The 101,505-nt window shown below is 39.0% G+C and overlaps 16 protein-coding genes and 1 non-coding gene across 27 annotated transcripts; 7 read left to right on the top strand and 10 right to left on the bottom strand.

Annotated features, from left to right (window-relative positions):
- The first annotated feature begins 629 nt into the window (after positions 1-629).
- Positions 630-6,077, top strand: LOC113771981. Its single transcript, XM_027316524.1, has one exon. It carries the CDS (start codon positions 630-632, stop codon positions 6,075-6,077), a length of 5,448 nt encoding a protein of 1,815 aa, XP_027172325.1.
- Positions 6,078-9,320: 3,243 nt separating this feature from the next.
- On the bottom strand, positions 9,321-12,016 carry LOC113771980 (lipid transfer-like protein VAS). Its single transcript, XM_027316523.1, has 3 exons — positions 11,692-12,016; positions 11,337-11,413; positions 9,321-9,395 (listed from the first exon to the last, which is right to left on the bottom strand). The coding sequence occupies exons 1-3, from the start codon at positions 12,014-12,016 to the stop codon at positions 9,321-9,323; spliced, it is 477 nt and encodes a 158-aa protein (XP_027172324.1).
- An 876-nt stretch (positions 12,017-12,892) lies between these two features.
- On the bottom strand, positions 12,893-15,442 carry LOC113770193 (ER membrane protein complex subunit 8/9 homolog). The gene is made up of 5 exons (XM_027314587.1): positions 15,081-15,442; positions 14,844-14,990; positions 14,648-14,707; positions 13,487-13,644; positions 12,893-13,372 (listed from the first exon to the last, which is right to left on the bottom strand). Exons 1-5 carry the CDS (start codon positions 15,282-15,284, stop codon positions 13,342-13,344), a joined length of 600 nt encoding a protein of 199 aa, XP_027170388.1. The 5' UTR covers positions 15,285-15,442; the 3' UTR covers positions 12,893-13,341.
- An 871-nt stretch (positions 15,443-16,313) lies between these two features.
- Positions 16,314-18,806, bottom strand: LOC113770230 (transmembrane protein 230-like). Its single transcript, XM_027314638.1, has 3 exons — positions 18,641-18,806; positions 17,263-17,635; positions 16,314-16,669 (listed from the first exon to the last, which is right to left on the bottom strand). The coding sequence occupies exons 2-3, from the start codon at positions 17,543-17,545 to the stop codon at positions 16,590-16,592; spliced, it is 363 nt and encodes a 120-aa protein (XP_027170439.1). The 5' UTR covers positions 17,546-17,635; positions 18,641-18,806; the 3' UTR covers positions 16,314-16,589.
- A 1,214-nt stretch (positions 18,807-20,020) lies between these two features.
- LOC113769936 (GBF-interacting protein 1-like) lies at positions 20,021-28,887 on the top strand. Of its 4 annotated transcripts, none has more exons than XM_027314265.1 (11): positions 20,021-20,090; positions 20,280-20,456; positions 22,657-22,700; positions 23,361-23,466; positions 24,135-24,264; positions 24,385-24,626; positions 24,726-25,040; positions 25,628-25,934; positions 26,283-26,544; positions 26,825-27,298; positions 28,126-28,887. In XM_027314265.1, exons 2-11 carry the CDS (start codon positions 20,288-20,290, stop codon positions 28,426-28,428), a joined length of 2,352 nt encoding a protein of 783 aa, XP_027170066.1. In that variant the 5' UTR covers positions 20,021-20,090; positions 20,280-20,287; the 3' UTR covers positions 28,429-28,887. The 4 variants fall into 4 exon arrangements, with proteins under 4 accessions (XP_027170066.1, XP_027170065.1, XP_027170064.1 ...); XM_027314264.1 differs by having other exon boundaries at positions 24,705-25,040; XM_027314263.1 differs by having other exon boundaries at positions 24,693-25,040.
- Positions 28,888-35,302: 6,415 nt separating this feature from the next.
- Positions 35,303-36,933, bottom strand: LOC113771979 (nucleotide-sugar uncharacterized transporter 2). Its single transcript, XM_027316521.1, has 6 exons — positions 36,850-36,933; positions 36,472-36,680; positions 36,271-36,364; positions 35,993-36,159; positions 35,726-35,896; positions 35,303-35,591 (listed from the first exon to the last, which is right to left on the bottom strand). Exons 1-6 carry the CDS (start codon positions 36,898-36,900, stop codon positions 35,303-35,305), a joined length of 981 nt encoding a protein of 326 aa, XP_027172322.1. The 5' UTR covers positions 36,901-36,933.
- Positions 36,934-38,789: 1,856 nt separating this feature from the next.
- LOC113770720 (coiled-coil domain-containing protein 22 homolog) lies at positions 38,790-42,092 on the bottom strand. Of its 2 annotated transcripts, none has more exons than XM_027315280.1 (6): positions 41,805-42,092; positions 41,004-41,387; positions 40,620-40,801; positions 40,284-40,430; positions 39,471-39,695; positions 38,790-39,364 (listed from the first exon to the last, which is right to left on the bottom strand). In XM_027315280.1, exons 1-6 carry the CDS (start codon positions 42,069-42,071, stop codon positions 39,121-39,123), a joined length of 1,449 nt encoding a protein of 482 aa, XP_027171081.1. In that variant the 5' UTR covers positions 42,072-42,092; the 3' UTR covers positions 38,790-39,120. The 2 variants fall into 2 exon arrangements, with proteins under 2 accessions (XP_027171081.1, XP_027171082.1); XM_027315281.1 differs by having other exon boundaries at positions 41,004-41,391; positions 41,805-41,923.
- A 1,706-nt stretch (positions 42,093-43,798) lies between these two features.
- LOC113771978 (oligopeptide transporter 1-like) lies at positions 43,799-47,126 on the bottom strand. Its single transcript, XM_027316520.1, has 7 exons — positions 47,048-47,126; positions 46,138-46,583; positions 45,919-46,016; positions 45,146-45,718; positions 44,783-45,050; positions 44,509-44,691; positions 43,799-44,419 (listed from the first exon to the last, which is right to left on the bottom strand). Exons 1-7 carry the CDS (start codon positions 47,124-47,126, stop codon positions 43,799-43,801), a joined length of 2,268 nt encoding a protein of 755 aa, XP_027172321.1.
- A 6,275-nt stretch (positions 47,127-53,401) lies between these two features.
- Positions 53,402-57,202, top strand: LOC113770795 (DNA-directed RNA polymerases I and III subunit RPAC1). 2 transcript variants are annotated; one of them, XM_027315377.1, is made up of 9 exons: positions 53,402-53,728; positions 53,845-54,030; positions 54,628-54,757; positions 54,945-55,025; positions 55,160-55,359; positions 55,605-55,700; positions 55,832-55,925; positions 56,042-56,158; positions 56,556-57,202. In XM_027315377.1, the coding sequence occupies exons 1-9, from the start codon at positions 53,549-53,551 to the stop codon at positions 56,657-56,659; spliced, it is 1,188 nt and encodes a 395-aa protein (XP_027171178.1). In that variant the 5' UTR covers positions 53,402-53,548; the 3' UTR covers positions 56,660-57,202. The 2 variants fall into 2 exon arrangements, with proteins under 2 accessions (XP_027171178.1, XP_027171179.1); XM_027315378.1 differs by having other exon boundaries at positions 53,639-53,728; positions 53,849-54,030.
- A 1,299-nt stretch (positions 57,203-58,501) lies between these two features.
- Positions 58,502-63,351, top strand: LOC113770363 (serine/threonine-protein kinase D6PK-like). 5 transcript variants are annotated; one of them, XM_027314793.1, is made up of 3 exons: positions 58,502-58,722; positions 59,659-60,688; positions 62,240-63,351. In XM_027314793.1, exons 2-3 carry the CDS (start codon positions 59,739-59,741, stop codon positions 63,111-63,113), a joined length of 1,824 nt encoding a protein of 607 aa, XP_027170594.1. In that variant the 5' UTR covers positions 58,502-58,722; positions 59,659-59,738; the 3' UTR covers positions 63,114-63,351. The 5 variants fall into 5 exon arrangements, with proteins under 5 accessions (XP_027170594.1, XP_027170590.1, XP_027170592.1 ...); XM_027314789.1 differs by having other exon boundaries at positions 59,615-60,688; XM_027314791.1 differs by lacking the exon at positions 58,502-58,722 and adding an exon at positions 58,980-59,035 and having other exon boundaries at positions 59,615-60,688.
- Positions 63,352-63,698: 347 nt separating this feature from the next.
- On the bottom strand, positions 63,699-63,771 carry TRNAF-GAA. Its single transcript has one exon. It is a non-coding gene; the product is annotated as a tRNA-Phe (tRNA).
- A 5,608-nt stretch (positions 63,772-69,379) lies between these two features.
- On the top strand, positions 69,380-74,124 carry LOC113770160 (phosphatidylinositol/phosphatidylcholine transfer protein SFH9). Its single transcript, XM_027314547.1, has 11 exons — positions 69,380-69,678; positions 69,779-69,807; positions 70,373-70,456; positions 70,557-70,610; positions 71,211-71,288; positions 71,488-71,541; positions 71,633-71,692; positions 71,923-72,018; positions 72,538-72,639; positions 72,765-72,845; positions 73,516-74,124. The coding sequence occupies exons 1-11, from the start codon at positions 69,624-69,626 to the stop codon at positions 73,834-73,836; spliced, it is 1,014 nt and encodes a 337-aa protein (XP_027170348.1). The 5' UTR covers positions 69,380-69,623; the 3' UTR covers positions 73,837-74,124.
- Positions 74,125-75,067: 943 nt separating this feature from the next.
- On the bottom strand, positions 75,068-78,589 carry LOC113770110. Its single transcript, XM_027314476.1, has 6 exons — positions 77,971-78,589; positions 76,818-76,903; positions 76,438-76,743; positions 76,176-76,259; positions 75,459-75,866; positions 75,068-75,358 (listed from the first exon to the last, which is right to left on the bottom strand). The coding sequence occupies exons 1-6, from the start codon at positions 78,349-78,351 to the stop codon at positions 75,352-75,354; spliced, it is 1,272 nt and encodes a 423-aa protein (XP_027170277.1). The 5' UTR covers positions 78,352-78,589; the 3' UTR covers positions 75,068-75,351.
- Positions 78,590-79,443: 854 nt separating this feature from the next.
- LOC113770109 (WEB family protein At5g55860) lies at positions 79,444-84,247 on the bottom strand. Of its 2 annotated transcripts, none has more exons than XM_027314474.1 (3): positions 84,036-84,247; positions 81,878-82,076; positions 79,444-81,546 (listed from the first exon to the last, which is right to left on the bottom strand). In XM_027314474.1, the coding sequence occupies exons 2-3, from the start codon at positions 82,070-82,072 to the stop codon at positions 79,762-79,764; spliced, it is 1,980 nt and encodes a 659-aa protein (XP_027170275.1). In that variant the 5' UTR covers positions 82,073-82,076; positions 84,036-84,247; the 3' UTR covers positions 79,444-79,761. The 2 variants fall into 2 exon arrangements, with proteins under 2 accessions (XP_027170275.1, XP_027170276.1); XM_027314475.1 differs by lacking the exon at positions 84,036-84,247 and adding an exon at positions 83,676-83,922.
- A 6,400-nt stretch (positions 84,248-90,647) lies between these two features.
- Positions 90,648-91,492, bottom strand: LOC113772364 (protein STRICTOSIDINE SYNTHASE-LIKE 4-like). The gene has a single exon (XM_027316953.1). The coding sequence runs from the start codon at positions 91,326-91,328 to the stop codon at positions 90,912-90,914; it is 417 nt and encodes a 138-aa protein (XP_027172754.1). The 5' UTR covers positions 91,329-91,492; the 3' UTR covers positions 90,648-90,911.
- Positions 91,493-93,294: 1,802 nt separating this feature from the next.
- On the top strand, positions 93,295-96,868 carry LOC113770174 (cellulose synthase-like protein E6). Its single transcript, XM_027314564.1, has 8 exons — positions 93,295-93,737; positions 93,982-94,303; positions 94,469-94,609; positions 94,736-94,867; positions 95,043-95,255; positions 95,338-95,562; positions 95,676-96,023; positions 96,151-96,868. The coding sequence occupies exons 1-8, from the start codon at positions 93,436-93,438 to the stop codon at positions 96,697-96,699; spliced, it is 2,232 nt and encodes a 743-aa protein (XP_027170365.1). The 5' UTR covers positions 93,295-93,435; the 3' UTR covers positions 96,700-96,868.
- Positions 96,869-97,997: 1,129 nt separating this feature from the next.
- LOC113770175 (uncharacterized protein At5g39865) lies at positions 97,998-99,538 on the top strand. Its single transcript, XM_027314565.1, has one exon. It carries the CDS (start codon positions 98,327-98,329, stop codon positions 99,164-99,166), a length of 840 nt encoding a protein of 279 aa, XP_027170366.1. The 5' UTR covers positions 97,998-98,326; the 3' UTR covers positions 99,167-99,538.
- The last annotated feature ends 1,967 nt before the right edge of the window (positions 99,539-101,505 follow it).

Raw genomic sequence — 101,505 nt, 5'->3', positions numbered from 1 at the left:
TGAGGATGCTCACCTCGGCCACCCCGCATGTCCGAGGTGACCTCACCTCGTCCGACATCAGAGCTCACCCGTGCCTCGGGCATATCCCTTAAGCTCGGCCGGATCCCTAGTCTACCGTGTAGGTGACCTCGGCACCTCCACCTCAGCTGCTCGCGGATGAGGCAAGTCACCTGACATCATCCGGGATCAGTGCTTTATCTGAAAAGCACTGTCGCACTTAATGACTACTGCAAAGGACTCCTCGTCACCCTGTCCAGGCGGCTACAGTGTCAGAGTCAGGCCCCCTGACAGGGAACAGAGCCGTAATGGCAGGGCATGGGTCCCACCGACATAAGACCTCCGTCCTGCCCTCCACTCTCGCTCTATAAATACCCCACACACTCCAACAAGTAAGCATACACTGTTCATTTGCTCATACTCTAGCATATTTCTCGTTCTCATACTAACTTGCTCGTCGGAGTGATCCCAGGGGAGAAGCCCCGCCATTCACTTCGGACAAGGAGGTTGACTTCGGATCCAGGAGTTCACCTCACCTCATCTCAGAGAGGACTGATTCAGGTCGGTTCAGCTACCAACCAAAAATCGCCTCTTCAATTGGCGCCGTCTGTGGGAACGAGATTACTGCTAAAATGAGATCCACGCGTTCCAGAAGCGGAAGAGTTCCCTCAACAGGGGCTGGGCAGACATCCGGAGCCCAGCAAGATCGTATCTCTGAGGAACATGGGTCCCAAAGGACCCAGCCCAACAATGAGGAGGCCATCGCCAAGATGGCCGAGTTTGTCACGGACAACCCCAACATCTTTGAGGAACTAGGAAGGTACCTCAAGAGGCAGGGAAAAGAAAAAGCCGAGTCTTCCAAGAGGAGACCGACGAAGTCCCCTGAAGTGCCCTCAGGCGAGGACTCCGAAGATGGGCGTCTATCTCGGAGCACCTCCAGGCGAGCCTCATCCAAGGCAACCTCCAAGATTGCCTCCATCTCCCGAGCGTTTTCTCGGGGACTACTGGGAAAACGAGCCGAGGACCCACCTCGGCGCCCCGGGGGCCTAGCTTCTGACTACATGAGGGCTCCGCCCTTCACGGATGACATCAATGGGGAGATGGTGCCCCCAAACTTTAAGCTTCCAAATTTGCACACCTATGACGGCCGAGGTGACCCCGAGGATCACCTCCGCGCCTTCATCTCCGCATTCCGACTCTACTGCGTCCCCGACGCCGTGATCTGTCGGGCTTTTCCCATCTTCCTACACGGGACTGCCCGAAAGTGGTTCTGGAGTTTGGAGCCGGGGAGCATTTCCTCCCTGGATGAGCTGATAGACCGGTTCATCCACCGCTTTGTGTCGTCTCGACCAATAACAAAGACTTCAGCTTACCTCTTGAACCTGCAACAGGGTCAGGGCGAGTCACTTCGCTCGTACGCCCAAAGGTTCAACGAGGAGAATGTACAGATACCTGACCAGAACGAGCAAGTAACTATTGCTGCCTTCACCAACGGGTTAGTAGCAGGGATCTTTAACACCGAAATCCATCGGCAGTACCCCCGTACACTCCGGGAGCTCTGGGAAAGAGTGGACCAGGGAATCCGAAGCGAAGATGTAAATCGCATGAAGCGAGAAGCCCAAGCATCTCGTACGGGGCAAGATCCCCGGAGGAGGAAAGACACTGGCCGAGGTGAACCAGGCCCAAGTGGCACTTCAAACCAACCCCGAGACCGCCGAAGTGTCTTCGACCGGATCGTGAAAGGCAGATTGTCCACCTCGGACGCCGAGCTGACGCCCCTCAATTCGAGCCGGACCCACGTCCTGGCTGTGATGAGGCAGAATCACCTCGGCCGCAACCCTCCCGAAATTCCGGGGAGGAGAGATAAGAGGAACTCGAACCTCTACTGTGCCTACCACCGTAATGTAGGACACGAGACTGAGGACTGCAATGACCTGAAGCGGGAAATCGAAAATTTGATCCGGCAAGGATACCTGAAGCAATTCGTCCGCAAGGATGGAGGCTTCAACCGAAGCGTCTCCCACCGGGAGAACCGGGGCCCCCGCCGAGACGACCGACGGGACACGAACATGCATTGCCGAGGTCCCGAAGACCGTAGGGAGGACAAGCAGCCCCCACGCGATGGCTCACCGGGCTACGGCCCCAACATCGCCGGGGTGATCAACACCATCGCGGGAGGACCAACGGGAGGAGACAGCCAGAACTCCCGGAAGCGGACCTACCGCCAGGCCGAGATGGAGGTGGCCGAGCCGAGCTCTCGGCTGTCCGAGGTCATCACCTACGGCCCCGCTGACCCCGTTCCTGCGGCCTCCAGCAATCATGAAGCTCTTGTGATTGAAGTCCTCACCAACAACTACGTAGTCAAAAAGGTCTACGTAGACCCCGGAAGCTCGGTAGACGTCCTGTACTACCGAACTTTCGAAAGTTTGAAACTGACCAGGGAGCAACTCACTCCTGTCAGAACTCCCCTCGTGGGATTCGGGGGACACGTCGTCCACCCGGAGGGCATGTTGACCCTGATGGTAACAATCGGGCGTCATCCACGCTGCCGAACTGTGCCTGTCAGTTTTGCGGTGGTCAAAGCAGACTCGCCCTACAATATGCTGATAGGCCGGCCCACGCTCAATGCCTTGAGAGCCGTATACTCCACCTACCACCTGAGCTTTAAATTCCCAACATCTGCGGGGGTGGCTGAGGTGAGCAGCGATGTGGGCGCCGCCCGGGAGTGCTACCTCGCCACCATTCAAGCAGCAGTCACCCCCCGGCCCTCACCGAGGTCAGAAGAAAAGAGGCCAGCGGTCCTCTCCATAGACTGCATCGACCCTCAGAAGGCAGAAGAGCCCAACAGGCTGGAGCCCGGGGATGAGGTGGAACTGGTGGTCATGGATGAAGCGAAACCTGACCAAGTGGTCCAGGTAGGGGCGGGACTCCCCCCACCCCTGAAAGAAGAAATGATCTCCCTGATCAAAGACCATCGAGACGTCTTCGCGTGGTCCGCGGATGAAGTGGTCGGAGTGCCACCCGAGCTCATGACTCACCAACTCAACGTTGACCCGCAGGCCCGACCTGTGCGACAGAAACGAAGGCACTTCGGCCCCGAACGTAGCCAAGCCATATCGGATGAGGTCGACAAGCTCTTGCCGGCCAAGATGATCCACGAGGTCCAATATCCCACCTGGCTATCCAATCCAGTCATGGTAAAAAAGGACACCGGGGGATGGAGAATGTGTGTTGACTTCACCGACCTCAACAAGGCCTGCCCCAAAGATTGCTATCCTCTGCCAAGGATAGACGCCCTCGTCGACGCGGCGATGGGGTATGAAATCCTCTGCTTCCTAGATGCCTTCAAAGGGTATCATCAAATAGGAATGAGTGAGGAGGACCAAGAGAAAACGGCGTTCTACACCGACCGAGGTACTTATTGTTACACTACCATGCCCTTCGGGCTAAAGAACGCCGGGGCGACCTACCAAAGGCTGATCAACCGACTCTTCCAGAATCAGATCGGCCGCAATGTGGAGGCCTATGTGGATGACATCCTCGTTAAAAGCCTCGCCACTTCATCCTTTCTGTCAGACGTGAGGGAAGTCTTTGGTGTCCTGCGAGACTCGAGGATGAAGATGAATCCCAAGAAGTGCGTCTTCGGCGTCACCTCGGGAAAATTCTTGGGGTATCTGGTTTCCCACCGGGGAATCGAGGCCAACCCCGACAAGGTGAAGGCCATTCAGGACATGTCCCCACCTCGGAACATCCGAGAAGTCCAACGGCTGAATGGACGCCTGGCCGCGCTGAATCGCTTCCTGTCCCAATCAGCCGAGAAAGCTCTGCCTTTCTTTAAGGTGCTGAAAAATGCTGACCAGTTCGCCTGGACTGAGGAGTGTCAGGCTGCTTTCGACCAGCTGAAGCAGTACTTGCATCACCTACCAACTCTCGCTTCACCTCGGCCCGAGGAGAAGCTCTACCTCTACCTCTCCGCAGCCGACGAGGCTGTCAGCGCTGTGCTCATCCGAGATGAGGGCACCCAAGTGCCGGTCTACTACGTCAGCCGAGCCCTCCGCGGGCCGGAGACCCGATACACGCAAGTGGAAAAACTTGTGCTGGGGCTCGTCCACGCAGCTCGGCGGTTGAAACCCTACTTCTTAGCCCATCCCATCTCGGTCAGGACCGACCAGCCCATTCGGCAAATATTGGTGCGACCCGAAGCTTCTGGTCGCCTCACCAAGTGGGCTGTCGAATTGGGAGAATATGACTTGTCCTACGAGCCACGCACCGCCATAAAAGCTCAAGCTTTAGCTGACTTCCTTGCTGAGCTCACCTTCACGGAAGGTCCGGAGTCCACTTCAGCCTTACCCGAGGTGTCCACCTCATCCCTGTGGACATTGTATGTCGATGGATCCTCTAATGGAGACGGCTGCGGAGCCGGACTGCTCCTGGAAGGACCTCAGGGGGAGGTTTGCTCTTACGCCCTCCGCTTTGACTTCCCGGCCACCAACAATGAAGCCGAGTACGAGGCTCTAATCGCTGGACTCCAGCTAGCCCGCAAGCTCGGCGCCCAGCAAATCCATGTCCGCAGTGACTCCCAGCTCGTGGTACGCCAAGTTATTGGTGAGTACGAGGCCAAGGATGAGACCATGCAACGGTACCTCTCCAAAGTTCACCAACTCACCTCGTACTTCAAGTCATTCGAAATCCAAAGGATCCCTCGGTCCCAGAATAAGCGAGCCGACGCCTTATCCCGGCTGGCTTCCACTTCATTCTCTGACCTCAACAAAACCGTCTTGGTGGAGGTCCTGAGTGAACCAGGGTACGTGGAAGAGGTGGCCTGCCCCGTGCACTCTGAAGAAACTTGGATGACCCCGTTCATCCTTTTCTTAGGTCAAGGAGTCCTTCCCGAAGACCGAGCTGAAGCAAGGAAGATACAACGCAAAGCCCCTCGGTATGCGCTCCGCGAGGGAGAACTATATAAGCGCTCCTACCTCGGCCCATGGTTGAGGTGTGTCACCCCCGAGGCAGGACGCGAGGTCCTCCACGAGATCCACGAGGGCCTATGTGGGGCTCACATCGGCCACAGGATGCTGGCTAAGAAGGCTATGCTCCTGGGATATTTTTGGCCCTCACTTCGGCAAGACTCTCAGGACCTCGTTCTCGGCTGCCCTTCCTGCCAAGTCCACGCACCCGAGCACCACCAGCCTTCAAATTTCATGGTCCCCATCACTTCACCCTGGCCGTTTGAGCAATGGGGGACAGACATCATAGGTCCCTTCCCCAAAGCCGTCGGGGGTTATACTTTCTTAGTAACCGCTGTGGATTACTTCACCAAGTGGGTCGAGGCCGAGCCACTTCGGACCATCTCAGGGCTGGCCATTCAAAAATTCTTTTGGAAGTGCATTATCTGCCGCTTCGGCATACCTCAGATCATCATTTCGGACAATGGGAGACAGTTTGCCGAGAACCCATTCAAGACTTGGTGCGAGAACCTCGGCATCAAACAACACTTCACTTCGGTAGGCCACCCTCAGGCCAATGGTCAAGCAGAGAACTTCAACCGAACTCTCCTGCATGGTCTCAAGACCCGACTACACCAAGCTGGGTCATCTTGGGTGGAGGAACTCCCCAGTGTCCTGTGGTCGTATCGAACCACGCCGAGGTCAGCGACGCAAGAGACCCCATTCTCCCTGACCTACGGCGCCGAGGCGGTCATCCCGGCTGAGATCCTTACCCCCAGCCCTCGGCTGGCAGCCTATGCCGCCGAGGTGAACGACGAAGAGAGGCAGCTGGACCTCGACCTCGTCGAAGAACGAAGGAACCTCGCCTCAGCCCGGATAGCTTCTTACAAGAACACACTGGCACACTACTACAATGCCCGCGTAAAACATCGTAGATTCCAACCTGGAGACTTGGTTCTGAGAAAAAACTCGATCAGCCGAGCTGAGCCCCAAGGCAAACTGTGTCCGAAATGGGAAGGCCCCTACCGGGTTGTCGAGTCTAATCTTAAGGGATATTGTAAGTTAAGCTACCGAGATGGCTCATTAGTGCCGAGGTCTTGGCACGCCGAGAACCTCAGATTGTATTATGTTTGAATTTTTAATCAAGTTATGACTTCGGAAATTGTGTTATTCTTCAACATCGGTATTACGCTATCAAAAAATAAGGGGGACAAGCAAGGGATGAAGTCAAAGCAAAGCAAGAAATTAAAGAGCTGAGATGAGAAGAAACAGACTTTCATTCAACAGAGGTGTTACAAAAAATACAAAGCCGAGGTCTGAGTGCTGCTCAACACTTCACCTCGGCCACCCCCTTAGAGCCTACGAGCCTAAACCCCCGTATCGGCTGCATCCCCGGTCTTGGCTCCCTCCCGGGGATCCTTTTCTTCGGCCTCCTTTCCGCCGGAGTGAAGTTCATCTCCATGCTCTTTGCCGACGTCTCCTTCGACGTCGTCCCCTCCGGCTTCGTCTCCCTCAGCGTCCTCTCCTCCAGCTTCTTCCACTTCCACCTCCTCGAACACTTCGTCGAGTTCGGACAACCACTTGTTGAACTCGACCTGGACTTCGGCCAAGTTCCTTCCCGCCTGGATGCCTTCGGCCATCCGATCGCATAGCTCCTTGGAGTCCTCGTTATAGCTGGTATGGTTTTTCAGAGACTCCAAGACTTCGGAGGGGAGGTGAGCCGCAGCCTCGTCAACGGCCGATGTGAAGCCAAACATGAAGTTAGGCGTAAGTAGTTGGCCGAGGTCCTTGATGAAGGCCTCGGACTTCCGAAAAGCGTCTACGGCCGAGGCTCCGGCACCCTCGAGAGCTTGCTCGTGGGATTTCTTCACCTCGTCCCCCCTCTTCTGCTCCTCTTCGAGGGCCGATCTGAGACTGTTCATAGTAGCCGCGGCCTCCTCATCTCTCACCTCGGCCTCCTTAAGCCGTCTTTCGAGCTCGGCCTTCTCGGACTCGGACACCAACAGTTTTTTCTCCAACTTGGAGATTTGATTTTGCAGCTTGCCGGTGTCCTGTTCCTCGACCAGAGCACAGTAGCGGTGTGCCATCTCGGCCACAAAGGCCGAGGTGGAAGCCGTGCTCACCATGAGGCTTTGAACCATCTCAGCCGGGGTCAACTTCTTCATAAATTCCAAGTCCCTTGGTAGGGGGGAGTGCATCACCAACTCTTGGGCAACCCGAGGATGGCTGCACCTGTCGTTGACGAAAGTTTCCAGTTCGGACACCAGTGCCCGGCGGGGTGCGTCTTTTCATCCCCAGAAAACACCGGGGGACTATGGAAACGATTCCATAGCGAGGTCCCCGACACTGCATTGACCGGGGGTTTCAGCTGCTTGCCTCGGCCATGAGGTGGGAGTGCCGTGGTGACTCCAAGAGGCACTCCCTCTGGCACGGACGAGGTGGACCCCGTAGCAGCGGTGGCCGAGCTGCTTTGACCAACCGGGGTGGGAGTGCTCTTGGCCGCCGAGGTCTTGGCAGCCTGCCCTTGCGATTTCTTCTTCGGCGGAGGTGCCGACGTCTCATCAGAGCTCTTCCTCTTCTGCCTTTTGGCCACTTCGGACGAGCCCGATACGACGATGTCGGACAGTTTAGTCACTGCACAAAAAACAAATATTATCATATGTCTTAGCCGAAGTGAAAGCAAAGTTATGAAAGAAAATTACAAGGAATCTTAAGTTTGGTGGAAGTGAAGGGAGCTCTGTCGGGACTGAGCAAAGCTCGGCTGATTCCCCCGTCAACCAGCACGGCTTCGGGGTAGTCCAGACTGTATATCCGAAGTCCCGACCTCATCAGCTTCTGGAAGTCCTCCTCCTTGGCATCCCCAGCGGAAGGATCGGCCTTCGCTTTGATTGGCCTCCACCAGAAACCTCTAGGGAAGTCCACTTCGGACACAAAGAAGAAGTCGCGTTTCCAATTCTTGATCGAGCTGGGAGAACCGACCACCAACTTCGGAATGGCATTGTTCCGGTTACTGACAAAAAACCATCCCTTGTCTGTCCCGTGCGCCTTAAGGGTATAACATCGGCGGAAGAGGTCGACAGAGGGAGCCACCTCCTGATGTCGGCACAGCATCTCGAACCCTATAATGATGCGGATCGCGTTCGGGGTGAGTTGGGTAATCCTCACGCCGAAGTGACGAAGCAAGTCCCTGAAGAACCTTGACGTGGGCATCCTCAGCCCGGCCTCTAACTGTTGGACATAGATGGCCACTGTGCCCAAGGGGGGCTTTTCGGCTGAGTCATCTGCTCCGGCCGGAATGATCTCGTACCCCGACCGGAAAGGGTACTTGTTCATCACCTTCACGGCCCTATCTCTTCGGATGCGACTTCTAAACTTCGGCATCTTGCCGAAGTCGATGTTGGCTAGGTCCTCGGGAGCGACAGGCTCCAGGGCGTCCTCGTCGTGTGGTGTCTCGACGCCGAGCTCCTCGTTGTAGTCCACCTCGGAACCACCCTCGCTCATCTCGGATGACTCCAACTCCGAGGCTGCCCCACTGGCTCCCGCCTCGGTTGATCCCTTCTCAGAACTCGGGGTCGACCCTTCCGAACTAGATGTCGTCGCTTCTTCCCCAGGATCCGGCCTCACCTCGGTCAGGTGGCTCGGAGTTATGGTCTCTTTGTGGGTCTTAGCCGTTTTGGCCATGGGTGAAAGACGAAATAAGAAAGAAGAAGGGTACTTACTATTGCCTACGGAACTGGACGAAGTGGATGACCTCGGATCTGATCTCGGCTACTACTCCGATCTCGGCTACTATATTGACCTCGGCTACGCTCGCGAACTTTGCGGGTCTCGGATGAAAATGAAAGGTGTGAGAAGTGCGATGAGGGGGACCCCCCCTATTTATAAGGGTTTGGGGAGAATCCGAAGAGGCGGCAAGAATGCGAAAGGACGGCCACGTTCGAATTCAAAACGTCGTGCCTCCCTCTCTCCTCATTAATACCCCGTCCTTTCAGCTGACACCCTCTGCACGAAACGTCCCACTACTTCACGACGCGACGGTTACCAGTGACCACGTCCTGTCAACTGACACGTCCACGTGTCGCGTCCCCGCATCTTCCGGGGCAGTTTCGGGACTCCGGCTCTCTACGACTTCGGCACAAGAAAGCCTCGGAACCTCCCTAGCCCGGAGCTCCCGAGGCTTGGGGGGCTTATTGAGGATGCTCACCTCGGCCGCCCCGCATGTCCGAGGTGACCTCACCTCGTCCGACATCAGAGCTCACCCGTGCCTCGGGGATATCCCTTAAGCTCGGCCGGATCCCTAGTCTACCGTGTAGGTGACCTCGGCACCTCCACCTCAGCTGCACGCGGACGAGGCAAGTCACCTGACATCATCCGGGATCAGTGCTTTATCTGAAAAGCACTGTCGCACTTAATGACTACTGCAAAGGACTCCTCGTCACCCTGTCCAGGCGGCTACAGTGTCAGAGTCAGGCCCCCTGACAGGGAACAGAGCCGTAATGGCAGGGTATGGGTCCCACCGACATAAGACCTTCGTCCTGCCCTCCACTCTCACTCTATAAATACCCCACACACTCCCAACAAGTAAACACACTGTTCATTTGGCAAATACTATTGCTTCTTTCTCGTTCTCATACTAACTTGACCGTCGGAGTGATCCCAGGGGAGAAGCCCCACCATTCACTTCGGACACAGGAGTTTACCTCACTTCATCTCAGAGAGGACTGATTCAGGTCGGTCTAGTTACCAACCAAAAATCACCTCTTCAATTCCAATCCAAGCAGGGCAGTTTATCATCTCAGGATTATACCAAATATGGCATGTAGGAGGTGGTTTGCACCAAATATAGCATTCCAGTTTATCATCTCAGGATTATCATGTAGGAGGATTATACCAAATATGGCATATATGTCACATCTCCCATTTCAAAACTGCCCAAAAAAAGAAAGAAAAAAAAAATCTACCAAAACGGAAAGTATTATACAACTCTCTCAGGATGCACCACTAAGAAGCACAAACAAATGTCTCAAATGAGGCACAAATGAAAAAGAAAAAAGGGCTGTGAACGAAGAAAAAAAAATTGAGATGCAAAGTAAATTGTGGTTTTAGCATTGTGTCCATCAGTTACTGCATTCTGGAAACGTGTCTGTCGAAGTTCAGTAAAACCTGTATAAATTAGTAACATTAGAACCATATGAATTTTATTAATTTAAAGAGATATTAATTAATCGATAAATTAATAATTTATGAATTTATCGAAGGTACTTACAATCCAAAGAAACACTAATTTAATCAACTAAAGTTCTATTTTATTTTATAAAATATGAACTATTCTATTAATATAAAAGGAGGCTAAAAGTTTAGAAAATATAAAGCAATCTATATCTATTTGATTTGCAAGTATAATTTAATTCTATTAATATTTTCCATATATGTACGTAACTGATATCATTTTTTGAGATAAAAAAAGATTTAAAAATACTAAATGATAGATGTCTATCTCCATTTTATTAAATGCAGACAATGAATCAGATTAAAAAAGACAGCACCTTGAGCAAGCGAGTAAGAGTTGCCCAAGTTTAACTTTAGCTTTTTAGTTCTGTCCAATGTACCCAGCTCTCAGTTCCGATTTTGATTATGTTTACCATTTGGAGTTCGAAATCAGTTGACATAGATGTAAAATTGTTTGTAGATGAACATGACACCTCGGTTTTCTAGGGTGTTTGTATAATACTACTTGTTTTTCCCTTACTTACTTTAGTTACAGAAACCTTCTAAAAACATCTAAAATTTTTAATAAATACATCTTAAGAACACACAACTTTTTTTTTTCTCTTCCTTCTGTCACGAGCTGCTTGTTTTCCTACAAGCTAGAGGTGCGATCCGTGTCACTTCTTCCTTGCCCTTAACAACAAAAATTGAACAATTTAATTCCCATATTCTTGATTAATCCTTGTGGAACAGTGCAATTTCCGGGCGTCTATGTACATAAATAAACTTATGTGATGAGGTATAAGAAACTAATGCTTAACCTTTGACATTCAATTTGCGTCCGTTTTTTGCTGCATTGCAATTTCATTTCTTCTTTTTATCCTTTCTGTGGTCTACACACATTCGACATTAGTCTCCTTATTATGTTTCCAATCTATTGCAAAACGTTCTACTGTTTCCTGGGGGAAAAAACTCAAGAAAGAATTCGCCGATAAACTGCATATTTTCCTCCATGTAAAGATTTAGACTTCTTGAAAGATTCGAAAACAGGAGCAGCCAAACAAACATATTTTTAACTACTAACATTACTATCAGTCAGTACAAGAATTTTTCTTCAAATCGAAAATTGTTGCTAGACTATTTCTCCTATCCAATGCATTACAACGTGCTAAAGATAATTGATACCATCATCCATGAACCAGCAACCGCAGCCATGCTTGGAACCCGGAATGAGAAGCTAGCAGAACTTGAAGTGGGAGCACCTGAAACAATGACGAAACATGTATAAAGTCGAAATCTGATTCTAACCATTTATTGCAGCTTAAAGTTTCTTAAACTGTTTGCTCGTTCCAATGTTTTGTTAACCTTGAAAATTTTTAACAAAAGCACACCCGAGAAAGTACTTTCAGCTTCCGTTCTCCAAAATTTTCACGACCAAAAAAAGGAAAAGGCCCTTTCCAATTTCTGGCAAAAAAATTTTAAAACCCCACTAGAATAAGCCAAATTATATGTCAGTCGGGGAGAAAATTAAGCAGCATACCAAGAATGCAGCCAAGAGGATTAATATGCACCCCACACCTGCCGGGCAATTGTTGAGCCTGAGTTATGTTAATTCCAGCCCTCTCAGCTTGATTAGCTCCCCTGATGCTGATCATACTACACAGGCATTCCGGCTCTGATCTGATTACAACTTTTAGGGGGTCGCAACAACTGCTAGGTGGATCCCTGTTCCCATTCAGGTAGTCCATGCAAGGCTGAAGTCGTTGTATGCAAGATTGGTCTTGAGCACGGATTTCCTCCACCCTCGAGGAGAAAGACAAGATGAACACCAAGGCTATACTGCAGTACCTGGGCACGAGTTTCATTTTTCCTATTCAATGGACGATGATAGTTAATTTGATAGCTGTTGTAGGTGGTATGCTTATATATTGACGCTGGAAGAAATGTTACAGTACGGGTTGGTGATCAAACTCCGGTTCGAAATTTGACTCTGATGTCATATTAGCTTTAGAGGAAAGTTCAAAGGCGCAGAGACAGATAAATAGGTTGAGCTACTTCTGAAACAAACTAGCAAATCTAACCCGTAAAAGAAAGGAATGAAATTTAATTAATCAAGCAATAGCAGCATCTCAGCAGATTGATGGATGCAATCCAATCTTACTTGTCCTCTTTCGTACGTTTGCACAGGATGATTCAATAATGGTCATATTATTTACTTTAACAGATTATCGTTTGTTTTCCAATTTCGCCTACACACCGAGGAAGCATCATCAGACATGCGTCTCCATCCTTTAAATGTCCAGAAATATCATGCCAACTTTTCAAAATGGTACTATTTTTCCCCCCTACTTGGCCAGAAAAAGAGCATCAGCCCAGGCCCCAGGTAAACACCTAAATTTCACATGCTGCTTCACAAGCATGCCGCAGTTGAATTTGTTATCATGTGAAGCACCAGAGTAGAAGCTCAAAGACTTTTCACTTGCGCTCGAGGCAGGGGATGCAAGCATATCAAACATGCAACAATTGCTTTATTTGTAAAATGCAGTTATTCCAGCAGGAACAAGAATCTGATGATGACGACGGAAGAAATTGACAACCCCATCCGTGTTGCACTGAAACATAGACCCAAACACTTTTGTAACAATAAAACACCGAGCCATAAAAATGAAAACTTTTCCTTCACTTTCAATTATATGAAAGCAAAGTTTAACAACCTAAAGCTATATATGCCAATTCTCATCATAAAAAAAATCCAGCATTCATTAACTCCATTAATTGAATTGGTCAGCGCATGATAAGAAAAGGGGTATTATCCATTTCACCTCCATAACAACACAAAACACCACAGAAAATAGGAGGTATCTTCCCAATGAAGACACCGCGATCTGCTGCACTGCAAACAGAATCTTCAAATTCTTCTAAGATAAATATTTTTAAGGTATCAGATACACAAGCTATTCTTCAAAGGTAAATATCCAGTTTCTATTTGAAAGTTATACTACCAAAGAACCATTGACAATCAAATACACCATGAAAAATGTTTCTTCTACGCCAGCTTAAAGTATTGATCTTCATCATATTAGGTCTTTCAGAGAGCAATTGGTGTTGCAATCTCTTATCAATGCCACTGAGAAAAATAATTAAGAATTGCCAGCAGTTGCAGAGAACAAAATGACTCTGAAATCGAACTTTAGTTGAAAAGGTCTGAGTTTAGCCAGTCCCTGCAATAGAAAGGGAAATAGTAAATTCAGCTAACACGCTCAAAACTTTAGAGACAGCTTTAATATTTGATATTTCTATTTGGTTTAAAAGAAGACAATAGAGACAGTTATTACTTGCTAATATCATCAAGGTGGTCATCGAAATCTGTGATATCCTTCCATTTCTTAGATGATATAAAATCCAAAAGGATCACATTGGCTGAAGGCTCCTTGACAGTCAGCCTATCTGATCCAACTAGCTTCCAACTCCTAGATGTATCCTTTGTGTAAAGCTGAGAAGGCAAAGAAGACAAGTAGAGCGGACAACTAAATAAGTTAATCTTACGAATCTCGAATAATGTTAAGCTCACAGAATGGGGAAAATCACATTATAATCATCCAGCTCTATAAGATGCCATTTTCCACAAATGGACAACCAATATGTTATAAACAACATGGATAACTAAAAATATTGTTTATAAGGAATAAGAAGGTCATCACCAAAAGAGGAAAATATATATCTGCATTGCTGTATGATGAAGATTGGAACAGGTTCCACCTCAAAACACCCAATGAAAATAGAGGACAAAAGATTCAAGCTTAGTATGCACATAGCTAAAGTAGCATTGCAACAGTATGCCGGGTCTCCCTTGATGGTAAAGAATTTAATGCATGATTAATTCATTATAAGCTCATGAAATGACCAGTAAAATCAAAACATGTATAACCTTCTGTGAAGGCGATCTTAGTAAAATAGTTTGGTCCAAAAAAATTAAGAAAATCATGTAAATATCAGTAAAGATGAACAGAACATCAAGCCATCAGGAGAAATTCGTGTTTTATTCGACATCAAAGAAAGGAATACAAGAAAGGAGATGAAGTCAAGCTAATTATAGCTTCTAAAATTCACAAAAACCACAAAAGGTCAAGCCATCCATTAAAAACATCAGAGTTTCTAATTTCTCATACAGTAACCAGTTTCATGACATATTACATGTATGGAGAATAAAAAAGGATTTGTAGGAGCTAGTTGTTTATGTGCAAGGAGTGACTGAAAATTGTTTTTCATGCATAATCAATTGGAGCAATCACAGTTATTTGTCTAATATAACACAATAAAGCAGAGCATAGATGCTTTCTTCAGGAAATCGTCATCAATTCTAGCAAAGGAAGCTTCTTTTGCCATTCCGTCAATTTCAAGTTAACAACCAACTAAAAACCTCAGTTCCAACTAAACATAGTGAAAACAGAGATCCCAATAACCATAAAATACATGAAACATTGCAGAAAACTGACCTGCATCACAGGATTCCCATCTTTCCCTTTCGGCAGAGCTTCAAGCTTTTTGTTATCCAGCTGCAATGCCATACATTACCATTCACTCAAAGTTTCAAATATTTCTCATTACTTTACAAATTCTAATACTTCTCATATCTACAAAAAGCTAGAGTTCGAGTAACTGAACGGTTATAACTAAATAAAGTATACATACCAAAAGCAAAGCAGCTCCAGGAAAATATTTGCTAATGTGATCACCAATATTCTTCGCCACATTGCTTAGCTCAAAATCATCAAATCTTTCGTTCGCATGAAAATAGCCCACAATGCTCAACCCTTTATCGTTATAATACTCTTCGATCTGAAATTCCAATTAGAAAGTTCAAATTTTAACAGAAAAACCAGAAAAATAAAATCCCAAGATTGAGTCTTTCCTGCAAAACAAACTGACCATAATAAGAGCGATTTCCAGGGGAGGGAGAAGACCGATCTGGGAATGGAAAAGAGGGACTGAGTCGACGATTTCGACGGTGTCATCGCCAGAGAGCCGGCCCAGGAGGACTCCGTTGACGGCGGAGGTCTTGTGCTTTAGGGCGTGGAGGACCAGCTTTATGTAAGCGTTTTGATGGATCTCGTACTTCGTCTCGCCGCCCATAACTCGGTGAGTCCGATCGAGTTTCTGTTAAGATTTGGTATCGGGAGCGGCCGACGAAAAGGTTGGATAAGTCCCTGTTGTACTTGCTCGTGTGTCTTTACTCCCAGTCTGTGACTGGCTGGGAGACTATGCTTCAGTATTGTTGTTAACTAATTACTCTGGTACAGGTTTCACAGGACAGGTGGACAAACCGAAAAATTAAAAATAAAAAAGACAATTATGTTAGGTCCCTCGCTCGCCGCAGGTTAGGGCCTAGGGGTCGAACCCCTTTTTCCTCTCTAGAATTTTCTAAAATAGAATCGAAGGTTATTTAACTTCTTCTCTGCCTCTCAAAAAATTGGATAGATTCATCCGCCTTTCCTTTCCTTTAATATAGAATCATTTGTAACAATCGTACTATATACTTCAAAAATATAATAACAAAATAGAAAAAACAAATAACAAAACAGGGAGGAATGTACAAAAAAAAGGAACATAGAAAAAAAAAAAGAAAAAAGGAAACAAGGAGATTATAATGCATTAGTAGGGAAAACACCTTTTTTTCAAAGAAAAAAAAAGAGTTTTACTCTTATGCTTTTAATTCTTGATTTTTTAATTCTGATTTTGTCATTGATCATATTTGTTTATCTTAATAAATTTAAAATTGTGTTTAAATTTGATTTATTTATTTATTGAACCGAGTGTGGTTCTGAGTCTTTCACACATTAATTCCCAATTTTATGATCATGGCTTAAACTTAAACCACCAAAATAGTGTTCATATTCGTCGATTTGATTATTAGGTAATTTGGTTTGTCTTCACCTCTATTCCAGAGAAATTTTCTTATTATTCTTTGAAAATAGTCGTTTTTGCACAATGACCCCATTTATAAGCTATGCGTTACTTAAGCTTATTTAGGAAAACAAGAATGTTCATAGATTGAAGCATCGGTGTAAGGAATGACACTTGATGTCTGCTCCGATTTCAAGTTCTTGATTGCACGCGTCTCTATCCTTTAATTTTTCAAACTCAAGCAAAAATCTAAGCTCATAGGCAAAAGAATCCAGTCATTTAACATATAATCTCCTGATTGATCCAAAGATATCAAGAGTAACTGTAATGCTACGAACACTGACACTCAGTTCAAAGCTGCAGATCTTTCCCTTATCTGTGCAACATCAATACTTCAAGCAGAGGAATACAGTGAAGTCACTTTGTGAGTTTACATGAGCTTGTTTTACATCACATGGAGAAATAACAACCCAAAAAGAAAAGGTGACGCTATATAGGCACAAGCACAATGGGATGTAAATGAAAACAGGTTCCTCAGTAATCAGGGATTGAGCCAAATCGATAACCTTGAGCACCCCTCCAGGCGTAATATGCAATTCTTGTCTCATAAAAACCTGCAGGTGTTGATCATAATCAGCATTGGCAAATATAAAAGGCTGGGAGCATAGTCAGCTGTTTGTCAAAACACAGGCGCACTAAAAAGGGAATTGGCGTTAAGGACACGAGATAATAACATGTTTGGCTTATCATTCTACTTTGCCGGACCTGTTGATTGTAAATCCGGCTTTGAGATATTCAGGGGGGGTTGGGGGAGGGGGGGCGGAGGTTTCTCCTTCTCTTATCTTGCCAGAGATATACAAATCACTTTGGCCTTTAAAGAAGGAAAATCACATGCTGCAGCCTGACAGCAGCATCATTTTTAAGTTCTAATGCTCAATCAAAACAGAAACTACTTATCCAATGGATGAACCCGTCCAAGACACCATTTGGTTTGCTTTTAGAAAACAAATGGAGAACTGATAAGGCTGATGCTGCAGAAATGCTATTCATAATCTCAAATGTCCTTCTATTTCTTTATGCCCCAAAATGGTCCAAGCAGATATGCTATTCATCCAAAATATTTAGTGCTTCTCCTCTTTTTATTTGGACCACTGCACGAAATTAGATAAAATAACTACATTTATATTGATGCGTACTTTTGACATACCAGGAAGGAAAGTAAGGAGTCCAAGTCCTAGAAGACCATATGCTTGGGAAGTATCTCCTCCCATGTGACCTGTGAAGATGAAGAACGATAACAAGAGAAGCAGACAGCCCAGAAACAGCAAAAATACTGCCAAGGTAATGGATTTCCAAGGGATTTTATCATAAGATTTTGGTGAAAAATCATATCGAGGGTCATTCCGCCTTCTCCCACTGCCATCATAATCATCATCCTCATCATCATAGGTAGGTAGACGAGTGTATTGAGTGTTCCTCCTAGAAGCCATGCAAGTATAATTCAAATCTTTATCTTCTCAGAGATATGTTCAATAATACTACCTTCAGTATCAGCACAAGTGAAGCGACCTAGAGACCAACTGCAGGACATATGTCAATGGATGTAAGTACATATTCATGAGTCTCACAAGAACAATTTTATCACTAATATCTACTTGCAGAAACTGATTATCCAATTGGAGAGATGAATATAAGGAAAACGCCTTTATCACCGGTAGGATGTATCCCAAAGTAGTACCTTTTCATGATATTCTGACACAATTCTAATGATATGTCTCAAAGATTATTATTCCTAAATAAACTCCTTTTTTCTGGATAAAACTGGCACATAAAGAAGTCTGAACGATAAAGAATTACTGGCTCAGACCAAACCTGGATCTAGTCAATTCAACTACATCTGTCTTGGAAATTAAGCATAAGGACCAGGCGCATAATTTTTAAGTAACTAAAAGCCACAAAGCTGAGATCAATTTCTGCCATCAAATGGACATATTGGTAGTTCGCACAAAAAAAATTGCGGATGATCATTAACCTAACGATGGTAACCTTTCTGAATCAGCATGGTGCAGTTAGCAAATAAGAAATAATACATGTATTGATACACAAGTAAAGTTGAAGCATTTGGTTAAGCAGCAGTCAAAGCCATCATATTTTGCTACCAACAATAGATTCATCAGTTATAATCTCGTTATAGCATTCTCTCTTCCTCCCACCGCAACCTGTAGTTATCGGGATTTTGTAGTTCCAAGATCCTAACTTAGCAGTTAGTTTGCTCATGATAAACTAAAATACAGCAAAATAGAAGTAAAAACCAATTAATTTTGGCGAATATGGCAATCAATTTTACATCTTCTCATGATTCCTAGTCAATTCTACACTTTCACCAAGATTACTATATTTGCACTAGTCTTTTTCTGGCTAATGGATGATTTCTCACTGAAATTTTCACAAGTAAACGAACGTCATCAAAAGGCATTACCGGTGAACTTGCTTCAAGTTTTACATAACTAGAAATGCATCCAAATTTCTCGTTATATTTGCAGAGAAAAAGCGTAGGGCTAAAAAGCCAAGAGAATAATACTTACCAAGAGAAAAGGTAGTGAATTACGGATGAATCAAACTGTGGAGACGACCTTCCTGGTATCGAACGGGAGCTAACTTTTTATTCCTGCCAACAACGTAAGAAACTTCCACCCAGAAAAATTCAATATTGACGAAAATGGTTTGTAAATTGCCCTGAATTCAATCATCAATGTTGCGGTTCCGGGTCCAGTTCCAGCTCGGGGGGTATCGGGTCAACGTGGATTGGGCTCGACCTATAAATCGGTGGGCCCGTCGTGTGTGACTATGAGTGCCGTGGATTAGCCCAACTCATGACCTTCCTTGTTCAGTCGTTGGTTTTTGTATATACTTCTTTTTTTTTTTTATTTGTCAACACAAGTAATATCCTAACTCTGCCGGATTAATATCCCCATGCTTGTAAATCCCGTCCCTCAAGAATACACAAGTGTTAACAGGGGTCGAACCGTGACCTCGGAACCAAAATAAGCTACCTCGAGACCATCGAACCAATCTCGAGGGGTTTTGGATTTTGTATATACACTCCTTGACTTTTGATGCTATTCAATGGTAGTATTGATAACGAGCCTAATCGAACTTATTTACCTAAACTCAAAAGTTCGATGAACCTTTTAACTTTGATGCTTAAACTCGACCTATATAAAATATAAGGAGGTCAAGATTGAACTTGAACTAGAACTGATCACATTCAAAATTGTAAGACGAGTAATTTATGTCAGGAGCATCAATTTTTAGATAAGTTAATAATTGCAAAAATATAAAAATATATCTATAAAGTTAAAAAGAAAAACTTAATGAGTTGTCGAATAAAATATTTAAGAGCTGGAATTCGATTCAATAATATATTTGAATAGTTTGAACTGGATTGAAGCTTCTAATCAAATTGCACTAGATTTATCTGACACCCCTATTAATTCAATAGTTGCTCACGATCTATTGAATTTGTTGACGGTGGAGAGAGAGAGAGAGAGGTGGAGACGGCGGTGACCTGAAATCCATGTACTTTTTCACGTTTAAGAATTGCCAATGTGCAAATCAGTAACACAATCAATAATGTGGTAGCAAAAAAGTTGGAGGATGAATTTTGAGCAGCCACGTTGCCTATTCTCGGTCAGTCACGCTCACACCATGAGATGGCCTGAGAATAAATCAAAATTGTTACTCGTGGCCTATTGTTTTAGGGGGAAATCATGGATGAGAGGGAAAGATGGGCCCCCCACTTTTCATCTTAAGCCCCAGGCCCGCCTTTACACGTAACCCCACATTTTCAATTTCCATTTTTATTTTCATTTCGTTTTCTCCAAACAAGCATACTTAAGCTGCTTATATTGAATTGTTTCTTCACCTCAGTTTTAAGTTCCCCCTCTTTCCCAGACACACACACACACACACACCAATCCAACCCAAACTCAAAATCTTTCTTTCAAAATCTCTCTTCGAAGAAGTTTTATAAAGGTCTCTGTTTTAATTCTTCACAAACATTTGTTCGGAAATCTCCCATTCTCATTTCTTCCTCCCCCCCCCCCCTTCTGCATGCACAAATGTCTAAAAGTACTAACTAGTGTTTGATTAAAGAAAATTTAGGATTTTTTTGTGACTTTTTATTTATTTTTTTGAAAATTTTTAACCTGTTTCTCTTCGTAGACGGAAGAATGAACAGCAACGCCAGCGATGTTCATAGGGTTGCGGCCGGAAATCTTGAGAAAACGATCCAAGACATCAAGGAGATCGCCGGCAAACACAGCGATGATGACATCTATGCAATGCTCAAAGAATGCAACATGGATCCCAATGAAACCGCTCAGAGGCTGCTTTATCTCGGTAAAACATTTCTGTCTTTTTCTATTTCTTTTGTTCTTCCTTTAGAACTAACTTTTGCTGTATATGGTTGTGTTTGAGTTGGCGCTTAATTATGTGTTTATTTTTTCTTGTGTTCGTTGTTGCGTTTCTATATGGAATTCTTGATTCTCTTGTGAGGTAAAAGTGTTGTGGTCGTGTAACATTATTGTTATCGAAATGCTGTTGATCTATGGACTTGTTTGGCTGATTTTTATTGTTGGGCATCTGGAAATTCGGGCTGAGGATAAAAGAGGGTGCAATCAAAAGATCCTTTTTCTCTTTCTTTTCTTTTAGTTCTTTCTTGTAAATTTTAAATTGATTGAATTGCTTCGGTTTGTGCATTTTTGAGTTTCTGAAATAGACGATACTCCGAAAAAATGTTTGCAGTCTTTTGCTTACAATTTACTTTCTCTGTTCTCTCTCTGGTTTTAGTAAATGGTATAGTGGTGATTTCTCTAGGAATTCCTTTACTCAAACCATGCCTTTCTTTTCCCTTTTTTCTTTATTTTGTCCTTTCCATTTTCCATTTTGGTGATAAAATGTGATTTTTGATTCATATCAGTGGCACTCAGATTGCCAAGAAGAGGAAGTGGTAAAGTAGACCATGACATACTCATATGTGATTTTTTTTTCCTTTTGTTCTTTGCCGTGGCTTCTTTTTCTCTCATTTTTATATAATTGAAAATTTGTGAATTGCTCTGCATTCAGTGTATGTACTGGTATGCAATGTGAAGGGACAGGTAGGATACTAGTCAATGGGATTCTTTATTACTTGTTATCCTTTGCAGGAGAAATTAAGCCGAGTTGGTGCCAACCTTGGTTTTCATACTTATCTGTAACAATTTTATCTTTTCTTTTTCTTTTTTCTCTCCCATTTTACTGAACGGTTACGAGTCACTTAATAAAGATGACGAAAGACTTAGAAAAGCAATTTGTGAGGATTTTTTATCGCTTGTCCAATGTCATTTCTATGTTAAATAAGATAGGTTACGTGGCCTCTGCATTGGATGTATTCATGACAGAAGCGTATCTTGTTAAGAAAAGTGAGAAAGGAAATTGTATTACGCGAGCATCCACGTGAATGTGGGCCATGTAAATGCAAATTGAAAGGCGAGTAAACAAAAAATGTGTGACGTGGCCATTTGCATGTACATTGACCAAGTAAATGCAAAGTGAAGTTGAGTAAGGAAGAAGTATAATGTGGGCATTTACTTGTGTGCAGTCCTAGTTAACACAAAGTGAAATTGTGAGTCAAGGGAAACGTGTGAGCTGGGCATTTAGGCATATGTACTCCAAGTATAAGGTGAGTAGATGAGAATTTATAGCAAGGACAATTTACAAGAACATGGTCCAAGTAAATGCGAACCCTGCTCCCACGGTCATTGTTGGCTCTTTGCAAATTCTAATGATCCTGTTTATTGTTTATTTCCTTTTCTATTTGCAAAATACTCAATGCTATTATGACCTTCAATTATGCACAAGTACTACTCAAAGTTTGACTGCATTGGCAATAAATACATTTTGTGACTGTCCCTTTTGGTGCTAATTTTCTTTTACAAAATTTACAAGCTACTTATGAATTGTTAATGGCTATGCTTTTATGTATTTTTGTATGTGCATATACTAGAATGTCTCCATACTTTTACATGGTCGAGATAGGAAGATCAAAAAGTCAGTTTTGGCATGTTCTACTTTGCAATGACTGCTTGAACTACATTTTTGTGTTTGCACATAAAGTTCATGGGAAGTTGTGTTATATGGTGACTATACTGAGTAGCTTGAGATTGTTGGGGTCAGTCTCTGTCTCCATCTTACTTTTATAGTGATGCACCAAACACAGAATAAACTTCTTGTGTTCCTGGGTGTTGGTGACCTCATCTTCTCTACTTTGTTAGATTAGTCTTCGAAAGCTTTGTTTGTTTCTAATCTACTATCTTCTTCTTCTTTAAAAAAATCATCCCAACTTAGTCAAGGTGATTCTGCTAGCCCTTTTAGAATAACTCTTTTTTCTTCATTATCTGTTCTGATATGGTTTTACATGATTTAATACTTTTTTCTTCATTTTCTGTTCTGAATGTTTTATTACTTTTTTCGTTGTTTTCTGTTCTAATATGGGTTTTTATGTTTTATTATACATTTATTTTTTAAAAAAAGGGATGAGCTCTTCCACTTGTTTGTGCAGATACATTTCATGAGGTCAAAAAGAAGCGTGATAAGAGGAAATCTGTAAGTATTACTATCTCGCTGTTTTCTCCTTATGTTCATATGCAAGCATAGTTCGTTAAATTTTGTCCTGGACCAAATTTAGTTTTATAACATGGTAGAGCACTACAAGATGCACTGTTATCTAGTTTCTTGTTGGAATACCTGGTTGGACTTTTCTAGGTTTAAATAATGATCCATTGTGCTTTCATTTGTTGCTTATCTTATCATTTGTTATGTGTCTGAGATTATGCAATGCATCGTACTAAGCCACTGGTCAACGTGAAAGATTAAACTGTTACTGGATCTGTCGAAATTTCTTGCATGACCTAGTGAAGTCACTTTTGATCTCCCCTTTTATTCCAGATTTTGTGGGAATTTACAGAGAAGATAGGCATCAGATGTCCTTTTTTCAAACAGCTGCTTTTTTTAAAGTAATCAGGTGCATATGAACTGGAACCTGGTTGATGTTTAACTAGTTTAACCTGTATATCTTGTCTAAAGTTAAAATTAATCAGTTGACCAATGGTTAAGAATAAAGTTTACAATTTGTCTGTGTATGTATCCATGGGCTACATTTACACTTACAAATTACAGTTCTGCTCTTTCCTTTCTGAATACTATGCAAGTTCATTAAATTTTAAAATACTAAAAGCTAGCATTATCTGTTCAATTTCCTTTCAGAATGTAAGCATCCAAGCCAATGAACGACCTAGATGGACATCTGGCATGCAGCGGCGAGGGGCTAGGGGTGGTCGTGGGAACGATTATTATACAAATATTCCTAATGGTATACTGTCAAGTTTGACCATTAATGGGGATTCTTTTGCATTAATATCTTTTGACTTGTATACGGATTATTTTGTATTAACGTCTTCTGATTTGTATGCTACCCGTCTCACTTAGTTGATTGTTTCTGATAATATTACATTGGGCTGCATTTTTTTTACATGGAAGTAATGTACTTAGTAGGAAGATAACCATTTCCAGAAACCTGATATTATTATTTTTTGCATATGCAAATTCATTTATGCATTGTCTTTCTTGTACAAAGTCTTAAAGGATTGATTAATTATGTTTAAATGCTTCTTGTTGTAGTGAATGCTGTTAAGCTGTATATTTTGCCCTTCTGTACATTGTTGAGCCTGTGAATTGTATATGTAATTCTCATGAGCATGACTAAAGTTCTGACTGTATATCCCCACAGGGTGACCCGGATTGTTTTATGCTAAAAGACTTGCTCATAGATGGTGTCTTAGGATCCTGGATGTGACTAATTCTATGTTCTCTATTAGTGTGATAAGGATTGAGAAGACTCTCTTACTTCCCTTTTTTTCTCAGCCAACTCTTTGCAGTACACCGAGGGAATCTTTTGTTTTTGCCTGGATCACATAAATTCAGATTAGATGTTGGTCTTCTGCTACCATGTATTTACCATTTGGTGCCATCTTTTTTCAGATGCTGGATGCAGAAGACAAATGAGTGCCAGGCAGGAAAATAGTGGCCCTAGCCATGCAGAGAGAAGTGCCAAGCTTTTGCTGCCTGTTCAGCCTAGAACTGCAAGCAATGCAGCACCTCATAGTACTAAGTAAGCATTTGCATCATAAGTTCTTCCATTGCCTCTGCTAAAATGAGCTTCAGTGCTTTAGGAGTTTGAATTGAAGTCACCTATGCAAAAGCTTACTGGCATAACGATGATTGTTCACAGTTCTTCAGTTACCCCTGTTTATGGACCCAGAAGTGTATCTAATGGGGGCTCAAGCAATGAACATATTCCCCGAGCATCTGCAGATAATATTATGGACCTCGGTCGGGGTACTTCTGTTGCTGATGTCAATAAATTGATAAAAAGGCCAGCTCTGCCAGCTCTTGCTGTGAAGCAGCTTTCAAATTTAAATCCTGGCCCCACTCCTACCTCTACACCGACTACTGCCTCCAATAGTTCATCAGGTGCAAGATTTGACGGAAGAAATTCGGAATCTAGATCCAGTCATTTACTAACTTCCATGAATTCAGCTCCTGTCTCAGGTGTCTATTCATCTGCTTCAGATCCAGTGCTACTACCATCTCTCAACCCCCGAAACCCAGGAGCAGTGGGCACCATAAAACGTGAGACAGGAAATCAGCGATGTGCTGTTGAGATTATTGGTTCTTCATCAGAAAGCAGGTTGACTGCCGGTCAAGATGTCAGAAACCGCAATCAAGCTGGTACTGAAACCAACAACAGAGCATCCCAAGAAGTTGAGAAGAGTCAGTATCCTGAACCTTCAAGGACATCATCTTTGTTGAACCATGACAAGTCGTCCACTGCGAATAACAAGCAGGATGGTTGGCCCACCCAACAAGTTAATGGTCCTTCAAAAGGTACATCTACAGTTTTTAAGTCCTAGGCTTCCTATTTTGTCTTAGAGATGATGTAATTTTTTTTTCCCAAAAAAATTCTGGAGAGATTTGTTATCACTTGAAGATGAGAATGCCTTACTTGCCTGCAATTACATCAATATCCTGTTATTTTAGGTCTCTTCATTCATGGGTTTCATTAGCAAAACAATAAAATTTTCTTTTGTTATGTTCCTTTTTTTTTTGGGGGGGGGGGGGGGAGGGTGTTCCAAGGAGATGGATCTTGTATCGTTTGTGGATATTAATGTTTTGTTAGTCCTGCAACATGTAATCATTACAATTACAATGCTCCACCATCTTGTAGAAGCAAGAAAGAACAGTATTTGCTCTATGTTAGTGTATCCAATAAAGTTGTTCTTTTACCTTGCAAATAATGATAATGCATCATAATCTCTGAACAAAACTATGCCTTCTGATGTCAATCATCTGGGTTTTCCTTTCATTATGTGTCTCCTTAATTATACAAAGGGATAATAAGAAATATGTCTCTCATTTTCAATTATTTTATTTTATTTTTTGGTGATCTTACTCTTCTCCTGATTTTGGCCCAGTGATGAAATCTCAGGGTGTAACTGTAGCACTTGGAGCCAATATGCAATCACTTCCTGAGCTGAATAGCTCTGTTCTGGAGCAAGCAACACCACAGCTTGAGATGAAGTTAGAGAAACTAAATATCTCCAACCGTCAACCAGTTATTTTTCCTGATCATATTCAAGTGCCTGAAGCTTTTCGGAATGGGCTGACATTTGGTAGTCTGGATGATGCTTCAGGATTGAGCAAAAATGGAATCAAGGACTCCAAGTGTGTGGAACGAACTGTACTGATGAACCATGATGCTGCTAGGGAACCACCTATTCGGTAAGGCAACATAATTTTCTTCTTTCAGCTTTTAGATCCTTTTTTTTTTTCTGCTTCTTGTTAAGTTTAAAATTTATGCTGAGAGTGAAGTAATGAGACACTTTTTTTTTAATATAGCTAATATGCATTTTTTAAATCTTTAAGTATCTACAAGAAAAATGGTGACTTTTCAGCCTACTGAAGATAATTTACTTTTTTTTAGCAGTAGATTTTTTTCCCCTTTTTTCAACTTCACTATACCTTTTTCTTTTAGTTTTTTTTCTGATAGAGGAACTATGATTTGTTTTTGCTCATCTTTTTTTTTTTTTTTTTTATCTCTCATTTATTTGGTATGACATTTGTATCCAGTCATCATGTTGCATCCTCGGCTGCCCTTGAGGATGACTGCCCTGGCCATTCACAAACTCATTCAAATGCACCTGAAAACTTATCACCTTTAGAAGTAGATGCCTCATCTGCTGCAGCTGTCAAGTCTGACCACTTGAAGCCAGAGATGCCACCACTTACAGGAGGATCGCAGTACCCTCATCTGCAGACTGCCTCTGAGTATAGTTTTGGTTTTGTGCCACCAATGCTAGGGCCCCATGTTGTGCAGGTTGAAGCAACTGAGGTAGAGTTTTCTGTTTTCTGAAGGTTGAAAGAAATCATTACCGACTTAAAATATTGCTATAGATGGAAGTTGTTGAGTGAATGTGCTTTTTCATGTTGCACTGAACTATACATGTTATCAGTGTTTGTTGGGCTAGGAGCCTTCTACTTCATGACTTGCTATTCTCTCATATTAATTTCAACACAAAAGAGATTTTTAATGTTTTTGAAAGTTGTCATTCCTTTACTTATTCTGGTTTAGTAAATGATGATGACACTTGCATAAACATGTCAACTTACAGGTAGGGAATTCTCCAGTTCCATCAACGTCAGGTTCATCTCAACCTGCAACTCAGCCTTTCGGAGTTGGACAGAATTCTGTTGCTATTTCACCGCAATTGATTCCTTTGCTCCGGCAGCCATATCCGTCTAACTATATTTATAACCCTTATTTCCCTCAGCTTTATTTGTCCCATAGCGCCCACCAATTTCTGGGCCACAGTGGGTTCGCCCAACAAGCTTCAACTGGCAACATATATATGCCACCACCAGCAGCGGCCACAGGGGTTAAATTCCCTGTTCCATCAATGTACAAGCCTGGAGCCATTGCTGGAAATATGGCCCAGTTTGGTATTCCATCCGGATATGGTTCGTACGGGTCTTCTGCTGTTGGTTATGGTCTTGGTGCAGCCATGACGCCTGGTAGTTCTGCTGGTAACGAAGATCTTGCTGCAGCTGAGCTGAAGGAAAAGAACATTTATTCAACGCTTAAGCAGGTTTTTGATATTGTTTAAGCACCTTAACCTTTTTCTTGTTTTACTGCATAAATGGAGGAGTAGTTTTACTTGGTCACTAGACCAGTAAACATATGTTATTTGGTCTTCTTTTCGAATTAGTTGGAGTTTATGTTACGATTATATTTTTCTCATTTGACTTGTAGACATGTATTATTTTGTTTTCTTTTCAAGCATGTAGTTGGAGTTTATTTAGTGATCTAGTATTCTCTCATTTAACATCCATGTCGCAATTTCTTATTGTCATGGTGTTGCAATGAAAAACTTTGATGCCAGCATTGCAGAAGATTCATGATTTGCTGTTATTTTAGAAATTTCAAGCCTCTTGTTTGTATGGTTTTGACAGGCCATATGAATTTTATTGGCGCTTATCAAGACTGTTTATGTGTAAAATCTTAGTTGTTCTGCGCTTGAAACATCTCCCCCTTCCACTTAGAATAGTTCAATTCTTGCTATTGGCCACAATGTTTTGGGTATAACACATAATGTGATGCTTAAGTTACGTAAATACTGAACCTAATGAAGCAAAGCAATCATACTTTGCATTCCTTTCCTTCCCTTCACAATCTCTTTAAAAATCATGTGAATCAAATTGACTTCCTGCGGATTTTGATTATCTGCAACTACCTCTCGGAACTCTTCAATTTACATAAATCTCTACTGTTTTCCTTTGTTTCAAAGCACTCGTGTGTATGCATGGAGTACCATTGCTGGAGTAGCAGAATGATGGTGCACAGCAGAACTTTCTCTCCATTAGATGTAGCTGTTTGATGAGACTAGAGCTAACAACTTCTAATCTGTATGTGCAGAGTGAGGAGCCACATGTCTGGACATCTGCTCCTGGACGAGATATGTCAACTTTGCAAGCAAATATTTTCTACAACTTTCCTCAGGGACAGCACCTTGCTTATTCCCCTGGTCAGGGCCCTTTATCTGGAGTGTATCATTTTGCTCAAACAACGGGGGCGCCAACAACTGTTCAGTCACTTGCCCAACAACCCCAGGCAGTTGCAGGATCAGTTGAATCTGTGGTTGATCCAACAGGCACATATCAACAACCTCACTCAATGATCAATTGGAACACCAAATTTCTGAACAGAGAGAATGTGTGAGGAACAAGGGTGCAAACATGCTATTTGGTGGTGCTATGCTTGTAGGCATGGCTGGAGTGCAATGGATTGGCCTGATCCTAGTGTAAATAGAAACATCTGCCATAAAGTTACAGGTCTGGAGGGGGAAGTATATAAGGACGATTTGCCTTGTTATACAAGAGTGTAGGGCTTTTTGTGACACTTTGCAGGTGTCAGCTTTACTTTTCTTTTGCCCTTTTGGTTTTTAGATGTACTTGCGGCCTCATCAAATTGATCTATGCAGTATACTGACAGCTTCTTCGAGAAATATATATATATATATATATATTTATATCCATTAGACATTTGCGGGTCAGAGGAATATGGTAGACTAGATTAGGACAGGTGGGATAGTTTGGTAATTCCATATCCCCTGTATTTCACCTGTACATGAAATTTTGATAGCTAATTGATATGATATACTGTATAATTTGCCGCTTAGATGAATGGCAACCATGTATTATGTATTATCTGATAATTTGACTTTATTATTTTTTCAATTTGTTTACGGAGCAAGTTTTTTTTTTTTTTTCTGACACCAGTGTATTACTGGATGCAGATTGCAACAGAGAAGACAGTTTGGGAGCAAACAAACAAAAAGAAAAATTAAAATACATGTGATGGTATCGAACAGTAACTAGGCAATAGAATTGCTAATAATGAAATGGATTATCTATTTGCACAAACTTATGCTTATCAGCAGAAAACAATCAGGAATAGATCAGCAATCAATCGAAGTAGTATTAATATTGATTGAATTGAGATGATACAGAATTGGCGGTAAAAGGAAAGAAAATGACAAGAATGAAGGAAGAACAAGAAGAAGAATGCTTAAGGGAACAATTCCCAAAATCGAGCTAACAAATTTCTATCCTTCTCCTCTCTGTTCCTGGCCATTTTATAGCCAACTACTAACTAATTCTTCAGCCACTTGGTCCAGCTTGTCCTCGTGATCCTGCTAACAGAATTGGTTGCAGAACCATTGCAGATCCACTTGCCCACTTGAGCTCACGTTTCTTGAGCATTCTCCCAGAGAAGGCGTGATTATGAACTCACGCCTTCTTTTTGCTTTCTTTGCTAATTCCACGTTTTCAGCTTAATTCTTCTGTTTCATGACAATTGCTTCCCCTTCAAACAATCTTGTCCTCAAGATTGGAAGTCAGGGAATTCATTCTCAATTTTTTCTGAATCTTCCCATGTAGCCTCAGCTGGTGTGGTTCCCCACCAGTGGATGAGCCACTGTACAGCTGCTGCATTTCCTTTCTTGGTGATTCTGCGATCCAGTATAGCTGTTGGTTGTACCCTCAGATGTCCTTTACCATCCATGTTAGGCAGTTGAAGCACAGGAGTTGCTTTCTCTCCTAGTTTCCTTTTTAGCAAAGATACATGAAACACAGGGTGCACCTTGGTTCCCTCTGGCAATTGCAGCTTATAAGCAACTTTTCCTACCTTCTGAGTAACCTGGTATGGGCCAAAGTACCTGGCAGACAGCTTGGTGTTGCTTCGCAGCTCCACTGACATCTGCCTATATGGTTGTAGCCTCAAGTAGACCCAATCTCCTACCTCAAAAGTCCTCTCACTCCTGTTCTGATCAGCATAAAACTTCATCCTATTCTGAGCTTCCTGTAGGTTCTTTTTGAGTACTCCATCCATTATCTGTCTGTCCTTTAGATGTTCCTCTACTGTGGCTACTCTGGATTGGTTGTATGATCCCAGAGCTAGCTGTGGGGGGGCCAATCCATACAGGGCCTCGAATGGGCTCATTTTAATGGCTGTGTGATAGGTGGTGTTGTACCACCATTCAGCAAGGGAGAGCCAAGCATTCCACCTCTTTGGTTCCAAGTGTGTCATACATCTAAGATACATTTCCAACACTTGGTTTACCCTCTCAGATTGGCCATCTGTTTGAGGATGATAAGCAGTACTCAACTGTAACTCAGTCCCCAACATGGTAAAAAGTTCTGTCCAGAAATGGCTAGTAAATACCTTATCCCTGTCGGAGAGCATGCTCAGAGGTACACCATGGATCTTGCAGATGTGGTCCATGAAGAGTCTAGCCACTGTGGGAGCATCAAAAGGGTGGGAGAGACTGATGAAATGTGCTGTCTTAGTGAATCTGTCCACCACCACCATAATTGTGTCCTTCTTTTCAGATACTGGCAGTCCTTCAATGAAGTCCATAGTTACATGACTCCATGAGTACTGAGGTATAGGAAGAGGTTGTAATAGTCCTGGATAGGCGTTGTGTTCATCCTTGCACTTTCTGCACACATCACACTGTAGTACAGCATCCTTGATAGCCTTGTGCATCCCTTTCCAATGGAACAATTGTTTGGCCCTTTGGTAGCTTGCCTGTATTCCAGAGTGTCCTCCCAGTTGTGAGTCATGTATGGCAGAAATGATCTTCTTCCTGACTTCTCCTTCTGAACCTACTACTATCTTCCCTTTGTTCCTGAGTATACCATCTTGGTAGGTGAAGTCTGATTGGCTATCAGGAGTCAGCAGCAGCTGTCTGATGATGTCCTGTGTTTCTCCATCTCCTTCATAGCTTCCAATTACCTCCTTAATCCATTCTGGGATGACACAAACCAGAGCATTGCAATCCCCTGCCTCAGAGTTGGCTCTCCTGGACAGTGCATCTGCCACCACATTTTCTCTTCCCTTTTTGTAATGAATCTCATAACTCAGTCCCAGAAGCTTGGTCAGCCATTTTTGTTGGAGTGTTGTAGTTATCCTTTGCTCCAGCAGGTACTTGAGGCTCTGATGATCAGTTTTTATTATGAAATGATGTCCCTCCAAATAATGCCTCCATTTAGTCACTGCCATTACCAAGGCTAGTAATTCTTTTTCATAGATGGAGAGTCCTAAGTTTCTTGGACCCAAGCTCTGGCTTAGGTATGCCAAAGGTCTCCTGTCCTGCATCAGCACAGCTCCCACACCTCCATAGCATGCATCAGTTTCAATTATGAATGGTTTGGTGAAGTCAGGCAATGCCAGCACAGGGGTGTTGCTCATTGCCAACTTCAGCCTTTGGAAAGCCTCCTCTGCTTCTTCATTCCACCGAAATCCATCTTTTTGTAGCAGCATAGTGAGTGGCTTAGCTATGGAGCCATAGCCCATCACAAATTTTCTATAATAACCTGTCAACCCCAGAAATCCTTTTAGTTGCTTAACTGTAGTTGGCCTTGGCCACCCCAGCATCCCTTCTACCTTCTTGGGGTCAGCCATTACCCCTTGGTCAGAGATAATGTGGCCCAAATATTCCACTTCTGTCTGAGCAAAGGAACATTTGCTCCTTTTAGCATAAAGCTGATGCTCTTTCAGGATGTTCAATGCTGTGGCAACATGCTTCATGTGACTAGTCCAACTTGGGCTGTAGATTAGGATGTCATCGAAGAATACCAGGACATACTTCCTGAGCTGATCCCTGAAGATGTGATTCATGAGGCTCTGGAAGGTGGCTGGGGCATTGGTCAGCCCAAAGGGCATGACCTTGAACTCATACAGCCCCTGGTGAGTTCTGAATACAGTTTTGTGTCGATCCTCCACCTTCACCCTGATCTGATGGTATCCAGATCTCAAGTCTACTTTGGTGAAAAATTTAGAGCCCTGCAATTCATCAAGCAGTTCATCTATCAATGGCATAGGAAATTTATCTTTAATTGTCAGCTCATTGAGCTGCCTGTAATCAACACAAAATCTCCAGCTACCATCCTTCTTTTTCACCAATAGGACTGGGGATGCAAAAGAGCTGTTGCTAGTTTGAATAATTCCCATCTGTAACATTTCTTTGACCAGCTTCTCTATCTCAGCCTTCTGCACATAAGGACATCTGTATGGCCTGTTCTTGAAAGGTGCTGCTCCTTCCTTTAGTGGAATGGCATGATCATGGCTTCTGACTGGTGGCATGCCCTGTGGCTCATCAAAAATGGACTCAAACTGCACCAGTAGCTCCCTCATTTCTGTTGGAATCTGTCCCTGGTCTCCTCCTCCTTCTTCTACCAGGTAGATTTGAGCAGTGATTCCATAGTTCTGTTTCCTTTTCCATTTGGCAAGCCTGCTTCCCTTAATGGCTTTCAACTTCAGCTTCTCTGCCTCCCCTTTTAGTATTACTGGTTTTTTTTTCTTTCAAAAACTTCATAGTTAGCTGCTGGAAGTCAAATTCGATGGGGCTGTGCTTGGCCAACCAGTCCACTCCAAGAATCAAGTCACAACTGCCTAGTTTGAGTGTGTTGAATTTGTGATGGAAGTTGTGTCCCTGCATCTCCCAACCTACCTCCTGTAGGAGTTGCCTGGATTCCAGCCTCTCTCCATTAGCCACTTTAACAGTCAAGGTTGTACCTGCAGTCTGCATCTTCAGATCCTGTGCCAAACTTTCATCCATGAAGCAGTGGGTACTGCCACTGTCAATAAGTATCAGTAGCTCCCTTCCTGCAAGTTTTCCCCTCATTTTGATGGTTTTGTGTTCATTCCCCCCTGCTAAAGCATGAATGGAGACCTCAATGTTTTCTTTGAGGTTACCACCTTCTGGACAGTCAGCACACTCCTCAGCACCCTCCCCTTGCCCCTCTATTGGGCTGACAGGTTCAGTAGACTCATCCACCATTATGTAGTGAATATGAGCCTGTTTGCAGGTGTGTCCTAAGGTATAAGGTTCAGCACACTTGAAACACAACCCTTTCTCCCTTCTATAGCTAAACTCAGAGGGGGTAATTCCCTTGTAGTAATTGGTTGATGGTCCTCCTGGTTTGGTACTTTTGTTGGTATAGGGGTCTGGTCTCTGGTTGTTAGGCCATTTCATTTTGTTGGAGAAATTAGTGGTGTGTGACAATGGTGGCAAGGGAGTTTTCTGTATGCCCCTACTCTGTGCTTTCCTGATGGCTTCAAGGTTCTTTTCCTGTAGCTTAGCAGTCTCAATGGCATCCGCCAATGTTAGTGGTTTGGTCATTCTGACCATGTTGACAACTTCCTCCTTAAGGCCACTAAGGAAACAGGATTTATAATAAGCATCAGGTTGTCCAGGGAGTGAGATCATTACCAGTGATTTCAGCATCTCAAATTTTTCCAGGTAGTCTGCTATGCTGCCTGTTTGTACCAATTTGTTGAACTCCTCGATGGCCTCCTGTGGATCTCCCTCTCCAAATCTCTCACAGATTGCTAAGGACAGCTCTCTCCATGGGACTGCTCCTCTTTCAGAGTACATCCCATGGAACCAGATGTCTGCTCTATCCTTGAGGTAGAGTTGAGCTATATCAGTTTTCATTTCTTCCTCTACTTCATATATCTGGAAATATTTATTAGCTCTCCTCACCCATTCCCTAGGATTGGTCCCATCAAACACAGGGAATTCCATCCTAGGCAGTCTGGATCCTCCCTTCCCTGCACATTTCTCCTTAACTCCCTCTATGATCTGACCATTTCCTGAGTGGCTGTCCCCTACCTCCTTCCCCTTATCATTCAATTTGGACATAATTTGGGCCATCATGTTCATCATACCTTCATATTTTTGGTCTAAGTTTTTGATGGCTCTTTCTGTGCTCTCCTGCCTGTGCTCTATTGCCCTCACAGTCTGTTCTACCCCATCATGCTTATTAGCAAATGTTCTTACCACACTCCCCAACTCAGTGAGCTCTCTCCTTAGCGCTTCCTCCTGAGTTTTTGACATCCCGTTGGCTCGTAGCTCTGCTCTGATACCACTGTGATGGTATCGAACAGTAACTAGGCAATAGAATTGCTAATAATGAAATGGATTATCTATTTGCACAAACTTATGCTTATCAGCAGAAAACAATCAGGAATAGATCAGCAATCAATCGAAGTAGTATTAATATTGATTGAATTGAGATGATACAGAATTGGCGGTAAAAGGAAAGAAAATGACAAGAATGAAGGAAGAACAAGAAGAAGAATGCTTAAGGGAACAATTCCCAAAATCGAGCTAACAAATTTCTATCCTTCTCCTCTCTGTTCCTGGCCATTTTATAGCCAACTACTAACTAATTCTTCAGCCACTTGGTCCAGCTTGTCCTCGTGATCCTGCTAACAGAATTGGTTGCAGAACCATTGCAGATCCACTTGCCCACTTGAGCTCACGTTTCTTGAGCATTCTCCCAGAGAAGGCGTGATTATGAACTCACGCCTTCTTTTTGCTTTCTTTGCTAATTCCACGTTTTCAGCTTAATTCTTCTGTTTCATGACAATACATTGAAAGTTAACTAACCAAACACCAATGGGTGGTTGTTAATTCGCACATAAGCCCGAAAGAAAGTGTCGATTAATTGATTTATGCTCTCAAAGTGGGAACAAGGCAACTGATAAAATGCACGAGATATTTAGTATTTGAGCGGTCAAAGTTCTATTATGAAAATAGTAGCTTCTCATAATCATCCTAGTCACACTGGTACATGAATCGACTAGTGTATTGATTCCTTCAAAAAAAAAAAGAAAAAAGAATCGACTAGTGTATTGATTAATGTGGAAACGGAGAGAGAGCCAATAGGGTATATAAGTTCTATGAAAAATAGAGCCGCACAGATTTAAAGATCAGAAGGGGCGGCGCATATCTGCTGCAAGCAAAAGCAAGCACCTCTGTTTAAGAACCTAGTAATGCATATATTAGAAGTGATGCAAGTGCAATCAGGTTCGTCGTGTCTTCATCTGCGTAAAACTTTGATTACCTCTCTGTACATGGCTACATTGTCTAGTTTTTTAGCTCATAGCAATCGCACTCTTTTAAGTTGCATGGACTGTGGATGGTAACATTGCCTCAGCAAAATGAACTGGATATCATACGGTAGTTTCACTGAATCTCTTTCGAGGGCAGAACCAAAAGCTATTCTGTTTAGATAATTCTCGTTCAGACAGAATTGGAGCCGGAGGTAGTGCCTGCATTTGCCTCATTCATGTCTTCCTCAACTGTTTTGGGTTTTTGAGAAGGAAGATTTTGCTTTTGAAGTAAACTACCCTCTTTCTCATGTGATTCCCTTAGATTAAGCAAGGTGTAGACTGACATTCCAGCAAGAGCAGCTACGGCACCACAAAGACTAAGTGGCCCTGGATCCGAACCGAATACTACGTACCCTGCTAAAAGAATGACACAAGTTTTGAATTGCCCTAAAACGACATGTGAGGTTGCAGAAGTCGCACTGCATGGTTAGGGCAAAAAGAAAAAATGGTTCAGAGTCCTATCCTTGAAAGCATAAAAATTTTAGATCTGTGGACTCCTGCACGGACACATAAAATGACTAGTCTAAAGTCTTCTATTTAAAGAGTTTCGTACCCAAGTGCCAAAGCTCCAGAAAGTTGCAGGAGAAAGCCAAGCAAAGCCGATATAAGAATGGCAGTCGCGTTATGGACATTCCATTTGAAGGACAAAACTCCAGGCGGATCCAACCATGGCATAAGAGTTAGTAAGAAGAGTACTGTGACCGGGGTGGTCTTCCACATTAACCTACATGTGATTTTTGTCTCCTTAAAGTCCATTGGTGACTATTTTGATGTCTCATTTCTACAAACAAACAAACAAAAAAAAAAGGGACAAACTTACGCTAGAGCAGTCCAGTTGCCTTGCTGCTGGAGGTTAGACCAGAGGATCTTATTTATAGCACTTGGAACAATCCAAGCTATTGCAACAACAGCGCCAAACAAATTGAATTCCACGTCCGTTACAGTTGCAACTGCTACACCTACTGAGACAAGAACTAGAGCTAGAACCTGCATCAAAATGTGAACTCAATATTAGTGGTGGTTTCCAAATTTCAGAGACACAATTGACATAATAGGCATAAAAAGTTTCTGTTGAAGCAAGACTAATTTTTAGATCACCTTCTTAAAAGATATTGCTTTTCTGAAAAGAATGAACTCCGCTATCACAATAGTTGGAGTGACGGCAATTTTAGCCATCTGATAAAATCCAACACTGTGCATGAGCTGAACTTAATCAGGGAACAAGACATTGTTGTCGCTTGCAAGTGGCGACAAGTAAGAATAGAACTGTGAGTAGGAGAAAGAGACTCAGATAAGAACCTGTTATGCTTTAGGCTAATATTGGCAAGGCCAGAAGCAAAAGCCATGACTGCACCCAAAGAGAAAAGTGAAGAGAATGGAGTAGATCGAGAAGGAGGAGAAACCGGAAGCAAGGAAAGTGCCTTGAAAATGGCTAGTAAAATCCAGGCAGTAGAGTAGTGAATCAAAGTAAGGAATATTGGGTAGTTAAATCCAACTCTGCCCATAACCTGTGACCAGACGATCAAGACCAAATAATCAGCCTAATATAGCACATTGATACAATACAAAAAACTTGCATATTTGTAACGTCTCAATCTCGTTTCAATGTTCTTCTCTAAGTTGCTACAATTGCAAACAAAAAAATACTACGAGAGGGAAAGAGAAGGAAAAACAGACTAATTTGTTCCCCAGAATTATCGACACAGCAACCGTAAAGTTGAAGGTCATTGCTGCACTAGGTCCACAGTATCGTTCCTGTTGACGTTTGGCGCCCTCTGAAGTCCGAAACTCGTTGTAGAGGGAACTTCTGAGTTCTTCCAATGCACGGCCTGGTATCAAGAGAAAGACAAAACTGATGGATGTCAAGAATAAAGATAATCAAGTTACTACAACTCGCTTTAAGTGGATTTTAATTCTCAACTCTTGGACTCGAGATCCAGGTCTTAGTCTTAATCAGTTTCATGAGACTGAAGCTGTGAATGTGATGATATCAAGATGAAGTTTCAGAAAAGAGCAAGGCAAAGTAGCAATTTGTGAAGTGCTACACTTAACATTGATACAAGAAATACAAACAGAAATCTAAGTTGCGAACTTTGGAAGTTTCTATAAGATAACTATGTTGATTAGCATTGAGAGCAGTAGAAGCCATTCTAGAGTGCTTGTATTTTCATGTAAAAGAAAAAAGACGCTTTATACATAGAACATGCTTGGAACAATCCTGCTAAGAAATGAGAATCAACAATACATTTGCAGTATGTCTAACTTAATACTAGAACATGAATTCTCTCCGTCTTTGCCAAGTAATTGCAACTAAAATTGATCAACATTTTTTTCCCACTTAATTTCTACAATGTATTTTGTTATGCAAGTGGAAAAAAAAAAACATGCACCCAGAATTCTTGATCGTTGATCGTTGATGCATTTTATAATTTTAAAAGGATTCAAAACCACTCAACTAGAACAGATAAAAAAAATAGTTATTCTTGATCTGATGTAACTAGGAGAAATAAAGCTAAAAACATGCAGCCAGAATATATTCTCGTAGAAGCCAATGGGTGAAAATGGTATCCGGTTGTCGAATGCGCAGAATCTATTAGTATATCGAAGCATCATAATCCAAACGCGGGCTTAAGCTTTTCTCGGAAAACAGCAAATGAAAATTTATTGGAAATAGGAGAAACCTGCTTCGCCTGCATCACTATCCTTTCGTTTGATAAATCTTTTGACGTCATTTCCCGGCGAAGAACCGAAGAAGTCCATATGCACCCGCCAAAATGCATGTGTAAACCTTGAAGCAATATGCCTGTCAAGTAGTATACATATTGTACAAGCCTATCATTCAACGATAAAGGAATCATAAGAGTATTAGTAATAAATTTGTACGAAAGACAAATTCATACTGTCTGGTGAGATCGTGAATAATGAGATAGATGGTCGAGAACAGAAGTGTTTTGAAGTTGAAAATTTGTTTCAGATTTTTATGAAATGGGTAAATTAGGCCTTTGACTGATGCATTGATTTGTGTTTGCAGATTTTATGATCCAATGGTGAATTTGGATGACCACCAACCACAAACGAGAATCCAATGGTGTCACTACTATTTGATGATTATTACATTACGAGAATAAAATTAATGAAAGTACAGCAACTATATATATACATATGGTTATTATCACTGTTAGAGGAACATTCAATCATAACATGCCCTACCCATGATGATGTTCAAGAAGCTGTCAAAACTTCTCAGTGAAAGTACCTAGAATTTCGCGGATCTCACCCTTTTATTTAGTTCAAATTAACAGAGCATCTGATCATTTTCACATCTCCAACCACTTAAACTTGGGATCTTTCATTTAAAATTTATTTTGCCCCGATTTCAATGTTTTCATAGATTTGTAAAAATAAATCCTGCCGCTTACATGATTTTTGCTGGAGAGATGATTGAGAACAAACATACATTTTACTCGTCCTTTTTCTTTCCTTCTTTCTTCTTTGTTTTTTTATTTTTTCGGCAATAATAAGCAGATGGGAAGTTGAACGGAGGACAGATATCGGCACTCGCTGCCGCAAAAGCTACACTATCACTGAATGAAATTACCAGTTTTGCCATTGTGTCATTTGAGAGATAATTTGGTTCATCTTTTTCTTTCAGAGATAATTTGGTTCTTATTTACAGTGACCAATTGGTATTGATATACAAAACACATGATAGAAACGAAAAGAAAATAAACCAAAACAGAAGCCCCATGAAGCTCATCTCTTCTGTGAATAAGAAAATTTCATCTGCCTAAATCTAAGTACCAATCCTCCATACTTGAATGAAGCACCAATATCAAACCATGCATTTATGATGCCCCGCCTATTAAGGCGCCCTTGGGCAGAAGTAGAAATTTGCTCCCACGACTGCACAGAGTTCAAATGCTACAATGAAACCACTGATATCTGTGCTCAACTATTTTGAAGGCTCATCTCAAGCATATCATTTTCCTTCCTGATAGCATCAAGATCAGCTCGTAGCTTGTCAATATTCAGGCTTCTGGAAGCCATGCTTGTGAGCTTTGCTTCATAATCTGCCAATTCCCTGCGAGTTCGATCAGTCGACAAAACTTTTTCAGCTGTCTGTTCAAAGCAATCGTGGATTCTTGTCAGCAATCTATAAGCTTGCCGGGCTACTGTATCTTTTCTTGCTTCCCTGACAGAATGATGTCTTTCATTGAGCATAAATGAAATTTAAGAAAAAATTACTCGCACAATTCTGGACTAAAGGCACAAACTCAACTCCCTATATTATGTCCTACCTGAATATAGTTTCATCCACCACTGCATAAGTTCGATTAAGGCGTTCTTGGATAGAATTGCTCTCCAACTGTAGCTCCCTAGTGTCTCTTAAGATTCGCTCGATGTCAACCTCTTGCTTGCAGCTATTCTTTGTGATCTCCTTAATCCGTAAGACAAAAGATCCTCGTGATGCTACCTTGGGTTGTTTTTCTAGTTCCATGGAAAGTACAGAAAGTTCGTCCTCCCTTAACCACCAATTAAAAAAAGAAAAGGTATCTTGATGAGACGGGTGATTCATGGTGCAATCAGTAAATAGAAAGAGCCATCTACTCAACATCTTTATTTGCAGCTCTATGCTATCAATCTATAAGAATTAATTCCATCATCTGAACCCAAGATATCGTTGCTGACAAAAACTAACTTTAGGAATCCATCATGTTTAATGCACAGGTTGGATATTGATCTAGTTCAGGCGAAAATTGTTAGATATCAAACAATCATACTAAAACAAGAAACTATGATCAGCTGGCTTTGTCCTTGTTGATTTCCCAATGACTTGGTTAGGAATAGCTCATCATCTTGTCATTAGCCTAAGCCTAGATGTTTGAAACTGAAGTAGCACCAAGTAACAAAAAGATCATGCTGACAAGAAAAAGCAAACGCCTGCAGCTGAGTTAGGAGTAAACATATAAACTTAAATTTGAGTGCAGAAGTGGAGGGTTGATTTTCCCCTCAGAGACGGCATCTCGGAATTTTGCATAAAACAGCAACGAGATTTCACTCAGATGTGTCTCCTAATTAACAGGCAATGCACTTGAGCATCAGAGAGTTACCTGCTTTTCATTTCTGCTGAAATGGACACAATTTCTCTCCCGATCTCTTTCTTTTTTTGAAGCTTTTCACGGGCATCTGGTTTTGTCAAACAGACAGCCTCCACAAGATTAGTCCTTTTCTCTTCTATAGAACTTCTCAGGGCATCCCTGAAGTAATACAGACTTTCTACATCAATAATCAGTTTCATCTGTGTGCCAGTACTTAAGGGAGCACACATATTCAATTTATAGCATTAATATTGACCACTATTACTGCAAAGTCATCCATGAACACATGAAGACGAAACATATGAAACAATAATTTTGATGATGTTTAAAAAGAAAAGAGTATCCCACCACTGAAACTCAAGTTTCACAAGCTTGTCCTTTCTTGCCTCTATTTGGTCTATGAGCTGTTGGACACAAAATTGAACTGGAATCTGGCATTGTAATGCTTCTGCAGCCTTCAGCAACTCAGGCTCATCTTGCATCTGTTGTAATTTTGAAGTCTTGGCAATCCAATCCAAGAGCATTCTTTTCTGAAAAAGTATGCATTTAATCTTAGACACGATGAAAAAAATAGCAAGATAAATGCAAAAAGAACCATCTTTCCCGTGATAAGCTCAGTCAGAAAACTTCATTCCCAATTTTGGAACCTTATCATTGAGATTATACCTCTAATACAGTTATAATACCAGCTATAAGCAAATGGAAAATCAACCAGTATAAAGACAAGTTCACCTCAGTTGAAAGCTCCTCAAGAGAATTCACCCCAGGCTTCTCAAAATGTTCATGGAACCCAAGAGCAATAGTTTGCTCATCTCCACAGGCATTTGATTCTGCAACATGAATCTTATGCACTGAAGATTCTCCGGCTCCCCTAGTCATCCATCCTTCTTCATTTGAGCCTCTTGTGTCAGCTCTCCATTTTCCAACTGCACCATCCTCATCGGTTACCGAATTTCCACAGACTAAATTAGATTCGTTGGACTCTCCACGCAACGTATCTCCAGAATTGAAATTTCCGGACTCATTACTGGCTTTTTGCACATCAGAAGATTCAGCTAGCCTGCCCACTAAGAACCTCACCAACTTATACAAATCCTCCACGGAAGGATAAAGAAACTGCCTAACAAAACACACACATCATATGTCAGACAATCATGCCACATGATATCAATATTTAGCCAAAATACTGAGAGAAGTCTCAATTGAGAGTAAACACAAGTGTCTGTTTGATTTTTATGCGCGTAGTTATTTCCCAAAATAAGTAAATAAGGAATAAAGACTCTTCCTTTATGGACCCAGAGAAAGAAAAAAAGAAAAAAAAAAGTAATCCTTAGTTTCCATTTTGTACCACGATTCCATTCTCAAAGTTGCAAACAGCACTTTCTGCAATTTTTCACTTGCAATCAAACAAAAAAAAAAAAAATGAAAAAAAAAAAGAAAGAGGGAAAAGAAACAGCTTCAATAATCGAAAATTCTTCTAAACACCAACCCAAAAAAAAATCCATAAAATTGGAGAAGCCAAAAAAAAGGTACCTCGTGGAAGTTAATATCATCGATAAAACCTAGGTTTTTGAATGCAGAGGCGAGGTCGGAGCAGATATTGAAGCGGTCGGCCATGGAGTCCTCCGGCAAACATGTAGGAAACGACAGGGTTTTATCAATGAGGCAGAGCGATCGAGAGCAGATGAAGAAAAGCGTTGCTGGCGTGAGGTCTTCAATCGCCGATACTCCGGGTGGAATCGGAACCCCCGAGCTACGCAGCGAGTCAAGAAGAATCCCTTGCGAATCATCTTCCTCCATTGTTTTACTTCTGCAGGTGCTGAGAACGCCAGGGAAGCATTTAATATGTATGAGCGTTTTGGGAAGAGAGTTAAATTAAATTCCATTTTTGGCCCTATATAAAATTTATTACTATAAAATAAAAGAATTATACACTCATTGTGTATGGATTAGTGAATCTTAATGAACTGAAACGCAACATTAATAAATTTTTTGTTTTGTTTCACAGCAATGTAACTATTTCTGGACTAATATCACAGTAGTAACAACAAAATTTTATATCCAAATTCAAATTAGTTATCACGCATTCAACACAGTAATAACATATATACTACTAAATTATTAAATATATAAAAAATTAATTTAAACTATATATTCTTTTATTATTTTTATAGAAAAATGCACCTTAGTTATGAAATCTTTAACTCGTATGAAATTGGAGTTGCTTAAAATTTATTCTCCTAACATGTATCTTGATTCTCAATTTTTGCCTTAATCTTTTTGTTTTCCGGTCACTTACCACCTCAGATGACCAAACTGCCCTCTATTATATTCATTTTTTTTCTTTTTTGTTAAAAGTCTCATTCCTAAGCAAATAAAAAAATTTCTCTATGCGTTAGTTTCCTGTTTTAAAATTTTTATTCACTCAAATTTTAGTGGAATTTATGTTCTATTATTTTTTGCATATACGTTTTTTTTTGTATTAATTTGTGTCTCTTTTGTTTGACATCATTCATCAAAATAAAAAAAAAAAAATTACGTGCACCAAGAAATTATATATGATTTGTTTTTCTTTATGATTATTAAGTTACCCATCAATTATATTCTAATTAAAAAACATCCATTTTTCAATCAAAGAAATTGAAGAAAAAAATTTTCCTTCTGTATGCTTTTATAATTAGACAAACATGTTCACATGCCGTGCCGATCATTTAGACATCTTTTTTATTATTTTTCCTCTCATACATTTTTATTGCTTATTCAATTAGTATTTTCTTTACCATTTATTAAAATTAATAAAATATTTAATGTTTTTCCTAATAAATCTATTTCCCAGTTTCTCTCATTCGGTCTCGGATAGCTACCTCATTAATTATCCCCACGCTGCCCACAATATTGGCTATCGGCCCATCATCCTTCTTGTCTTTAGGGTTCGTGTTTCTCTGGCAAAGCCACAGCATACACGGACGACCTTTCTTTTGAATGGCAATGCACCCTTGAGCCTTCTGATTTAATTTATTCCACTGCATATTCCCAGCCTAAGCCACTACTAGACGACATGTATATATTCTGCCAATCTGGCCTCCCCAGATTTTCACATGTTTCGTTTACCAAATTCTCGAGAATCAAAGGGAAAAGCATATTTTATCAAAGTTGATGACGGGTTTCTGTTGGTATGCATATGCATGCTTTTGGTTCCCCGATATAAGGGGGAACCCATTACCGATTATATATTACTAGTAGTACTAAAGAACCCTCTGATACCAAATCATTTGCAATTGTAAAGTATCACTAACATATAGTATACAATTCATTCATGGATATTTTTTTGAGTTCCTCATCAAATTGGAGTCATTGGGTTTCACCAGAAATGGTAATTGTTGATCAGAACATTAAAAAAAAAAAACACAAATTTATGTACATTCTAATTCTTGATAAGTAGTAGCTTTGACCTAGAAAATTATACTACCGCCTATCCTCACTGTTTCTTACTTGAATTGTACAGTCTGACCATAATCACTGATACCTCAAAAAACAGGACAACCTTCAACTTTCACACCAGGTTCGGTTGGACATGTAGCCAAGGGACAATAGTCGTCGGTTTGAAGACCCCACCATTGTGGACCTGCAATCCCGTTGCCCTGAAGAGTGAAGTAAAGGAGTATTGCCATGAATGCAACCCCAGCATTGAGCGCAGCTGCCATGATGTAAGCGTACTTAGCCCACCATCCCTTGAACCTTCTGTAGATGTAGAAGTTGAAGAAGATTCCCACCGCTCCCCATGCAATATAGTTTATAGATCTTGCAGGTGGCATGCTGGATGTTGCTCCCAGAATAAGTGGCAGGTTGATAAGCTTGATCCATTCCTTCTCTGGATATTTTCGCGAAAGAAGCCAGACGGGGACAGGAGCCAATAGACCAACGAGAAAGAACCAGTTTACCTCCGGGTATACGCCCTCCTTGGTAAACATTTTCTTTGGGCCGATCACTCCCCATATGATTGAAGCATTGTAGAATACTTCGTCACCAGGACAAGTCCAGGGACTTCCTTCTGGCAGTAGAGAGGTGTTGCAGATGTTTTCGATCGATGTGAGCAGCCACCAAGCTGTGCCAAACTGGACTGATGCAGAGACTAGGGTTCCAATTAACTGATCACAAATAAAGATACAGGAAACTCAAATCATTTTAAACGTTTCAATAACTTCTGGGGATTTGTTTCGAAGAATGAATGATTTACCTGGACAAGAAACATGGATCTGGGAGGGACCTTCATGTAGTGACCTACTTTAAAATCACTAAGGAAGGTGAGGGCTTGAGTCATGCTAACATAGCCGTATGTCTTGAAAGTCACGTTTGCAAGGGGTCTTCCCGGATATAGATACCCAATGACCATCTCGGTGACAACATTTAGACCCACTTGCTGCACATGAAACAAGCAGAGAAATAAGCAGACATTCTCCCATATTCAAGCATCTCATCTACTATGAAAACAAATAGCTCTTCATTTCTACCTGGTTTGTAGTGGCTTGAATAATCCCAATTGGCAAGGTAAAAAACCAGGCTATGCCACATGCTAATATGAGTCCCCACCAGGGAAGTTGGAGTTGCTTGCCAAAACCTTCGCAAGTAAGAAGGGAAAGTCCAAATACTACAATCAAGATAGCGTGAAACCACCAGTTAGGAACTGCTTTGTAGTTCTTCTTCATAAGTCTGGTGTGCACATCCCCCAGTTTTCCTTTCAATGTTGTTGCTGTCTTGGTTGTTAATTCCCTTATTGTCCTGAAGCCATTTTTACCAATATATACTCGAGTAAGGTGGATAAATTGATACTGACCATAATAAAAATCAGGGAAAGGTTAAGAACGTTAACATACCCTGAATAGAATAGTGCAACATGTGACACTGTAGCTGTTAATGTTGCGAAGCTAATCCCGTAACTAAGGGCAAAAAATACACTCATGTAAAGTTTGCTGTAGCTGTTGTACCCAGCTAAATCAAAGGTGAATGTTTCATCATTCAGAATGCGGGAAATATTGTACTTGTGGCCAGTCGCATCAAAGGTCTTCGAGGAGTAGAAAGGGAATTTCTTGGCATCATAAATATTAGACCAATATGCTGCTGGAATAACCACATAGACAAACAAGAAAAAACCGACTAACGTATTGACAATGGCAAAGAGTGGAGTAGAGATGGGAGTCTTCAAGAAACTGACAACGGTATTCCAGTCCAACGCGAATGAGCCGATTCCCATGCCATGCAAACCTGAACCTAATTGTTGGGCAAGTACACTGTTTTTCCAGATGAAACAGGCGACAGAAATGCAAGATATGGCGGGGAAGAAATAGCCCGGCACGAGGTAATAAGCGAAACTGGTTGTGAACAGCAACAAGAAGAATTGGAGCCTGGTAAGTCCTCCCCTAGATCTCTTCTCCTTCTCATGTAAAGTTCTGCAATACAATCAACCAGAGCAAAAGCATTGTTTTACATATCACAGAGTAGTTTCTGATGGAAAAAATTGGAAGAGAGAGAGAGAGATAAACTATTCTATCACAGTTTAACTAACTACCATTGATGAGAAGAAAATAACAATTCGTCTCATTACTAAAAGGGGAAAATAATTCATTGATTTTTATTATTTTTTGGGTACCTGAACAACGAGACTTGAACTAGATTTTCAGGCCACCACATGTACGGAGAGTCAACTAGGACATTTCTATGCATTCCGGCCCAACCATATCCAAGCAACTATTTAGCAGAAACAGAGAATTAATAGTAAAAGATTCAATTAAAGTCCATCCAAAGTTAGTTCCTCCTAATAAATTTAAATGATAATCTTGAAACAAGATGCATCACAATCGTGTCTTACCATAGTAGTTTGCGAGAGCAAAAACGCTGCCAAAGGATTCAGCTTCCTGCGGTAGAAGGCTTTGACGATGTCGATAATGCTTATAGCATATACACCATTGGCACCACAAGCAGCGAAAATGGTGATCAAAACATGTTCTTTAAGATTGAAAGGTCCCGGGTTTAATGAGAAGGACCATTTTGTGAATGGCAAACCGATGCTTTTGTCTGGAAAGGTGGCTGCCATAAATTTCCCAAGTGGGAGCGTTACAATTTGTGCGGCCACAGCGCCAATCCAAAGACTGTTTTGGCGATAGGAGAAAAATGTGTTGACAAAAGCTAGAAGTGCGCATGAGAGGATTCCCAGAATCCACATACGAAGGGTTAAAACTGGCAAATTTGGGTTATCGGTGGCCGGAACCGTCAGCCTCACTTCTTCGATGGGTGAATCGTTCTCTTCTTCCCCATCTACGTCAACAATATGGACGTCAAAAATTGGAAACCAGTTTGTTAAATAAATACAACTGAAAAAATACTGGATATGTTCTAAGGTACAAACTGTCAGAATCCAAAAATTACTACCAGTTAACCACGAACATATACGAGTACCACACACACGAAATATGAAGAAGCTTTTGTCTCCACTAAATTATAGAGAAAAAAAAAAGTTTTTTTTCCCTTGCTGCAGGCAAAGTTACTAAATTCTTAGATTAAAGCGTATGAATAAATTTATTTTTTTTTGGGGCGGGGTGAATCCTTGAGTTCATCTACATAATGGGCTTGCTGTACACTAGATAATGGCAGACTGGGCAGAAAAATTTCGGAATGAAAAGACACATGCACACGTAGAACTGATATGATAGGCACAGAAGGATGAATAATTTAGAGGATGCAGAAGGGATGGAGGCATTGATGAATGATGATATGATCACCAGTTATTTCAAGAGTTGAGTGGTGCTTCGTTTCCTGCTGTGGCTGAGATAGAGGGACTGCATTAACATGCTCGGCCATTACTTCCTTGTTCAACCCGACCCTGCTGCTTTGGGGTTAGGGTTAAATTAAGCGTAAATAAGTTGAAGAAAATGTACACTTTCCAAGGCTATAATACCATATTTATAGCTGCCGGTTCAGTTTCTTTGGATGCAGTTTCCTTGATGAATTCCTGTTGTCATTAAATTATATATTTGCTAAATTCCCCGATTTCTTCTTACCACAAAATCAGTTGGTTTGAACTTTGAAGTGGGCAGTAGGCTAATTAAGTTACACTGAATTTGGTTGAATTTACGTGGTATGTTCAGTTATAGCATGTTTCTTGTCGTGAATTCGATCCCATTTATGTCGGAAGCTCTCTCCTTGTAGTTGTAGGAGTCACCAACTTGGCCATTAAGTTCGGAGATTCCGATCACTACTTTGGTTATATATTGGATTCTCACAGTCAACTAATCTCGAGTTGTGTTCTTGAACCCAGTTTTTTCCTTTTATCGGGAAAGAAAAAAGCTAATTATTTAAACAAATTAGTGTTTCGTTAATTTGGTTCATTAATATTAGGGTCTGTTTGATAACATAAAAAAGTGTTGAATTTGAACTTTTTCAGACATTTAGATGTTTTGAATGTTTGATAAATGAAAATTCATTTGCTGAACTTGTTAAGTAGTGCTGAACTTTTGTATATTTTTTTCAACATAAGAATCCTAACTGAATACTTAATTCTGATAAGAATCAATAGAATTACTTCAACTACCTTATCTTATCTACCAAATCTACCATTATTTATTAATTATGTTCAAAATTCATATATAATTAAACAATCTAATATTTGTTATAAAACTAATCAAATAAACTACTATAATATCAAGTGAAATATTGGAGAAAGAAGTAGAGAAAGAAGTAGAGAAATGGAGAGTGATATTCTTATATTCCAATAAGATATACCAAAGTCCTCACAAAGGGTGTCAATGTACCTCTATATATAGGTACTACAAGATTAAAGGTACATCAATTCTATTAAACACCCACTACTACAAGAATATGAAGAAACCTATGAAACGGTTTCTCCACTACATGAATAGATTTATGGATTGTAACTTCTATACATAATGTATCCATAAATCAAGAATTAATTCTCTTGGGAATACAAAGGGACATCCATACTTTTAATTGTTTCATAAAACTCCCCCTTGGATGTCCATTACACAAAGAATATGCCTCGTTAAAACCTTACCAGGGAAAAACCCATCGGGACAAAAACCCTAGTGAAGGAAAAAGAGTACACTATTCTTGTGTATTAATTTCTCCCCCTGATGCAAACATCATTTGAGATCTTTTAATTGTCGCATTCAAATATTCTTCAATTGCACTGAGATATGGTACTTCAGAACCAAGTGTCTCTTCATCTTCCTATCGCGGTCTAAAAGGATCCTTATTAGGATCTAATGATCTGACAACTGTTGGAGTACTTAATGTATATGTGCCTTATCCATATAAAATCGCTTTAATACCTTCCGGGTATATGCAGTTTAGTGGACAAAAATTTCATTTTTTAAATGCTCAATTTGTAAATCAAGGTAGAATTTTGTTTTTCCAAAATCTTTGATCTCAAATTCTTTTTTCAAATATTCAACACTATTTTGAATCTCTTCAGGAGTTCCAATTAAATTTAGATCATCCACATACACCGTAATTATCACAAAATTTGATCCATTTTTCTTGATAAAAACACATGGACATATTGGATCATTGGTATAACCTTCTTTTGTCAGACATTCATTGAGACGGTTATACCACATACGTCCAGATTGTTTGAGCCCATACAGAGACCTTTGTAATTTAATAGAATAAATATTTTTAGGATTTGATTTGCATGCTTCAGGCATGTTGAATCTTTCGGGAATTCTTATATAAATATCATTTTCAAGATTCCCATATAAATATGCAGTAACGACGTCCATTAGACGCATATCTAATTTTTCATGTACTGCAAAACTCACAATATATCTAAATGTGATAGCATCCACTACTGGTGAATATGTTTCATCATAATCAAATCCAGACCTTTGTGAAAATCCTTGGGCTACAAGTCTTACTTTATACTTCACAATTTCATTTTTCTCATTTCTTTTTCTCACAAATACCCATTTATCTTCTACGGGCTTTACACCTTCAAGTGTTTGGACTACAGGTCCAAAAACTTTTCTTTTAACTAATAAATCCAATTCAGATTAGATCGCATCTTTCCACTTTCCCAATCATTTCTATACCGACATTCATCAACCGATCTAGATTCAAGATCTTCATTAACTTCTATAATATCAAGTGCTACATTTCATTAGACTCCAATTAAATTTTTTATGATTTCATTCTCTTCAGGAGTTAGCTCTTCAGGAGCAACCTCTTCAAGAGGTTGAATTTTGTCATGACATTTATTTAATCTCCGGAGTTATTCGAAATCAATTTATACCTTATTTAGGTAGGCCGGCCTTAAATTTATTTTGTAGCACTTGTGCATGTCCTTCAGGGACATCAATTTTAATCGGAGTATTTCCTGCAGGAATAGTTGATTTAATGACTCTTCTGGAGTCGATAAATATAACTTTCTACAAATGAAGAATTTCTTGAACTTTTAGTTCACATTATTTTGTATGAGGATCGAGGAAATTCAATTTTTCAGATGATTTCCTTTCGGTTGATTTCTTCCTCCCCCTAATGTCGGGAATCGTAACTCATCAGAATAAATAAATCATTTAATAGATCACCCATCAAATATTTTACGATATTTAATCGTAAAAAGTGATTCATACCCGACATAAATTCTTTTTTTTGGAGCCATATATAATATAAAGGGGGTATGTATAAATATTTGTCGGCTCTCAAATATTTTCACTTTCGTCAAATCATATATCTATTGGGATCAGTAAACTACTGGTTTACTGCAGGTGATGATTATAAATCAAATGAGAATGAAGACAACTATATCGATAACCATTTCTCTCTCGAATGGTTATTATGATATAATTAACCTTTATCTCATTTGATTTCTAAACATGATCTCGATTATTGTCTCATTTAGTGTCTCAATTTGATATCCATTTCAACGGATATTCAAATTCAATAAATTTTTCGAGACATGGTAAAAAGTAGTACTTTATTCATGATAAACTTTTCTCCTACAGGGAGAAATATAGTAGTGGCTCTTCTGGAGCTTTCAATCACTTGAGCACTACCACTGATTGTGTATGTTTCTCTTATTAGAATATAGTGTATATCGTAGCACTTATCAACGAGACACATATCATTGTCACCATAATCCTTTGATCCCAAATATTTAACATCCATTTCTTCTCCAGGAAGAAAAGTTAATTACTATCATAAATTAAATCAAGCATCATACACCTTCAGGGTGTTTAAAGAAATTGGTCATGTGAAGATGATATTATAATTTTGATTCGTCAAATGTACTTCGGGACATTTATCTTCAGAATTCTTATTTTCTTGTCCTTATCATTATTATCCCACTTCAAGTGGTAGCTTTTTCTCTTGTCATGATAAAATATATATTTACCAAAATCATAGTCATGGCAGCAACCATAACTAATAAATTGAAATTTAGTCACATTCACTTCAGGCAATGGACTAGAACTAGCATACAATAAGTACAGAATACTTCTCAAATTTTCTCTCAATATTGTCACTACAGGAGCATATTCGAGAAATCAATTGTGGAGAATATCATTTTCAATATATCTTATGAGTAAAATTCTCTCGACACAATTTCAACTGAGAAGTAATTCTGAAGATTGCATAATTATGTTCTTGTAGCCACAGGTAAATTTATCATACCAGGCTTTTGAAATAATGACCATCTTCTAGTGGCCAAATATTTTCGTTAAACAACGACCATCTTCAGGTGGTCGAATCTTTTTCTTTAAATATTTCAAAGGACAAGTAGATTCTCGAATATAATTGATTTTCTATAATAGCATCTCCAAAACTCAATGTATCAGAATATAAGTATTTATAACAAATAATTATAAAGATAAATAAGTAGAATTAAAAGGAAAAATATTACCTCAAAGATGTCAAACAATATATGTTTGTGTTTAGTGGTTGCTCAACAGCAGGTACTTGTATTTTGCGATAATTCAAATATTAGCCATAAGAAATTGAAATAAGTTTGTGGGTCAGAAATTTACCTCAGAAGTTACTTGAAGAAATACGGGCAGAATTTTGGCAGAATCTTGTGTTTCACTTTTGTTCAAGGTAGAGCCTCCGTTTTCACCTTTTGCTCAAAAGTAGAGACTCGTGCTGATAACGTGTTATAAAACTAATCAAATAAGCTACTATAATATCAAGTGAAATATTGGAGAAAGAAGTAGAGAAAGAAGTAGAGAAATGGAGAGTGATATTCTTATATTCCAATAAGATACCAAAGTCCTCACAAAGGGTGTCAATGTACCTCTATATATAGGTACTACAAGATTAAAGGTACATCAATTCTATTAAACACCCACTACTACAAGAATATGAAGAAACCTATGAAACGGTTTCTCCACTACATGAATAGATTTATGGATTGTAACTTCTATACATAATGTATCCATAAATCAAGAATTAATTCTTTTGGGAATACAAAGGGACATCCATACTTTTAATTGTTTCATAACAATATTCTCTATCTAATGATTTTCTATTTCTCCTTTCTCCCTTTTGAATGACTTTCACTTCTTCTCCATACTCCTCATATAATATAATTCATTTTTTATATTGATTTGATTTAAAAATAAATATTGTCATTTTCATATCTAACATTTTTAGCTAATTAAATCATAGGTTCTATTTCTTTTTTGGATAAAAAGATATAAGGGCAAAATTGTCAAATTTAACTTATTAAATATTCAGTTATAAATGTTTATCAAACAGTATAAATAAGTTTAGCACTAAAATTCAGACATTCATATATTTCTTTTTAATGCTTAAAATTCAGCAAATTAATTATTTTAATATTTAAATTTCAAAATTCAGACTTCAGAATTCAGATTCAATTTTATCAAACGGAACCTTAGAGTGTTTCGTTATTAGTGTTTTCCATTTATTAGTCTTTCGTTAATATGGTTCATTCGAAAAATCTGACTACTAGGAACAGCAGTCAACACATAATATATAGTCTCACCGCACTGTGACATCTGACGAGCATTCAATTCCTGTACGTCCCTACCGTACGCCCCAAACAAAAGTAAAGTAAAGAAAACTCGCGTGCCTACAATTTTCTGGATGATAGTTTTCCGTCTTTATTTTTAAAATGATAATTTCGCTTTTCTTACAAAATCAAGTAAATAAATTTTGATCGTAATCTAAATTTTTAACCATCTTTTATTCTGAATTCATCATATAACACAAACATGATCATTTTTTTAGAGACAAAAAGATTACATGTTATATGTAATTAAAAAAATAACTTGATTGATATTCATTTTTTGCCCTAAAATGGTAGGATCTCACACAAATTATATTCATTTTTTCTTAAAAAATAAGATTGCACTGGTTTTTATCACTGAAAAGGTGAGATCTAACTTTTTTTTTGTATAAAAATATGACTGCATGTTGGTCATATGGTAATTTTCAGATTAAAAAGTGGTCCGAAACTTAAATCAAGACAAATTTGCTAATTTGAATTTGTAAAGGACGTAAAATTAATATTTTAAAAGTGAAGGATGAAAAAATTAATTTGACAAAATGTGAAAGATATTTTAAATGATTTTCTCAAAATTGAAACTGCTGAAAAACCAAACTAGAGGAAAGCCGTTTAAGGTTTTTTTTTTCTTGAAAATAAAAGTTGTTTAATTAGTTATATGTGAAAAGGACATATTCTAGTAGAAACTTAATCACAATATAAAAGAGATTTCACAGTCAATTAAGACCACTGTGTTTGTGTTAGTATAAACTTAAGCTACACCATTATTTGTGTGTTATTATAAATCTTCAATGCTCGGTTATTCTTAGCAAAAATCAAGGACCACTAATACTAGTCAAATTTTGATTGTACTTCCAAAATTACCTTTTTTTTTATTCTCTTGAAACGATTGTTCGATTCATGACAAAAAAGAGTTTATTGTAGAAAAATTAATTTAGACAGAAGGTCCTGAGAAATACATAACAAGTTCAGACGGAAAATTTTTCCTGATTGCCAATAAAAGAAAGTCGTGTTGGCCAGCAGCGGTTTCAGTTGCACTTGCACAGAAACGATCCAAATCCCGTGAGTTGGACAAAATTAGTTCCCGAGCAGTACTACTTGGTCTAAAACCCTAAAGCCCTAAACCCTTTGCAGTATTCCAACGAAAATCTCCCAATCATTCTTCTTCTTCTTCTACTCAATCTGCCAAATTGACTGCTGAAGAAAAGAGAATCCCTCCCATTTTTTTGAGCTTGCAATATTTCGCATGACGTCCTCTGAATCGAACACAGAAGTTGATAGTAGCTGGAGTGGGAGTGAATATGAGAAAGAGCGAACTCCAAAGATTCCAGTTTGGGATTTGCCGGATGTCCCCAAAGGGAATCTGCCATCCCATCTTCAGCTTCAGAGAACCCGTGTTGTCTGCAATAAAGAAGCCCCAACTCATGTAGTACTCTGTACATTTAGTAATATATTATTGTTGATTATCTGATTAATTAGGAGATTTCTCCATCTTTTTTTAAAAAGGAAAAAAATTTGATTGGTTTTTTATGGGTTTTGAAGACAGAGAATATACAATATTCGGGTGCATATGCGGCCATGGGAGTTGATAACAGCTTACGGCTTGATGACTTTAGAAAGAATTTAAGAGTGGAAGTTGTTAGACTTACGGAGGATGATATCGAGTTTGATTTGATTGGTATTGATGCTTCACTTGCCAACGCTTTTCGCAGAATTCTCATAGCTGAGGTAAGTTCTATAAAGTTTTCTTCTTTTTTTTTTTCCCGAAGTTCCTATTCAGACAAGATGGGATGATATGTTCTCTAGGCGTTGTTCAATTTATTACTTGCTTACATTTGTTGGCTGGAATTGGTGCTTTGAGTTTAGATGATTGAAGCCTGAATCTTCTAGTGAAATCCCTTTTGGGATAATCAATCTGTTTGCGTATCTGAGAAATTAGGGGTTAGCTTTGCCGAACTTTTGTGAAGCTGGTAGTTTTGATTTTTAATAGCTACCTGAGGTTTGTAACAGCTACTTAAGATGACATTTTTGGGCATGATGGAGAGAAGGGAGGAAAAAAAAGATACAGAAGAGATGAACAATGGGTAGCATTCATTATAATTTAACAGTTGTTGGCTGTAATAGTTGCTATTCTTTTTAGGCCTTTGTGAAATGAAATGTAAAGCAACATCTTTTCCTGCTTAAGATGAAATCATAATCAATACCGAAATATACAGGCTGTTGCTCGTTTTCATGGGTCAAAATAATTAAGCATGCATTACACGGTTGTCTTGAAGGTGAATCTGCCCTTACATTTCTTCCCTTGATCTTTGGTTTCTATTGCAGCTTCCAACGATAGCTATTGAAAAGGTGCTTATTGCTAACAACACATCTGTCATTCAAGATGAGGTGCTTGCCCACAGACTGGGTCTTATACCACTCCAGGTTGACCCAAGGCTGTTTGAGTATATTTCAGGTCTTATATCTACATTGTTGTTTGTTTGCATTTGTACAGTAATCCATCCTGAATGCAAGGGGAAAAAAATGTATTAAGATAGAGGAAAACCATTTACCGCCTGCCGCTCCCCCTCCCCCCCTTCCTACCAAAAAAATCGAACTCCTTTGGCATTTTGCTGATGCAAGTCATTTTCCGTGCTTTCCAGAAAATGATATCCCAAATGAGAAGAACACCATTGTCTTCAAACTCCATGCTCGGTGTGAAAAAGGTGGTCCAAGGAGTACAGGTAATATTCATGCAGTCTAATCTTCTAGATTAATCTTTTAGTTTTTCTTTTCTTTTTTCAAGTCAATTTATCTGGAAAATGCATGGCTTTGAGATGCTACTTCTGGGTCTATCATCCTTGTCACTATTTTGCAGTTAAATCAGATGAGCTGAAGTGGTTACCAAATGGGAGTGAATTTCTACTGGCCACAGAAAATTCAGCTTCAAATACAGCATCAAAACAAAAAACTTATACTTCTTTTATTTCGAGCCAAGACTCTCTACCAGAATTTTCCAACAATCCTATTGCGCCCAAGTATCCGGATATTATTATTGCAAAACTTGGACCTGGCCAGGTAAGGAAGGCTTTGGTTTTGCACTTGTATATGCTATTGATTTGCTGTTGATGCAAGGTATTCATTATTGGATCTGTTCATTTTCAGTCAGGCTGTTTAACTTAAACCATGATATTATTGATTCTGGTTTATGAACAAGGTCGAAAGCAGCTTTATACTTTGCAATGAAAACTTGAGAATTGATTTTGCATGATCTGAGAAATTTGGCTTCCTTCTTATTGAAATCTTAATGCTGGCTTTTATAGGAAATTGAGCTAGAAGCACATGCTGTCAAAGGCATGGGTAAGACCCATGCAAAGTGGTCCCCAGTGGCAACTGCTTGGTATAGGATGCTCCCTGAGGTACTTCAAAACGTTTGTTTATTTCATTCATTTCTCTTTTCTTTAGCAGGAGTTGTACCTTTGTATTCATACCTCAAAACGTCAATTTGTATTAGAACATGTATTCATAGTTCTTAGTTCTTGATTTGTAGGTAGTGTTGTTGCAAGAAGTTAAAGGGGTCAAAGCAGAAGAACTAGTGAACAAATGTCCTGTTAAAGTCTTTGACATTGAAGACATTGGAAAAGGTTAGTTGACCTGCAGCAAGTTGATGAACATGCAGTATTCTTGACTGCATGCAGTATTCTTTCTGAAATAAGCAGATTTAATTGAAAATTTTTATTCATGTATGATTGCCGCGTAGGTGGCAAAAGGGCAAATGTGGCGCGACCACGAAGTTGCACACTTTGTAGAGAATGTATAAGAGGAGATGGATGGGAGAAGTTTGTGGCTCTGCGACGTGTGAAGGATCATTTCATCTGTAAGTAAATTGTTAGTTGTGCTGTTAAAGCTAAAGTGCAATATCAACCCTGGAAGCCTGACTTCTGAAGTAACAGCTTCAAACCCTTTATTTGAAATGACTGAAGAGCAAAAGTATTTATGAAATATGATTCTTTATCAATGTTCCCGGATTTTTCTTCTGGCACAAAAAGATGTGCTTTTGTCTTTTCCTGGCACTTCATTAGAGTAAATTGTCTAAAACCCTGTGCTCTTAAATGTTCGAATATTAAGATTGACCAGTAAAAACCGTTCCTAAATAATCTTCAAATGCAGAAATTTATGTTTTTAAGTTTTATGAGTAGAATTAATTTACATAATTTGTACGTGACAATCTGTATGCAAATCCTTATTGATTTGTTAATTAATTTTTTTGGTAGTTACCGTAGAGTCAACCGGAGCACTGCCTCCTGAAGTGTTGTTTACTGAAGCTGTGAAGATCTTGGAGGACAAATGTGAACGGGTGATTACCGAGCTCTCATAGTTTGTTGAAAGCCAGTCTCCTGTTGCTGGGAAGATAAGGATGTTGATTTATGTTTCTCATTATTCAGGTATTGCAAGACCCCTTCTCCCTCCCTCCTCCCCCAAAAACAACAACAAAAAAAAAGGAGAAGAAGAAAGAAAGGAAGAAGAATCTGATTTGCCATCTGAGTATATGGGGAAGAAATACGATTGTACTGTACTTCAGCAAACACTATTTCTTCCTGTTGAATGAGAAAAGAATAATATATCATTTCAGTTTTTGCGCATGAGAGAACAGTAGTAGTGTTTTAGCTACTCAATAGTCTTATGAATGAATACCAAAACAGGAGGGTGGTGACATTCTTCCTAGCGCAAATCATTGGAGTAGACTTGCTTTGATGAGGCTTCTTGCTCATCATCTTTGGTTTTATGCTTTCTGTCTGACAAGAAAGGTTTTGCGCTGCAAAATCTGCTCGCAAAACCTGTAATTGATTTTTGTAAAGTCACGCCGTAATTGTATGGGGTTGAATGTAGTAACAGATAATTACCTATTGCCTTGATTTAAGGGCGTCTTGAAGTTCCTTTAGAATCATTTCATGTGTCACACTGCCCAATTTTTATTGGCAAATGTGCCATACTAACTTACCGACTTACTGTTTTTTTTATTATTATTTCCGATATTAATTACCGTTATCTTGCTTCGACAGTTCATTAGCTGACATACTGTCCTGTACCGAAATGCCCCAACTCTTTTAACTTTCTATTATGGTTGATTACGTGTTTTAAGGCATGTTTATACCTTTTTTTACAACACACGACAAGTTTTTACGTACGCTGAAGTTTCGATTTTTCAATCAACGTTTTGAGTTCTTGAAAAAAAAAAAAAAATCAACGTTTTGAGTTAATGCAAAACAAGTTGAACTACAGAAATATCAATAACAAAAAAAAAAACGTAATAATTTTGTTTACATGAAAAATTAAAACTTGTGTTGGATTTATTTTTCCATATACTACATGTGTTTGGTGAATCAAGAGCAGCTGGTGGTTGGGAAACAAGAATTACAGTTGCAAATATATACACATGTGCTTCAATGGTCTTACTGCAAATGTTTTCCCTTTTATGAATGAATGTGCCAAAGGCATTTTTATTTTACGTCGAGTAAAAAATCTAGGGAGCTCTTAATTAATTATTGCCCGTTGTTTTCTTATTCAATTTTTTTTTTTTTTTAAAAAAAAGGGATTTTTATGTTTCAAAAATGAACTTATTATTGTCAGACTCAGACCATGTGGAGGATGGAATGAAATTGGCCTGGACAATAATGCTTTCTTAATAAATTGTTGGTTTAATTACTAGTAGTAATTATTAGTAGAGTAATAGCGCTAGTCTATATGATAGTACCCTACACAGTAGCCCAACTCAGCCAAGATGAAGATGCCCTGATTTGAGCTGGAGTGAGTGGGGGACCACATTATGATATGCACTGATGCTGGCAAGTAAGGACATGAGAGGTCATTACCCAAGTAAATCATGCCTCAAATGGGGAAATGAAGAAAAAATTCGAAAGTGGGCCCCGAGCATGAGGGACAGGTTGGAGCCTGTGGAGGCCCATATGTTGATTCAGAGCCTAGTGTTTGGGACAAAATACAATGAAATAATTGAACATGAAAAGCTTCACTTTAGCTTTGTGTCTTTGACCCCCCATCACCATGTTCTCACTCTCTCTCTCTCTCTCTCTCTCTCTCTCTCACACCTACACACATTTCTAATTTGTGCATTGGTAATTTGGACCGAAAGAAAAATATAATAGTAATATATTAGTAGAGCAGACAGCAGAGAGACTGAATGAAAAATACACCTCACACAGTTTTACCAAATACCAAACTCAACTTTCTACAATCTCAAAGGCCTAAGCTTTCTTTTCTTTTCATTTCTTTTTCAATCTCTCTCCACGCATTTTAGGCAGGAGGAAGAAGGGTCGCTCTCTCTTTTATCTTTCTCAACAGTGATTGCTCTTTCTCCACCATTGCTAATCGTTAAAGTAAAGGGCAAGAAAAACCCTAAAGTTGGGATCTTTGTGACTTCAGGTATCTTTTTTGGACTTCTTTTTCATTACTTTTGAACTGTTCCAGTGTGATTTGCTTGGTGGATTTGCTTCTCTATGTTCTCAACTTTGTTTTCTTTTTTCTTTTTTTTTCCCTTTTTTTAACCATCTGGGACTTTGTGGGGTTTTTGGATTTTTCTTGGTAGGGTTCTCTTTCAAAGAGGTGGGTCTTTGTTCAAGATCTGTGTGCTTTTTTCTTTGACCATTTTCTTGTTTTTTTTTTATTTCTCTTTGTATAGCTTCATTATTTCGTTCTTATCCTTTGCTTTGTGGTGTCTGATGACTCAGGAGAGCTGGTAAGGAACCCCCATTTTAATGTAGGAGATTAATCACACTTTCTTCAAATTTGGTTTTAGTAAAAGCATTCGACTTTGCTTTTTAAGGTTTAGCTTTTTTCAGCTCAAGAAAAGGATGGCCTTTGGAGGTAGATAGATGACCATGTTGTACTTAGATTGGGATATTTTCTTGTTAGAAATGTTCTTTCTTATCCCTTTTCAGCATTGATCTGCACTTGCATGTAATTTAACTGGCATGCAACTTTTGATCATATCTGGTAACATGTCGTTTGCTCACTACTTTTCAACTTCTTTTGTGTTTTGATTGAGTTTGGACTGTTTGTTGAATTTATTTATGTCCTGTTATCTGTTTACGTTTGCAGAATGCAATTAATTGCTCAGAGATCAGCTCCTTAGGATCCATATTATCAAATTTTTGCTGATTTTGTGTTGACAATATTATTTTAATCTTTTCGCTATGGTTAAGGGGAGAAGCTCAACTCTGAAAAAATTAATTGCTAGCGTTCTTCATGTTTGTCTCAGAAAAGTTAAGATCTATATTTACTTTTTCTTTTTCCAATTTTGGTATATATCTTGCAGCTGTTGATGGAGAGTGAGATGATAAGCTTTGATTTTGATAACAGAGGGGGTCATGTGCTGAACCTGGGGGCCAAGTGATGGGTCTGTTTAGTTCGATCAATTTAAGAAGTCTGTACTCCTTTCAATGGCCTCGAGATCTGGTACTAAGGGTTCCTTGGATAAGCAGAACAAAGCATTTGGAATTGAAACATTAGAAGGAATTTCCCGAAAGCCTTCACCTTTGCTAGCCTCAAAGACAAGCAAATCAGGTACTGCTTCAGTTGCTCAAGAAGTTCCACCCAAGCAGCTTAATATAGAAACAACAGCGAACAAGAAGTTGCATAATGCTGGCCAGAATGGGTTACTAGATAGTTTAGCTGGTAAACTAGATACGAGCTTGCGTTTGGGAAACACTAAGCAAACACAAGCAAGCTTGAGTCCTCCAGCTACTGAAACAAAGGGCTCGGTTGAGAACATAGCTGATCAGGAAAAGAAAACATCTGAACGTGGAACAGTCAAGGATGGAGTGAGTTCTGCTAAAGTGAGTGATGGAGCCAGTAGTCTTGCAAAAACAAGTGGAAGTGCCAAAATTAGTGATCGAGCTGATTTTGTTGAGAGTGGCAAGAGCAGCATTTGTAGGGGTAGCACTAGTAGTAATGTAAGTGATGAAAGTACTTGTAGCAGCTTGAGCAGTAGCATTAATAAGCCTCATAAAGCAAATGACTCGAGATGGGAAGCCATCCAAGCTGTCCGATCAAAGGAAGGGGTCTTAGATTTGAGGCATTTCAGATTGCTAAAGAAGTTGGGTTGTGGTGATATTGGAAGTGTTTATCTCTCGGAGTTGTGCGGTACAAAGTGTTATTTTGCCATGAAGGTTATGGATAAAGCATCACTAGCCAGCCGTAAGAAATTGCTTCGCGCTCAGACAGAAAGAGAAATATTGCAGTGTTTGGACCATCCTTTCCTTCCGACGTTGTATACCCATTTTGAGACTGAAAAGTTTTCATGTTTGGTGATGGAGTTCTGTCCAGGTGGTGACTTGCACACACTTCGGCAGAGGCAACCAGGAAAGCATTTCTCAGAACAAGCTGTGAAGTATGCAACTTGACCCTCCTCATAGCGTTTAGTTGGTTGGCATATATACAATTATATGTCCTTTCAACTAAATGTGCTTGTTTTTTCTTTGGTTGACAGTGTATTTGGAAGTCTTTTGCTTGCATTCATTTGATATTTACCAGTTTTTGTGTGGTTTTAATTTGCTAATTACTTTCTACTACGTTTGCTGGTGAAGAAAATCAGAAAATATCTTTTGATGGAATTGTTGAATACTTTTTTTCCTTTCTTCATTGGGTTGTGGATGTTAAGTTCCTGCAAAGGTCATACAAGGCTTGAAAGAGCGATTTTTAGAGAGCTTGAAATTTCTTTTGATGGTGACCAATGCCACATCACCTCATCACTTTCTATGCAATGTTGTTCCTGAGCATGAGTGGTTTCTTCTAGTTACTTTTTGCCGCGCCTTAGCTCCTATGTAAGACCTGATATGACAAATAATGACAGTGTGATTAACTGGCAATTCCTAACTATGAGTCCAATTGTTATTTGACTTGCGAAGGATCTTCTCAGTGCATTTAGCATGCTTGCATGGCACCCCAAAAAAGCATACTAGCACTGCTAAGCCCTTCCTAGTGTGTATGAGGTTGGAAAGTGGACTGGTTTAATCAAGCTTCGTTACAATATGACTTCCTGCAAGAAACCTGTTTGAAGATAATTTATAACTAGATTTCTGAGCCAGAGAACTTAAAAATTGCATTTCCCTTCATTCTTCAATATGTCGAAAAACAATAGTTTTAGTTAATTTCTAGCCAAGTAAATTGTCATGTTGAAAACTTCACTATGCATCTATGAGACCATTTTGGCTATAGACGGGGGTTAAGTTTTTCGTGAAATGTGGAGAAGCTTTTGTTGTGTGGGGAAAAAGCAGAATGATTTTTTTTTTTTAAATGTTGAATAGATTAAAAGCATGTGAGGCGATTGAGATACAGTATGAAAACCTTTATAAAACCTGTTCACAAGTCTATATTTCCTTTTCATTATGGTTTGGCTAGATCTTTTTGTATGCTCAGATTATATCCCATATATACCTTCTTTAAGTGGATGATGACAGATAATGGTTTGAGTAGGCAACGGTTAAGGCCAATCTTGTAATTTGGAGGAAAAAGAGGAAAGTTTTGGTTTAGCATTTTTTTAGCTAGGAACTCTTGTCATGACAATTTGTCTCCTGTCTTGCCTAGATAACAGATTGTTACACAGTCCAAGTTGATCCTAGGTATCTGCTTCTTGTTCATCTTTTTTCCATGTTAGATATCCCATTTACTTGACTTTTTTGAATTCTGCTACTAATTTTGATGCTTGTCGGTATCCTGAAATTCTTTACATTTATGTTTTTAGTTTCTAAATATGGAACGTGCAATGGATAATCTCGTTTGGTTGATCTGAATGTTGAACATGTAAATCTTCGATGCTGAACTTGGTTACGCATGATTAGCTGTTACTTGGGTTGATTAAGACCTAATAGAATGGCATAGTATTATTGTTTTTGGTTCCTCATTGCATTTGCATTAATCTTAGTCTTCTTCTGCCATGCAGGTTTTACGTTGCAGAAGTGCTCCTTGCTTTGGAGTATCTTCATATGCTTGGCATTGTTTACCGTGATCTCAAGCCAGAAAATGTTCTTGTAAGGGAAGATGGACACATAATGCTATCCGACTTTGACCTCTCGCTTCGCTGTACCGTCAGCCCGACACTTGTCAAATCATCATCCCTCGAAACTGAGCCTCTCCGGAAGAATCCTGTTTATTGTGTCCAACCTGCATGCATTGAGCCATCTTGTATCCAACCATCATGCGTGGTTCCCACAACATGTTTTACTCCTAGAATCTTTTCAAGTAAATCGAAGAAAGAAAGGAAACCGAAAAACGAAATTGGTAACCAAGTCAGCCCACTGCCAGAGCTCATTGCAGAGCCAACTGGAGCACGATCAATGTCATTTGTTGGAACCCACGAGTATCTAGCACCTGAAATCATCAAAGGAGAAGGGCACGGCAGTGCTGTGGACTGGTGGACCTTTGGAATTTTCCTTTACGAGTTATTGTTTGGTAAGACTCCCTTCAAGGGATCCGGGAATCGAGCGACCTTATTCAATGTTGTCGGGCAGCCCCTTCGATTTCCAGAGTCTCCTGTCGTCAGTTTTTCGGCTAGAGATCTTATAAGAGGGTTGCTAGTAAAAGAGCCACAACATAGGTTGGCATACAAACGTGGGGCAACTGAAATTAAGCAACATCCCTTCTTTGAAGGTGTAAATTGGGCTCTGATTCGCTGTGCAAGCCCTCCAGAGATCCCAAGGCCATTCGAGATTGAGAAGATTCCCGTCCCAACAGCATCAACCGGTGAAAAGCCTGCTCCTGGAGCTATGCCCTTTCAGCAAAATTCTGATAATTACCTCGAATTTGATTTCTTTTAATGGCTTTCAAAGCTGGTTGGCTATTTGTTTCCGCCAAGGGAAATACGTAGCACCTACCTGGACATAGCAAAGCTGTTGGAAGTCAGGGTTCTCTTATGTTGGAGAAGTTGTTGATCATATTATTGCTTGATGTTGTTAAAGAACAGTTCCATTTGTTGTATTGCAAATACTGAAAAGTGTTTTAACGCTTATCAGTCCATAATGTGAATTTTGACACTTAAAAATCTCTTTTTAATGATGTGAGCCTTCATGGAGCAACAACACGTACACCAACGTATTTGTCAGAAGCGAACATCATCATCTCCATTTTCAGGCACTCCTACCCTTCTTTCTTGGGGATGCTCCTACCTTTGTTTGTAAAAATGCCTGTGGGCTATGAAGCGATCCCAATCAAGAGTCATTTAACTGCAATTTCGAGTTACTGAAGCACGTACTTTTACTCGCCCAATTTTTACCAAGTTGGATGTAGGCCGAAGGGTGGCGGTAACCTTGGCTGAAGGCAGAAGTTCCCATTATAGAATTCGAATAAATGTGTCCTTTTGCAAGGGGACAAAATACTACTACCCAGGGGAAAAAAAGGTAAAATGCGGTGAGCGTGGATCGAACACGCGACCTTCAGATCTTCAGTCTGACGCTCTCCCAACTGAGCTATCCCCGCATGTTTGGAAAAAGGACATAAATATGTAAACCATGACGCACCGTTCTGCTCAATTTTTGAAAGAGCCCCTTAGCAGCGATTGTAATCAGCCATGGAAGATGACGTGCCATTCTCGACAATCCTTTTCCTTTTTTTTTTTTTTTTTCTTTCACTTAAAGAAATGACGGATAAAATTTAAGAAGCAAAAAAAGAAAAGGAAATTTGGGTTCAAAACAAAACTTTCAACTTCTGAAATTTCAGTATTAACTACTGGGCTAAATTCTCGAGGATGCCAATAGCATATTCCAGTACAAAAATGCTGGTTGGGATGATGATAAGATGCATCCTCCACATATAAAGACTAGAGTCCACACTTAAAATGTTCTTTACCACTTTATATTTAGTACTCCTTCTAGTCATGATGAAATTTGGGGTATCCTCCTTTCCATTCATTGGTCGACATATCGCTCTCAATCTTTTCTAAAGTTTATATTATGAGAGAGCCGGACGGACAGATAATTCACATATACAACGACATACGCGTAGGACATACTATAGAATAGAGCTGGAGAAAGTCTCTCAATCTCTTCAATAATCCAATGTGGTAGTAACAATTTAGTGCTGGTGGAATTGTGGTCCTTGCATTTCCTTCCTCCTCCTCCTCCTTGCTGCCCTTCTCTTTCTTTCGGCTGTCATCTTCCATGTCCTCAAATGGAAAGATTTGCATTATTTATTGGCTTTTTACTTACCAAAAATTCAGTAACATATTTAAGTGGGGAGCAAATATTGGGCTGCTCGGATGTTCGTTGTTTTGTGACTTCTCTTTTGTCCCAAGCACAATTATCAACCACTTACGTAATTCCCAAACTGTCCAGCATGGTCTTTGCATTAAGCTACAGATATGGTCCTCTCACGTCCATGGAAATTCATCTTTTCACAAACGGCAACGAGAGAGATAAAAATTGAACCTAGTTGATCTTGGTAGCAAATCTTTCCCATATGGCCAGGCTTGATGCAGGAGAAATTTTTCTTTTTTAATGCTGAAAAAGGAACATATATAGTTCAAAAGGAGAAGGATTAGCTCACCTTCAAAACAAAAAAAGAAAAGAAGGGAGAAGGACTAGCTTAGGATGTAGTTTTATCTGATTTTGGTACTTGATGTGAAAAATGTTTAATTGCCAACATCAACCGCGCGTCCAAATTTTTTCCCTATTTTCATAAAAATTATCGCATGAAACATAAGCATTGGATAGGATAAGGTTACAGACCACAGTACGTAGTCGGGCCTGAAAAGCAAAAGACAGGACAGGAGCATGCGTAATTGTGGATGCTTAGATTCTAAAGTGGATTCATAAGTTTTTGACTCCTGCACGCTATTACTACATTGGATTAGCTGGCTGCTTCGTGCGAGCTTCCACGTACATTGATTCATATTCTGAAGAGATTGGCATTATGTTCGAACAGTTTACCATGCATGCACGTTCCTTCTGAATATTTTACGACTGCTCTGTTTGTTTGTTCGGGTCAATTACGTTAGTTGAATTTTTTCATGTGTACTGTACTCCAAAAGAAGCAATGGTCAGAGGTCCATCGACCAAGATAAAGCACCATCAATACTTGAGAATTTGAAAGAGTGAGATTCTTTTCCTTTTTCTTGTTTTTAGCTCAATGCTTAAAGAATCCAACAATACGATCGGAAAAAATGGAATGTTGAGCATCGATCGATGGATGAGTGGCAAGAGACTCAAGGGGTGCCGTCTTTCTGTGGAAAAGCGAAATGCAGCGAAAATAAAAGATGGCATCAATTCCGATAATGATATTGAATGAGACAAGTCAAAATGCTGCAGCATGCACTTACGTTTCTCTGTTTTCAGTTTTTTTTTTTTCCTTTGCGGTTTCTTTTTTGATGATAGGCAGAGCTTGGAATGGAATATGGAAGCGGATGGAAAACACGATACTATGGTACGGTGGAAAATCATCTTTTGATTATGTAGAGAATGAAGGAGAGGTTGCCGAAGGATCGATAAAGAGTGAAGGGCAAACCCAGATCGATTGACGAGATTGGCAATTTTTGAATGTGAATCTCAAGGACAAAACCCACAAGACGAGAGTGTAAACGTGAGGTTTGAAGTTCGAACCTCCGACTTATACTAGTATTAAAAGAAAAAAGTCTTGATTGAATTAGTAGGAATAATCATAGCGGTTAGGTGGCCTTTACCAACATATGAAGTTGGCTGTTTGTGAATGATGGCATATGTGGTCACATGGACATGTGCATATTTTGGTGGAAAAGGTCCCGCACGTATATTTTGATTGAGGGAATTTTATTTTTTTTTTGGTGCAACTGCTATTTTGTTTTTACGATCTGTTTCAAGGGTGTTCTATTAAAATATTATATGAGATGTTATATTTTTAGAAATGTAAAATGGATTAAAGAAAGTAAATAAATACAAGAGAAGGCAAGGTAAGTAAGATTAAACAGGGCAAGTATATAAATACAACAGATGATAATAATTATTAATATATATATATATATATATATATATGGTAGATCAGCTGAATGATAAATGTTTTAACGAGGTCATCCGTTAGAAAAAACACTTGTTTTTATTATCTTCCACTTTCATAAAGTAGACTTTTATAAACCAACAATCCAACAAGTATTGGGCTGTTGGCAAGGAGTTCGGCTCTTGGCCTAGCAAGTTGGGATTGGGATAAGAGAAGGATAAAAAAAAAAATTTAAAAAGTAGACTTTTATAAATATAGACTCCCACTTATTTGACTACGAGAAATGATTTTTTTTTTAATGGAACACACGTGATTATAGATTTTTTTTTCAAATTAGTTACGTTTTTTTAAAAAAAAAAAATTTAACACCTGACTCCTTCTTGGTGACCGCCAACCATGTAAGAAATGGCAGAAAAAATATAGGGGAAAGTGTTGCCAAGTAGCTTCCCCTCCAAATTGGAAAAAAAAAAAAAAACTAAGAAACTTCAAACTTCACCATTTAAAAATCGACCCCTAGGCACTTGTATTACTAGCTTTCTCAAAGAAGGATATTAAATTGCTAATTCTCTCTTATTAATTTTATCCTTTTCTTTTCCCTACACCTCGTTTACCACACTTTACAATTCAATGGCTTTAGCATGACAACTTTGAATTGAAATGGTAAACTGGTGAAGCAGGAAAAAGGGAAACATTTCAAAAGCAGACTCTCGAGAGCAATTTCAAAACATTTCAAGGTTTACTCGACTTTTATTCCTGAAAACAAGAGCCAGTTCACAGGGGCAATTTGGCCCAACCATCTCAGAGCTTTGTCAAATTATTCTGTTCTTTGAACGCTAGTCAATATAATTATGTATAAAAGTCTGTCGTATATTCTCCGTTCTACCGAGCACAAGCGGAAAAAGTCAGTGCGCTGACAGCGAAAAGGGCAGGAAGCGCGTTACAGTGGCTGTAGCGCAACCACCTTTTTATATTTTTAATAATTTTATTATCTCAAATATATTACACCATAAAAAATACTAAAGTAATTATTTCAAATAATAATTTATCCAAACAAACCCAATAAAAGGTGTCGCCTATAGTTTGGCTTGACCTCTCTCGAGATTTTTCATGCTTGAAAATTAGACTGAAAATCAGACTTCACTCTAAGAGTAAGATTTAAGAAACGGGAAGAGAAAAAGAAATTTGATAAATCAAGCTATACATTCTCATACTTAAATTTAATATCCTATTTTTTGTATAATAAGAATATTTTTAAAGTCTGTAAATATTTTCTCTTTTATTCATTTCAAAATAATAATAGGAGGTTCGTGTAATTCAAATAAGATTCACGATTGAATATACAACATATTGACAAAATTTGATTTTTAAATTTAAATTCGAATTATGCGTCATGTATCTAATGGTGAAAGTGTATATATTATCAGTGTACAGAAGATTAATCCTAATTTTATATGCATACTTTGCATATACTCATGGATGATAGCCAGCCCTTGAGTGTGACATTTTAGCAACCTGTACGTCCTAAACTAATAATATATAATGTCTTAATCGAATTAGCCCTAAAGTTGGTTGAGGCCATGATTTAGTCGAATTATTTAAATAATGTCAAACCTATTTATCGTCAACTCTCACAAGCAGGGAAAAAAAAAACTAGGCCCTAAAAGTAAATGCACCGCTTTGTGTATTCCTATTTCTTTATTTTTTTCTGCATTTCATTTATATTTGGCCGTAATCAGCCGCATCATTTGTAGGCATCACCGACAATCGTCACAACTTCATTCTTCGTATGAGCCACATTGCTAAATACGACATACCTTATTATACGGTAGACGCCTTTATAAGTGGCTTGTACTTTTGCTCCTATTTTAGAAGAAAATTTTCATATCTCCACCATACCTTCATTTATTTCTTTTTTTGCATCAAATCCGTGATCATATTATACACTGCAAAGAATTTATACCCTCTCGAAATTTGGGGTTACAAATTTGATCAATCATACCTTTTATATCTTAGATGCAGCAAATCATATCTTTTTTTTTTTATTACGTTTTCGGATTTACTTATCAAAGTACCTATAGAAGCATAAAAATAAAAGGAGTTCCTCTATGCAGAAGTGAGTCCGGTGTTATTATTAAAATTTTTCCTTTTTTCTTTGAGAAATATTATTTGCACTTCCATTTTTGTTAATTACACTTTCTTTGTCATTCTAATCATATAGATTTTATTTATTAGACTATTTGATTAAAAAAACGGTGGAAGTGTAAATAACAAAAATAAATTAATATTTTATCTTTTTTTCCCAGAAGGATATTATGATTTAAGGGTTGGTGGTAACTTTAATGATCTAATAATGAGCACACTAAACCTTGCCCACCACAAAGCCTATAAGGTTTGGTGGGGTAGGAGGTCAAGAGTTTAAATATTGTCTTCCATCAGTTGTCGCAATATGTGGTTTCTTAAAAAATTCATAGGGGTGCAGAGCGTACCCGTCTGGTTCAATGGTAGTTTAGTTCTCATCAAGCACTTTTATGTGTGCTTATTTAGGTTCTATTTCATGACCTAATTCATCTTTTAAATTTCTCATATTCAAATCTTAATAAAACATTTCATAATAACAATAAAATATATAAACTTATTTTTAATTAATTAAGTGACATTGAATTTTTTTGAATAAAACTTCCAAAATAATAAATGATAAGCTATTCACTATTCATTTATCAAATGTATGACTTTACACTTATTATTTAATGTGATGTGTCATATACTCAAATATATCATATTTATTCCTTAATAATTCAATCACTTAACGAATTTATATTTCAGATTTATATTTCAATTTCATCAAACATACCTTAGTGTCCTAAACAATAAAAAAAAAAACCAAATAAGAAACTTAGTGCTGAAATAAATTGACATAATCAAGCACATATTTTTTGGGTGATAACAACAAATTTGCTGCATAAATTAGTCAAATCTGTCGTACTGCTCAAAATAGTTGACCGGTATTGCAAGTCAAGCCAAAAAAAAAGAGAATTAAAGAAGAATACTACAAAATTTTGTGTAAATTTCAATTCATGCATCATACTTTAATGCCAACAGCATTAAAAAGCTGTATAGAAATGAGCAGAGAAGGCAGAGGCAGGCTCGTACTTCCACAAGGGCCACAACAATTCACCACAGACATTAATTGTCTGAAACCAATACCTCACCTCTAGAAAATTACCCACACAAAAAAGTTATTGCGCAAAATACAAATTAAGGATACTATACAAGGCTAGCAAGGAGAAAGGCCAGAAAATTCAAAACAAAAGTCTGAATCTACTCATTAAATTTTTTGAAGTGCAAGATTACCAGAAAAGCAGAAAATGGTGTTCATCACTGAAGAAAGTATCAAGGAATTTCAAACTCTGATGGAAGAAAGTCAGCTCCTTTACAATTTTTACACCCCATATTTCATTGACTTGATAGTCTTTCTTCCCTGGATCTGTTGTTTACACTTTCTTTTTCGCCTATTTTGCAGTTGCTGAGCCGCTCAAGAAGACTTTTCAGGTTAGCCCTTTAGCCCATTCGTAATTTTTTTGTATGGTTGTACACTTGAAAGTGTGAAAAGTGTGATTGATCTGTTGTAAAAGAGCAAACTTGATCTGGGTTTTTGCTGGAAATTTTTGTTCCTTGTTTTTGCCCCTTTTTATTTTTTTTTGGGGTTTTGTTTCCGTGTATATTTATTAATTCCTGTTGCTGGTGAATTTTTGGTCTCTGTGATGGTCAATGCCAAGTCAAAACTCCCTTTTATGTCATCCATTATCGGTTATGATGCAGCAATGCAACTCAATGCTGTTGTTGATTGCTTGAAGCTTTTAGTTTGTTGCTTGGGTATGTTTGCAATCAAGATTGAATTTTCCTGAAATGAAGCAAGCACCAGTAAGGGTTTCGTGCCATCATGCATTAGGGCACAGATCAAGTAAACAAATAGGAAGTTAAATTGAAATATCTTGGTATGGTCTCTGCATGAGTGAATTTCTTAGATTATTGAGTTTAACCAGGAATGGTTAGTATAAGTCTTTGTGCAGAAAATTTATAATAATTATCTAATGTTTTTTTACCTTGACTGCAGAATGTGCATCAAGGATACCCATCTGGGACCCTCATCAGGTTTCTAAAAGCAAGGGATGGGAATGTCTCCAAAGCTCATAAAATGGTTTGATTTAATTTGAGTAGAATTTTGAAATAAATCGTTGCATTTGCCATGATATTTGTAGTTGTCATCTTTTCTCAATTTTTTTTTTTTTTTTTGGCAGCTTGTTGACAGTTTAAACTGGAGGATCCAAAATGAAATTGATGATATATTGACGGTGAGTTTGATCATCATGTCAAAATTTACTCATTTTCCAAGTTGTAGTGATGTAATATTGTTGCCTCTGATAATTTTATTAATATTGATTGGATCGATGATTGATTTGCGTTCAGTCTGCTTAAATGCATGAATTTTCTGTGTATACACCTTTTAAGGTTTTAAGATGAAGTGCAATAGTATAAAAAATAATCATTTTTTGGAAGATATAACATGCTGTACAAACAGATCAACATATGTTGTTGATGTGGTTATGATGCCTCCTTTTAGTGTTTGTCATTTCATGGAGGACAAGTGTAGTTATTTTTCCATTTCTGGCTGTGATTCAGTGTTACGGTATTGCAGACGACATATGGAGTTAATTGTCTTTTATGCTAAAAAAAGCTTAGAATCTCCTATGCTTAGCCTACTCATTGAAGATATTGCCCCATTAAGACTAGCATGAATTTCAACTTCCAAAATTTCTTAAACTATTATAGTTGCAGGTATTGCAATTGCATTACACTTTTAGGGGCTTTAGGATGTTAAATGAATCAAAGATTGAATTGGAAGTTGGCAGATGAAGTTCGTCCTTCCTAATAATATTATATGTTCTCTGCAGAAACCTATTATCCCCACTGATTTGTACAGAGGACTGAGAGATTCCTATCTTATGGGAATGTCAGGATACTCAAAGGAGGTAACATGATGTATGCTTATCCTGATTATTTTCATGTATTGCTGTTTTATAATGATGTTTATCAACTGTATATCTATTGCGTTAGATCACTTTTCCCTTAGCTCATTTTCAACAAATAGTGACTGCTTTTAGTGTTCCAACAGTGATGTTTTAGTTGACTCTCTGCTCATGGTTTTCTTGTTGCTTTTTAAATGTTTAGGGTCTTCCTGTCATTGCTATTGGTGTGGGGCTCAGCATGTTTGACAAAGCATCTGTAAGATACCATAGTTTTATCTTGATTAACAACTGTGTACTGTGGTATTATCTGCAAGTGAACTTGCTAAGTAGAACTGTTCCTTGTACAGATTCACTACTATATTCAGTCTCACATCCAAATGAATGAATATAGAGACCGTGTGATATTGGTATGTTTTGTTCTCTACATATAACTGATGGATTAGTCTTTCCTACGCTAACAGTGTATACAATGTCAGCCTTGGACGAATGATGACTATGTAAAATTTGAATTTAAAATCCAACTTTTGCACATGTCATGGATCCAATGCTGATAGTGTATACACTGTCAATGTATATGAAATTTACTCATAACTTATCTGGTGATTATCTATCAAACTAACCACTTATAGTGTTATAGCCTTCTGCAACAAAGAAATTTGGGCGACATATCAGCACTTGTATAAAGGTCTTGGACATGACTGGTTTGAAGCTTTCTGCATTGAACCACATCAAGGTATTTCAGATGATTGATTTTTGTGTTCAAAGCAGAAGTGTTCTGTTGTTATCTGTAGGAATCAGTGATGAATTAGCTTCCTTTGCCTGGTCAAAACGCTTTCCCACCCCGTTCTCCCCCTCACCCCCAACTCCCCCCCTCCAAAATAAAGAGTTATGGATTTTAGAACCTCTATTTGACTTCTTTTTAAATACAATTCTTTACCAGCAAAGTTCGTCACCCTAGATCCAGTATCTTCTGGCAGTAATCAGTACTTTTGTTTTTAACTTTGTTTAAGTGCAAGTCATGAACTAATGTAGCTTATACTTCATGAAGATTGCTGAACTTTTAGTAACTTGTGGTATTTTGTAACCTTCTACCACTATAATGTTGACTGTAACTTTCTTTTCATTTTCTTAATTTCAAGACATTGATGCATGCATTGTTTTGTCTTTTTATCTTTTTAATGGGAGAGATAATAACTCAATTCTGAAATTCCTTCTTGGGACTGATCTGTATTTGTGTTTTTTGTTTTGGCAGATAACGACTGTTCTATCTACAATAGATGACCAGAATTACCCAGAGAAGACAGACACTTATTTCATTGTAAATGCCCCATACATATTTTCAGCGTGTTGGAAGGTGAGCATGTGTATATTTATACTTGTTAATGTGTATAAAAACGATGTCAGAAAACATGGAGGAGAAAGAATAACTGAATGCTTGCATGGTAATGTTTTTCTTAAGAAAGTTTGTGTTGTTTACAGGTAGTGAGACCTCTTTTGCAAGAAAGAACAAGGAAGAAAGTTCAAGTGCTCTCAGGGAGTGGAAGAGATGAGTTATTGAAGGTGAGGCAGCCATTGGATGGTAAAGTTCATCTTGAGAATAATGTTGCTTTATACTGATATTAGCGATTGTCCAAAGCAGTCTTTGCTTTTATGGTTTGACTGTTTTTGCAACTAGCTTAGGAGTTTCCTCAACCAGACTTAAAGTTGATCTTTGCAACAACCAATCTTATGCTTTCCATTTTGTCTTGAATTTTCACTCATGCTACTGATTATTAATCAATTTCACTAAGAATGGTCCCTTTTCAATTTGGCCTAAGAGATAGTCCAAACGAAGTGAACATAATATGGTGTTGCTGAAGATGAATACCTGACGCCATAGATATCATTTGCATCTATATCCACTTGGACAGACACTTGAAAAGCAAAAGTTGCATATCAAATTCTGTCAACACTTGTATAAATAAGAAAAGTTGTGTGTAGATGGCTCTTAGAATGTTTAAGAGATCGCCTCTTGTTTACTACGGTTCAAGTTCCTGAGTTTGTTGATCGGGTGCTCTCCCTCATTCTGCGTGTTTCTCAAAAAGGCACACACACACACACTTCACTATAGGTCTAAGTGATGGCTTGATCACCTGGGTGGTGGGTGGATTAGGTACTCAAACTAATTGCAAATGTTTCGCATGTCTTGTTTGGTTAATAGAATGCTAACTCATTCATTACTCACTTGCAGATTATGGATTATGCATCTCTCCCACATTTTTGTAAAAAGGAAGGCTCTAGCTCATCTCGGTATTCTAGAAATGGAACATATGATGACTGTTTCTCCTTGGACCATAGTTTCCATGAACAGCTGTACAACTACACAAAGGAGCAAGCTAAGCTCCTAGAGGCTGATGCACTCATCAAACAGGGTTCATTCCATGTGGATTTCCCGGAGCCAGATCCAGAGGGTGCCAAGATTGCTCAAACTATAGAGACAGAGTTCCAGAGGCTTGGGAATCAAAATGGGGTTTCAAATTCATTACGTGGCATCAAGATCAATGCTGACTGAGCTGGAGATCATCTGGTAGTATAAATCTAAGGTGATTGCATTTTGGGACAGCTCTGAAGCGAGCAGATTTAATTATAGAAAACAGTTTTAAACGCCTGCACCATCTCATTCGCAGGTTCTGGATTAAAGCTAAGCTAAGTCGTAAGTAGATAGTGCCAGTCTCTGGGTATATAATCCTACCATTATTCATAAACGTTGTAGAAATCCTGATCCAGTGTTCTAAAAGAATTCCAATTACATGGCAATACTGCTGATTCTGCCAGGCCTATGGTGCCTCATTCTCAGATTCTTATGCTGTTTACTTGTAATGGATCCAATCAACATCTAACCTGAATGCGCATGCACGGGACGCTAAAAGAGCACTTAAAATGGTGGATCTGCGGTTCTGCTTCGCCTGACGCCCTGTGAGTTATTGCGTTGTGCTGCTGAAGAAATCTTCAAATATGAAATGCCATCAAAACTAAAATCTCTGGCGTAGATAAAAAAAGGTAATCGTCGAGAAAGCAGTTGAAAATTCTTGATAAAGGTCGGTAATTTCTCAACAGGATTTTTTTTTTTTTTCCCTTTTGTGTAAGTGGAAGGTCCCTATCACTTGTACTCCTTTTATACGTATCGTATCGCTTGTGGAATACTTGCCACTCAATCCATCGCTCGTTCCACAGAACCTGTTTAAATCCCGGGAGTCAAGATTGAAAAGTCAAAGGAGCTCCGAAGCGCAAGTAAGTCGTTGAAATGTAAGAACTTAAAATTGGAAGGATACATAACCTAACCTAAAAGTAGAATGAAACTTTGTAAATTACAAAGAAAAAATGGAACCTCGTACTGAAACAAATCTTTGCCTTTGTTCCAATTTTTAACAAATTGTCACTTCGAAATGAAAGACTGGCGACTCCAACCCATATTTTACAACCCACACCTGATTCTTATACTTTTGCCATGAAGAGGTCCAACTCGAGAACATATACCTTTCATATTCACGCCTTAAACGCAGTTGATTCGTACGGTGTCCAGGTTTTACCACATCCCTATGTTTCTGCCCCAGTTGTTCCCCGCTACTTCGCAAGAATTGAACGAGTTGGAAGTCCATGTGGACACAAGTATCTATCCTCTCTTTTCTTGCATCCGCTTTGCCTAATAGAATTTACTTGAATTGCCGAAAATAACATGCGATGATCAGCTCCTATCTTACAAGAAGAAATGATCTGCTTCCTAAGGATTTGAAGCCAGGATCTTGATTTGAAACAGGCCAGGTTCATAATTTCATAATTTTCAGATTGGAGCATACAAGACACAGGTACCTTTACATGGAATTGATAAATATTCACAAAGAAATTAGGATTACAAAAGGCTGTTAATATGACAGTTACAGATTCCGAATTTACATATATCAGCATTCCGAGCGGCGCAAACAAGAAGCACAATACACCAATCTTGTATCATTTGCATTCTCCAATTTTAAATTTCTACATCTGATGGTGTTTCCTTTCCCCTTCTAACCCAAACTTTGATCTTCCTTCAGAAACTTCAAAATAAGCAACCGGTGAATGGAAGATGAGAACCAAGAGTTTTGTAATACAAAGTCACAGCAGCAAGCAACTTTAAAAGAATTTTTAAGATTTCATCTTAACTGTTTGAAGCAATTATAGGCAAAGGCCACTGATAGGACAGCACCAATAACAGCGAGTGTTGCGTATGTGTCTTCACGTTCCCAGCTTTCAAACCAAGTAGGCATAGAACAGACCTTGCGACAGGAAGCCCCTTTGCCACTATTCCGTCGAGAAATTTGTTTCTTAAGGCTCTTGTTCTTTTCAGCTGTAAACTTTCCTGCCTCTTCTTTTAGTTCAGGAGTCTCTCTCTTTTCTGGTAATGGAGGGTTCTGGCAACAAAGGGAGTTTCCATTTGCCTGGCAACATCCCTCTGCTTGAGAACCACATGTATTGGAACTTATATCATTGGTTTGCATCAAGTTCATTGTGAGCCGTAGTTCCTGAGAGTTTATTTGTTCATCTTCTGATAATCCCATCCGTCCCCTGAAGAAATGACATAATACTCAACCTAACTCCCTGTCCAGTAACTCTCTACCAGTCCTTATATTACCAGGCACTTGCCTTAGAAATATAAGACTTCTTCTCCAAAAAACTTTTACTGAATAGATGAAACTGCATCCCATTACTTAACAGCTTGAGTAAGGTAAGGCTTACATTAACTGCTTGAAGAGCCAGAAAATGTCCTTATATATTATATCAAGAAATGCAGGCACGTGCTTGTTGTAGCCAGAGCAATGCTAAAATAAAACACGAAGTAAAACCAAAAGTACATGAACTAAAAGGAAAAATTACCTCCATAACCAATCTACAATTTCTCCTTTCCTTATATGCTGCTCAAGCAAAATTGGTACATCATCTGGTGTCACGTACCCATACCTATGTGCACATTCTAATCAAATCAGTTATCAAAGAACATAAGGGCAGCTGCAAAAGTTTTACATCGACAACAAAGCATGTACTAAGCAGAAAGCTTAAGGATGATATCAACTACCCCGGGTATTTTTTGTTGGGGGGGGGGGTGAGGGGCGGCAAAACATTAAGCGGTTTTCATTACCAGTGACCAGTGATTTCTTTATGGATATTTGGCCCAAATATGATCACGTTTCCAGCATACTTGTGTCCCCCAACATGCGAGCATGGACTAACAGACACCTTATGTTGAAGACCATGTAATTCGATGTCTTCATTGAACTTATTAACAAGAGCAGGCCCACAAACACCACACCGTCTATCCCTAGTACCATGACAACACACAAATATGTACCAGCCCCTTAGAGCTTCTGGAGTTCCAGGCAACCATTCACCATCCTTCACAAGTACTTCCTCAACAAACGTGTCCACGTCAAAATGAGTTAACCTCCTACATTAATTGCTCAATATCAACACATGCTAGAAAAAATCGTCATAATCCACAACGGATATGCATTACTTCACCTGTATCTGACCATGTCTGGAAATATTAGGACATCACCATTTGATGTCTCAGTTCCATCATGCCCCTCACATATTGCTAACCGAATCTTAAAAGAAAAGGATTAAAGAGAAAGTTAGAGATTCTGAACATCCAAGGCTGTGAAATGAAAGTACACCCACATAAAATGGAACATAAGTTTATAAAGCTAGACTTCACACAGCCACCCCTGCACGGATGAGCAGCCACCTCCTTATCCAATGGCTAGCAGCCTTGGGCATTACAAGACTTGGCAAGCTAAAGAGGATAGAGGTTGTGGAACATTTCTATATATAGGCAACTCATTCCTAATATATGAGGAATAACCACTATATTACTTCCAGAAATATTCCTGTAGAATCCGCGCACAAATCAAAACGCACGCTTCAGCACAAACATTTGCTAATAAAAAGTACAAAACACACTCTGCTGACAGAGCAATACGATTCATGGTGTCATATCCTCTCAAAATACATCAACCAGAAGTCGGGAAAGAGTAAAAAAGACACCTCTTAAAATCCAATATCACGCTGGTCCTAACTCTAATGGTAAAATGCAGCCTAAGGTCCAGTTCAGGAGAAGAGTAAAAAAGACGCCTCTCAAAATCCAATATCACATTGGCCCTAATTCTACTAGTAAAATGCAGCTCAAGATCCAGTTTTGAGGAAGACCTTGGTCAACAAACACATAATATATTGATGACAAAGCATACTACTAATCAGCAAGAATTTTGATTATCATTTGTCATACCAACTGAAAATAAATTGATCATAAATTACACTAACAAATGCATGTTTCAAGATTCAAAATTCTTGCAGGTAACGAAATTGATGAAATAACTGTCCACACAAATTAAGATGGTCGTAACAGCATACAAGATAAAAAAGGCAACATCCTGTTAGCGTAATGCTCAAAAAAGACTAGTCTTTCGGTCTTTTTAGTTTAACGAAGCAACAACATACACTAAATGCCAACCTCAACCCCAAGAACCCACCCAAAAATCTGCCAGAAATCAACACAAATTACCATTAATCAACAAATTACTAAAAGCCCACTATAAATTAAGATAAAAAAAAAATTTAAATCCAGATCAACTAAAACCTCAAAGAGAAAAACTGGGGGAAAAAAACCACCAACCTGTCTCTTCATATCAGCCTTCCTAGCACAGAGAGCTGCAGAAAGAAGCCTGGGCAAGCGATCAAACTCAGCAGCCTCAATCCGGGGAGGCCAAACCTGCGGATTCTTGTAACAAAGGAACACGTGGCGCTCATAGAACTCGACTGTTCCGACCAACGGGCTCTGCCTAAAATCAGGCCTAGAGAATCCAAACTCAGCATCAATATTTACAGCTGCAGCAGTAGCATCAAGGCCTCCAAGAAATCCCTCGTTTTGGAAGCTTCCGGAGGCGCTACCGATTTGGGAGCTGTCGAGCAGAAAGCTGTCAGCGTCGGAGACTGTGACTGGAGAAGAAGTAGAAGGGTTCAAGAACGAGAGAGCATCCTCTCGAGTGCTAGCCATGAAAGTGTTCGACGTTGTCCTCAAAGAAAGAAAGAAAGAGAAAGAATGGCGGTTTAAACCTTAATGTTGGTGTTGAATGAGACTAATGGTAATAATTGGTTCGGGTGTGGAGAAAGGGCCACTTTGGCATTTGACTTCGCCGGAGATCGGAGGAAGAGATCGGATATAGATTTACTGCCTCATTCGGGAGTGATGGTTACAGACGTAGTAGCAGTATTAGTAGTTGTCAATTTGTCATGGTCAGTTTTGGTCCTCTGAGGAGTCAAGGGCACCAGTGAAACTTAACCCCCTTTTATTCTCATTTTTTTTATTTTCCAAACTTCTCTCATATTCATTTTTAACAATAATTACACAGTTGATGAAACTAGAAAAAAAAAAAAAAAAAAGGAAGGAAAGGAAAACAATAATTAGTTTTGTTATTCACTTTCCATTTTACTCCCTCTTTAACATGTGTTTTGTGCTTGTGGGGTTAAGAAGAAAATCTGAGTTAAGGGTGAATTTGATAAAATTAAGGTCTGTAAATTACATTCTGAATTCATTAAATCAAATATGATACATTGAGTACATATCATATCAAATAATAAGTGAATAGCGCAATCTTTTTTTTTAAAATAAATTTTATTTAAAAAATACTATATTATATGAAATGATAAGTGGATAACATATCACTTATATTTTGAAATAAATTTTATTTAAAAAAATTTAATATTATTTAATTCATTCATTCAAATATTTCATTTTATGCTATCAATCGCAAAAGAAGAACTATAGCTTATGTCACGTTCCAACTTGTGATCGTGCGAACCATCACCATACTACATTCTGCGATTGCAAGATTATTGCTTTAGTGCCCTGCCCTCGAAAGCAAACTAACTACTGCAAGATCAGAATGTAGGGAGGAGGGTGGCAGCATCTGATTTTTCAGTGGAACATATCAATTAATGTTATTCGTAACCAAATTAGACTCTGCTGATGGATTTTTGACTTCAACATTGTGAGACCAACCCTACAAAATATATATATTGTGAGACCCATACCATCATCATTTGCCGTGTCATATCAGAACTAATGACTCAATTTGGGACTCTTTGCAGAATTTACTCCCGGCTTCTGTGCCTAACACTTGGATTAGACCAATTCAAACTCATGTTGTGAATCGTATGAATCTCCACTGACAGCACATTCACTTCCCAGCATTTATTTTCATATGCTGCACACAGGCAACGATCACACAAAATTTGTAATAATATTTCCAGCCAATTATCTAAATCTGAAAGGCATCCAATCCTCCTCCAAACTGTTTTCAGCAAAATAGACCCCGTCAGGAAAGTGAAACAAAAACAGGAAAAATGTTTGCACGTCTCTAAAATATACACAGATAAACTACTTCGGCTTTAACCATACCCTTTATCACACAGGCTCCTCTCCGGGCAGATAAGAAGGAGAACCACCTTCAACTTGGTTTCTCTTCCTGTGGAATATACCAGTGATACTAGGCATAAGTACTTTCCTTGAAACAGAGGTTTTTGCTCTATCCAGCTTTCGGAATTCCATCCTTTTCTCTGGAGGATTCTGCTTTTGAATTCGGTAATTATTTGGAGAAGCAGTGAAGGACATATCTGTTTCGGCAAGAATTCTTGATGCTGCTTCTGCCGCCTTCTTTTGCTCACGCTCATGCCACCTCCTTAGTTCTCCCTCCACGGCTTTCTTGGCAGCCTCAGCCATCTCTGCCCTTTTCAATGCCTCCTGAGTTGCAGCTTTAATTTCATCAATCTCCTTCTGAGTGGCCTCTAACTTCTTCAGGGCCTCATTTTCGCTTGCTTTCACAGCTTCCACCTGAGCTATTGCAGCAGCCACTTTCATTTCTGCCAACTTGTCAGATTCTTCAACTTTTTTGCTTAATGACTCGAATTCATCTCTCGATATGGTGATCTGGGCACCTGTTTCAGAGGTAGATGCACGTGCAGCATTGGTTCGCTCGGACATAACTTTAATCTGATCGAGGGCGCTAGCCTCAGCTACTTTGGCTTCTTCAGCATCTTGCAATCCAACTTTTAACCTTTCTTCTGCTTCTTCTAGAAGAATTCTGGTGGCTTCAGATTCTTTCTTCAACTCCTCAGCTTGCTTCTTCATCTCCTCTGCCTCATTTCTTGCAATTTCATTCTCCGATGACAGCTGCTCGAGGGTAGAGAGCATATCATCAGAAGCACCTTCTATTTTCGACTTTTCTCCAAGGGCTGCTTCCAGCTCAGACTTGGTTTTGCGAAGCTTGACATGCAGATTTCCAGCTATTGATTCTGTGTCCGCTTCCTTTTCTTTCAACTCTGAATGCTCCTTTTTTACATTCTCAAGCTCAAGTTTAAGTTTTTCCACCAAGCTCCGCATTGAGCTCTCCTCTTCTGCTACCTTTTGCAATGATTCCTTAGCATCATCCAGCTCTGTAGTAACCATCTTCACAGAATCAAGATCTGAAGCCTTTGTGCTGTCCATCTCTTTTCTTAGCTGTTCAATTTGCAACATGGTTTCAGCCAACTGTGTTTCCAGATTTCGAGTCAGTTCAGGATCAATCTCCTTCTTCAAGGCATTCAGTTTATTTGCAGACTCCTCCAGTCTGGTTTTGTAAGACTGCTTCAGGACATCCTTATCAGCATATAACTTCGCTTCTTCATCCTGTGATTGCATACTGGCAAGCTTCACCTGTTCAATTGACTCCTGAAGAACAGCAATTTCTTTGGATAGTTCACCAGCTTTCTCCATATTTGCTTTAGCAGCAACCTCAGCTTCTGCTACCTGCTTGATTGCTGCAGCTTTGGCTTCCCCAGATGCATCATAATCCTGACGGATCTTCCTCAGATCTTGTTTTGTAGCATCAAGTTCGGCACTCACAGCCATATAATGTTCTCTCGCACTTTCAAGATTCTCTCTCTGAGAACCATCAACACCATTGGAATTGCACCTTTCTGCTTCTTCCATCTTATCCATGTGATTCTTTGCCACTTCTGTTGCTTTAATCGCCAAATTCTTCGACTCACCAACAGTATTGAGTTTGGCAGTCAAACCCTCAACGGTTCGTTTAGCCTTTTCAAGGTCTGAAAGTGCTTGGGCTCTTGTACTTTCAGCATTCTTCAATTGATCTTTCAACTTATTGAGCTCTTTCTGAACCAAGTGAAGCTGTGTCTCCTTTGCTAATACTCTCTGAAATAACAAAGAAGCGGAGAAAGCATAAGCTACAGGGTATAATAAGCAAGCTGCAAGTTCAGACTATAAAATGTTGACAGTAGATGCACAGACCAACTGTAACATGTATGGGATCCACAGTTTTATTGGTCTAAAAAACATTTATACTAACAAATCACAAATTCAAATGCACAACCAAATCTTGACTAAGGACATAATTTTCATTTATTAAACCTTAAAACTGTATAGCCCCACAAGTCATCAGTGACATATTGCTAAGACTAGAGAAAAGCATCAGCAATCAGGGCCAAGGATGACAATAATCTAAGAAAAGGGGTAGTAGATGTACCTCTGCAGAATATGCCTTTACTTTTCTAGTGGCAGGTTTTTCCCCTGAGAAAGCACCCTCACCAAATAAATTGACGGCATCTTTAACTGACTGAAAAGGTGCACTAGTGTCTATCTCTCCCACTACAACTTTAGGAGATCCTGTGTTCTTTTGACGATCTTTTGCAACCATCTCACTTGAATCTCCTATGAACATTCACCTGTCAAAAACACCCAAACAGGAAAGACTATTATGAGAGAGTAAACCTGGAAAGGGCTCTACAAACTAACTAGAGAGTATAACTCAAGGCAAGGTAAAAAAAAGTTCATTCATGCAAAGCTCATAATGCACAAGAAGCTTCAGATACAAAAAAGTCACGTATCACTAAATTTAAGCTGTTTAAGACCAAAGGGGAACAAGTCACAAAGAAAAGCATCTGAAGGAACTTTGTCAGTTATCGACAGCTTCAACTTGGAGACATACAGATGTCTGTCTGTGTCCAGCCATACACAGAGAGAGAGTACTTAGGTTATACTAAAATTCTCACATGTTGTGTGTCGTGTATAACATTACCCTTTCTTCTTCTTCTTCTTCTTCTTTTTTTTTCTTGGGGGTTTTTTTTTGGGGGGGCGGGGGGTGTGGGAGTCAATCATAAAAAAGATCTACGCCTTAACATTTAAGTAGACTACAAGCTTGAGATAGAAGTATAAACTTCTTAAGCATATCATGTCCCCATGAAACGGAAAGCTCAATATTTCATTTTTACTAATAAAATTGAAAACTGGATGTATAAAAAAACAATATAAACAATAAGAAAGATGAGTAAAAAGGTAACAAAGGATATAACTGATACATACAATTAAAAGGTGGTCACTGATAAAGAGGGGGAGGGGGCAGGGAGTGGAGGGAAGCATCCCAACAAAAAGAAGGTCCATTCTTGCTTAAAAATCATAACTAAACCATAAAGCAAAAGGTGGACACAACAAAAACAAAGCCTAACTTGAAAGGTTGAAAGAAACTTAAATGATAGACACCAAATTTCGGGTTGCAAATTGTTAGCTTTCAAATATAAAAGTCTACACATGTTTCTCTTGAAGTTGTTTCAGCAATCCTTCAGTAATCACCTTATTTGGACTCTTTTTGAAAAACCTTTCAATTAAATACTTTATGTAAGTGAACGCCGTATTGCAAAAGAAGTAAATGAAGTAAAATGCTTCCGACAGTAGCACATTCAAAGACCTGGCTTTAATTAAGGCAATAACATTTAAAGAGATATCAACAAACCTCCAAATGAAGTAACGTTAGCTTAAGAATGCAACGATTATTCATCTTTCAAATAATATAAACAGAGAACATACAAAGGACTGGACATGTTTGTCTGAAACTGTCTTTTCTGAGGAGACCTTCTCAAAAAAGATTCCCCTGTTTCCAGTTTCTTAACTTTGCAAGACATGGAAGAGAATTATTAGGGAAATATCATAAGACTTGAATTTGTGCGGTCATGAAAAAGAGTTCTTTAACAAAATCCCATACAGCATTGCCGGGGAAACCTTGAAGAACATGCCGATAGACTGATCTAGCATTTCAAAAACTTCGAAGTTTAAAAAGGACCCAAAAAGAAAAAGGCAAGAAAACCTATTCAACAGGGTGCCTCAAAGAGCAAACTGGTTCACTGGAATTTAGCCGGACGATATTAGCTCATCAGTATTGCTGAGAATATTCCGTGCCGACAAGAGTTTGAACCACGCCATTCTATTTTACATAAACAAGAGCTCACGAAACTAAGTACCAAATCTACGCATAAACCAACATAAATTACCTGATAAATGTGGTTAAAAACCACAATCACGAATTCTTCCTAAATCACACATATGCAACAACACAATTGTAACTTCTTCGCAATTTTTAATCTTGACGATTTACATATTATTAAGCTGAAAACTTGAAGCCAAACTAGATCAAAGGATCATCAAAATTACTATAAAGAAAAGAAAAAAAATCGAAAAACCAAAAGAGTGCATCGTACTGGGAAAAAAAAACAGGCTTAGTGATAACTCGCTCAAGAAAAACCCCAGTACACATTAAGGAAAGAAAGAAAAGAGGCTAAAGGCACCATTAAACCTAAAACTCGTTCTAGTAAAACTTTAAAAAAAAATCCCAAAAAGGGTTTTAATCTTACTGCAGCAGTAAGTTCTTGAAAGCAGCTGCCAGAGCAATAATTCTATCTTGATCACTTCACCAATCTTCAGTCTTCAACAATAGTCAAAACGTTCATCAAAACTCTCAGTACAGACACAAACAACCACCAAGAAAAGTACAAGGCTTCAAAATTTCCTCAACAACAAATATTCCGGTCCCCCAAAAAAGTTTAAACCCTCGTCAGAAAACACACAAAACCTAACTTTATTTCTTTTTGAACAAACAAAAAATACGGAGTAAAATTGACTGCAAAAGATGAGTTCTTTTTTTTTTTTTGTTTGGGCCAACAGGAGAGAGAAGGAAGAGAGAGTCTTGAGTATATGAAGGTGAAAGATTTGATTTTTGAAAACTCTAAAAGATAGATTTTTCTTTCTTTTTTTTCCTTTACATGGTTGATGACGGGCAAATCAGAGGGAAGAGAAGACGGGATGCCAGGTCAGCAAATGGCAGCGTCCGTGCTGACTATATCGAAAAGTAGATAGAGAAATGTGTAATGTAATTGGATTGTATTTGTGGGAGCTTTGTTAATATTTGTTAGGTTTTTGGATGGTTTCGGCTTTGTTGGTTTGGTGGTTCGCTTTCACGAGTCTTCTGGGCTATGGTCACGTCTTATATTACGTGCATCATGTGCGAACACTTGTCGATCTAAAAGTTAATGGCAGAAATAGGATAGGAAGAAAAATACCATACTCTCAAGGGTAGTGGGAAGGGGTGATTTTTTTTTTGTTCTAATTATAGGAATTCTATAATCTAAATTAGCCTAATATACGAGGATGAGGATAGGGAAGGGATGATGATAGATTTTTTTTTGTTGGGGGGGGGGGGGGGCTGCGGGATGATTCCTGCAATAGGGATGTTGAATATATGTGTAGATCCGCTCAATTATGCTGCTGGTCTATTTGAGTTTTAGACTGGGCTCGAATATGTGCACCATTCGGTCACCTTTGGAATGTACCTTTTGTGCAAAGAAAGAAATTAGTTGTGGTTTTATTGAAAAGATTGAGAATGGGGGGTGTTTTCCTTTTGAACTATATTTCAGTTCAATTTTACCTTCCTAAAAAGGGTTTAAAACCTAGTCGAATTTACTATTGTTACTTTATATAAATCAGAAGCCAATATTATTAATGTACTAACCAGAAATCGTCCAACACGATTTTTTTAACAAAAAAATCTGCACTAATAGTCAAAAATATATAGAATGTGTCATAGATATATCTGATATAAAAAATAATTAAATTTAACAAAGTTACAAAATCAAAAAAGATTACACTGTGATTGGATATTTGTAATAAGGCATTTTTTTTTTCATTACAAAATTACGGCCAACAATATTTTATTAATTTTTAAATTTTTTCTAAAAATAGTTGCTAGCAGATTACCTAATTTCGGTAGATATTGATAAAAATAAGTCATTAGGGCTAAATATGCATATATTTTGGAACTATATTTGCTTTCATCCAAACTTTAGTACTCATATTCAAAATATTTAAGATCAAAACTGTAATTCTCTCTTTAAACAAATTTTTAAAATGAGTCCTCATAACTTAACGTTAGTAAGAATATTAATCAGAACTTTCAAGTCATTTCCTTTTTCCTTATAAAGCTTAGAAATTCTCTTGAACAAAAAAAAAAAAAATCCAAAAGACGTCTTATTGAATTAAAGTTTAATAGTTTTATTCATGACACATATGATTACTTTTAGAGTGAGTCTTGATACTATAGTAAAATGATAGCTTGGAATTGTAATGATTGTTGAGATAACATATATTTAAGATTTTTTAAAAAAAAAAGAGAGTTCACAAATAAATAGGTGAAAAAACGTTCTAAAAAAAAAATTTACGTTGAATTTCTCATCCTAATCTTATTTCAAAGTCTAAGGATCAGTATCACAAATCTACCCTCACCACGAAAAGGAAGTCATGATGCCATAACAAGTATCGGTCGTTGTCGCACTCCAAAGGATGAGGACAATCATTGACCAACTTAAATGTGATGTAAGGTATGTATTGAATGTATAGACTTTTTTTTTTTTGGTTACCTGCCACGGTATTCAGGGCTTTGCCCTGACTAATCCGTTTGTCGACCCGGATCGCACACCTGGCTGTGATGGGTGAGTCTCCCAACAAGAGTATAGACTTTACAATAACAAATAGAGCTAAATTATGATATTTTTGTGTGATACATACAAACTAGGAAATCTAATAGTGAGGAGGTGAGTTATCCGTTAATCTATTTCTGTAGCTCAAAATTTTGTCACACGTTGAGATTTATAATAATGAGGAGGTGCTTAATTTTGACCATTGCAGGTCATATATTTGCTATAAAAAAGGATTTTTTTAATATGGACATTCGTCAAACACAACTACGTTCTACCCAAATCTATTATGTATATACATATATTAATAATTACTATTTTTTATTGAATTTATTATTTTTTTTAATTAATTTTATATTTTATATTTTAACACTTGAAATATATGTTAATGAGTGTTCATAGGGTATCTGTTAGATAAACTGAAAAACAAAAGCTAGAAGTTCTTTAGTAAATAGTTTAATTTTACAAGAAATTTGAGAAATCTGTGCATTAATTACAATAATTTTGTACAAGAAAATCAAAGAAAACATATTTAGATCCACCAACCACAAAAACCTTTCTAAGAATATCAAGCCTTTGTCTTGTCTTATCATGCAACTAGGACACTTACCACCTAGCCACATAAAAGCAGGCAACAATAATTTAGGAGACAAGACTTTTGGAAAATTAATCCGTATAGTTTGGGCTATGGCAGAGTTTGTTCAAGTTTGGGATTGTATCGACCAAGCAGAGCTGCTAGACCGGGCCCCGCGTTCTGATAAGGCACGTCTTCCGGTTCCGGCCCCCAGAAATTTCCTCAAAACGCGTTATATCGTTGTTTTTTTTCATTTTTTTGGGAAACGATAGGACGTGATATCGTTGTTGTGTCTCATTTGATTTAACTTGTTCTCGGCTCCAGCACTTTCCATTTCTGCAGCGGGCCCCCGCCAATGGCATTCGCGCACGGGTCACACCCAAAACGAAACTAACAAGGTGGAGTTGGATCTTAAGCCCAAAGACTACTAGTTTGCTCTTGAAAGGGCCCAAGTTTTTGGGCCATGATTTTGTTTGGTTTCTCAACAAGCACCAAAAACCCTTTTGTCTCCTTAAATTTCTCGCTTATTGAAATTTGCGCCCAACAACTGTTTCGATACGTTTCTTGTTGTTTTAGTTTGCACATTTGTGGTTTTAGTGCTGATTGACTGAACATGTAATCGAATCAAGTTAATCTCGAGTATCGCTATACTCGAGCTCAACTTGACAGGCAGAAAAGATACTCGAGCTCGAACAAATAGTATTATTGGAATTCGAATTCGACTCGCATGGATTCAAGTCAATATGAATCTTATCAAATTCGAGTCAAAAAGATTTACGAATTTCAATTCTCTTAGTAATTTTGATTGAAAAGACATTATTGCCCGTTAAAAACTTTCATATGACTTGAAACATTTCAAAAATTCAACCACTTGTTTGGATACAAGGATAATTCCATAATAATAATATATTAAAGAATTAAAATTGAAAAATTCGATAAGACTTGACGAACCTTCGATCCTTATTATTGGATACTCGAATTCGATTTGCTAGACTTGTCGAACTACTCAAACTCGATTCAATTTTGGTCAATTAGAATCTGAATTGAGTTTTTGATTGAGTTGATTATGAGCAGTTCAGTTCGATTACAGCCCAAAATATTGAGAATGGCAATTGTAGACCTATGATCCATTGGAGCCGGCTAATTCCTTCATATATTGCTAAAATAATAATAATAATCATACCTGATGGCAACTGGGCTGACATCATCAAAAGAAAAAAATAATGGGTTTGTTTGGATAGGGTATTATTTTAAATATTATTTGAAATAATTACTGTAGCACTTTTTGTAATGTGATGTATGTGAGATAAAAAGGTGGTTGGGAATGTAAAGAGATAGGTTGGAACATGTATTTATGATACAAGCGAAATATTATTTGGGATAATTTTAATATCAGCGGTGATGACCAGGCTGGTATTCAAACTTTTCCTCAAGAAATGGTTGTTCAGTATCAATACGTTCCTTGGCTGAATCGTTAGGCAAATCATTGAAGGAGAGCAGAATTTAATTGGTAAGGGATAATATCAAAAACCTCCTATGAGATTTTTCTTAATATCGCATGGCACCTCTAAGGTTTTAAAATATCACTTACCTCCCTTATTTTTGTTATTTGTATAACAAAATTTTTAAAAGTTTTAAACTGCCCATTCATTTGCTAAATAAAAATACTCCTAAACCACTTTGTTCACTTCAAGAGAATCATCACCTAAAAAAAATCTTTTGTAGTACTATCACATCATAATGCTATACTTCATAAAAATATAAATTTAAAAATAAAAAAGATATTTGAAAAGAAATGGATTTGCACCAATTTAACTCTATATGTTTAAAACCGCTCTACATTTTTTTTAACATTTTCTCAACCCTTGCACAAACTATTAAATTGTACCAATCATTATAAAAGTTAACTCAAAATAAGCAAATAAATCATATCCTATTTTATCACAATTATAAAAAATAAAAGATAAACAAAATTTAATTTATTATAATTTACAAATAAAATATTGCATAGTCATCCAAACAATGAGTAAGAGAAAATGATGGAGAAAAAGGAAAGAGAAGAAAGTGACTTTTGTTTCTTTCTTTTTTTAAATTTGTGAACTCGATTTATTTGATATGTGAATTAAGTGTCAAGTGAAAGTTAATATAAACTTTTTACAAGTATTAGGATGCAGTGTGGCTGTCTTGTATGGAGAGCACACATCAGTTATTTACCGCCTAGCATCGTGCATATACATAATATAATATAAGTACACTACACAACAATGGGGAGAGACGTAGCAGCTAGCTAGGAAAATTATCATCATCATCATCGATCGGCCGGCAGCAATAATACTAGTAGCATATTAATCAGCAGCTACCGTCATGGCCACCGAAAAAGTAGAGTGGCATCAGCAACATGGGACTATGGGAGGAGGGAATTAGCCAAAGAAGAAGAAGAACAGGTCCAGACTCCAGAGAGAGATTGATGTGAATGAATGCCCCCTCAAAGCTGTGCGAAGAACACAAGAATGGAGTCCCAGCAATAGCAGCATGCATCCCAAGGCATAAGCAAGAGAGAACCCACCATCAGCTGAGCCAATTTTGATGATGGTTCTTCTGGCAACGTGACAGAGAAATGTCCTGCTGTAAACCAGCAGGCTCATAATTCCAAGTGTGTCCCCGATTTGATTAGGCAGTGATCCGTGATCAATTTTTGATGTTGTTCGTGTGACTGTTAGTTATGTTAAGGGCCCAGAAAATGTTGGATGCTCCTGGACTTGGTTATTTACGCAAGAAACGTTCTTTGCCCAAGTAGCAGTATTAATTAGTACTAGCTAATTTAGATTATATGTATTTTACATGCATGTAATCTATTGCTCTTTTAGTAATTTCCACCCTTTTTATTGAGGTTTAAAACTATTATGATTGTTTAAATTTTCTTTGTACGTTGGGCATATACGATTGTCTTTATTAATAACGATAAACACACATGCCTCGCTCTATTGTTGGTGAGGATTAAATAATGATGTGGTTTCTGAACCTCTAATCAAGAATTTTCATTCGGGTCACACAAGTTTTCTTTCTCGAGCAGTTAAAAAGGACGAGGTAAATCTAAACTATTCTGCATCAAACCTGCATGAACTTTTTGGAGTATCCGAAGACTGATGTGTTGTGATCTTGCCAATTCAAGATGAACTCGTACACTTGAGTCGGTGGAATAATTGGACGAGTTGGTTCAAAGGGTCTTGTAGGGCTCGATCAAAATTTTTGTTTATTGACTACTTTAATCAAAACTACAACATCAAGAATGAAGCAGGAGAACAGCGAGGGAATATGAAAGTCGACAATGGTGATGATCTAACTCACGTGTGAATCAACAAAGAGTTTTCACCTTCAAGCTTGTAAAATTGAAAATCGATCTTGAGGGTGCGGGAAATCGATCTTGACTAGCTTTCAAATTTCAAATTAATGATCTTTTTGGTCTTCTACCGGGTGACTGCATCCTTTCTTTGTTCTAAACAAAATGAGGATTGTTGATCAGTTAAAATGCACTAATATAGAAGAAATCGTTTGGGATGATATACTCGATGTCTAGTAAATTATTTTGTGGATATCCAACTGTGACCGTGGTATAGCATGGGAGTGAATAAGAACATGGACAAAGTGAGCTCACATTTCTCCTGTAAATCTTGCTCACCATTGTTATTTTCTTTGTAATATTTGGAATCATATTACTGTTTCTTTAAAATCTCATATCATGCAAACTATTCATTGTTTAATAAAGGGTTAACAACATAAAAGTCCCCTGTGATATAGTTATCATACAAAAAAGCCCCCTGTGATTTCATATCATACGTGTCGATACCCGTGGTTTGAATTATTCCGAAAAGTCGACAGAAATCATCAAATTTACTGTGTTTGTATTAAACGCACCGGAAAGGAGCGCCTTTCTTGCGAAAAATAGATTTCTATCACAAATTTTCACCTGATATGCCTACTTTACCCTTCACGCTTTAATACAAAAGACAATGTTCTGGTCTTCGGCTTCGGCCAAAATTGAAGGACACAGAGCATTTCGATTGTTATTCAGCTAACGTTTTTCGACTTACGTCAGACCATGTACCAGCATGCTTTTAATCCAATAAATAAATACGGGAAGAGCGTTCCAGATACAAATCAATGACCAACTATTTTCGATTGTTAGTTCAGCTATGGTGCCCACAAACAACTCCAAGAGGCCGGCCGCCAGTGTTTATCCAGTCCGCCACAATCGAGTCGGCCGCTGAATCGTTTATCCATCCATCCTCACAACCAGTATAGATAACTCCGGACTTCGGATCGTAAGCTATGTCTTCAGGCCCTAGCAGTTTTCCGACCCCAATAATCCCTGCTCCTTTAAGCATGCGAGGGTTGCTCTTAGGCACTATCAGGGGTTTCTTCTGAGTCAACTCGTGGGCTGGGTAAGGAGCAGGGTCGAAGGAGTCCAGTTGGTAGACTAAAACTCCTACAACAACTGGTAGAACTGATGCGAGAAAAGCAAAGGGCCACCAGCTCTTTTTGGTTCTTTCACCGGATGTTCCGCCTGACGATGAGGGAGATGGGATGCGAGTTGATTCGGCCATCGGTGCTGGTCAAACTTATACTCAGAGGCTATGCTATTTTTAGTACTTGTTTAGCGGCTTGTAGGAGAAGAGGTGTTGTACTTGTATGATGAATGATGTATGGTTTATGTAGTTATCAAATATCAAAATAAAAAAAGAGAGGACAAAATTACTTCTGCAATTCTCTCTCTCTTTGTTGGTTTTGACAGAATGAAAGTGTAAAATTACTTCTGCAATTTCCGCTTATATCATTAGGGTATTATCGTCTTTTCACTCAACTCCATCTGTTTTAACGATTTCCGTCCATTTTTCAGAATAATTCAAATCACGAGATACCAACGCGTATGATATGAAACCACAGGGACCTTTTCTGTATGATATCTATATCACAGGGGCTTTACGTTGTTAACCCTTTAATAAATGCTCATATCAGTCCAAAAAAGGAAAATAAAAAAAAAAGACAACTGAGTTGTCACTAAGACTATCTGTCCCACATGGTTTGTGTGTGAGTTCTTCAATCTAAACTTAAGTTCCATGGAAGCCTCGTCCTGTCACCAATTGGTTGGATGTGGGTTCTTTGTGGGTCCCGTTTAGGTTTAATGGGCATTAACTTTCGAGTGTTTCTAATCTAATTGTGTGTGTGTTTATTCCGTTTTCGGAAAAAAGTGTTGTCACTAAGACTAGCCTTTTTTGGGGGAGGGGGGGTGAAGCAATCACTAAAACTAGCCTTATCCCTTCCGTATATATTTAATTCCATACTACCATTCAATTATCATCAACCCTGAACTGAAGGGATGAATAAACCTAAATCCCCAAACAAGTCTTCAAAAGTCTGAGTTTCTCAGCTTTAGATAAAAAAGAACTGAAGGGATGACCGTAATCCTCAAAAAGACTGGAGCAAGAGAGTCAACCCAACCTTCCAAACACCAGTAGTGGACAAAACTAGCAGACTTTGATTCTGGAGTCGGCTCCGTAATACTTATTACCCGTTTGGTTGGGGGAAATCGCCACAATCTATGGATTTCATATCTCAAATCTCGCACATGATATTTGGTTGGCATCTATTGGTGCGACTCCATCAGTATGAAGTGGCCAACAATGGTCATTACTCATTTCCGACCAAATTAGACACTTTCAAATGGATTTCGAAAGGTTAAGCGTGAAACAATTTTACATAACCCAAAAAAAAAAAAAAATAGTAGAGCAAAAGCATCGCAAATTTTCCTATATTCTCATATGCATCTTGGTCTTTCTTGTATTCTTCATAACTAATTAATTTCCCTCTGCTCCCTTCACTTCTCACACTATCATTTAGGGAGTTTTCTATTCTATCAAATTTAACATCAAAACCAGAGAATCAAGTACCACTACCTCATGGAATATTTTTTAGTTTTTGTCATTCACACTCAAATTTTGTAAGATTTAGAGCACTTGGTGACCAACCAACGAGTGTTTTTATGTACAGATCTTGTAATTTCCCTGTAAAGTGTGATTCATACGGGATAATGTTTATATTTGATTGGCTGTGAATTTAGATCATTATACAAAGAATATCTTAAATTCTTATCCTGATTTGATTGAAAGAACCATGGGTCCGCCATGGATTGGTGATGGTTTTAACCCTCTTTTGTTGGGTTTTTGTTGAAACATGATATGAATCACAAGGAGAACTTGGATTTTTTTATTCATTTTATTGAATCAAGAAACCATAGTGGAAACTTGAGGTGGAGAACTGGCGGCTGCGGAGATTTGAGGTATAATAATTGATGTTTTGGAGGGTAGTCCACCAGAGGCATTTGGTCAAGGGCTGTTGAAGACGATGCAAAAATAAATAAATAAACTAAAAAATATGTTTATTTCCACAACAGTGCAAGCATTACCAAACAACCCTTTTCGGCAAAAGGAATCCCACACAAACCCATTACCATTTACTTCAAGTGTGAGCCAAACCGGTGGTTATTATTATTGGCTGGAATGCCTGCCCAGTGAATGACAAAGGACCTGCTGGTGGCAAACGCCAATGAACATTTAATAATATCAATAAAATCTGAACACGTTATATATGCAAGTTTCACAATAAAACGAGGTCTGGGATAAGATTCGTGGTCTGTGGAGTGGAAGGAGCAAGATGAGCACTGAAAATGGAGCAAGAGAAGAAAACAGTGGTCGTTCTTTGTTCGAGACAAAAGCAGCAGAAGGAGGTTCAGTTGCTGCAGCTTACAAAGTTTTTGCTTTCACAGTACTTGTCAGCATAGTGCTGATATGGTTGTACAGATTAACGTACATCCCTGGAGTTGGAGAACCTGGAAGATGGGTTTGGATTGGCATGTTCGTCTCAGAGCTCTTGTTTGGTTTTTACTGGATCATTACTCAGTCTGTTCGCTGGAACGTTGTCCAAAGGATTCCATTCAAAGACAGGCTTTCACTCAGGTGACAGGTCCTCTCTACTGATTTTTAAAGCTAACCAATTAGAGGAATTCATTTCACTGGTGTTGGTTAACGAGCCTTAAATTTGAAGTATACAGGGCATGGAATTGATTGTAATGAGGCCGAAAAGAAATCTTACAAAAAAATGGCTACGTGGGGGCGTGGAAGAAAGAACTTTTTTTTTTTTTTTTAAATGCACAAGAAAAAAATGTTTGTTAGCGTTTTGATCAATGATTCCATGTTGCAGATACGAAGACAAATTGCCAGATGTTGATATCTTTGTTTGCACAGCGGATCATGTAGTTGAGCCGCCAATTATGGTGATTGACACTGTATTGTCGGCCATGTCATATAACTATCCTCCTGAAAAATTGAGCATTTACCTTTCCGATGATGGAGGATCAGAATTCACATTCTATGCTCTTTTGGAGGTCTCTGACTTCGCAAAGTATTGGCTGCCCTTCTGCAAGAAGTTCAAGCTGGAACCAAGGGCTCCTGCAGTCTACTTTAAGAGAAATATTCTTGACTCGCACGACCTTGTTCTCGCTCAAGAGTCGTCGAAAGTTAAGGTAAGGTTGGATTTATTATGCTTGACTTGTTCAAGTAGTGATTGTCAGGGAATCTTTGTGAAGAAGACTAATGAAATGATGGTAAAGGAGGGGGGAAAAATGTTGCTAGCCTCCTTTGTTTTCTAGATAGATTGAAATTTTCTTTCTTTTTTGTTTTTTCTTCAGAAATTATATGAAGACATGAAGAGTAGGATTGAAACAGTTGTTGAAAAGGGAGGCATCCCAAAAGAGATTAAGGAAAAACACAAGGGGTTCTCAGGGTGGAATTCCTTAATTGCAAGGAATGATCATCAGTCTATTGTTCAGGTACTCATGAAGTAGATCAGAATAATTATCATAGTAATATGTACCAATATTAGCTTTGATATAATTCTTCTCTCTCTAAAAGGTACACAATGAAATTAGGATTTAAGATCTTCGTTACGTTTTCAGATATTAATTGACAGAAGAAATCCCAACTCTGTTGACATTGATGGACATCAGTTGCCTACTCTGGTGTACTTGTCCAGGGAGAAAAGGCCACAACGGCCACACCACTTCAAGGCCGGATCTATGAATGCATTGGTATATTACTAAAACCCTCCTGCTTCCGAAGATTGTTTTTGCACACTTCGCACATTCAGATTTCGCAGCTAATCTTAGACCTTGTTTGAGAGCTTCTGTGAGTTACATATAGAAAATGGAGCTGTTTAAAGTTTAGCATCGTCTCAGCCAAACATTCTTTCGAACTTTCGTGCAGATAAGAGTTTCATCAAAAATAAGTAATGCACCGATCATCCTCAATTTGGACTGTGATATGTACTCGAATGATTCAGATGCAATTCGAGATTCATTATGCTTCTTTATGGATGAAAAACAAGGGCATAGAACCTCCTACGTGCAATATCCACAAAGATACCATAACATCACTAAACATGATATCTATTCAAGTGTGGCCAGAGTTGTTCACCAGGTAAACCTTCAATCCTCATTCATTTCTGTGTCAGCATTTTCGGACATCTAGTAGACTAAAACCTTAAATTTTCCATGAGAAGATTGAGCTGGCTGGAATCGATGGTAACGGTGGTGCCCTTTACTGTGGTACTGGATGCTTTCACAGGAGAGCAAGTCTTTGCGGAATGAAATTCTCCGAGGACAACAGAAGTGAACTGAAGAGCGTGAAACATGAAATCGGAGGTAGGCCTATTGAAGAGTTGGAAGAAGCATCTAAACAAGTTGCAAACTGTAGCTATGAAGATGGAACTCAATGGGGAAAAGAGGTCTCTTTCCAACACACATCACTTGACCACAATGCATTTTCATAGAAATGTATACACAGAAAAGAGGCCACAATTAAGACAAGTTAATAATGACAACTTTGTTGAATTTGCAGATGGGATTGGTCTATGGATGTCCAGTGGAAGATATAGTCACAGGCCTAACGATTCAGTGCAGGGGATGGAGACCAATTTATCACAATCCAAGTAGATATGCCTTTCTGGGAATTGCTGCTACAACTTTAGATCAATCTCTTGTTCAGAATAAGAGGTGGTCCGAGGGCATGTTCCAGATTTTCTTATCCAAGTATTGTCCTTTCATATATGGGCATGGCAAGATCAAATTGGGTGCCCAAATGGGATATTGTGTCTACCTTTTATGGGCTCCCATTTCCCTTGGCACGCTTTGTTATGCAGTTGCTCCCAGTCTTTGCTTACTTCATGGCATTCGAATATTTCCGGAGGTGCATAGATGCTGAACCTTCAAATTCTTGCATTTTTCATTAAATTCCAGCAAAACTCCCGTTTCTAAGTACGTGTTCTATGGAGCATCGATAAAAATCTTCGATAAACTGTCCTGTTGATTTGCAGGTTTCAAGCCTATGGTTTCTTCCATTTGCATATGTTTTTGTTGCGAAATACGCATACGGCTTAGCTGAAGCTCTTAGCTGTGGGGATACATTGAAAGCATGGTGGAACTCGCAAAGAATATGGTTGTTTCGTAGAACCACTGCATACTTTCTTGCCTTCATCGACACAGTCATTAGGCAACTAGGCTTCTCCCAAACAACATTCGTTCTCACACCCAAGGTGGTTGACGATGATGTAATGAAGAGACATGAGAATGAAATCTTGGAATTTGGAAGCTCATCGATCATGTTTACTATCATAGCAACAATTGCACTCCTGAACCTTTTCAGTTTCCTTTTGGGTATCCGGAGAGTTGTTTTGGCTACAGAATCATCAAGGGCTTTCCAGCAGTTTATCCCACCAATCATCCTTTCTGGATTACTGATAATGATCAACATACCTGTGTACCAAGCACTCTTCTTCCGCACTGACAAGGGTCGCATGCCATCTTCTGTCTTGTGGAAATCTGTTCTGATCGTCTCACTTGCATCTTTGATGCCTATTTACTAGCTCAAGCTTGTAATAATTAGAGGCCTCTGTGGAATTGAACATTCCGCAGAGAATGAATTCAGCCTTTGGTGGTAACTCAGCTGCGAAATTTCTTGATGAATCAATTATTGAGCCTAAATTCTCTATGGCTGCTGAATACAATTAGGTAGTTGATCGTAGATGCTTATTCGTAGATCTTCAGTCTCGTCTCTCTCTCTCCTTTTTTTTTTTTTTTTTTTGAGTTTATAAGAAAATGTTTTGTATTATTCTCTGATATCGAAAAACAAAGGATAGAAAAACATTTCCAAAGCTGTATTCTTTTTCAATTTCTCTAAAGCTGTACTCCTTTTTCTCTTTATTTTTTCTCAGTCTGGTCATTGTGGGGATTTAATGGGGGAACTTATCTTAAGAACATCATGAAGCCAATTACTTGATTTTTTTTTTTTTTTTTTGTATTCGCGCGGAACAAAAGTTTGTCACTGAAAATTTCATTAGAAAATCTTCAAACTCCTTTAATAAAACGTAAAAAATATTGGTTGTGTTTCTTGCCAATTTGGTGAAGATATATAGCGTACTAATTACCAATTGGCTGAAAAGTGGTTTTTTGTGGGTCCTTCTTAGATTACTTTCAGGCCGGCTTTTCGATTAACTCCTGCATTTGTCTAAATTAGTTAGGTGTGTGTGTTATTTACCGATTTCTTTCGGAAAAAATATATATAGCAGTACTAATTGTACTGATGAAAGAAGAAGCTATTTTGCTTTACCTAAAAAATAAATCCCTTCACAATTTTGCCTGTCTCCAATTCGAGTTTGGTCTTTCTCGCATTGACATTTATTTTTGTAATCCTAATCTGAAATTGTCTCCATCTGTTCCTGTAGCCAAGCTTTAGCAATAACATTTTGGCGATCGATGCTTGTATAAGACTGATTAAATAACTTCATAACTAAATATGAATATGAATTACGACCGGCCCGACTACTTTTTGTGAGCTTGGACTGTACTCAACCGTTTCGACTCTTGATGGGGTACATTGGGCTCATAAATCTTACGGGCGCCTCTCCCTAAATGTGGTTTTTTTTTTTAAAAGGTCAAGTACTAAATGGGCCGAGTTCGGACTTGTTAAAGCCAACTCACCAACAGCCTCCTTATTACCGGACTTGTCTGCACGAGACGATTCGGATACATAATGCATGTGGCCCGAATGGGTCAATTGTCTGCAGTGGAATGTATTATGTTTCCATCTTGGAAAAGTAATCGATTTTTTCATTTTTATTTTAATTTCTGTATCTATAGAATTACTTTGTTTCCACGCCTCTTTCAGAAAAGTACACCTTTTCTCTACCTTCCATCATTTCACCAACAAATAGACCGAAAGCTGAAAAAACATCAAACACCGCCCATCTCCGCCACCTCTCACCTCTCACCTCCTCCTCCGCCTTTCTCCAGCAACAATCCGACCTTGGTTGGTCTTATATCATTCTTTTGTTTTTTTCTTTCTTTCTTTCTTAAATTTCCTCGATTAGCGATCGATATCATCGATCTTTGCCCTTTTTTTTTTTTATTTTTGGGGTAAAATTTAGTAAAGAAGAACCCTAATATCTTTTGAGGCCCAAAAAAAAAAAGGAGCATCATTTCCAATCGGTAGTTATGGCCTTTCTCAACAATGATGATCAGAAATATGATTTCTCTGAAAATCCTAAAGCTACCTCCAGATTCAACCGATCCTTAACGCTGCACAACCCAAACCCAGCGTACGAATTTACCAAAACCCCCCTCCTCCCTCTCGAACGCACCGGCTCCGTCAAGAAGTTGTATAGTTCCCCTTTTGGCTCAATGGCTTCGGCGGGAAACTCGTTGAGGGGTAAGGTTCAGAAGCTTCGTTCCCTCTTCGAAAAACCCCCGTCGCAATCTTCCCCTAGTTTATCACCCCAGCCATCATCCTTATCCTCATCATCATTGTCCTCCTCTTCCAGACCCGCGAAAAGCTTAAGTTTGGATCCCCCCCATTTCCGGCTGCCTGGTACCGAGGACAGAGTTGTCATTTACTTCACCAGCCTCCGGGGAATCCGCAGAACCTACGCCGATTGCTGCGCTGTTCGGATGATCTTCAAGGGCTTTCGCATAAATTTAGACGAGAGGGATATTTCCATGGACAACGCGTACAGGAAGGAATTACAGAGCGTTTTGGGGGAGAAAACCGTGAGTTTACCTCAGGTGTTTGTCAAGGGGAAGTATATTGGTGGAGCTGATGTTGTGAGGCAGCTGAATGAGGCGGGCGAGCTCGCCAAAATGCTCAAAGGATTGCCTATTCGAGCAGTAAAGCCTGGGTTAGGGTATATTTGCGAAGGCTGTGGGGATGCCAGGTTCGTGCCCTGCTCAAATTGTAGCGGAAGTCGTAAAATATTTGACGAGGATGATGAGCAACTTAAGCGGTGCCCGGAGTGCAATGAGAACGGCTTGATTCGTTGCCCTGAGTGCTGCTATTGAATTATCTGAAATAGAAAATGAATAATAAAAAAAGAGAGAAGAATTTCATGCTGGTTTAGTTCAGACTTCAGATAGTGATAACCTGTTTGTGTTTGGTGTTTTGTTCCTTGAATTGGGGTTATACCAAATTTCCAGTTTGTTGTACATAAGAGTGTGAAAGATGGTGCATTCTCAAGGCGAAGTATGGTCTTCGCCTGGGTCGTATTGTACTGTAAAAATTGTGGTTGCTTCCCTTGTGTATGTATAAGGGGGTCTTTAATGTAAGGATTGGTAGCTGATATTGTGCTGCGTATTTCATGCAGCTTATGGTAAACATTAATGGAAATTGCCATTATTGTTAGTAATGGGGATCATCTTTCAACTTTTTTCGTATTTAGTAGTACCATTTTATTTTTGCTTGTTGGTTATCTGTAAGCAAGTCCATTGGCACCAGATTTTGGTTCTCTTACAAAATATTATTGTGCCTTATATGTCATCAGGATGATGGTTGTTTAGATTGATTAATGCATTCATGTGTATCATTTTTATGGGTCCTTTATATCTTACAACACAAATTCCTTATAGGAGTATGTGTGTTGGTTCATTAGTGATTAAATTTCATGCTTGAGATTTGTTGGGGAAAGCTGTTCATATAGTTTCCTTGGTTTAATATTGCCAAGGGCAAGAACAGACTGCTCTGCTTGACGGACATGGCTCTTCTTTGCCTGTATGTGCTGAAATGATCTTACTTGAGGGTTGATCAATCGGGCTATCCCTTACACTTTGGAATTGAACGCATATCTGGTTGTCAAATTATGCTCAAGGGAGGGGACCAGAAGGCTAGAGGTAAAATCTAGGAACTATATGTTTGTGTTGTGGATGCTTCTAATCTAATTAGGCCCATGGTCTGTGCTTGCCTGTTAACGATGTTGTAGTCTTAGCTAATTTTGCCTGTTCTTAGTTTGTGTTAGCCTGAAGATCATCGTTGTTTTCTTAATACTAGTAGTAGTTAAGCAGCTATTTTGCTTGCATCACAAACACTGCTGTTATTATCCAGCTGATTAGCATAGCAGACAGTGAAGATAATTGATACTAAATATGACACAAGAGAGTGATTATAGAAACAGACTCAAAAGCTGCAACTATGCTTCTGGACAAGACACCTGAATTGAGCCCTTACTCTAATATGCTAAAACAAATTGATTAGTGGAGACACAAGGAATGGGAGGTAAGTGGTTCGCATATTTGGCGAGAAGGAAACAATAGTGCGGATTTCTTAGCTAAAGATAGCCTCAATAAAGAGCCAGGGTTGTATTGTTTACAGAATCCACCGAATGTAGTTTGGAGATGGATGAATTTGGATATCATGGGGGTTACCACCCCGCATAGTATCTATGTATTGAGCTGCTTAGCTCTCCTTGGTAACCAAAAAAAAAATTGATACTAAATATGTATGGATATGAAAATTTTGAATAATCACCTATCTAGCACAATGGGTGTATCATGTATACTTCCAAATCAATGTAAGACGTGAAAATTCTTACAAAAAAAAAATTGATACTAAATATGTATGGATATGAAAATTTTGAATAATCACCTATCTAGCACAATGGGTGTATCATGTATACTTCCAAATCAATGTAAGACGTGAAAATTCTTTCCCCATGTGTATCAGAGTAGGGCTGTTCACGAATTGATATGCTCGTGATCGAGATCGGTCAATATCGAACTCAAGTTGAGCTTGAGCTAATTAGGTCGAGCTAAAAAACATTAAACTCCTTAGCTCGTTAGCTTGATTATATATATATTTTTTATTTTAATAATGAAATTACATATATATATTTTTAATATTTTACTATTTATTAAAAAAATTATTATTTTATTTATTTTTAAAAATAAAATAATCATTTTTTATTTTTAAAAATAAAAGTAATAATTATTTTTTTATTTTCGAGCTCGAGTTTGAGCTTGACATTTTGAGCTCGTAAAGAATGTTTATTCTTGGAATGTAACGTAGTAAAATGAACATGGAGAAACTGTAACATGCAGAAGATCTGGGCTGTGAAGCTTTTAGTTTTTGGGAGAAACTGTAACATGCAGAAGATCTGGGCCGTGAAGCTTTTAGTTTTTGGGGCCTAAGGCAGCCTGACAACCGATCGAGTTGCCAATGTTGAATTTGTTTAGTGGGTTATGAGTTTCAGCCGACCCAAAAAAAAAAAAAAAATAAATCATTGTCAACTGCCCCACGGGAGGATGTCATGGTCAAAAGTTGCACGCTGCGTTTGGTTTCGCACTTTATTTATTTTTGAATAATAAAAAGTTTGATAGGTACGGTTTGAATCATCATTATTGATCAAGAT

The sequence above is a fragment of the Coffea eugenioides genome, chromosome 5 (genome assembly GCF_003713205.1).
Source record: "Coffea eugenioides isolate CCC68of chromosome 5, Ceug_1.0, whole genome shotgun sequence".
In the NCBI taxonomy this organism is placed as follows: domain Eukaryota; kingdom Viridiplantae; phylum Streptophyta; class Magnoliopsida; order Gentianales; family Rubiaceae; genus Coffea; species Coffea eugenioides.
Note: the sequence above shows the minus strand (reverse complement) of the source record. Positions and strands in the feature narration are given on the sequence as shown.

What these genes read in the sequence shown, in the direction of transcription:
- LOC113771981 (XM_027316524.1), top strand. Translation starts at nt 630, where the DNA reads ATGAGATCCACGCGTTCCAGAAGCGGAAGAGTTCCCTCAACAGGGGCT.
- LOC113771980 (XM_027316523.1), bottom strand. Translation starts at nt 12,016, where the DNA reads ATGAAACTCGTGCCCAGGTACTGCAGTATAGCCTTGGTGTTCATCTTG. An exon ending in TCCTCTTGGCTGCATTCTTG is followed by an intron (nt 11,414 to 11,691) that starts GTATGCTGCTTA and finishes TCATTGTTTCAG; the next exon opens with GTGCTCCCACTTCAAGTTCT. An exon ending in TTGCTGGTTCATGGATGATG is followed by an intron (nt 9,396 to 11,336) that starts GTATCAATTATC and finishes CTGACACTGTAG; the next exon opens with CCGCCTGGACAGGGTGACGA.
- LOC113770193 (XM_027314587.1), bottom strand. Translation starts at nt 15,284, where the DNA reads ATGGGCGGCGAGACGAAGTACGAGATCCATCAAAACGCTTACATAAAG. An exon ending in TGGAAATCGCTCTTATTATG is followed by an intron (nt 14,991 to 15,080) that starts GTCAGTTTGTTT and finishes TTGGAATTTCAG; the next exon opens with ATCGAAGAGTATTATAACGA. An exon ending in CTGGAGCTGCTTTGCTTTTG is followed by an intron (nt 14,708 to 14,843) that starts GTATGTATACTT and finishes ATGGCATTGCAG; the next exon opens with CTGGATAACAAAAAGCTTGA.
- LOC113770230 (XM_027314638.1), bottom strand. Translation starts at nt 17,545, where the DNA reads ATGGCTTCTAGGAGGAACACTCAATACACTCGTCTACCTACCTATGAT. An exon ending in ACTCCTTACTTTCCTTCCTG is followed by an intron (nt 16,670 to 17,262) that starts GTATGTCAAAAG and finishes CAACACCTGCAG; the next exon opens with GTTTTTATGAGACAAGAATT.
- LOC113769936 (XM_027314262.1), top strand. Translation starts at nt 20,288, where the DNA reads ATGAACAGCAACGCCAGCGATGTTCATAGGGTTGCGGCCGGAAATCTT. An exon ending in TCAGAGGCTGCTTTATCTCG is followed by an intron (nt 20,457 to 22,656) that starts GTAAAACATTTC and finishes TTGTTTGTGCAG; the next exon opens with ATACATTTCATGAGGTCAAA. An exon ending in TTTATTCAACGCTTAAGCAG is followed by an intron (nt 27,299 to 28,125) that starts GTTTTTGATATT and finishes CTGTATGTGCAG; the next exon opens with AGTGAGGAGCCACATGTCTG.
- LOC113771979 (XM_027316521.1), bottom strand. Translation starts at nt 36,900, where the DNA reads ATGACCTTCAACTTTACGGTTGCTGTGTCGATAATTCTGGGGAACAAA. An exon ending in ATTAGCCTAAAGCATAACAG is followed by an intron (nt 36,365 to 36,471) that starts GTTCTTATCTGA and finishes GCTCATGCACAG; the next exon opens with TGTTGGATTTTATCAGATGG. An exon ending in GGCAACTGGACTGCTCTAGC is followed by an intron (nt 35,897 to 35,992) that starts GTAAGTTTGTCC and finishes AATCACATGTAG; the next exon opens with GTTAATGTGGAAGACCACCC.
- LOC113770720 (XM_027315280.1), bottom strand. Translation starts at nt 42,071, where the DNA reads ATGGAGGAAGATGATTCGCAAGGGATTCTTCTTGACTCGCTGCGTAGC. An exon ending in TTGAGGAGCTTTCAACTGAG is followed by an intron (nt 40,802 to 41,003) that starts GTGAACTTGTCT and finishes ATACTTTTTCAG; the next exon opens with AAAAGAATGCTCTTGGATTG. An exon ending in TCAGCAGAAATGAAAAGCAG is followed by an intron (nt 39,696 to 40,283) that starts GTAACTCTCTGA and finishes TTGGTGGTTAAG; the next exon opens with GGAGGACGAACTTTCTGTAC.
- LOC113771978 (XM_027316520.1), bottom strand. Translation starts at nt 47,126, where the DNA reads ATGGCCGAGCATGTTAATGCAGTCCCTCTATCTCAGCCACAGCAGGAA. An exon ending in CTCAACTCTTGAAATAACTG is followed by an intron (nt 46,584 to 47,047) that starts GTGATCATATCA and finishes TTGTTGACGTAG; the next exon opens with ATGGGGAAGAAGAGAACGAT. An exon ending in TGCTCTCGCAAACTACTATG is followed by an intron (nt 46,017 to 46,137) that starts GTAAGACACGAT and finishes TCTGCTAAATAG; the next exon opens with TTGCTTGGATATGGTTGGGC.
- LOC113770795 (XM_027315377.1), top strand. Translation starts at nt 53,549, where the DNA reads ATGACGTCCTCTGAATCGAACACAGAAGTTGATAGTAGCTGGAGTGGG. An exon ending in CAAAACTTGGACCTGGCCAG is followed by an intron (nt 55,360 to 55,604) that starts GTAAGGAAGGCT and finishes TGGCTTTTATAG; the next exon opens with GAAATTGAGCTAGAAGCACA. An exon ending in CATTGAAGACATTGGAAAAG is followed by an intron (nt 55,926 to 56,041) that starts GTTAGTTGACCT and finishes ATTGCCGCGTAG; the next exon opens with GTGGCAAAAGGGCAAATGTG.
- LOC113770363 (XM_027314793.1), top strand. Translation starts at nt 59,739, where the DNA reads ATGGCCTCGAGATCTGGTACTAAGGGTTCCTTGGATAAGCAGAACAAA. An exon ending in TTCTCAGAACAAGCTGTGAA is followed by an intron (nt 60,689 to 62,239) that starts GTATGCAACTTG and finishes TCTGCCATGCAG; the next exon opens with GTTTTACGTTGCAGAAGTGC.
- LOC113770160 (XM_027314547.1), top strand. Translation starts at nt 69,624, where the DNA reads ATGGTGTTCATCACTGAAGAAAGTATCAAGGAATTTCAAACTCTGATG. An exon ending in AAATTGATGATATATTGACG is followed by an intron (nt 70,611 to 71,210) that starts GTGAGTTTGATC and finishes TGTTCTCTGCAG; the next exon opens with AAACCTATTATCCCCACTGA. An exon ending in TATTTTCAGCGTGTTGGAAG is followed by an intron (nt 72,640 to 72,764) that starts GTGAGCATGTGT and finishes TGTTGTTTACAG; the next exon opens with GTAGTGAGACCTCTTTTGCA.
- LOC113770110 (XM_027314476.1), bottom strand. Translation starts at nt 78,351, where the DNA reads ATGGCTAGCACTCGAGAGGATGCTCTCTCGTTCTTGAACCCTTCTACT. An exon ending in AGGCTGATATGAAGAGACAG is followed by an intron (nt 76,904 to 77,970) that starts GTTGGTGGTTTT and finishes TTTTCTTTTAAG; the next exon opens with ATTCGGTTAGCAATATGTGA. An exon ending in ATTGTAGATTGGTTATGGAG is followed by an intron (nt 75,867 to 76,175) that starts GTAATTTTTCCT and finishes TCATTTCTTCAG; the next exon opens with GGGACGGATGGGATTATCAG.
- LOC113770109 (XM_027314474.1), bottom strand. Translation starts at nt 82,072, where the DNA reads ATGTTCATAGGAGATTCAAGTGAGATGGTTGCAAAAGATCGTCAAAAG. An exon ending in TAAAGGCATATTCTGCAGAG is followed by an intron (nt 81,547 to 81,877) that starts GTACATCTACTA and finishes TTGTTATTTCAG; the next exon opens with AGAGTATTAGCAAAGGAGAC.
- LOC113772364 (XM_027316953.1), bottom strand. Translation starts at nt 91,328, where the DNA reads ATGGCCGAATCAACTCGCATCCCATCTCCCTCATCGTCAGGCGGAACA.
- LOC113770174 (XM_027314564.1), top strand. Translation starts at nt 93,436, where the DNA reads ATGAGCACTGAAAATGGAGCAAGAGAAGAAAACAGTGGTCGTTCTTTG. An exon ending in ATCATCAGTCTATTGTTCAG is followed by an intron (nt 94,610 to 94,735) that starts GTACTCATGAAG and finishes TTACGTTTTCAG; the next exon opens with ATATTAATTGACAGAAGAAA. An exon ending in TGGCCAGAGTTGTTCACCAG is followed by an intron (nt 95,256 to 95,337) that starts GTAAACCTTCAA and finishes TTCCATGAGAAG; the next exon opens with ATTGAGCTGGCTGGAATCGA.
- LOC113770175 (XM_027314565.1), top strand. Translation starts at nt 98,327, where the DNA reads ATGGCCTTTCTCAACAATGATGATCAGAAATATGATTTCTCTGAAAAT.